General features: G+C 44.2%; 2 protein-coding genes and 3 long non-coding RNA genes across 12 annotated transcripts; 4 read left to right on the plus strand and 1 right to left on the minus strand.

The window, feature by feature from the left end:
• The first annotated feature begins 1747 nt into the window (after positions 1-1747).
• LOC309653436 (glycogenin-2-like) lies at positions 1748-33760 on the plus strand. 5 transcript variants are annotated; one of them, XM_082448113.1, is made up of 11 exons: positions 1748-1755; positions 2275-2400; positions 5992-6133; positions 11340-11514; positions 12978-13140; positions 15194-15320; positions 16892-17114; positions 19193-19387; positions 29196-29300; positions 30463-30570; positions 31955-33760. In XM_082448113.1, exons 2-11 carry the CDS (start codon positions 2394-2396, stop codon positions 32114-32116), a joined length of 1407 nt encoding a protein of 468 aa, XP_082304239.1. In that variant the 5' UTR covers positions 1748-1755; positions 2275-2393; the 3' UTR covers positions 32117-33760. The 5 variants fall into 5 exon arrangements, with proteins under 5 accessions (XP_082304239.1, XP_082304240.1, XP_082304241.1 ...); XM_082448114.1 differs by having other exon boundaries at positions 30466-30570; XM_082448115.1 differs by lacking the exon at positions 29196-29300.
• A 19865-nt stretch (positions 33761-53625) lies between these two features.
• Positions 53626-114716, plus strand: LOC309653451. Of its 4 annotated transcripts, XR_014259167.1 has the most exons (4): positions 53626-54221; positions 54596-55868; positions 56640-57024; positions 57176-59252. It is a non-coding gene; the product is annotated as an uncharacterized lncRNA (long non-coding RNA). The 4 variants fall into 4 exon arrangements; XR_014259168.1 differs by lacking the exon at positions 53626-54221 and having other exon boundaries at positions 54295-55868; XR_014259169.1 differs by lacking the exons at positions 53626-54221; positions 54596-55868 and adding an exon at positions 55875-56131.
• LOC309653449 (arylsulfatase L-like) lies at positions 61357-87752 on the minus strand. The gene is made up of 11 exons (XM_082448174.1): positions 87063-87752; positions 82276-82320; positions 81554-81715; positions 79867-79988; positions 76926-77048; positions 74366-74789; positions 72728-72864; positions 69347-69481; positions 68810-68972; positions 66458-66579; positions 61357-61795 (listed from the first exon to the last, which is right to left on the minus strand). Exons 2-11 carry the CDS (start codon positions 82296-82298, stop codon positions 61440-61442), a joined length of 1767 nt encoding a protein of 588 aa, XP_082304300.1. The 5' UTR covers positions 82299-82320; positions 87063-87752; the 3' UTR covers positions 61357-61439.
• Positions 69489-73316, plus strand: LOC309653459. Its single transcript, XR_014259193.1, has 2 exons — positions 69489-72719; positions 72967-73316. It is a non-coding gene; the product is annotated as an uncharacterized lncRNA (long non-coding RNA).
• A 19085-nt stretch (positions 114717-133801) lies between the features above and the next one.
• On the plus strand, positions 133802-136619 carry LOC309653320. Its single transcript, XR_014259080.1, has 2 exons — positions 133802-135039; positions 136168-136619. It is a non-coding gene; the product is annotated as an uncharacterized lncRNA (long non-coding RNA).
• The last annotated feature ends 7560 nt before the right edge of the window (positions 136620-144179 follow it).

The following is a 144179-nucleotide window of genomic DNA, read 5'->3' on the forward strand; positions in this document are numbered from 1 at the left end:
GATCTGCATTTTGGAGACAGCGTGAGGAGGTGGGGTCCTGCCCTAGCGTTTTCCAGACGGCCTGGCCCAGCTCTGTCACCTGGATGCGATTTCTGAGATAGCGCTGAGCCCATCTGTGACGGGTTGCTGAAAACACCTGCCGTATCTGTCCCTCGAGGCCGATTGCTATCCATCCACGGTGCTGTCTCTGTGGACAGATGCCCTGAGACTCTGGGCTCTTGCCTCATCCGTCTCCCCACTTGTCATGGGGAATCCCCTTCTCGCTCCAAGGCAAGTGAGCCCCGACGGCTTTTAAGCCTGCAAAGCCCCCTGTTCCCCATGGGGCACGAAATCCAGCAAAAAGCCCAGACAGATATCCCAGTCTGCTGGGCGATGGGTGACATCCACGCCTTAGTGCGCTGATCGATAACGAGGTTTAGCATTGGCTATGTCCTCTCTTAAGATTTTTTCTGTCGCTTCTTGAGCTTAAATTGTACCGGTTCCCAAAGTGTGAGGTGTGGAACCCTGAGGGGGCGGCTTCCCCGAGATCAGGACATCCCCGTGGGAAGAACTCCTTGTCTTTGTTAAAACTATGTTGAAGTATGCACAGATGGTGGAGAAGCGACACGGGGCGGGGGGGGGGGGTGAGGCCTGCTGGGGCTGTAGCTGGTGTAGTGGAGAGGTGACCCCCGCTGGGACGCCTCCTGCCCACCCCCCCAGGTGACATTTTCAGAGCAGGAAGCCCCGTTGCTCAGTTCCTGCAGCGCAGGAATGTCCATTCCTTCTGTCGATCCCTGTTCCCTGGACCCTTGGTCCCGCAGGACATGACAACGTGCTGGATGAGCAAGGTCCAGCAGGTGGGAGAATTCCTGAGATAGCGCCTGGCTTCTCGGGTCCCTGGTGCTTACGCGCTCCTACGGCCCCAGCCAGTGGCTGCACCCTCCCTGAGGACAGCATCTGGCCCACTCCTCTCTCCCTCTCTACAGCCCGCCGTGGCTCACAGGGTTCAGATGGCGACTTGTCCACTCATGCGGGCATGCACTCACACGTGCATTAATTCCCTCTTCACCCACCCCTGCGTGCTCTCACATGTGCATTCATTCATTCCATTCATCCACTCCTGCAGGCATTCCCAATTCATTAATTCACTCGCTCATGCACGCATTCATTCATAAATGTCTTCTCTTGTTTATCTAAAGTCATTCATTCACTCATAATTCTCTCACTCCCTGACGCACGTATTCAGCAGCCGAGGTGCCCATCACTCACTTATTTTCGGTTACTCTCTCCTGCGTGCACGCACCGTGCACACTTGCACGCCCCTTTCCTTCGCTCACTGAGCGTTCGTTCAGTAAGATCACGTTTCCAGCGTGGCCTCTGCCCGGGCAGCGCGCCGGCCTTGGGCCCGGCCCGGGAGGCCACTGCAAACGTTTACTTTGGGGCTGGCCGGTTAAAGGTGAGGTGTCCGAGCGGAGACGCCGCAGACTCCTGGATCGGGCGGGGAGGGGTCGGGGGACCGGGGCGGGGCGAGGGTGCCCGGCGGCCGCTGCCCCCTCCCGGCTCTCCTTCCGGGGCGTCAGGGGCACGAGGCGGCGCCGGCCTGGCGCGGGGCTGCGGGGGCCGCGTGGACCGGCGCCCGGGGCGGCAGAGCGGGGGCGGGGCCGGGGTTCCGGAGCGCAGCCCAGCCGGCCGGGCCGAGGCGCTGGGGCGCCGGGGACGCGTGGTGGGCGCAGGGCAGGGGCGCCGGCCCGGGCAGAGGCTGCCGGAGCGCCGCAGGTGCCGGGGCGCAGGGGCCGGGCGGCGCGGAGGCGGCCTGGGCGCGGCGGGGTCTTGGCGCTGAAGCTGCCCGAGCGCGGGGGAGGATCGGGGCGGGGCGCAGGGGTGCGGAAGGCCGGGGGGCGGGGGAGGCCGGGCGGAAGCTTCGGGGGCGCAGAGGAGGTGCTGGGCCTGGGGAGGGGCGCGGAGGCGGCCTGGGCGCTCGGGGGACCTGGGGGCGGAGCGGGGCGCGCGGGCTGCCCGAGCGCTGGGGAAGGGCGCGGTGGGGGGCGCAGTGGTGGTCGCGGGGCGAAGAGTATCCTGCGGGGCGAGGGGCGCCGGGCCAGCCTGGGACACAGGCTGCCCGGGGCGCGGCGAGGCCGCTGGGGACACCCGGGCGGGCAGGGGCCGCCCCGGAGCGCGGAGGGGACGTGGGGAGACGGGGGGAGGGGCTGACCCGGGGGAGGGGCTGTAGGGCGGTGCTGCAGCCCCGGGGCGGGGGGGGGGGGGTCTGTCTGGAATGCCGAGCTGTCTCCGCAGGCCTGGAACTCCGCGCGGGTCGCCTGCAGACGACACCTCCGCCAGGCCCTGCTCGAGGCCGCCCCCGCGCCCAGGCGCACTTGGCCGCCCGGTGCCCACGGCGCGCTGGGCCTCAGACCATGCCGGGTGAGTCGGGAAGACCCCTCGTGCTCAGCCTCCCTGCTCTGCTGGCGCGGCTCAGATTGGCCCGCGCTGGGGGCAACCCCCGCTTTGCGCGCGCAAGGTCGCCCCCAACCCCTCAGCTCCCACGGTGCGCCTCCCCAGTGCCCCCCGGGGCTGGAGAGCTTGGTGTCCCTGGGGCAGGTGGTGATGGGGGTCTCAGCAGCTGGGAGGCGGGCGAGGTTTAGTATGGTCAGGGGGCGCTGAGATTTGGTAATTTTCTTTCTGTAAAAAAGTAGCCCTTGGAGATTAAATGGGCTGGTTTGTTGGCCAGCGTGGAAACGCGTGGGCGTCTCACGGACGCGGAGACCCGTGGGAGTTCATGCCCCTACGGCTCTGGGAAGACAGAGCCTTTGGTTCCCCTCACCCAGCCTCCCCCCCTCGAGGTCAGGTTGGAGGCGTAACTGGTTATTCAGATAAAGATCCAGGCTTAATCCCGCAGCAGGCCGACCGTGGCCAGATGCTGGGACTTCGGCGATCCCTGGCCCTCCAGGGCTGCAGTTCGGTCCTGTCTGCCTTCTCTTGGGTCTGGGGGGGACATCCGATTTGGACAGTAGACCTCCAAAGCTTAGAAACGTGATGATGAAGGAGTTCCCTGGGGATCCAGTGGTTGGGACTCCGTGCTTCCAATGCAGGGGGCACGGGTTCCATACCTGGTGGGAGAACTAAGATCCCACATGTTGCGACATGGCCAAAAAAAAAAAAAAAAGTTCCCAAGAAATGTGATGATGAGAGATAACCTCCACCCATGGGAAAGATGCCCGTCCTGTTCTTATCATGAAGACGTCCCGTGCTTGCACCAGTCCGGGCCTGAACATGCATGAGCGCATTTTTAAGAAGAAAAAAAAAAAATCCTGGTTACTTTTTATTCAGAGGAGCGATTTGGTAATTCAGCGAGCGCTTTCCATGCTTCTGTTCCTCCTCTGTGCCTTAGAGAGGAGAATTGTTGGGGCAGAAAAGGCAGATTTCCTGCCGTGTGCTGCGGTGTGCTGTCAGATTCTCCGCAGAGAAGCAGAAAAGTCGTGTCTGTTCCAGGCGGCGGTTTGGAGCTCTGCAGAGTGAAAAACGCATTTTCTGCCAACCCGCTGGGGTCAATATAATGGTAGCATTCAGGAGGGACGTTCGGACACATCGGCCACGGAATGTGCTAGAAAGAGCCCATCTGGGTATTCAGCACTTTGCAGGGAACAAAAAACACCTTTGAGTAAAAGAGGAGGGGCAGAGGACGAAGCCGGGATGTTATTTCAGGGGAGGGTCCGGGGGTTGGTTGTAAGGTGGGTGGAGTAGAGAAAGAGAAGTAAACATTTCTCCCAGACCCGTTATAAAACCGTCAGCCACCGCCGTCTTCAGGATGAACTCGATTTTGCGACATTTTTTTTTTTTTTTTCCCAACCTGGGGTTGGAGGACAGCCATCTGTTCTATTTCTGTTTTCCCACCCTGCACGCATGCCAAAAGTCCCCTCCCCAGCGCCCTGCCTGGTGGAAACTCAGCCTGTCAATGCAGGAGGCTTGGATAATTGCCGCGTGTTTTTTTGATGCCACGCCCAAACCTGACAGCTAGGAGTTTCTCAAAGGTAAGGTGGTGTTGGAATGTGCAGACTTGTCCATGAAGTTTTCAGCCTTTGTGATATTAACATCCACTGGTCTGCCTTTGCACCTGAGATGGAGATTTTATCCAGGCATGATTTTGCACCATCATGCACCGCGGCCCCTGGGGGCCGGCCTTCGGAGTCATGTGTCTTTGACCTAGAACGTGAGGTTGAGTCTTGGGGTCGCTGGAGAAAGGGGGTCTTCTCTTCGCTGGAGGTGTCTTGTCATCCTGTTAATAAAAGCCATAATCCCTCCCCCTAGCAAAGGGAGAGTCCGGTAGCTCCGTAAAACCCTCTGTGCAGACCCAGCCCTGTCTCTCTCCTCCCCGAGAATTGGAAGCTTTGGACAGTTGCCCGTCGCTGCTGCCTGGTCCCACTGTAGCCCACCTGCCTCATGCCTCAGCCATCTGGGTTCCCAGAGACCTCCCAGATGATGGGGTTCTGTCTATAGATAGATAGAGATAGGTGATAGATATAGATAGGTAATAGATGAATGATAAACAGTTGGATAGACAGATGTTAGAAAATGATAGATGGATAGAAAAATGGGTGCATGGGTGGATAGCTAGACAGATATCTTTTGGGCTGCAGACTTGAGTTCTGAGGTTTGCTGTCTTTTAATACTCAGCTCACAGTGGCAATGCCAGGAATTCTCATTCCCTCTTAATCCAGGAAGAAACCCAACAACGTGTAGACAGGAGCTCGTTGGAACGGGCACACTTGGGTGTTTATCCCAGTGGAATGTCAAGGTTAAGATGCCAGCTCCAGGAAAACCGGCGCCAGAAGCTTGGGTCCTGGTGTTCTGTTTGGCGTGACCGTATCTTTGGGCCGTGCTCTGGGGAGGGCACAGTGTCTGGAGGGGAGGACTGTCTGGTCTTTGAGAACTGAGCTCTGTGTGTTCCAGCCGTGGGCTGCGAATTCTAATTTCTGTCGACAGCAGGGGAGCCGAGGCCTGGATTTCTTGATCCCATTGTTTTTATCCTGGCAACCAGCTCCTGGGGGCCCCAGACTCACATTGTTTCAAAGTCCCCGTAAAAGTCAATGTCACGAGTTAACCCTTAGATTCAAAAGTGCCATAAATCGGATTGGCCGTCCGAGTTTCTTCCTCTGCTGTGGTGGAGACATTAGGAAACTGAGAGCCTTTTGGTTAATGAGACAATATATTTTCCCTTCTCCCATCTCCTCGGCCTCATATATCCTTGAGTTGAAGTCTTTCCAACAAGTGGGTTGTGTGGAATTGAATTAATGGCTTTGGCCGTTCCTTCTGAGAGCGCAGCTCTTTTGAGCTGGGCCGGAGTCCTCATGGTAACTCAGATAATCCAAGCTTTGTTTCCGCCTTTTGCTTTGCGTTTGCCCAAGACCCAAATATTTTGGGTGAGTTTTTGAGACTTGAATGCAGAATCAAATAAGGGGTCTGAGCTATGCCCATTTGCCGTGTTGCAGCACCAGGAAGATTTTTTTAAATTGAAGTATAGACGATTTACAATGTTGTGTTGGTTTCAGGTGTACAGCAGAGTGCTTCAGTTATACGTATATATCTATATTGTTTCGACTCGTTTCCCTTATAGGTTATTACAAGATAATGAATGTGGCTCCCTGTGCAATACAAGTAGGACCTCATGTTTCTTTTATATACAGTAGTTTGTGTCTGTTCATCTGAACCAGGGAATTTTAATCGTGCTCTACTTGGCTTTGTCTCCCTCATGTTTAGGGTTTCGTCTTTTCCTGTGTGTGTGTGTGGGGGGGGTTTTCTTTTCTTTTTCTTTTTTTTGTGTTGAAGAAGAATTTTTTTTGCTTTATTTTGAAGCAAAAGGATGCATGTGAAATGTCCTCGATGCATATTTTAGAACAGCGAACAGTTATTCAGTTAGAGTCGTGAAGCTTGAGAGAGTTGGAGGTGACCGTCAGCCCCGCCGTCCCATGAGACCCGTCGGAAACATGACCCTGTTGTTTTTGTTCACGTCCACAGTGTCTGACCAGGCGTTTGTCACGCTGGCTACCAATGACGTCTACTGCCAGGGGGCCCTGGTGCTGGGGCAATCATTGCGGGACCACAGGGCCACCAGGAGGCTGGTGGTGCTGGTCACCCCTCAGGTGTCCAACCTGCTCAGGTAAGACTCAGACACACACCTGGTCCTTCCTCCTGAAGAAGCAGGTCCTCCGCACTGGAGCAGGTTCTAGCCGTGGTTCATGGGCCCGGGCCACCGGCTGTCCTGGGGGGCCTCAGACACTTGCACAATGCCCTCCAGTTGTCATTAAAGGAGGAGGCTCTGCCAGGGGTGTGGCCAACTTCAGAATCCTTGTAGACAACACTCTGTGTGGGCACCGTTTCCTGTCTCAACTACGGAAATTCAAATGCCAGTTATTTTGGGGGGAGTGGGCAACTTTGAGAAGCAACTGTCCTAAGCTAGGTTAAAGATTCTTTTTTTACGTTTTTATTGAAATATAGTTGAATTACAATGTTGTATTATTTTCAGGTGTACAGGAAAGTGATTCAGTTATATGTACATACATATCTATTCTTTTTCAGATTGTTTTCCCATATAGATTATTACAGGATATTGAGTAGAGTTCCCTGTGCTCTATAGTAGGTCCTTGTTGGTTATCTGTTTTATACATAGTAGTGTGTATCTCTTAATCCCCAATTCCCAATTTATCCCTCCCCCCTTTCTCCTTTGGTAACCATAAGTTTGTTTTCCATGTCTGTGAGTCTGTTCCTGTTTTGTAAATAAGCTCATTTGTATCGTATTTTATATTCCACGTATAAGTGCTATCGTATTATATATGTCTTTCTCTGACGTACTTCACTTAGTATGATCATCTCTAGGTCCATCCATGTTGCTGCAAATGGCATCCTTTCATCCTTTGTTATGGCTGAGTAGTATTCCATTGTATACACGTACCACATCTTCTTTATCCATTCATCTGTCGATGGACATTTAGGTAACTTCCATGTCTTGACTGCTGTGAACCGTGCTGCTGTGAACATTGGGGTGCATGGATCTTTTTGAATTAGAGTTTCTTCCGGATATATGCCCAGGAGTGGGATTGCTGGATCCTAAGGTAGCTCTATTTTTAGTGTTGTAAGAAACCTCCACACTGTTTTCCACAGTGGCTGGATGCAACTTAAATTTAAACTTAAATACTACATAGAACACTTTGCTGATAAAATTGAAAGTAGTAAATACTTGATCCTTCTAGGGAAATTTAGATGATCCACATTGACACCAGAAGAAGCGAAACCCTTCTGTTGACCAGTAACCATGGGAGACATAGAGAATGTTATCAAAGGCTTATCTGGGGGGAAGGACCTGGGCCTGGGCAATTGTAAGGGATGTTCTGTAAAACTGGGCACAATAAATTCATTTCCATGCAAAAAGAACTATCTGAGAGCCTAGGGGGAAAAAATGAAAGTGTTCATTTATTTTAAGACACTGTGCTAATCTTGATATGGAAACTTGATTTACAGCTTTGATTGTGTTTCCATATAGATGAGAAAAGCCCCCCAATACAGATTATCAACAAGGAAGCTCTAGCCCTGGAATAAAGAAATAAATGATGCTGGATAAACAACAGGGTCCTACTGTATAGAACAGGGAACTATATTCAGTACCCTGTGATGAACCATCATGGAAAAGAATATGAAAAAGAATGTATACGTATGTATAACTGTGTCACTGCTATACAGCAGAAACTAACACAACATTGTAAATCGACTGTACTTCAGTAAAATAAAAAAGACAAAGAAAGAAATGATGCTTGCTGTAAGAAAGCAAAGATAGTTCATTGTATAAAAATCTATCATTGTAATTCATCACATCACTGTATCAGAGAAAGGCAATGATGTGATCCTTTTATATAAAAGTTGAACACATACCCACATGATTTCCAGATAGATTTTAAAGATAAAGGTAAAATTTAAAGCATAGGAAAATCTTAGCAGTCGAGACATATAGCTTCTCAATCTTGGCATGACTGACATTTGGGGCTGGGTGACCCTCGGATAAGGGGCGTCCTGTGCCCTGTGGGGTACAGAGCAGCGTCCCTGGTCTCCACCCACCAGATGTCAGTAAGACCCCCCCGCCAACCCTCCTTGCCTTTGTGATAACGAAAAACGTCTCCAGACACTGACATAGATGGTTGCTTCATGTGTCTGCCATTTTTAATTACACAAAACAAAGGGTACCAGGACTGCTGTATGTCAGATGTATTTGTGTAAACGTAAAACGTAAAACAAGCCAATTGGGGAGCCCATTTACAAAATTTATAACGAGGAGGGGGTGTTGTCCATAGAATAATGAAAGAACTCTTCCAAATGATAAGCAGAGATGGGTGGATGGATACAATCAGGGTAGACGGCATGACCAAGTGATATGTACTCTGCCTTCACAGACATTAAAGTCATGTCACATCAAACAGCTCAGTGATATTTATGACCCGTCAGGCTGGCAAATGTCTTTTTAAACGTCGGTGTTTTGGGGGGGGGGGGGCGGGCACAGACCTTAGTCATTGACATTAAGGGATGTCATTAGTCTTTAGCCAAATTGGCTGTCACCCATTCTCCCAAAAGTGTTTCAAATGAATGGATGCTCAAGGTGTATTTCTTCTTGTCTAAGATGATTCCTTCAGGCCCCAAAGAGAAAGAAAAGAGAAGAAAATACATCTGTGTGCAGCGGACGTGTCCCTGTGCCTGGGCCACTGGGTCTTCACAGTCAGACCAAGGGCTGCAGTGGACCCAGCGTTGGGAACGGTGACCCTGGGGGTAGCCATGCATCCTTGGGGGGACCTCTGTGTGGTCCCATCATCGTCTCCTGAATCATGGTGTGCGTGGAACAGTTACATAGAACTGATAAAGCCAAAAAACAGACATGATTCTCTGCTAGATTCCTATCTCCTCAGCTGTCCAAAGCTGTCAGCATTTTTTTTCAGTCTTTTCAGTCTACTCAAAATGAACTTTAAAATATTCAGAGACAGTGTCACAGAAATACTGGGAAAGGTTCACGGATGCAGACCTAGTTGCACTGTTATAGAACCGGTTATGTATTTTGTGGTCATTGGTAGGGTTGAGGAACGGTGCTGTATGATGCAGTCAGGGCAGTAGGACATAAACAGTGACCTGTGACTCCAAATGACCAGGGGGTGGTGTTCAGGAGACTGTCATTCCTCCAGGCTGTGTGGTACATCCGTGGTTGGGGTAGTCTTTCTGCAGGGAAAGGGACCCAGTAGCATATGCTCGTAGGTTCACACAAATTGCATTCTTGAAACTTAATTCTCCCTCCAGGAATTTAAGTTAAGGAAGCAAGCAGAGCTGAACAAAAGCCTATAAGGACATAGGTGCTATTTGTAGTAACGTAGAATGACATTTCTTGGCCCTCTACCTCCCTCTTTATACAATCATGAGGATGCCATAAATTCCATAAATAACTGGGTAAAAAGCAGGAGGAAATTGGTGATGACGTGATATTTTCTTAGAGAGTTACTTTGAATACTGTGCAACGTGAAAGCACAAATGTAGAGTAGAAGTGGAAAAACTACTAAAGAATAGAAAAGATAGACCCAGAAGCTCCAACACCTGTCTAAGACTGGGAGTTTCAGAAAGGCCAGAAGTGGAGAGAATGGATTCAAGGAAATATTTCAGCTCTGAGGAAGGATTTTAGATTGTGGGTGTTCCCTGAGCGTTGAGAAGAATGAATGAAGGAAACGCAAGTGTTGATACAGAAGGTACCATTTCAGAGCACGAAGAATGAAGAAAAAGTACTAAATGCATTTCAGGTCTCAGCCTGGTTGAGACAGCTGATGCCTTAAAGCTCTTAGACTAATTTTGAAATGAAATTTCTGTATTCAGCTAAATGCAATTTGAAAGCAAAATCATGATGTTTCAAATATGCAGAAGCTCAACAGTTTTACCCCTCAAGGACCTTTGAGAAAAAATTACTTGAGGATATACTCAAGCACAATGAAATGTGAATCCAAGAAAGAAGAAATAGAATATAAGAAGCAGTGCAAAACAAATAAATGAGTAATACTGCGAGTTAATTGGGAATGCATTGGTGAATAATTATGAAAATAATCTGGAATTAACATTCCCCATGGGAGGTGGTCGGGGGATAAAAGAGGAGAGAGATAGGTGAACATACACTAATGTTCCTGTCTTGTCTGGGGTGAAGTTATAGATGATAATTATTGTTAAATTTGATAGAAAATAGTAAGGTTAAATAGATGTGTTGAGAGTTTAAGGGTGGCAACCACCAGAGGACTAGGAAGGGTATATACAAAAAACACAAGGGAGAGAAAAAAATCTAAACCAAGCAATGAAAAGTAGGAAAGAATTACAAAGAAGAAAGTACCTTTTTCAGTGCATGGTATTATGGAGTATGTGATATCTTGCTACTGGTGACGTTAACCTTGGTCTCCTTTGGGGTATCTCTACTGTAAAATCATTATTTTTGTCTTTGTAATTGATAAATATCTTGGGAGAGGTACTTTTAGACTATGAAAACATGCTGTTTCTCCTCAAAACCTTTACTCATTGCTTTTAGGGTTCATCAGTGAATTTGTCTGCAACAGTTATCCCTGTGATGTTCATCTAATGGTGATTTTTCTCTTTCCCTCATTCCTTCTACATTTATTACTTGGAATTCTGTGAGGAAGAGCTACCCCTTTTACCCCATTTACTTATGTATTCAGTTGTGATATCAGTATGTATCCGTGAATATTCATTTTATGCTTTAGGTTTGTTTTTGTTTTCTTGCCCAAATTGCGCCAGCTTTGGCTACTGGGAGCTCCTCCTGATTGACTTCCTGTATCCTTTTGACATGCCCCCATCCTTTTTCTAGCACTTTCTTAATTTTCTGTCATCGCGAAGATATTCCAGGCAATGATGAGGTAGAATTTAAGCAAAAAAATTTTTTAATGGAACAGAGGCACATTTCATTTTGATGAAATGTACATTCTTTCAAAATTTGAGTCTCAAACTTGTATGCAACGAGCAATGTAGGTTTTGAATATGTAAAGTAAAAACTGATGGAGTTCTTCTGTTGGTTTCTACCTACTCAGCCTTCCCTTCTCACTGCCCGTGCACTTTGGAAAGAGAAAGTACCTTCCTAAGAGATGACCCGAATCAGTCTATGTTAAGATGGTTTAATATGTCTTGCTTTTCACGTTTGCCTAAGTTTTAAGCATGAATGAAACGTGGGCAAAGCCACGAGACCCACATGGGGAAAATAAAGCCTGATATGAAGACTGCAGCAGCAAGGGACAGCATGTCTCATGTTAGATGGTGGGCTGTTTTCCTAGGATTTGGCATGTCTTTTCCAGGGTGGTCCTCTCGAGGGTGTTTGATGAGGTCATCGAGGTGAACCTGATAGACAGTGTAGACTACATCCACCTGGCCTTTCTGAAGAGACCTGAGCTTGGAGTCACCCTCACCAAGCTTCACTGTTGGACACTCACCCATTATAGCAAGTGCGTCTTCCTGGATGCAGATACCCTGGTGAGTACAAGGGAGGGTAAGGACCAGACCCTCCACTTGTTGAGGAACCCCCGACAAAGACCATGCCCCTCCCTCCTTAAGCAAGCTGCTAGCTCGTGCAGGTGGATTCCCCACCAGGTAACATCCATCACTATTCACCAACATCATTTAGTCGATCAACATCAGATAGAACACACCTACTGCAGTAGACCCTGCTGAGTACACTGGGGTACTTGAAGGCATGTTCCTTCCCTAGGAAGGGTTTGTAATCACATCATTTCATCTACACAAAGTAAAATATTGGAGAAATATTCTTCCTTGATTGTACCGTGAATTATAGAGTCCTGAAGGGACTGGTACACCTGGTGTCTTAAGCTGTGGCATCCCCCGTTGTCATTTGGGGTAGTTACCTTTGGTGTAGGAGCCCAGGATGGGCACTTTCATAAACAGCCACTGGAAAGTTGAAATGTAAAATGAGGCTGGAGTGTCAAGAGATAACATTCGAGGTTGTCTTCGTTGTGCAAAAGCAGCTCTGTAGGAAAACAGGGGTGCAGAGGAAAACAATAAGTGCATAATCAGAGTAGTTTCTTTCCCAAACAGCACAATTCAGAAAGCCAGTAGGTGTTGGAGAGAACTGCTGTTGGTGGTCAAGCTCTCGAAGACAGTGGATTATACGAAAGTGACTTGCCAACTTCTGTGTTTATGGATTTCGAGTCCTGTGGGTCACGTTTGCTAGATGAAAGAGAATATATACAATTGGGAGCATTCCTTGGAGGATCTTAAGAACCTCGAGATGATAATTGCATTTCAGTGACGGTGTTACTTCAAACCCTTGAAATAAACCAGGGAGCAATCTTAACACGCACACCCTTCTCTTTTGAATATGAGTCTAAAAGAAGAGAGTCACTCAAAAAATTGGGTATAAGTTTCCCAGCTCAGAACGTTGTCTGGCCCATTGTGAAGTTCCTGTTGCATTTCTCACTTGTGCCCCAGACGTTAAGAGAAGTGTCGCAGTCACTGAGTCCAAGCTTGACTGCTCACCACACGAGACAGGCCAGTAAATCGAGAGCAAGGAATAATGACTTTATTTGGAAAGCCAGCAGACCGGGAAGAGGGTGGACTCGTGTCCCAAAGACCTATCTTCCCTGAGTTAGAATTCAAGCTTCTTTTATACTAAAAGGGGAGGGGGTAAAGTCCTGCTTCTAGTCAGAATTTCTTCCTTCTTGCAGCCATTCACAGGTGGGCCTGTTTCCTGTGAGCGAAACAGAGGTATTTTAGCTTAACACTCATTGCACCAGAGGCAGGGTTCCCGGAGATGGGCCATTATCTATTGTTGAAGTTTATGGGCAACATTCCTTTGGTGATTAACTTGTAGCAAAAGCAATAGAATGCAAAGGTTAAAGTAAAAGAAACAGGTCCAATACGGAGTCAGATTGGTTCTTCCCTATGAGAGCGTACGGGTCCCCCATGCTCTGTTGTTCCAGGTGCTGTCCAATATCGATGAGCTCTTCAGTAGGACAGAGTTTTCTGCGGCCCCGGATCCTGGATGGCCGGATTGCTTCAATAGCGGGGTATTTGTCTTCCAACCTTCCCTGGAGACGCATGGCCTCTTGCTGCAGCATGCCACCGACCACGGCAGCTTTGACGGTAGGTGAAGGGCAGCTGGACATTTGTGGAAGACAATGGGGCCTGTACCCATCCCTCTGCCCCGCCGGCACCTAGTCCCACCACCCCGTATCTGTGAGCGGCAAGTTAAAGATGGGGATGGAAGAACAAGTCCAGGAAGAGATGAAGATGTAAGTAAGTAAGTACACGGTAGAGAGAACCGTTGAAAATATCTTCGATGGGTAGAAGGAGGAACTCCCCAGTCCTGATCACATAGGATGGGTAGACAGCCTTTCTTTAAAGGGCCCGATAGGGGACTTCCCTGGTGGTCCAGTGGTTAGGACTCCGCACTTCCACTTCAGGGGGCACGGGTCCCATCCCTGGTTGGGGAACTAAGATCCCGCAAACCTCACGGCGCAGCCAAAATAAAATAAAAAAGGACCAGATAATTAATGTTTTCAGCATCGTGGGGCGTACCATCTCTGTGACAGATATTTATCCCTGTAGTTGTAGAGTGAAATCAGCCATTGACAGGACTTACATGAGTGTGGATGTGTTCCAATAAAACTATATTTACAAAAATGGGTGCAAGCCTTCGTTGGCCACCCCTGATATAGAATAAAGGGGAGAATTAACTGAAACCAGACACTTGCCTGAACAGGCATTAGTAGATGGGAAAAATACTAGAATTTTTGTAACATGAAAGAAAATGCTAGACTATTGAAAAATTGGCATCTAGATTGGTGCAGCCACTGTGGAAAACAGGATGGAGCGTCCTCAGAAAACTCAAACTAGAACTGCCATATGATCTAGCAATACCACTTCTGGGCATATATCCAAAAAAAAACCAGAAACGCTAATTTGTAAAGACAACGTGCACCCCAATGTTCATAGCAACACTATTTACAGTAGTCAAGCTATTGAAGCAACATCAGTGTCCAGCAACTTGGATGGACTTGGAGGGCATGATGCTAAATGAAATAAGTCAGACAGAGAAAGACAAATACTGTATGCTGTATGGTATCACTTATATGTGGATCTAAAAAATACAACAAACTAGTGAATATAACAAAAAAGAAGCAGACTCACACATACAGAGAACAAACGAGTGGTTATCAGTGGTGATGGGGGGGCAAAATAGGGATAGGGGATTAAGAGGTACAAACTATTAGGTATCAAATAAGCTACAGGGATATATTGTACAACACTGGGAACAGAGCCAAGATTTTATATTGACTATAAATGGAGTATAATGTCTAAAAAATTGTGAATCACTATATTATACATCTATAACTTACATACTATTGTACAGCAGCTATACCTCAATCAAAACATAATAATAAACATTGATAGGAAAAATAAATAAATTCCTTCTAGGTAAGGACGAGGTAACAAAGTTGGCAAAAATGGTGGTCAAAGCTATTGTCGATACCAGATAGAATTCCCTGAGGAGGAGTGGAGAATTTTGGAGACAGTGTGTGATTTTATTATTTATTGTTTGCACCATCGGTGGAGAATTCTGGAGAGACTACGCACTTTTTATTTCATTTTATTTTCTTTTTTTTGGCTGTTTTGGGTCTTAGTTGTGGCACGCAGGATCTTTGGTTGAGGGGTGGGCTCTTCTTTGTGGCATGCGGGCTTCTCTCTAGTTGTGGCATTTGGGTTTTTTTTCCCTCTCTCTCATTGTGGTGTGCAGGGTCCAGAGCACATGAGCTCTGTAGTTTGCAGCACACGGGCTCTCTCGTTGAGCTCTCTGTGCGAGCTCAGTAGTTGTAGCGCGTGGGCTTAGTTGCCCCATGGCATGTGGGATCTTGGTTCCCAGACAGGGATCAAACCCACGTCCCCTGCATTGGAAGGCGGATTCTTTACAACTGGACCACCCGGGAAGTCCTGAGACTATGCACTTTAAATGAATGGTGTGGGTTATCAGTCACTTTTGAGACAACGACCATGTCGTAGTGGGTTGAGAGAGGAAATGTAATTTGTGTGCTGGGATACCAGTGTTTTTCCATTATGTCTTCAAACATGTCTTGCATTCTCTTGGTGCACTGTACCATTCTTTATTAACTTCTTTGGCTGTTCGTTAACTCTCTAGGGGCAGACCAAGGCTTGTTGAACAGTTTCTTCAGTAGCTGGTCCACAGCAGACATCCAGAAACACTTGCCGTTCATTTATAACTTGAGTAGCAACACGGCGTACACCTACAGCCCTGCTTTCAAACAGTAAGTTTCGTGCCAACCCCAGTTCTTCTATACCTGGTCAACCATTCTCTCTCAGAATCTAATATCACGTTTTGGCATTTTGAAGGAAAAAAAAAACAAACCCAGATCATCCTTCTGCTTGCTTATTTATTGCTTTACATGATAGGTAATCGAGGCAGCTAGGCTTCATGAAAGTGGTTCCCAAAGTGTTGCCCAGGGAACCCCCAGGGGTTCCCCACCCCTCTTTCAAGGGTCTTTGAAATCAAAGTGACTTTAAAAAAATTAATTCTAAGATGTCATTTTCCTCTTTCCACTCTTGTTTTCTCATAATTGGACAGTGGGATTTTACAGAAACGCCATGACATGATGTGATAAAAAGCATTGCACTGAATGCAGGTGCAGATATGAGAAACCAGCTGTCTCCTTGTAAAATAGTCAATGTCACTCTTTTTACAAATTTTTAAAAATATAGCTGTATAGAGAGTTATATTTCATGAAAAGATACGAAAGATGTGACAGTTTACGCATTTTTTAAAAATATATATAGTTATATTTTATGAAGAGATATGAAAGATGTCACTTTTTACTCATTTAAAAAATATATAGTTATAATTATATTTTTATGAAGAGATACAAAAGATGTCACTTTACACATTTAAAAGATATATAGTAATATATAGTTGTAGTTACACTTTATGAAAAAATATAAAAGTTATGTTAACATATAATGGGCCCTTGGTTTTTAAATGAGTTGGTACATGGGTTTATTTCTCAGTTTTAACTTCTGTTGCGGTGAATATGTACAGATGCAATCCACGTGAACAAACATCTTCTCCTCTGTGATTTGTAAGAATGTCAGGAGGTCCTAGAACCAAAACGTGTGAGGTCCACTGCTCTAGGGGACATTGTTATAAGTGAAAATGGAAAATCTGAGAAGATTTTGAGCGTGCTTTTTTAATAGGGGCCGCACGGCCCCCAAGGAGGCAGACATTGGTTTGTGGGGCGTAAAGCCATCATATCCTTTTTAATGTAGAAAGGACAGCTGTACATACAGAACGTAGATATACAGGGCAAATATGATATTAAAGTTTCATAGGAAAGCAATTAAGAAAAAAATGTTTAAAAAGGTTCGAGGTTGGTGGGAGTGGTGATAATGAAAAAAAAAAAGGTCGAGAGGGGAAAATTCACCATCTTGTACAAGAAGCCAGTTTTCTGGTCTGCAGCTTGCATTATCTACTATAAAATCTACTTTTTAAAGTTTTTATCGTTTTCAGGATAAGATGATTTGGGCTACGGTACTGCCCATCTTTCTAAAAAGACTCCTGATTTCTTCTTCCCGTTTTGGGGAACATTCCCAAGTGGGTTATGATTATGTTTCTTGGTCTGTAGAAAATGAAAGGCTGCAAACGTGGATTGATGAAGCAGTTATTTTTACTGCAAGTCAAGGTGGTCGTTAATGACGGGATCGTCCGTAACTCGTCGAGATGCATCTTTACGTCCCGCTGTCTGTGTTGAGTCCTGTGGTTGTCACAGGCTCTCTGTGTGTGGTCACTTCCAAGAGGAAGGCAGGATACTTTATGTTTCCTCCTCAGATTCGGCTCGAGTGCGAAGGTGGTCCACTTTTTGGGGTCCATGAAGCCTTGGAACTACAAGTACAATCCCCAGACGGGCTCTGTTTTGGAGGAAGGCTCTGGGCCTGTCAACCAGCATCAGACGTCCTTCCTTAACCTCTGGTGGGGGATTTACCACCGCAGCATTCTGCCTCTTTATGAAAACATCCGGCACGAGGACGAACAGACAGCTCCAGGACACACAGTAAGCACACAATTCCCTTGACATCCAAGAGTTCAGACAGGGGATAAACTCTCCGTGATCCACACCTGTGGGTTTTCTTCAAATACACGTTCCTCCCTCTTTTTATGGAGTCTCTTCTCATTTTTTTTTATGAGTGGTTTTATTCTCTTTTTAAATTAATTAATTTATTTATTTTTGGCTGCGTTGGGTCTTTGTTGCTGCATGCGGGCTTTCTCTAGTTGCGGCGAGCGGGGGCTACTCTTCACTGTGGTGCATGGGCTTCTCATTGTGGTGGCTTCTCTTGTTGCGGAGCACAGGCTCTAGGCATGTGGGCTTCAGTAGTAGTGGCTCGCGGGCTCAGTAGTTGTGGCTCGCGGGCTTTAGAACGCAGGCTCAGTAGTTGTGGCGCACGGGCTTAGTTGCTCCGCGGCATGTGGGATCTTCCTTGACCAGGGCTCGAACCCGTGTCCCCTGCATTGGCAGGCAGATTCTTAACCACTGCGCCACCAGGGAAGTCCCTCTTCTGATTTTATATGTTTTAGGAAAGACAGATTTAGGATATCTTAGGCGATTATCGTTATATTTTTATTTATTTTTAAAATGTCACTTTTTATTCCAAATTCTTTTTTTTTTTGGCTTACAGGATCTTAGTTCCCTGACCAGGGATTGAACCCACCCCCCCAGCAGTGAAAGTGCAGAGTCCTAACCACTGGACCGCCAGGGAATTCCTAACCAAGTTACATTTTTTAAAAAATCTGTCAAGGCCCACATTAATGAAAGAAAGAAATAAGGTTTTTAAAAAGTTCAACGTTTATAGACACGTTCATTAAAAAAGGACGGAATTAGAAGATATTAAATAATGTTGATACACACCAGGAAGGGGTCAGGCAAGGAAAGATATGTCATTTCATCGCAAGAAAGAAAGACCATAATTGGAAGTTAACGACCAGCCAAACTTTAGGTCTTGTGCTAGTTTTCCTTCTGTATCCACATCCTATATTTCACGCAAGAGGATGCTGAAAGAGGCAGGCAACATTTTTTTATTTTGGTGCAAAACCATGAGTGTTTCATGAGCAGAATTGCTGCTGTGATTTATAGGGCTGATGCATAAATAATTAAATTAGCCGCCTTCATCAGGGAAAGAGCCACTCACAGATTAAGTGGCTGAAGATGATTGATTACAAATGTCATTGGAGGGGGCATTTTCCACTTTCCATCCTCGACTGAAGTAGCAATCGGAGGTGGTTTCTGAAGAGGATTTTTCAAATTGTTGATTGGCACCCATTTGATTTTTTATAACTGTAACCCTACATGCTCTCCATAGTAGAGTTTCTGCAGTGGATTTTTTTTTTTTTTTTTTTTTGGCTGCAGCTGGTCTTAGTTGCGGCCTGTGGCATCTTTAGTTGTGGCACTCGGACTTCTTAGATGTGGCATGCGGACTCTTAGTTGCGGCACGCATGCAGGATCTAGTTCCCCGACCAGGGATCGAACCCGGGCCCCCTTCATTGCGAGCGCGGAATCTTACCCACTGGACCACCAGGGAAGTCCCTCTGCAGTGGACTTAACAGGGAGGCACCTGCCTTGCCAAAGACCTTTTAAAATGAGGTCCCAGGAAATTTTATTTCCTGGTCAGTTTTTGACTAGTGCATGTATTGGTACAATGGAGTCCAGTGTCCGCAGATGCTTGCGTTGGGATCTTGAAACGAATTCATATTTTAGCGTTTTTACTATGGTTTCTGTTTGGTGCAGCTGGGTGCTGCTTTTCAAGAGAACTAAAGCTTTCTCTGACCGTGGGACACGAGTGATTAGGAGTTTATTCAGATTCTTGATAGGAAGTTGCTGTTCTTTTCTGCAAAGCAGTATGCTAGGTCCTGGGTTGGATATGAAGGAAAATAAGCCAAAGTCAGGTGGTTCTAAGGAGTAAAACGTGGAGAGCAGTCTAGGGACCCTGTGCCTTGGGGTCCTTCCCACCTGGAGCAGTAATGTGAATGCGGATGTTGGCACTGGAGACCACTGGCCACACAGGGGAGGGGATGGGCAGCGGGAGATGGGCAAAGATGTCAGGAGGACCTTGCTAAGTGTGAATGCCTTTTCTGCAGGCTCAGCTCGGGGGCGCTGGGGTGCCTTGTTCAAGTTCAGCTCCCACTGCTGAGGGATCGTGTGCGAATGGTGTGCCCCGCTCCGGGGAGCCCTGTACCAGTTGGGCGGAGGGGCCCCGCCAGCCTTGGCCTGAGAGGACTGTGGTGGTGGTGGAGGAGACCCCCACTTCGCCTGACGCATGCCCTGCGGAAGATGTAAGTACGTGCTCTTGGCACCGGTGCGATGGGGACACAGACGCTGGTTCCCCCGCGAGATGAAGCAGAGAGGATGTTCCCGGGGAGGGGCAGGGGGGACGCGAGGAACCTGTCTGCAGTTTGCTCTACGGTATCAGGGCCTCCTGAGTGTCTTTAGAGAAAATGGCAACATTGCACGTCACGGTAAAGCCAATGACAGCCGCGTCCTAATCCCTGGAACCTGGAAATGCTGCCTTATATGGAAACGGGGTCTTTGCAGGCGGGATTGAGTTAAGGACCTTGACGTGGGGACGTGGTTCTGGATTATCCAGGGGGGACACAGTGTCGTCAAGGGTTCTCCTAAGAGGGAGGCGAAAGGAAGCTTGATGAGATGGGATAGAAGCAGACGTGAGACGGGGAGCAATGGGAAGATACTGATCTGCTGGCTTTGAAGATGTACAGGAGCCAAGGGACACAGGTGCCTCTGTGAGCTGGAAATGGGTCATTGGCTAGAACCTCCAGAAGCAACTCAGCCTTGCCGAGGACACCTGCCCGGTGAGACCCAGCGTGGACTTCTGACCTCCAGAACTGTTTACATCATCGGTCTGCATTGGGTTTTTTTGTTTTGGTTTTTACACTTCTTGAAGGTTGATTCTTTGCCAGGTGCAGTCCTAAGCACTGTACAGTATACTGTTCCTACTAAAAAGCACAAGAGCACTATTCTTGTGTCCATTTTTTAAAACTAATTTTTTTTAGAGTATAGTTGGTTTACAGTGTTGTGTGAGTTTCTGCTGTACAGCTAAGTGAATCAACTCTACGTATACATGTATCCCCTCTTTTTTGGATTCCCTTCCCATTTAGGTCACCACAGAGCACTGAGTAGAGTTCCCTGTGCTCTACAGTAGGTTGTCATTAGTTATCTATTTTATATATAGTAGTATATGTATGTCAATCCCAATCTCCCAATTTATCCCACCCCGCCTTCCCTCCCCCCACCCCCGGTAACCATAAGTTTGTTCTCTACATCTGTGTCTCTGTTTCTGCTTTGCACATAAGTTCATCTGTATCATTTTTCTAGATTCCACATAGAAGCGATATTATACGATATTTGATTTTCTTTTTCTGACTTACTTCACTCTGTATGACAGGCTCTAGGTCCATCCATGTCTCTGCAAATGGCACTATTTCGTTCTTTTTTATGGCTGAGTAATATTCCATTGTGTATATGTACCACATCTTCTTTATCCATTCCTCTGTTGATGGACATTTAGGTTGCTTCCATGTCCTGGCTACTGTAAACAGTGCTGCAGTGAACATAGGGGTGCATGCGTCTTTTCTAATTGTGGTCCTCTCCGGGTTTATGCCCAGGAGTGGGCTTGCTGGGTCATACGGTAGCTCTACTGTTAGTTTTTTGAGGAACCTCCCTTCTGTTCTCCACAGTGGCTGTACCAGTTTACATTCCCACCAACAGTGTAGGAGGGCTCCCTTTTCTCCACACCCTCTCCAGCATTTATTGTTTGTACATTTTTTGATGATGGCATTGTTTTAAGCCACCTAGTTTGTGGTCCTCTGTCACGGCAGCCACAGAAAACTAATAACGTGAAGAACAGATGTTCAGTATCCTCCAGATACAAGTGGCGTCCCCAGATTTTCAGGTTCAAAGGGCAGTGCTTTCATCCTCCTCCAGGCCACCTGCCAGCAACGCACCTTTGCGTCCTGAGAGGTTGCAGTTAAACCCCCAGCTTGAAGAGGACTTGGGTAGAGTCATGTGGACCCATTTGGTCATTTCTAGTGAGGCTGGATCCGCAGAAATTCTACCCGCAAAGACAAAAAATAAAAGCGCACTTTGTTTGCAAAACAATAAGGCTAAATCAGGCTGCTGTTTATCCATCCCCGATTTCTGGGAAATAGGTGGGATGAGTGTCTGGCGATTAAAAAGTTCCCCTTTTAAATCCTCACGTTCAAAGCCATTTTAAGTCCCTTGTTGCTCACAATTAACATGAGTTCATTGCTGGGGATGGGTTTGGGGCCTGGATGGAAGGGAAGTTGTCCTTTTATGGGTATTTCGAATAGCTTTGGGAGAGCTGTTTCTTGATGATTATAAACAGTTGATGGATATATTTTAGCAAACGTTTCTGTGGAAGGCACCCTGCACTTTACTATAATGTGGAATCAATTATGTCCAGGCAACTTCCATGCATTAATAATTTTTGAGGGCTTACCTGGTGGCGCAGTAGTTGAGAATCTGCCTGCCAATGCAGGGGACACGGGTTCGAGCCCTGGTCTGGGAAGATCCCACACGCCGCGGAGCAACTGGGCCCGTGAGCCACAACTACTGAGCCTGCGCGTCTGGAGCCTGTGCTCCGCAACAAGAGAGGCCGCGATAGTGGGAGGCCCGCGCACCGCGATGAAGAGTGGCCCCCGCTTGCCACAACTAGAGAAAGCCCTCGCACAGAAACGAAGACCCAACACGGCCAAAATAAATAAATAATTAAAACAACAACAACAACAAAACCCAAAAACAAAAAAATAATAATTTTTGAGTTGCGATTTCATAGCCATCCAAACCAATCGAAAAAGCTCTAGGTTTGGACTGTGGAAGTGGTGGAAAGTGAGCTTTTCCTAGTTTTATTCCTTCTTCTGTACCCCGAGGGCCCCATTGCCTGGCTCTGGCCCCAGGAAGTGCCTTCTGTGAGTTAAATAAAGAGCGTCTGCTGCTTCCAGGAATGTGAACAGTCTTGTCGATCAAGCTCTTACGTTACGTGGAGAGGCGGCTCCCTGTTCTGCCAGCAGGAGCCGTGCCTGTGATGGGACTTTTTAAAATAGAAGTAGAGTTGATTTACAGTATTGTGTTAGTCTCAGGTGTCCGACAGAGTGCGTCAGTTACTTTTTTCAGATTGTATTCCACTATCGGTTATTACAAGATATTGAATCTAATGCCCTGTGCTATACAGTAGGTCCTTTGTGCCGGGATTTTTGAGAAGAGTCCGCATTCCCATTAGACGTTTGACACTTAGACTCTGTGGAGTATCTCTCAGAAAACTCTTTCCAACTGTGATGGTTAATTTTAGGGGTCAGGTTGACCAGAGAAAGGGCTGCCCAGATGGGTGGTGAAACACATTGTTTCAGGGTGTGTTTCTGGAAGAGATTAGCATTTAAGAAAGTCTCTATTGATTGACTATCTTATGTTGAGCATGTGTCTCAAAGTGAGAAGGTCATTGCCCTTCTATAAGGGAGGGGTGCTTTTTTGCAGTGTGTGCGTGTATATTTCACTATTTTACACTCCCAGGCCATCTTCGCAATTAATTATGCAACATTGCTGCCACCTACTGGCCATCCATTGAATGATTCACTCTGGGCTCTTTATTTTGGGGATTTGGAACCAGTCCAAAAAAACCAAAAAGGTTATTTTCATAAATTCCTGTAACTGCAGAAGAGCCGGGTGTCTGGATCTGGGATCCTTATTCCAAGTAGCAGCCTTTGTATGTCTAGTCACGGCAGTGTCGAGGAGTAGGTCTCTGCTTTCAAAAGTTGAGTATCTCATTTATTTCCCATATAAAGGCATGTGTTAGATCAATAGTTTTGCAGCTTGTTATCTTCTCAGCCAAGTGTCCTATCCTACAGCCTCTTGGGCTGGGAAATGCTGTTAGTGGAAAGATTAGGGATGCCTTTCCTTTTTTTTTTGAAGTTATTGGTGGTTTTTGCTATGGTTAATTTCTAAATGGTATCCTTGGATGAAAAGAAGTACCTAGTTTAGACCAATTTGTTAATGTTTCCTGTATGAGTAGTGGATTTTGTTTACCTTTTAGGAAATCTGTCTCTAAATCAGGGTCATAAAGCTAATCACGTCTTATGGATTTTTTATTCTTTTTACTTTTTACATTAAAGTATATAATTGATCTGGAATTGATATTACCTGATGAGTGAGTTTGGGGTCCACATACATCGCTGTTATGTGTGGATCTATAATGAACTCAGCATGGTTTGCAGTCAAAACTATTACATCTCCACTGCTTTGTCATTTCTTCTTGGCCATCAGTCAGATACTCACACATTAGGTGGATCTATTTTTGGAGTCTCTAATCCTTTGGGGTTTTTTTTCCCCCCCTTGGGAAATGGTATATATGTATATTTTTTAAATTGAAGTATAGTTGATTTACAATGTTGTGTTGGTTTCAGGTGTACAACAAAGTGATTCAGTCATATATATATATATATATATATATATATGTATATATATATATACACATATATATATACTTTTTCAGATTCATTTGCATTATAGGTTATTATAAGATAATGAATATAGCTTCCTGTGCTAAACAGTAGGTCCTTGTTTATCTATTTTATATATAGTAATGTGCGTCTGCTAATCCCAAACTCTTAATTTATTCCCACCCCTTCCCGTTTGGTAACCATACGTTTGTTTTCTATGTCTGTGAGTCTGTTTCTGTTTTGTAAGTAAGTTCATTTGTACCGTTTTTTTAGATTCTGCATATAAGTGATGTCATATGGTATTTGTCTTTCTCTGTCTGACTTACTTCACTCAGTATGACAATCTCTAGTTGCATCCATGTTGCTGCAAATGGCGTTATTTCATTCTTTTTTGTGGCTGAGTAATATTCCATTGTATATATATGTACCACGTCTTATGTATGTACACGTCTTCTTTATCCATTCATCTGTCGATGGACAGTAAGGCTGCTTCCATGTCTTGTGAATAGTGCTGCTATGAACATGGGGGTGCATGTGTCTTTTCAAATTAGAGTTTTCATCTTTTCCGGATACGTGCCCAGGAGTGGAATTGCTGGATCATATGGTAACTCTGTTTTTAGTTTTTTAAGGAATCTCCATCCTCTTCTCCGTAGTGGCTGCACCAATTTACATTCCCACCAAGGGTATGGAATTCTTACTTGGCAATTACCTTACAATGACACTCGGAAGACTTTTCAAAATCTTCTGACTTCCATTATTTCTCCAAGAATTCATCTTCCAGTCTTATGTTTATACATTTGAAGGTCATATGTCTTTTTGGTCTGGCTGCTTTTAACATGTTTCTCTTAGGCTCTGGTTTTTATCATAATGACTTATTTATTATCATTTGAATTTACCCTATTTGGGTTTGTAGCACTTCCTGAAACTGTATTCCTCCTGCCCATTCTTTCTCTGTCTCTGTCTCTCTCCTCCTCCCACTTCCCTATCCTTCTGTGATTCCAGTGACATCTACAGTAGGAATTTCATCACATCCCATGTATCTGTGACACACTTCTCCCATCTGTCTTCCCATGCTTCCGTCTACTGGCCTGTTTTCCAGGTAACCAGTCTTCTCTTTGGCTGTGTCTAATCAGCGGTTAAACCCACATCCTGCACACTTTATTTCAATTATCGTGTGTTTAGTCCACATAGACGCCAAATGTTTACGAGGGGGTTTTCAGTACTCCCTTGAAACTCTCCAACTTGTCCCATCATGTAAAGTATTTTCCACATTCCGTTACAGTCTGCGTGCCATCCATCATACATCTGCATTTCACGTGGATCTAATTTTGTGCTTTGATTTTGTTTTCTCTTGATTTTCACTCCTTTGGTCTTGTCTTGCTGCATGCCGGTTAATTTTTGATCGACTGCAAGACATTGTGTATGGAAAAATGTCAGGGATCCTCTGAGGCTCTGAATTATAGTATCATCCAGAGAACATTTCTTATGTGTTGTTTTTCTTTTTTCAGCAGGAAGTTTTCATAGAGATGGTTTGCCCACATGCTATTAGAGGTTGAGTTGGAGTGAAACTGTGTTTTGGTGTTTGTGAGGGTTGGTCTTTTTCTGGATCTCTTTTCAGTGGAGTCCTAAATGAAAGCTTGTGTTTAGAGTGTCCCTCTTGTTGGTCTAGAATTTTAAGCTGCTTTTGGCAGGGGGTTTACTGGGAAACAAGTAACTTCACCCATTGATGAAAGTGGAAAAATCCCTCTTCGGTTCTTGAATAGATTTGTATATTTACATTTTTTAGTTTTCACCCCCTCTTTCAGTCATAACTTTCACAAGATGATAGCCCGTGATGCAAAGGAGTGTGTCTTCGTTATTCGTTCTAAATTTTTCTGCTCGGGTCGTGTATGTGAGCATTCTGTATCTATCTGTTGGCGTTCGATTCCCTGTGCAGTCTGGCTTTACGATGTTCTCTTTCTGCTTTCATCTTTCTGGGCTAAGAGTCATTTGATTCTCAAGCTACTTTCCACCCTTCAGCTGCTCTGTCTTCTTTGACCTAAGAATCCTCTGAATTGTTTCCAGTCTGAGAGTCTCTCTTTTCAAGGTGACCCAAGCTTCCAGCAGCTAGTTGGGGGTATGCATCAGTGAAATACTGATCATCTAAGGAGAACAATAAATGCCATTTGCAAAAGTCACGTTTTACGTAGGTGTGTTCATAAGCCTGCCAACCATTGGCTGAAAGGCTGGCATTGCACCATCATATTATCAAATTCTTGTCTTTGAATTCTCTCCTGGCTTTCTGCACATGTGAAGAAAGACGTCCCTATTTGTGGCTAGGAAGAGTAAGGGGAATATTTATTATTACTGTTTCAGTTTATATTTTAGTTGTTAACGTTCATTGTTTTTTTTTCTCTTTGTTTCATTGAAGTATAGTTGATTTACAATGTTGTGTTAGTTTCAAGTGTACAGCAATTAAACATATATGTACATATATATATTCTTCTTCATATTCTTTTCCATTTTAGCTTATTACAAGATATTGAATATAGTTCCCTGTGCTATACAGTAAATCCTTGTTGTTTGTTTACCTATTTTATATATAGTAGTTTGCATCTATGTCTAGGGGTCTTGTTCAGAAATTTGTATCTATGTCTAGGGGTCTTGTTCAGAAATGTTAGCATGAGTTGACATAACTTCTTTTCCTGCTTAAATTTGTAAGAGTCTAACACATCTGCAGAAGACGAACAGAAAAGTTGTATTATTAGTTCATCCTTTCTTATCAAATAAATAATCCTGAGTTAAATCTCTTCCAAGGAAGGATAAAATTTCATGATGACCCACGTGGAATTTATTTATGTGTTCTTTCTTGCGAGAAATTAAGCTGACAGAATTGACATTTTCCCTAATCCGGTTCAACTAATTTTTCTGAGATTACTCAAATCTTTTGGCACTTAACCGTTTGCCAGGCTAACTGCTTCGTTTGTCCGTTACATCAAATGTCTGTGCTGTGTATGATTAAAGAACTTGAGTTTCAGAGACAGTAAGTAATTTATCCAGTTTTTTTTTTTAATGGGTGTTAGGATTCAAACTAGAAAATTCCACTACCCAACCCTGATTGGATAAGGAAATTATTTATTTTTATGGTATTTATTATTTGTAGATAGTGCAATTATCTCATTCGTCATTTTTTTCTCCCTAAAGGTTGTTATGGTGTTTTGTACACCAGGGAGACTTAGGATGCATTAATGATGTGGATCGAATAGGGCTCGTAGAGGGCTTGGTGGTCAGAGAGGTGTGAATTCAAATCCCCCCTCTCTCACTTGCTACATCTGGCATGTTTAACAAGTACCTCTGTCTGAAAGTTCAACTTTTCCTCAGTAAGAGAAGGGATCAAGCTCTCTACATCATAGGGTTGTTGTGAGATTAAAAGGAATAATGCATAACAAGTTTATGAGTATAATTTAGGAAGCAGTGTTGAACACCTAATAAAAAGGAGCTGTTATTATCCTGGCCTTTCATGTTTTGGATAAAGTTATCATTTTATTTTCTACTGTAACTGTTAGAACTTAATTTTATTTTTGGCTTTCACGTACATAGTCAACATCAGGAAGAATGAGCCCATATTTTTTGCTTTTATTTATTTTTTTAATATTTTATTGAAGCATAGTTGATTTCCAGCGTTGTGTTAATTTCTGCTGTACAGCCAAGTGATTGTTATACATGTATCTATTCTTTTTCATATTCTTTTCCATTATGATTTAATCACAGGATATTGAATATAGTTCCCTGTGCTCTACAGTAGGACCTTGTGATTTATCCATCCTGTATATGATAGTTTGCATCTGCTAATCCCAAACTCCTGATCAATCCCTCCCCCCCAACCTTGGCAACCACCAGTCTGTTCTCTATGTCTGTGAGTCTGTTTCTGTTTTGTAGATAAGTTCATTAGTGTCATATTGTAGATTCCACATGTAAGTGATATCATGTGATATTTGTCTTTCTCTGTCTGACTTACTTCACTTAGTATGATCATCTCTAGGTCCATCCATGTTGCTGCAAATGGCATGATTTTGTTCTTTTTTATGAGCCTGTATTTTAATTTTCACTTTCAAGTTGATGAGATAGAAAAAGCAAAACTAAAAAAGAGCAGCTTTATGAATACACTGTTATCTTCTACATTAAAAAAGTTTTTACTGAATTTCACCAAAAATGTACTTTTGTGCACTTTTTACTGCCAACTTACTTCAGTTTCCTAATGTCCTCCTTTACCTCTGCCTCAGGACATTTGCACGTGTGTGCTGTCCTGCTTTTCTCACCATTGTCTCTTTCTCACCACACCTCCTGCTCATCTTTCAAACTTCGTTCCAGATGTTACTCCTTCAGGAGTCCTTACCCCTCCTGACGAGGTCAGTCTGACCTTGATAAACCTGCCCTTGATCCTCTGTCGTTTTCCTTTGCAGAATTTTACAGGATTGTCATCTTATAGTTGTTATTTGTGGAACGTTCATCTCTCTCCTTAGACAGTAAGCTGCATGAGGGTGGCCCACTCTTTGTTCTTCCTACTTCGCTCTCTGTGAATATCCTTTGGACGCATACGTAGGTGCCTCAGTTAACACAGGGATGACCTGCCCTTTCTCCAAAACGGGAAAGCTGGTACCAGAGATTTGGGAGCCGGGAGTATGAGTTGCCTGCCTTCACGGCAGGTCAACTCACTCAAAATCTCTGGGGCAGTGGCTGGAGAATCTGCCTTCCCGGGATGCAGACTTGTTCAGCTCTGTCTGACCGCCGCAGTCGGGGTCAGCCCAGCCCGCGACACGATTCCTGCCGTGCGTTTGCCGTGAGGCTGGGCAGGTGTGTCCACGTTCTCTTCTCTGTGGCCGACACTCGTTAGTTACATTGCTGGAGCCTTTGGACTTGAATGGGCTCCAGCCTGGGGGCACGGCCTTGGCCCCCGACCCTGAATTCATCAGGGTGGGCTAGCTACTGTAATAAATAGCCCCCCAAATACATACAAGTGTATTTCTGGTGTGTGTCGCGCTCAGCCGAGGTGGTCAGGATGCGCTGTGCTTCGTGCCATCTTCCGGGGATCCAGGGTTCCTCCCCTCGGCCTCCTCCATCCCCATCTAAGGAAGCCCTTGTCCGCGGTGGCTCCGTAAGAAAGGATTAGGCCCCCACGAGGAAGCCATCCGTCGCCCGTAATGCATTAAGTTGTGTCCTGTGCATCTGGGACGATCTTTTGCTACGTACCACCCTTGGGAGAGCCGAGAAAACAGTCGCTCAAATGGTTTTCCGTAGGGTTTCGTTTTCCTGTGGAATTCCGGCTGAAATTGGAAGAGGTTGTCTGCGGAGGGACATTGCTCTTCACCTGACCTGTGGGGACAGAGGGTAGGAAACGTGTCCCCCACCTCAGCACCCAGTCTGGGGGGGACTCGCGTCGCATCTCCTCAACGCCGTGGGTGAGAATTCATCACGTGGTCCTGCTTAGAAATGCGAGGTGCCAAGACGAAGCAGCAGACACAGGCATTGGCGAGCTCCGCTGAGACATATTTGGAGGCAGAAAAGCATCAGCTGGGTGTTGGTAGTTATTTGCACGAAGGGTTGTCCTAACTTGGCGTTTGCTCTTTTTTCGTAGATGATAGGTTGGCCGGAAATGGACACTTCCGCTGGAGTGATGAGTGACCCGTTGTCACCACCCTCCGCCCAATTCGCAGACTTCACAGAGACCCAAACCAGCTCGGTATAACTCACTTCTGTTTCTTTTTTTTCTTTTTTTTTTTTTTCTGTACTGCACAGCATATGGGATCCTACCTAGTTCCCCGACTAGGGATCGAGTCCGCGCCCCCTGCCTTGGAAGTTCAGGGTCTTAACCACTGGACCACCAGGGAATTCCCTACTTCTACTTCTTAAACATGGCCGTGTCTCTGCATGCCTGTCCAACGACCACCAAAGGAGATGCCCCATGGGCTTCTTTGCCATCCCGTGACTTTTCTAAATGGTTTTTCCATTGTGTTGTGATGAGTCTCTTTATTTTCCAGGTGGATAGGAGACCTGGTTGTCTATTCAGATTTTTTTCCCCTCCTCCATAACTGAGTTTTGTGTTGGTCCTTTGGTCATTCTCTTATATCTTGCTTTAGGAAGACTCAGAAAAGAAAAAGATGCAACATCAAAATGGCCTATATGTCTTCCTTAATTTTTGTTAAGTTTTCGGGACAACTTAGCACCCGTGTTTCACGTCACTATTCAAGGATTATGGCTTTACCTTTTTTTTTTTCCCCCCTAAATTTACCCGCATGAATCTGGGCTTTTGTTCCCAAGCACCCTCAGAAGATTAAACCCAGACAGACTCTTAATCTCGCTGACAGACTGTCTTAGTCAAATGCTTCCGTAGACATTTGGTCTAAACTAATTGTATCCCTCTCTGAAAAGTTTTTTTGCTGTTGTTTTAAAACTTTTACTGGAGTAGAGTTGATTTACAATGTTGTGTTAGTTTCAGCTGTACAGCAAAGCGAATCAGTTGTACATATACATAGATCCGCTCTTTTTTAGATTCTTTTCCCATATAGGTCATTACAGAGTATTGAGTAGAGTTCCCTGTGCTCTACGGTAGGTCCTTATTAGTTATCTAGTTTATATATAGCAGTGTGTATGTGTCAATCCCAGTCTCCTAATTTGAAAAGTTAACCTTTACATCGCGTGACAAATGTCAGCACCTCATCTTGTGCAAGAAAAAGCTGGGGAAAAGTTCAGAGTGGCAAAGCACAGTAAATGGCTTATTTATTTAGCACAACCCATTCGTTTGGTCTTATTTTCCCAGGAAAAAGAGTTCTCTGTTATTTTGGTTAAGACTGTGGTCCTGTGAAGCCCCCTGCAGACTAACGATGGAACGGTTATGTTTCTAGCAGCCCGTGGAGAGCGCGGAAGGTGGCCCATCTGAGGAAGCCTTGGAGGCAAGCCGGGAGCCCCCTGTGGATGTCACCAAGGACCCCAGTCTCCAGGATGCTTTGGAGGTGGTGTCCTCATTGTTTGCCTTGTTCAGCTCTTCTGATGGATGCTGGGCGCTAACTCAGGGGCCGGCTGTGTACATGCGCTGGCGTTACCCCCATTTCCAGCCTCGCTTGTGGAGAGAAGAGCCCGCCTGCTTCTCCTGCTGCCTCAGACCCGTTTGTCTTCTCTCTGGCGTTTGCCCGCGGGGGTCGATCCACCGTCTTTCCTGTCCTCTGCTCTGATAATCACGCCCGTTCTCTCTTCAAAAGCTGTTCTGCAAAAGTTAATTGAAGTTATGGGGCTGTGCTGTGTTTTCCTGCAAAGTGAGCTTGGAAGTTCATGCACGTTGTCTAAAAAGACGAACATAAAAGCTGGGAAATTTGGTGGTGGTTGGGGGGGGGGATCCTTTCGATCCAAATCGAGCATGCGTTGATTTCTTCTTGAAGAAGGAAATGAAAGATGCTTTCTTCCTGACTCTTCCTCTTACAGATGTTCTGGTCTTAAACTTCAGGCTCTGCGATGATGCTTTTAATGAAGGCTCATTTCTCTCTAACCATGATCTAATAACACCTTTTGGTCTTTTAGAGCAAATACAGCTCTAGAGCTGAGTATTGGGTGTAGGATGAAAATTCGTATTGATTTTTTGTATTGTGTTTTTGTCTGTTGAGGCTGCCGTAACAAAAACACCATAGTCTGGGTGGCTTATGAATAATAAGAAATGTATTTCTAGCAGTTCTGGAGGCTGGACCTTGGTGTCTGGTGAGAGCCCACTTCCTGGCTCACAGAGGGTGTCTTGTTGCTGGTTCCTCACGTGGAGGAAGGGGTGAGGGAGCTCTCTGGGGTCTCTCTTTTTTTGAATTTATTTTTTAATTGAAGTATAGTTGATTTACAATGTCGTGTTAGTTTCAGGTGTACAGCAAAATGATTATATATATATATTTTTTTCTCTTTTTTTAAGGTTCTTTTCCATTATAGGTTATTATAAGATAGTGAGTAGAGTTCCCTGTGCTCTACAGTAGGTCCTTCTTGGTTATCCATTTTAATGATAGCAGATACAGAACCTTTTTTTGGTGGGTGGAAAGATTAAGATGATCATATAAGTGTGTGTGAAAGGGTTTAGTGGCTAGACATTAAAACAAGTCTTAGGAACAAGTGGACACAAGTACAATGATAAAGTATAAAATTTCAGGAAAGTCAGGCCAACAAAGCATCTTCTTGTAAGAAGGTTATGTTAAATTCAGTGTGTGGTTTGTTCAAAAGCAAAGTGGGAGCTGTCAGCATCTCGCTGAGACGTGGTGAGGTTTGTCTGTGGAACCGATTGCTCCGCCAGGTGGATGCCCGGGCCGGCTTTCACTCTTCTGACAACAGGTTTTCTAACACCATCTCCTGTGGGCTTGTCTTCCCTAGGTGGACCTGGCCATCTCCGTCTCCGAGATTTCCCTCGAAGAAAAGGTCAAGGCACTGAGTCCTGAGGAGGAACGGAGGAAGTGGGAGGAGGGATGCATCGATTACCTGGGGAAGGATGCGTTTGTCCGGATTCAGGAGAAGCTGGACCGCTTCCTGCAGTGACGGTGCCATTGCATTGGGTGGTCCTGTTCCATGAACATCTCGAGTCCTTTCCAAGGGAAAGACTCTTCAATGTGCCTCCCTTTATGGTTGACCAGCTTGAGTGCCTCATGTCAGTCACGTGGTCCATCCAAAACCCAGCTCAAAGGCCTGTGTGACCCCAGCTACCCAGGCCTCCTGGGGGTTCCCCAGGAGGTTGCATCTCCTTTACACCTTGTCAGCCAAAGGGAACAGGAATAACCTTCTGGTCAGCCCTGGGTCTCTGGTCTTGCTTGAAGGAGCTCAGGATTCTGTCCTGGAAAGGTGCTGCCATGTCCATGCTACGTAGGGTTAGATGTCATTGCAGAGCTTCTGGCATTGCAGAGCTCATAACACGAGGAGCGGTATTGAGTGCCCTGGGAACCTTCATTGAGTGCCCTGGGACTTTGCAGAATGAAAAGTCCTTTCCGTGAAGACTAAGCAAAGGTTCGGATGTCTTGAGTGTGACTCCAGTGTGGACGTTTCCGAGCATGGCTGAGAAACACCACAGCTGTGGTTCCTCTTCGGCAAAAATACCCAAGAGGACTTCCAAGTGCGTTGACAGATGCCCCATGGAGACGTGTCAGAGAGATTTGGAAGGAAGATTCCAGCTGGCTTGGGAGAGGTGACCTCTTCCAAACTGGTTGACCTGCTGGTGTAGAAGAACCAAGGGTTTTCACTGAGGGGTGTCTGGGGGCCATGCGTTCACCATAACTGGATCTGGTTGAGGCTGTTTGTTCCGAGGCAAACCCGTGTGCGGTCCAGGACTCCGGGCTGCCCTTCGCTGGGTCACGCTACCTCACTTCACAGTATGGACTTACTGTGCTCTCCAAGCCATGTCAGCTCAGTTCTTTCGGGACAGTTCTCCGTTTGATGACACTAGACACTTTATCCCATGAGAAAGCCTCACCTCCAGAAGCATCTGGAAATGAATGCCGTACGTTGGAGCTTCTCCCAGGGTCATTGTTGGTTGCCACCATAGGATAATTAAAGCTGGATGTCAGTTGCTATACTGAAGAGAAGGAAATGCAGTTTTTAAACGTTTGAATGGTTTATCACACGTGTGCAATTGGAAATCATGAGTTCATTAGACACAGGTTTGGAAGAAGCTTGAGAGGGTTGTGTTCAAATCCATCTGAGATCTGGATGGACTTCGGGGGTTCGTTGTGGCATTCACTTGTGTGAGGTGTGAGCTATGGAGGGGTGGTTTCTTTTTATCTATGGGTGAATGATCGGTAGTCTTGGCTGGTTTCACACATACGATGCTTCAGGGGCTGCTTGGAAATAGCCATAGGGACGTAGTCCTAGGGTGGGTTGGATGGGGTGGTCACCAACCATTAGAGTTATCCCATAACTTCGTGTTGGGGGAAGAACGTCTGTGCTCTGTGCCATAGTGTTGGGCTAGAAGAAACGGAAGCCTGAGTCTGGCATCCGTGAGAGGAGGATTCCAGAAGATGAACATCTGAGTCCGGTCCAGCTTCTCCGGAGAAGAGGATTCTCCAGTGCCTATGGTCGATTGCTCGTTGGCTTAAAGTGTACGCTTAAAATGGACTTCTGTTGTGCATTCTCGGGTCTGTCCTCGCGTTTGGACAAAGGTTAGCACCCTGCAATTAAAATTTTAAGACAGCAGTGGGGTCTCCTCCTGATGTGTGTTGGGGTGTGTTCTGAGCCACTGGAATAACACAGGAATGTGACGCCTTCGTCCTGCCGTAAATTTAAATAACCAGATGGGTTTTTTCAGAATTGACGGTAGCAGTAAAATGACTAGAACTGTTTACTTCTTAGCCTCGGAAATCTCATAAGTTCTCTCTAGGCATGCTGCCCACTTTCCTAGCATTGACTTCTCAGTTTCACCCATCCATCCTTTCACCCATCCATCCATCCACCTATCCATCATCCATCCATCATCTATCCATCCCTTCGTCCATCCATCCATCCTTTCATCCATCCATCCATCCATCATCCATCTATCCGCCCATCACATGGTTTTTTGAGTTCTCTCCAAATGGCAGGCACTCTGACATGTGCTAAATCAATACATGAGAACATACAAGAACCTATAAGAACATTTTAATGACGTCTAAATAATATCCATCCAAGAGGTGTAATACGATGTTATTTCCTGAAGAATGCCAATGCCAGAATCCGTGCTGTGTAATGTCAGGACTGCAGAATTACATAAGTTGAATCCTTGAGAGATGTGATTTGACCTATACTATCACTAATATTTTGGTACATAGGAGTTTTTCAAAAAAAAAATATTTAATTGTTCTAGAAATATTATCCAGTTATTTTGGGGCAGGATGAAATGGCAGGTGAAGAAAAAGCATTTCCAGGTGTATTGACCTGGCCAGCTGGATTAAGGTGTGTAGATTTACAGGAACACAGCAAGTATTTTTGTTATTCAAAGTCATTTGGTCAAATCCTAGTGCTTGAATGCACATGAGTTATCCTAATGCTAATGAGTTTTGGTGTGGAAATGCAAACAACTTGAACTAAAATGGGGTTTCTTTTAGCCACCACACCTGAATTAGGAAAAGTAGACCAATTCTCCTTCCCGATTTCATAGATCTCTGCCCTTCGGAGTACCACACCATTTTTACCTTAGTGCCTTAAGGTAATGTCTTACATACCAACTCTTTCCATCATCCTAAGAAACAAAATTGGAATATTTTTTGTTCGGGTTTTTTTTTCTTTGAAATTTATTTTATACAGCAGGTTCTTATTAGTTATCTGTTTTCTACACATCAGTGTGTACATGTCAATCCCAATCTCCCAGTTCATCACACCACCACCACCCCACCCCGCCACTTTCCCCCCTTGGTGTCCGTACGTTTGTTCTCTTCATCTGTGTCTCTATTTCTGCCCTGCAAACTGGTTCATCTGTACCATTTTTCCAGGTTCCACATATATGCGTTAATATACGATATTTGTTTTTCTCTTTCTGACTTACTTCACTCTGTATGACAGTCTCTAGACAGCACCGATTGTTAACCAAGATAATGAGCAGAGAGAATCAGCAAGTTTAATATTCAAATTGTGTGATTTAAAAAAGGGGAAAAGGGAAGGAAATCGCAAGAAGAGGTGACATACGTATACATATAACTGCTTCACTTTGCTGTACAGCAGAAACTGACACAACATTGTAAATCAACTATATGCCAATTAAATTTTTTTTAAAGTTAAAAACCTAGCACCGGTCTGTCGCCAGAACAAACCGCTAATGGGGGAGAGAAAGATGGGACTTGACGTCACGTAGACACGCAGCTTGGGGACGGGGACAGACACTGAGAATGGAACAGGGTGTGCTAGTGTACAGTGCGGTGATGAAAGCTCACGATACTGTATCACGTACCGGAAAGTCGCTAAGAGAGTAGATCTTAAAAGCTCTCATCACCAAAAAGAAAGGGCAACTATGTGACCTGGTGGAGGTGTTAGCTCATGCTTGGTGGTGACCGTTTGGCAAGATTTATAAACATATAAAATCAGGACTTCCCTGGTGGTCCAGTGGTGAAGACCCCGAGCTTCCAATGCAGGGGGCGCAGGTTGGATCCCTGGTCAGGGAACTAGGATCCCACATGCCATGCAGTGTGGCCTAAAAATAAATAAATGGATCACAGAATTTCAAAAATAAATAAATATATGAAATCATTACGTTGCAACCTTCAACTTACACCATGTTTGCATGTCAGTGATAATAAAGCTGGGGAAGAAAGGAAAAAATCACATGCATTGGTCTCTGGTGGGTCCCCCACCATCTTTGGGCTTGACACCCCCAGTCTGCATGATACATGCACGGATTTCCTGGTGGGGTTAGTTACCTCTGCCAGCTTGTTGCTGCTTGTTACGTGAAATAATTTTTCTGGAAGGCCATTCCTTGGTACCAACAAAAGGCACAAAAATATTTCTCTGGCCAAGTGCTTTGTAGGAAATGTTGAAAGACATGCCCTTTTAGAGCAGTTTCTCAAGGACTTTTTTTTACCCCCTGCCTTTTCCTGTAAGTTCTTGGAATGAGTCCTTTACTAAGTCATCCAAGAACTATTTTTCGATTATTTACTGTTCAAGGAACCAGGAACCTCTACAAGAGATTTGTAAAAATATAACCATGGCAGTTTGGGAAAAGACAGTAGGAAAACAAGTTGGGAAGAAACCCCTGTACTGCCTCCTTTTCAAAGCAATCTGCTCTGATAGGTGTCATTCTAAGAGACAGCAGAGGAGAGACCCAGACACAGAGGAGAAGCCCCGTGAAGACAGAGGCAGAGACGGGAGGGGTGCGGCCACAAGCCCAGGGACGCCTGGAGCCCCCAGAAGCTGGAAGAGGCAGGAAGGACCCTCCCTGGAGCCTCTGGAGGGAGCGCAGCCCTGGGACACCTTGACCTCAGACGTCTGGTCTCCAGGATGGGGGAGGATGGACTTCTAGTGTTTTAAGCCTCTGGTTTGTGGTCATTTATTACAACCACCCCAGGAAACTAATACACACACTCTCTGTCAGCCTGTCTAGATCTTAGCTCTTCATCAAGACTGTGTCCTCCTCCAGAAAAGCTTTTATAGACCTTCCAGGTTTCAGTAGTGGGCCAAGACCAGTATAGAAAGCGCCCAGTATTGGGGACCAGAGGTGTACCAAGCATTTGATGTCCCTGATTATTTAATCTTCCAATACCCTGGGCGTGGGCACCTACTATTTCCCGTAAATGAAGGCAAGGGTTTGACCAAGTGCAAAGGTAATGCCTTAGAGAAAGGATGGTCTCTTCAACAAATGATGCTGAGACCACTGGACATCCACAGGCAAAATGATACAGCTTGATAGAGAACTCTTAGAACGCTTGGGTGGGTCTTCTCGAGCTGCCATAACAAAGCACCCCAGACCAGGTCCCTCAAACAATAGACATTTATTTCCCCCAGTCCTGGAGGCTGGAAGTCCGAGATCCAGGTGTGGGTAGGGTTGGTTCCTCCTGAGGTGTCTCTGTTGGGCGTGTAGATGGCCGTCGTCTCCCTGTGTCCTCACAAGCAAAACAGGAAATCTGAGCAAGACTGATGGATTGCATCCACACCCGTATTCTGGTTCCCTTACTGTATTACTAGAGCTGTATGGTTGAGGGGAAACAGGTAAAGGGCACATAGAAGCTCTGGTGTTATTTCCTACAACTGCAAGGGCACATAGAAGCTCTGGTGTAATTTCCTACAACTGCACGTGAATCTATAATTATCTCAATGTAAGAAAGTTTATAACAAGAAAATTGACAGCTGTATACGTCTCGTGCTATAGTGGCATCAACTGAACTTGAGTTTCAGTGATGAACCCAAAGACATCATGATGAAGAAACAGAACTAGGAATCTGCACCCAAGACTGCTTGCTTCCAAACTCATATTTTTAACCACCCTGGAAAAAAAAAAAAAAAACCCAGTGGATGAGGGTTCTGATTTCTCCATATTCTCACCAATACTTGTCATTTTTTTTTTTTATTCTAACCATCCAAATGGGCACGAAGTGGTATCTCACTGTGTTCTGAATTGTATTTCTCTAATAAGTAATGATGTTGAGCATCTTTTCATGTGCTTGTTGGCCATTCCTGTCATCTTTAGTAAAATATCTGTTGACATCTTTTGCCCGTTTATTAGATCATTTGTCTTATTTAAAAAAAAAATTTTTATTGGAGTATAGTTGATTTACAGTGTTGTGTTAGTTTCAGGTGTACAGCAAAGTGAATCAGTTATACATATACATATATCCACTCTTCTTTTTCCTTTTTTTCATTTGTCTTATTATTGAGTTGTATTCGTTAGCGAATATTTTCTCCCAGTCTGCAGTGTATCTTTTCATTTTCTTAATGAGTGCTTTGAAATTTGATAAACTCTAATTCCCACCCCCACCCCCCCACCCCGCCCCGAACATATCAGGCTTTTGCTATCTTATCTAGAAAATTCCTTCCTAACCTAAGAAGACAAAGATTTTTCTCCTAAGTTTTCTTTGGAAAGTTTTGTCGATTTGTCTCTTCTGTGTGGGTCTCTGGTGGATTTTGAGCTCATTTCTGTGCCCGGTGTGATAAGGAGCTAAAGTTGTCCTTTCACATATTTTGAAAATCCAATCGTGTCAACACCGTCTGCTGAAGCCTCCGCTGCGTGTTTTAATAGGCTGATGTTCGGGACCAGCCAAAGGTTTGTTATCCTGTCTGTGAAATTTCCCTAGTTTGGATATTTGAGTGGGTTCCCTAGACCCCGCAGAGCATACACTCCTGCAAAGCTTTCCTTTAGAGGTATTGATGGGGAAAAAAAGCACAACCTAAAAGGTGAGAATTATGCTTTATTCAGTGGGCTTCGTGAGGGCTGAAGCCCTGGACACAGGCTCTCGGATCGCTCTGAGGGACTGTTCCCAAGAGGTCCGGGAGGAGCCTGGATAGATAGGAGATTAAAAAAAACAAAACCAAAAAATCCCAGGTAGCTGAACATGAAAAGATGACTGCTAATTAAAGAAAACCAGACATCTCAAGCCAGTGAATGTAGCGCTTTTCTGTGTATGGGGAGATGCAAGAGTCTGGGCTCCCTGAAATCATTCCTCTGATGTGCGCCTTAACTCTCTAAGGCCAAGATCCTGTTGTTCTCCATCCTGAATCCCCACCGTCGGGGGCCGCTGCAGAGGCGAGGGCTGCAACATCCTTTGTTTCCGGAGAAGGCAGGTGACATTCTTTGCCCCCAGAGGCGGAGGAGAGGGGGCAGGAAGAGAAACTTGCGAGCAGGCCAGTAACGGGGGGTCAGAAGCAGCCCGTGCAAAGGGCCCCACTGCCCTGCCCGTGGACGGGGCAGCAAGGGCTCTGAAAGCAAGTGAGGTTTCCGAGGGGCTCAGGCCGACCTTGGGGGCGCGGGGACAGGGGGCCGACCGGTCACGCCTCCGCGGTCACCTGTTTACAACGGCCTGCCTAACCGGTTAGGCCAGTTGTAAAGGTGCAAAGTCTAAGTAAAGAAACAGGCCCTGGGGGCGCTCGGGAGACTTGCGAACGTTTAACCAGATCATCATAAATCGCCCTGCTCGTAAAAATCAGGCTCACAGGCACCCTGGAGACAAAGGCCGAGTTTGTTCGATTCGGGGGTCCGTCACCTCGGTCCCGCAAGCCCTGCGCCCCCCCCCCCAGCTTACTACATTCCTGGGGCTCAGCGCTGATTCCTTGCACTTGGGGTCTGCGGTTAGCACCCTTCTCCTGGGGTCTTTCCCCACTTCCCACCTGCTGAGAAAATGCTCGTGTTTTTCTCAGAATCACTTTGGTAACACGTTACCATGGAAACACACAAAGATAGCTGCATAGGGACTTCCCTGGCGGTCCAGTGGTTAAGACTCTGCGCTTCCACTGCAGGGGTCGCGGGTTCGATCCCTGGTCGGGGAACTAAGAGCCCACACGCCTCGGAGCGCCGCCCCCACCCAAAAAAGCTGCATAATGCTGACCGTGTTCCATGAGAGGAAAGAGGTTTGACTCAAAATGGAATATAACTCACAAGGAGCGTATCAGAAAGTTCTAAAGGATGAAAAAAAAATAAAGCCCCAAAGAAGGTTTTCTGCAGACATTTAAAATGTTAAAAAAATACAGTGTTCAACAAAGCCAGCTGGAACCTCTAAATTGGAAGCACACCCGTTTGCATCACTGGTTTTAGAGGTGGGATGAAAGTTTGGGCTTTTTAAACAAGAAAACAGGGAGAAGAAGGGCGTCAAAGTCTATTTATTCTGTACTTTTTTTTTTCTTTCCTACATGTCCTCTGGCTGCGGAATGCGGGGAGTTTTGAAAACAAGGAGAAACGTGTTTCATTCTTGTCCCTAGTTGCTCCCAATCGCCAGGGGAGTGTGATCGCTTTAAAAGGCTATCAAGCAGGTGACTTTCCCCTAACAGAGGTGTGAGGTGCTGGGAGGTCTCAGGTCAGGGCTGAGGAATTCTGGCTGGAGATGAACTTTAACCTCAAGCCTGTCACCCTTCCTACTGTCACCTGATCTGGTGGGTTTCCCTCCGTCCCCAGAAGTGCGGGGAATGAGTCTTTCCCTGGATGGCTGGGAAAGGAGACGGTCTTTGTCCCGTAAAAGTCTAGGAAGAGACGAGAAATGACTAGAGGTCGTACAAAGCTGCCTGTGTTGGGCATCGGAATGCCCCCAGGGTGTGGTCAGCAGGGACCGCCCCATTCAGGCAGGAAGGGTGGGTTCTTCAGGGACCAGGCATCCCTGGGCTCAAGGCTGCAGAGCTACAGGGCAACTGGAGAATATTCATCCCGAGAGCAGGTGCAGAGTCAAGCTGAGCAGGGACATACAAAGTACACTGTCCTAATACCACTCTCCCCGCAGGAGCTGGGCACCCAGGGCAGATGCATTTGGGGCGTGTGCTAGTTTCCTCTTACGGACATAACAAATCACCACGGCTTACTGGCCCTGAAACAGCACAGAATCATTATCTTAACGGTTCCAGATGTCAGACGTCTGACATGGGTGTCACAGGGCTAAAATCAAGGTGTGACCATGCCTCCTTCATTGCCTAGTGAGAGGGACAAGCCAGAGGGGTGGGTGTGAGCACGACATGCACTGGAATTGATTTACAGAAGACGCTGGTCATGTCTTAGGCACTCAAGGAATGTAAGCTGCCCGCCCTGTAAGTGTTGGAAGGCTCCTACGCCTGGCTTTGTGTCCAGGGTTAAAATGTTCTCTCCAGATACGTCTGCTCATTTGATCATTTGTTGCTAAATAAGTCTTTTAATTGGGCCATTAAAAGCCTTCTGGATAATCCCCTTCAGAGACTGACTCATGGGGAGGGACGCCCTTCTGCTCCCATTCCTTTCCTCCTTCCTGCTGCCTGGGATGTCTGTGTACTGCCTGGAGCAGCGGCAGCTGTTTTGAAAACATGAAGCGAAGGATGGTAAAGCAGGGACTTAGAAAGAGGCTGCCAGTCCTGGGTTGCTTCCCTCAGATTAACTGGGAGATAACATTCCTCCCTCTTGTTTGCAACATTCTTATTCCTAGTGTGTGTTACTAGCAGCTCAAAGCAAACTTCACCCAAAGAAATGAGGACACAGGGGCAGTGGTCCTCATGTGTGGGGTTGAAGATTTGAGATCCGCTATTCAACAGCAGACTCAAATCTGTTTTACCTTTCCTCTGTTGCCTGAAAAGAGTAGGCATGAACACTTTTGCCTGCCACTGTGTGGGGTTGTTTGTGGAAGCAATGAGATTTCAATCGATGGGTAAAAAATTGGACATTGGCACTATGGTAACCCCCAAGCTTTAGAAGAGAAACAGGAGGGACATTATTGGGTGTCCACTGGGATCTTCTTGTTTCATAGATGAGAAAACTGAAACCCATTCTCTGACCACGCCTTGTTCCTCAAGAAAGGGAAATTTAAGTGAGGACCAAGGTTATAGATGTTTTTTTTTTCAGTCTGGTCACTGACTCCTGGGTCCTGTCTCATAGTTCTGGCCCTTGAAGGGAGCTGACCTTTTCCCTTTTTAAAGTTTATTTTCCAGGTTTATTGAAGTACAATTGATACATAACATTGTATATATTTAAGGTGTACAATGTGATGATTTGATACACGTATGCATTCTTTGTGTGTGTGTGATGAATCTACTCTTTTAGCAAATTTCAACTAAAAAATACATCATTTTTTTAATCTTTTTTTTTTTTTTTTTGGCCACGCCTTGAAGCACATGGGATCTTAGTTCCCCGACCAGGGATCGAACCCACACCCCCTGCACAGGAAGCGCGGAGTCCTAACCACTGGAATGCCAGGGAGTTCCCACATTATTGTTAATTATAGTCACCATGCTGTACATTCGATGCCCAGAACTTGTCCATCTTATAGCTGGAAGTATGTCCGATGTCTCCCCATTTCGCCCACCCCGCAGTTTGTGGCAGCCAGCAATCTGCTCTCTGTATCTGTAACTTTATTATTTTTTTTAAGATTCCACACATAAGTGAGATCATGCAATATTTCTTTCTTTGGCTGACTTATTTCACTGAGCATAATACCCTCAAGGTCCATCCATGTTGCTGCAAATGGCAAGATTTCCTTCTTTTTTACAGCCGAATAATATTCCATTGTGTGTGTGTTTTACACAGATATATATATATAAATTAATTAATTAATTAATTTATCCACTCATCCATTGATAAGGCACTTAGGTTGTCTCCATATCTGGGCTATTGTGAATAAGGCTGCAGTGGACATGGGGGTGCAGATATGTCTTCACTGTCCTGATTTCATCTCCTTCAGATAAGTACCCAGGAGTGGGATGGCTGGATCCTAGGGGAGTTGCCTTTTTCACGGCCTGAGGACCCTCCATCCTGTTTCCCACAGCGGCTGCACTGGTTTCCATTCCCAATGGTGCACGAGGGTTCCGATTTCTCCGCAACCTCACTCACGCCCGCTGCCCCCTGTCCCGTTGGTGACAGCCGTGCCGACAGGGGCGAGCTCAAGTGTCCCCGAGGTCTCCGTCGCGGCTGCAGGAGCGGAAGGGGAAGGGTCCGCACCACGGCTGCAGCCACGGCTCCCACGGCTCCCACGCGATGTGACTCAGGGAGCGCTGCGAGGGCTCAGGGCTCAGGCTCCGCCTGTGCTCCTGCACCGCTTCATCCGGCCTGGCCACCACCGTGTGATACAGGGGCTCAGCACTGGGGGGCAGGGCCCGGGCCTCGGAAGGGTCCCTGGAGAGGTCGAAGAGCAGAGGGGGGTTGCGGTGCGTCGCGCTGTCCCCAGAGCAGGGGCACACGCGTTGGCCGTAGCAGGCTCCCGCGCCCTCGGGGTGGAAGTGTGGGGTCACGTAAGGGACCTTCCAGAGCCTTCCGCCTGGATGCAAACAGGGAGTCGGTCAGGGCGGGAGGAACCTGCCCACTGGACACCTGGCCAGGTGCCAGCACTGAGGAATCCTCATCGACAGCCCATGTCCAGTAAGAAGAGGAGAGACAGAAATGTATGCTGGATGGTGCAAGTCTTGACGTCACTGTTGTCAAATCAGGGTGTGTGTGTGTGTGTGGGGGTGTGTGTCCTCAGGGGGCTCTGTGTGGGGATTAGAATTACAGATGCCTTTAGAGTCTTCTTACCCTTTCCCCCTATTTTTAATTGTTTGGTGCCCCCGTATTACTTTTAGAAACAGAAGCAAAGAGGATTTATCAATAGCATGACTGGCAAGATCTTGTTATGACCTCAAGGGGTTCACGGGAATACACCTCAGATACTAATGCCAGTCACAGGACGGCACGGATGGGAGCCCACAGATCCCTTCTCCCATCAACGGGGCCAGTGCCGGTCTTCCCCTTTCTTGAGATATCAAGTGAATCTTCTCGTTGTGTCAGAAAGGAATTGGCTCTGGGAGGATGAACTTCAGGTGTCGACATGGACAGGCGAAGGTGTCAGATATGGGGTCAAACGCTAGTCTAGATATCACCTGGAAAGTACTTTTTGAGATGAACATTGGAATCGGGAGACTTGGAGGTAAGCAGATGGCCCGCCATGGTGTGGGTGGGCCTCACCCAATCAGTTGAAGAACTTAAAACAGAAAAAAGACGGACGTTTCCCAAAGTGGAAGGGATTCTGCCTTCAGACCACAGCATAGACATTCTGCCTGCGTCTCCATCCTTTGGAGTCGAAAAGGCAACACCAGCTCCTGCCAGGCTGCCCTGAAGGTTACAGACTTGACACACCCCACAGCTGCGTGAGCCAGTACCTTAAAATCAATCTGTCTGTCACCTACCTATCTGAACATGTTGCTTTTTTCTTTCATCTTCAGTATTAAAATGGCTACACAAAAATTCACCAATTTTGATGTTTCTTTAAAATGCACGCTGATATGACAGCTGTCACAATACAATCTAACAAAATTGTTTCAGATGAAGTTAAAGACAACTGAGCACTGCTAGAGCCATCTTACGGAAAAAAAACGGAACTAACCTTTTGGCCAAACCAATATAAGCGCACAGTGTGGCTACCTGGAGGGCCCCAAATTGGTTGCAACCATAGTTCCAGAGACTGTCACTTCCCCACCAGCAGGTGGGACCCACATCTCCTCCCCGTGACATTCGGCGCGTCTTTGTAGCCGTCTCCATCAGCGGGAGGTGGGAGGTGTGAGTTCAGAGGCAGAGCTGGCTCTGGGATTTCATACAAATGGACGGTGGGCTGCCCTCATCCCCTGCCTTCCTCTTTCTGGATGGATGGATGCGAGTGGGCCCTGGGAACCTCCCTTCTGTCTTGGTTCTTCATCTGACCTCCCACCTGTTTCCTTACAGCCTCTCTTAGCCATTCTTCATTTCTCAGGGACCTCTGCCAACGGGTTGGGACCCAGACTGGCTCTCGGAGAAACACAAGTAATCATCAGGCATAAGGCAACGTGCTCAAACTCCCTAGGAACTCCGGATATGGGGATGAAACGATCATAAATTACAGGGGGGGAATTTTAAACAGGGAGAGACATGCTAAGAAAATCGCTCAAGAAATGCTTTTTCCTGGCGTTAACATTTTAACAGTCTTGCGTTCCTCTTCTAGGGCTGCATAACAAGGTACTACAAACTCAGCAGCTTACAACAATGCCTAGTTATGAAGTGTCAGTTGTGTAGGTGGGACATCTGGCAAGGCTTGGCTGGGTAGTCCCTTGTGGGTCACACAATCTAAAATCAAGGTGTTATTTGTAGACTATAACTTTGTAGGATACAACCACTGGAAACAATGAGATTCAACTATATATGAGCCTCTTACATTTTAGGACTGTGTATGGCGGATGGGAGGAAGGATTCACATCCAAGTTCCTTCAGTTGTTGGAAAAATCCAGTTCATTGTGGTTGTAGGACTGAAGTCCCTGTGACATCTTGGGGATGTATATGGCGGATGGGAGGAAGGATTCATGTCCAAGTTCCTTCAGTTGTTGGAAAAATCCAGTTCATTGTGGTTGTAGGACTGAGGTCCCCGTTTCCTTATTGAGGGGGTCACCCTCAGCATCTCTGGGCTGCCTGCAGTTCTTCTCACACACGCGGCCCCTCCATCTTCAAAGCATCAACAGTTTGTTGAGTTCTTCTCATGTTTCAAATATGTGTGACTTCTCTTCCATCAGCCAGAGAAAGCTCTCTGCTTTTATGGGTTCATGGGATTAGGCCAGGCCCACTCAGACAATCTCCCTACCTACCTAGAGGTCAGCAGTGCTGTGCTACACAATGCAATCACAGCAGTGACATACCATCACAGAGGTCAGGGGTCGGGGGGAGCATTTGGGTGGGGCTGTCTTTCAGAACTGCACATATATATGTATTGGCACATCCCAAGATGTGAGAGGATCATATAGAGTGTTATTCTCATTATTCCCAGCAGTCTGTTATATACAGTGTCATCAGGAACTGAATTAGTGAACACTGAACCATTGCTCTTTAGGGGAAATACAGGGTTAGGATCCTGGGCGCCTCTAGTCACTGTATTTTCATCAGTCCATCAATATGTAACCTTGTTTCAAGACACCTTATTCAGCACCACGCATGGGGGATATTTCAAAATCATCAACAAAAAGCGCACAGATGCAAAAAAGTGGCACTAAATAGAGCAGGAAAGGGACACCAGTTTACAGTCTGAGAGCTGCGACGAGAATTCCGTGTGATCTGTCCAACCTTTGCTGGGAGCACACGGGTCGGAGACTAAATTTTTTTGGCCGCTCTTGGAATGATTGACAAAGTGCCATGAGGATTGATTTGGGGCAGACGATACATTTCAGCAAGTAGAACAATTCCCAAAGATGTGATCCGTGAATAAGGCGATGGACCGTGTCAGACTTGTAAAAAGTACCATTGTAAAGTGATTCTACCCTAAATCTGACACGACACACTGGAATGTAGGGACACAACTGGGGTTATAGTCGGGCTGCTGCCTTTTACTGAGAATATTTATTTTAATTTTATCTTCATTATTTATTAGTACATCTCTCTCTCCTACAGAAACATAAACCTTGTAAGGGAAGGGTTAGGGTTATCTATCTTGGCATCTAGAATGTGATTAATAGTAGGTGCTCAAGAAATCCCCTTTGAATAAGCTACAAGGATATAGCGTACAGCACAGGGAATGTAAACAATATTTTTTTAAAAAAATATAATCTGGGAGGGGCAAGATGGCGGAAGAGTAAGACGCGGAGATCACCTTCCTCCCCACAAATACATCAGAAATACATCTACACGTGGAACAGCTCCTACAGAACACCCACTGAACGCTGGCAGAAGACCTCAGACCTCCCAGAAGGCAAGAAACTCCCCACGTACCTGGGTAGGGCAGAAGAAAAAAGAAAAAACAGAGACAAAAGAATAGGGACGGAACCTGCGCCAGCGGGAGGGAGCCGTGAAGGAGGAAAGGTGTCCACACACTAGGAGCCCCTTCGCGGGCGGAGACTGCAGGTGGCGGAGGGGGGAGCCACGGAGGAGAGCGCAGCCACAGGGGTGCGGAGGGCAAAGCGGAGAGATTCCCGCACAGAGGCTCGGCGCCGAGCAGCGCTCACCAGCCCGAGAGGCTTGTCTGCTCCCCCGCCGGGGCGGGCGGGGCTGGGAGCTGAGGCTCGGGCTGCGGTAGCAGGGAGAGGACTGGGGTTGGCGGCGTGAACACGGCCTGAGGGGTTAGTGCACCACGGCGAGCCGGGAGGGAGTCCGGGAAAAGTCTGCAGCTGCCGAAGAGGCAAGAGACTTTTTCTTACCTCTCTGTTTCCTGGTGCGCGAGGAGAGGGGATTCAGAGCGCCGCCTAAACGAGCTCCAGAGACTGGCGTGAGCCGTGGCTATCAGCGTGGACCCCAGAGACGGGCATGAGACGCTAAGGCTGCTGCTGCCACCACCAAGAAGCCTGTGTGCGAGCCCAGGTCACTCTCCACACCGCCCCTCCCGGGAGCCGGTGCAGCCCGACACCGCCAGGCTCCCATGATCCGGGAAAAACTTCCCCGGGAGAACGCACGGCGCGCCTCACGCTGGTGCAACGTCACGACGCCTCTGACGCTGCGCAGGCTCGCCCCGCCTCCTCCGTACCGCTCCCTCCCCCCGCCTGAGTGAGCCAGAGCCCCCGAAGCAGCTGCGCCTTTAACCCCGTCCTGTGTGAGCGAAGAACAGACGCCCTCAGGAGACCTACACGCAGAGGGGGGCCAAATCCAAAGCTGAACCCCAGGAGCTGTACAAACAAAGAAGAGAAAGGGAAATCTCTCCCAGCAGCCTGAGCAGCAGCGGATTAAAGCTCCACAGTCAACTTGATGTGCCTGCATCTGTGGAATACCTGAACAGACAACAAATCATCCCAAATTCAACAGGTGGACTTTGGGAGCAGGATATATTAATTTTTCCCCTTTTCCTTTTTCTGTGAGTGTATATGTATATGCTTCTGGGTGAGATTTTGTCTCTATAGCTTTGCTTTCACTATTAGTCCTAGGGTTAGGTCCGTCCGTGGTTTTTTTTTTTTTTTTTTTTTTTACTTAAAAATGTTTTTTTTTCCTAATAAATGTTTTCTTAATAATTTTTTCCTTATTTTCTATTTTTAAAAATTAAAAAAATTTAATAAGTTTTTTCATAGTTTTATTTTAAAAAATTAAAAAAAATTTTTTCTTAATAAATTTTTTTCTTAATTTTTTTCTTCTTTTTTACTATAAAAAATTAATAAATTTATTTTTAAAAATTAAAAAAATTTTTTTTTCTGAATACATTTATTCTTAATAATTTTTTTCTTATTTTTTATTATAATAGCTTTATTTTATTTTATTTTATCCTCTTTCTTTTTTTCTTTCTATTTTTTTCTCCCTTTTATTCTGAGCCGTGTGGATGAAAGGCTCTTGGTGCTCCAGCCAGGCATCAGGGCTGTGCCTCTGAGGTGGGAGAGCCAACTTCAGGACACTGGTCCACAAAAGACCTCCCAGCTCCACGTAATACCAAACGGCGAAAATCTCTCAGAGATCTCCATCTCAACATCAAGACCCAGCTTCACTCAACGACCAGCAAGCTACAGTGCTGGACAACCTATGCCAAACAACTAGCAACACAGGAACACAGCCCCATCCATTAGCAGAGAGGCTGCCTAAAATCATAATAAGGCCACAGACACCCCAAAACACACCACCAGACGTGGACGTGCCCACCAGAAAGACAAGATCCAACCTCATCCACCAGAACACAGGCACTAGTCCCCTCCACCAGGAAGCCTACACAACCCACTGAACCAACCTTAGCCACTGGGGACAGATACCAAAAACAACGGGAACTACGAACCTGCAGCCTGTGAAAAGGAGACCCCAAACACAGTAAGATAAGCAAAATGAGAAGACAGAAAACCACACAGCAGGTGAAGGAGCAGGGTCAAAACACACCAGACCTAACAATTGAAGAGGAAATAGGCAGTCTACCTGAAAAAGAATTCAGAATAATGATAGTAAAGATGATCCAAAATCTTGGAAATAGAATAGACAAAATGCAAGAAACATTTAACGAGGATGTAGAAGAACTAAAGAGGAACCAAGCAACGATGAAAAACACAATAAATGAGATTAAAAATACTCTAGACGGGATCAATAGCAGAATAACTGAGGCAGAAGAAAGGATAAGCGACCTGGAAGATAAAATAGTGGAAATAACTACTGCAGAGCAGAATAAAGAAAAAGGAATGAAAAGAACTGAGGACAGTCTCAGAGACCTCTGGGACAACATTAAATGCACCAACATTCGAATTATAGGGGTCCCAGAAGAAGAAGAGAAAAGAAAGGGACTGAGAAAATATTTGAAGAGATTATAGTTGAAAACTTCCCTAATATGGGAAAGGAAATAGTTAATCAAGTCCAGGAAGCACAGAGAGTCCCATACAGGATAAATCCAAGGAGAAACACGCCAAGACACATATTAATCAAACTGTCAAAAATTAAATATAAAGAAAACATATTAAAAGCAGCAAAGGAAAAACAACAAATAACACACAAGGGAACCCCCATAAGGTTAACAGCTGATCTTTCAGCAGAAACTCTGCAAGCCAGAAGGGAGTGGCAGGATATACTTAGAGTGATGAAGGAGAAAAACCTACAACCAAGATTAATCTACCCAGCAAGGATCTCATTCAGATTTGATGGAGAAATTAAAACCTTTACAGACAAGCAAAAGCTGACAGAGTTCAGCACCACCAAACCAGCTTTACAACAAATGCTAAAGGAACTTCTCTAGGCAAGAAACACAAGAGAAGGAAAACACCTACAATAACAAACCCAAAACATTTAAGAAAATGGGAATAGGAACATACATATCGATAATTACCTTAAATGTAAATGGATTAAATGCTCCCACCAAAAGATACAGACTGGCTGAATGGATACAAAAACAAGACCCATATATATGCTGTCTACAAGAGACCCACTTCAGACCTAGAGACACATACAGACTGAAAGTGAGAGGATGGAAAAAGATATTCCATGCAAATGGAAATCAAAAGAAAGCTGGAGTAGCAATTCTCATATCAGACAAAATAGACTTTAAAATAAAGACTATTACAAGAGACAAAGAAGGACACTATATAATGATCAAGGGATCGATCCAAGAGGAAGGTATAACAATTGTAAATATTTATGCACCCAACATAGGAGCACCTCAATACATAAGGCAAATACTAACAGCCATAAAAGGGAAAATCGACAGTAACACAATCATAGTAGGGGACTTTAACACCCCACTTTCACAGATCATCCAAAATGAAAATAAATAAGGAAACACAAGCTTTAAATGATACATTAAACAAGATGGACTTAATTGATATTTATAGGACATTCCACCCAAAAACAACAGAATACACATTTTTCTCAAGTGCTCATGGAACATTCTCCAGGATAGATCATATCTTGGGTCACAAATCAAGCCTTGGTAAATTTAAGAAAATTGAAATCGTATCAAGTATCTTTTCCGACCACAACGCTATGAGACTAGATATCAATTACAGGAAAAGATCTGTAAAAAATACAAACACATGGAGGCTACACAATACACTACTTAATAACGAAATGATCACTGAAGAAATCAAAGGGGAAATCAGAAAATACCTAGAAACAAATGACAATGGAGACACAATGACCCAAAACCTATGGGACGCAGCAAAAGCAGTGCTAAGAGGGAAGTTTATAGCAATACAAGCCTACATCAAGAAACAGGAAACATCTCGAATAAACAACCTAACCTTGCACCTAAAGCAATTAGAGAAAGAAGAGCAAAAAAACCCCAAAGCTAGCAAAAGGAAAGAAATCATAAAGATCAGATCAGAAATAGATGAAAAAGAAATGAAGGAAACAATAGCAAAAATCAATGAAACTAAAAGCTGGTTCTTCGAGAAGATAAACAAAATTGATAAACCATTAGCCAGACTCATCAAGAGAAAAAGAGAGAAGACTCAAATCAATAGAATTAGAAATGAAAAAGGAGAAGTAACCACTGACACTGCAGAAATACAAACGATCATGAGAGATTACTACAAGCAACTCTATGCCAATAAAATGGACAACCTGGAAGAAATGGACAGATTCTTAGAAATGCACAACCTACCGAGACTGAACCAGGAAGAAATAGAAAATATGAACAGACCAATCACAAGCACTGAAATTGAAACTGTGATTAAAAATCTTCCAACAAACAAAAGCCCAGGACCAGATGGCTTCACAGGCGAATTCTATCAAACATTTAGAGAAGAGCTAACACCTATCCTTCTCAAACTCTTCCAAAATATTGCAGAGGGAGGAACACTCCCAAACTCATTCTACGAGGCCACCAACACCCTGATACCAAAACCAGACAAAGATGTCACAAAGAAAGAAAACTACAGGCCAATATCACTGATGAACATAGATGCAAAAATCCTCAACAAAATACTAGCAAACAGAATCCAACAGCACATTAAAAGGATTATACACCATGATCAAGTGGGGTTTATTCCAGGAATGCAAGGATTCTTCAATATACGCAAATCAATCAACGTGATACAACATATTAACAAATTGAAGGAGAAAAACCATATGATCATCTCAATAGATGCAGAGAAAGCTTTTGACAAAATTCAACACCCATTTATGATAAAAGCCCTGCAAAAAGTAGGCATAGAGGGAACTTTCCTCAACATAATAAAGGCCATATATGACAAACCCACAGCCAACATTGTCCTCAATGGTGAAAAACTGAAACCATTTCCACTAAGATCAGGAACAAGACAAGGTTGCCCACTCTCACCACTATTATTCAACATAGTTTTGGAAGTGTCAGCCACAGCAATCAGAGAAGAAAAAGAAATAAAAGGAATCCAAATCGGAAAAGAAGAAGTAAAGTTATCACTGTTTGCAGATGACATGATACTATACATAGAGAATCCTAAAACTGCCACCAGAAAACTACTAGAGCTAATCAATGAATTTGGTAAAGTAGCAGGATACAAAATTAATGCACAGAAATCTCTTGCATTCCTATATACTAATGATGAAAAATCTGAAAGTGAAATTAAGAAAACACTCCCGTTTACCATTGCAACAAAAAGAATAAAATATCTAGGAATAAACCTACCTAAGGAGACAAAAGACCTGTATGCAGAAAATTATAGGACACTGATGAAAGAAATTAAAGATGATACAAATAGATGGAGAGATATACCATGTTCTTGGATTGGAAGAATCAACATTGTGAAAATGACTCTACTACCCAAAGCAATCTACAGATTCAATGCAATCCCTATCAAACTTCCACTGGCATTTTTTACAGAACTAGAACAAAAAATTTCACAATTTGTATGGAGATACAAAAGACACCGAATAGCCAAAGCAATCTTGAGAACGAAAAATGGAGCTGGAGGAATCAGGCTCCCTGACTTCAGACTATATTACAAAGCTACAGTAATCAAGACAGTTTGGTACTGGCACAAAAACAGAAATATAGATCAATGGAACAGGATAGAAAGCCCAGAGATAAACCCACGCACATATGGTCACCTTATCTTTGATAAAGGAGGCAAGCATATACAGTGGAGAAAAGACAGCCTCTTCAATAAGTGGTGCTGGGAAAATTGGACAGGTACATGTAAAAGTATGAAATTAGAACACTCCCTGACACCATACACAAAAATAAACTCAAAATGGATTAAAGACCTAAGTGTAAAGCCAGACACTATCGAACTCTTAGAGGAAAACATAGGCAGAACACTCTATGACATAAATCACAGCAATATCCTTTTTGACCCAACTCCTAGAGAAATGGAAATAAAAACACAAATAAACAAATGGGACCTAATGAAACTTAAAAGCTTGTGCACAGCAAAGGAAACCATAAACAAGACCAAAAGACAACCCTCAGAATGGGAGAAAATATTTGCAAATGAAGCAACTGACAAAGGATTAATCTCCAACATTTACAAGCAGCTCATGCAGCTCAATAACAAAAAAACAAACAACCCAATCCAAAAATGGGCAGAAGACCTAAATAGACATTTCTCCAAAGAAGATATACAGATGGCCAACAGACACATGAAAGAATGCTCAACATCATTAATCATTAGAGAAATGCAAATCAAAACTACAATGCGGTATCATCTCACACCGGTCAGAATGGCCATCACCAAAAAGTCTACAAACAATAAATGCTGGAGAGGGTGTGGAGAAAAGGGAACACTCTTGCACTGTTGGTGGGAATGTAAATTGATACAGCCACTATGGAGAACAGTATGGAGGTTCCTTAAAAAACTGGGAATAGAACTACCATACGATCCAGCAATCCCACTACTGGGCATATACCCTGAGAAAACCGTAATTCAAAAAGAGTCATGTACCAAAATGTTCATTGCAGCTCTATTTACAATAGCCAGGACATGGAAGCAACCTAAGTGTCCATCATCGGATGAATGGATAAAGAAGATGTGGCACATACATACAATGGAATATTACTCAGCCATAAAAAGAAATGAAATGGAGGTATTTGTAATGAGGTGGATGGAGTTAGAGTCTGTCATACAGAGTGAAGTAAGTCAGAAAGAGAAAAACAAATACAGTATGCTAACACATATATATGGAATCTAAGGGAAAAAAAAAAAAGGTCATGAAGAACCTAGTGGCAAGATGGGAATAAAGACACAGATCTACTAAAGAATGGACTTGAGGATATGGGGAGGGGGAGGGGTGAGATGTGACAGGGTGAGAGAGTGTCATGGACATATATACACTACCAAATGTAAAATAGCTAGCTAGTGGGAAGCAGCCGCATAGCACAGGGAGATCAGCTCGGTGCTTTGTGACCACCTAGAGGGGTGGGATGGGGAGTGTGGGAGGGAGGGAGATGCGGGAGGGAGGAGATATGGGAACATGTGTATATGTGTAGCTGATTCACTTTGTTATAAAGCAGAAACTAACACACCATTGTGAAGCAATTATACTTCAATAAAGATGTTTAAAATATATATATAATCTGTTTTTTAAATTATTTATTTGTTTATTTTTGGTTGTGCCGGGCCTTAGTTGTGGCATGTGTGCTCCTTAGTTGTGGCATGTGTGCTCCTTAGTTGTGGCATGCGACCCTGTGAGGACACAGGGAGGAGATGGCCGTCTACACAGCAAGGAGAGAGGCCTCAGGAGGAACCAGCTCTGCCGACACCTGGATCTCACATTCCAGCCTCCAGGACCGGGAGAAATACATGTCTGATGTTTACGTTACCCGGTCGGCGGTATTCTCTTACCCAAGTTGACACAATATTACTCCAAAGTGTGATTATACCAGTTTATTCCTCCACTCCCCTGTGGATGAATGGTTTCTGAATTGGGGTCTCACAAGCAGTGCTGTCATGAACATTCATACGCATGTCGTTTGTAGAACATACGTGTATACATGTTGGGCATACACGTAGGGATTGCTGGGTCAGGGGACATGCACACATTCAGCTGAAGCAGAACCTGAGCAACAAATGTCCACAGTGGTTGTGCCTGTGCATACCTGCAGGCACGGTGCATACCTGCATCCTCTGTGAATACCTGCACCCTCAGTGAACACCTGCACCTGCAGTGTTCAAGGGCTTCCTAACATTCTGCTTCCTTGTCAACACTTGATACTGACCATCTTTTTTAATCCAGCCACTCTGCTGAGTCTGTGTTGGTATAACTCTGTGGTTTTTTGTTTTTTTTTTTAATGAATAGCCCAGTTTAGCTTTTTTTTTTAAAGAAATTCACGTTCTTTTATTTATTTATTTATTTATGTATTTATTTATTTATGGCTGTGTTGGGTCTTCATCTCTGTGCGAGGGCTTTCTCTAGCTGCGGCGAGCGGGGGCCACTCTTCATCGCGGTGCGCGGGCCTCTCACTGTCGCGGCCTCTCTTGTTGCGGAGCACAGGCTCCAGACGCACAGGCTCAGTAATCGTGGCTCACGGGCCCAGTTGCTCTGTGGCATGTGGGATCTTCCCAGACCAGGGCTCGAACCCGTGTCCCCTGCATTGGCAGGCAGACTCTCAACCACCGCGCCACCAGGGAAGCCCAACTCTGCGGGTTTTGATTGTAGTTTCAATGGTTCCTCACTGTTCCCCGTCACTCCCATTGTATGTGCTTTGGACCATGTGGAACATCTCACACCACGAGTTTTGAAGTGGTTCCCTGTACTCATTTTCCGACTGCTGCTGTAACCAGTGATCATAAATGCGGTGCCATAAAACAACAGATTTAGTTTCTCGTACTTCTAAAGATCAGAAGTCCCACATAAAGGTGTCGGCAGGGCTGCATTCCCTTTAGAGGACTCCTGCAGGACTGTATTCCTTTCAGAGGGTTAGAGGTAGGGTGAGGGATATAAATTTGGTGCCATAAAACAATATGGACTTACCTTCAGAAGCCTCACCTCAAGGTGCTGGCAGGGCCGAATTCCCTTTAGAGGACGCCTGCCTTCCTTGGCTTTTCCTTCGTCTTCTAAGTAAACTGCACCCACCTCTTACCTCCTTCTCTGACTCTGACCTTCCTCCTTCCTTCTTACAAGGATCTTTGTGATGACCGTGGGCCCACCTGGATAATCCAGGGTCATCGTCACCCCGTCTCAAGATCCTTGCCTTCATCACATCCTCAAGATCCCCTTTGCCAGATAAAACAACATTCATGGATTCTGGGGCATTAGGACCTTCAGGGGCCACTATTCAGCACCCCCAGTCACCCAGAACCCATCGGAAATCACAACTTCCCATCAAGATTGACTCAAAGGAAGGTTTATACCTTCCTTTATACCTGACTGTATAGGAAGGTTCATAGCAGCATTATTGCTCAGAGTTAAAAAGTGGAAAGAATCCAAATTATCCATCAGCACAGGAATGGATTCCTCAGTGTGTCGTTCCCATAGCAACCAAGATCCCCAATGCCAAGATCGTCTGCCATTGTCAGTAGAATATTCGGTTTAAACGCATTCGCTGCTTTTAATTCTCAAGTCCTCAGAAGCAAACACACAGTGAGTAGAACCGCCAAAGAATCCCTGGACAGAAAAAAACCCAAAAAACAAAAAACGCAGAAATAAACGTCTCTCCCTTGGAATGAAAAGTCGGCCTTTCAAACCAGGTTGCTGGGAAGGTGTGTGTATTTTCCCACTGTATTAGGATTTAACAAAGGACGGCCTCCAGCTTTTGAATCCTTTGGTCCCAAAGACTTGCCTAATCCCGGGCGCCGCAGGAAAGTTGAACGCACTGGCTTTTGGTTTAGAAAGTCGTGGTCGGCCCAGATGCGGCTTCTCTCCCTGAACGCATGCAGGCCTCCACCTTCCCGCCGCTGGGTAAGTAAGTTCTCCTGCAGGGCGGGCGCGCCTCCCCGCGTCTCCGCGGCGCTCCGGGGACGGGGATCTGGACTCGGGTGGGGACGGGTCGCGGCCGGACAGCTGGAGGGGGCAAGGGGAGGCCCAGGGGCGGACGGCGCGTATCCTGGAGGGTTTGGGGAACACGGCCACGCTTCCGGGGGAGGCGGGGGGGGTGTCCCAGTGCAGAACGGGGTGCAACTTCGTTATGGGGTGGAGGGCACACGCCGGCGCTCGGGATGGAGGTACGGGGGGGCGCGTGGCGAGAGAATACAGGAAGGAGGATGTGGTCGCGCTGGGGGGCTGCCTGGAGGAGGGAGCCTAGGGGGTGGCGCCCTAGCGAGTGCGGGAGGGGACGCGGCCGCACCCGGGGGTCGGCGACCTGGGGGTTGGACCGGAAGTGTAAGGAGAGCGGGGGAGGGGAGGGGACCTGGGGTTAGACCGGAAGTGTATGGAGAGCAGGGGAGGGAGGAGGGGAGGAGGGGAGGGGAGGGGAGGGAGGAGGGGAGGGGAGGGAGGAGGGGAGGGGAGGGGGCGGGGACCTGGGGGTTGGACCGGAAGTGTATGGAGAGGGGAGAGGGGGAGGGGGAGGGGGAGTGAGGGGGAGTGGGGGGGACGGGGCGGGGGGACGGGGTGGGGGGCGGGGGAGGGGCTGGGCCGCTCTCTGCCGGGGTGCGGCTCGCCAGGTCCCCTTGCTCTTCGCGACCCTCCCTCTTTTGTTCCTTTCTCTTCCGGTGTCCTCGCCACCCCCAGCCCCCCGTTTCGTGGGGCGAGCACTGCCCGCCCGCCGCCCAGCGCTTCCGTCCCGCGAGTGTCCAGGCCAGAGAGCCGGCCTCCAGCTGCTTTTTGGTGACTCCGAGGCGCGCATGCTCAGCCGGGCCTTCCTGGGCCCCCGCCCCCCACTTCCCGACTCTCTTCTTCCCGGTTCCGTGCCCCCAGCCCCGGGATCGAGTAGGCACCGGGGCGCAGGGACCCGCGCACCTGGCGGCGCCGTGGGTCCCATGGCCGAGCTCGGCCCGGAGCGCAGGACTTGGCCGCGAGCGCTCCGTGTCCCGGGCCCGCCCACGTGATCCGGGGTGTGGCGTCCCCTCCCTCCCTAATCCGCTGAAAGTCCTTGCGCCTCCGGGGAACTGATCTGGTAAACAGGTTTTCCTGGGTGGCTTTCTCGGGGCGGGCACTCCCGGGAGACTGGGGCCAGGAGGGAGCTGATTAATCCTGGCCGGGCCTGGGCACGGTGAGCGCCACCTGTGAACACCCCTCCCCCCTCCCCCCCGCTCTTCCTCCTGCAGGCTGGCCACCAGGATGTGAATCCAGACTCACGAGGGTCCAGGATGCCGGACTTCTACTCTATGGCCAAGGGGAGAGGCGTTTAAATGTGTTGGCCTCGCTGGACCCTCAGCCGACTTTCTGTGTGTGCGTCTGTTTGCGGGCCGGTGAGAGTTTGCCTGGTGGTCAATTCCAGATCCCCCTCCCCATGAGCTGCCCGCCAGTTCTTTTCTTTTTACCTTTTCAACTCATTTCTGCATGTTTACCAGATGGTGATTGGAAATCCGTGTTAACCAAAAGCCTGGGGCGTAACGGGGTGTTGGAATTTCCAGAAATGGGGCTGGAGATTCTGTTTGGAGCAGAGACTTTTGCCTTTTCATGGGTAGATTTAGTTGGCTTGTTTTTGACGGGGTGATGGCTTTAGCTGGATTCATTCTTGGGCGTTGTTTATTGCTTCACTCTTTGTCCTAGGTTATTGATGATTCTACAGGCGCTTTTATCAGTGGAGGACTTCTGGGGAAATACCACACAGATTGAGGCTTGGAGGGAGGGGCAGGAAGCCAGGAGCCCAGGAGTAGCTTTGCATGGAGTTTGGCAAGGGTGGAGACCAGATCTGATCCGTTGAAGAAATTCTACATTGGAGGCAGTCAAGATTCCCCAAAAATGTGCAGAACAGGAGCCCTGGGGACACTTGGGCCAAGTACCCTAACAAAATACAGGCTGTCCTGAGGGTTTTGGAATGGCAAAGAGGGATGGGGGCCAGGGAGCTGCTGCCCCGAGAAGTAGTATTTGGGGGAGGTTGCATAAGCAGGTAAGAAGGAACCAGGCATGGCTTTGTTGACATAAGAGAAGCCATTTTTGGCCTGAGCCATTTTGGGATCTAAGCCTGGCCACCATGCTTGCCCTTGAACAGGTCTTGGTAATGAATGATTTTTTTTTAATTAATTTTTATTGGAGTATAGCTGCTTTACAGTGTTGTGTTAGTTTCTGCTGTACAGCAAAGTGAATCAGTTTTACGTATACATATATCCACTCTTTTCTGGATTTCCTTCCCATTTAGGTCACCAGAGAGCACTGAGTTCCCTGTGCTCTACAGTAGGTTCTCATTAGTTATCTATTTTATACATAGTATCAATAGTGTATATATGTCCATCCCAATCTCCCAATTCATCCCACACCCCCCTTTCCCCCTTGGTATCCATGTTTGTTCTCTACATCTGTGTCTCTCTTTCTGCTTTGTAAATAAGTTCATCTGTATCTTTTTTCTAGATTCCACATTTGTTTTTCTCTTTCCGACTTGCTTCACTTTGTATTACAGTCTCTAGGTCCATCCATGTCTCTGCAAATAGCACAATTTCGTTCTTTTTTATGGCTGAGTAATACTCCATTGTATATATGTACCACGTCTTCTTTGTCCGTTCTTCTGTTGATAGACATTTAGGTTGCTTCCATGTCCTGGCTATTGTAAATGGTGCTGCTATGAACATTGGCGGGGTACATGTCTCATTTTGAATTATGGTTTTCTCTGGCTATATGCCCAGGAGTGGGATTGCTGGATCATATGGTAGCTCTATTTTTAGTTTCTCGAGGAACCTCCATCCTGTTCTCCATAGTAACTGCACCAGCTTAACATTCCCACCAACAGTGTAGGAGGGTTCCCTTTTCTCCACACCTTCTCCAGCATTTATTGTTTGTAGATTTTTTGCTGATGCCCATTCTGACCGTGAGGTTATAACCTCATTGTAGTTTTGATTTGCATTTCTCTAATGGTCATTAATGATCTTAAGGGAACCAAGGAGCAAACTGTTATCAGGCAAGAGAAGGAACAATAGCAAAGATAACAAACCAGTGGTAAAGTCTCCCAGTTCTGTTTCAGTGGTGAAGATTATTCTGAAGCCTCAACCACCAGATCCACTGGGACCTAAAGGAGGAGGATGATATAGACCTTTTCTGACCCTGTGACTTCAATCAAACCCCCTCATGAATATGCATGTACCCTGAGAGTAAAGCTTCCCCAGTTCTGCTGTTCGGGAAACACTGCTTTGGGAAAGGTCCCCTGTGTTCTCCCTACTTGCTGCAAATGATAAATCCTTCTCCTGATTTTGGCTTGGTTATGTCTTTTGGCTGCACAACCACCAAGAGGCGACCCCAGTTTTCGGGTAACAGTCCTGGGGTCTGGCCTTGATCTTATGGGTCTGAATTCACTTTGAGGAATGCAAAGACTGTAGTGGCTTCGAAGTATCAGGGACAAGGGTGTGGACGGGTCCAAGGGTGTGGACGGGTCTGGGAGGGAGGTGACAGAGCACAGCTCCTATTAAGTGGCCCAGAGGTGGCTCAGTGGGCCAGGGATGCAGGCACAGCTGGCCAAAAGCTCTGGCTCAGTGTTGGCTAAACACGCCAAGGAGAGAGGCCTCAGGAGGAACCACTGCCCACACCTGGATCTTGCGCTTCCAGCCTCCGGGATGAGGATAAATGTCTGATGTTTAAGACCCCCGTTTGTGGAACTTCGTTATGGCAGCCCTAGCTGGTACTAGGGGTGTGTGTGTGTGTGTGTGTGTGTGTGTGTGTGTGTGTGTGCACGCATGGACAGAGAGGAGATTGGGTAGGGGGTGCCTGGAATAAAATTCCCCCCTCATTCTCCTCCCTCCTGCTGCTGTCTCGTCCTGGGCTGGTCCAGTGCAAAGCCAGCGGGCAAGGGAGCCCAATCTCATAGTGATCTCTCAAAATAGAGAGGGTAGGACATTGCATACCCAGCACGCCTCCCAAATTCTGGGTTCCCCCGGGTCACTGGGGCATTTGTTCACCAAGGATCATTGCTTGAAAATAGTCCCAGTTTGAAACACGGTACGACCTTGTCAATGTTGAAAATGATACACCTACATTCTGTGCATTGGTCCCAGCCACATCTTAACCAGGGACAGTTATTACCTTTGGTCCCCACCTGACAATTATCTGGAAATCTGTGTTACATAGAAACATCTTCTGTTGGGATCTGAGCTCTTTCTGGGGACAGGGCAGCCTCCCCCAGGTGGCAGGAAGAACTCCACTCTTGACCTGCCTGTAGTGTGGTCTCGGCAGCCCCTAAATGGTGCATTTTACTTCCTGGCGATTCTATGTTACTACTTCTTCCCGTCCCTTTTGTAACCGAGCAGGACCCCATGGGGCCTTTCCAGGACAGACCACTGCCCCTCCCCCCATGGCCTCCACCTTCCTCTTAGCTGGAGAAAAAGTTTAGCCAAAGAAAAAATTTAATCAGGGAAATGAGAAAATACAGAAACAAAGGAAAATAGTTAAACAAGAGAAAATAATAATAGTTGAGCCATTAAACAGAGTCAACGACATTTAGTTCCTCCTCAAGGGCTGTAGATCGTATTCTGAGCCATATCCTTTGAGCTGTTTTGCAGACACTGAAATCCCCACCAGGTGGAAGAAGTTAACTGCATGCTGCCCACAAGCATGTAGACCCCCAAATCGGCTGGAATCAGATGGTTGATGATGTGGGCTCCCGATTACCTCACAAGCAGCCAATCAGAAGAATGCCCACGAGCTGATCATACACCCACAATCCCTCTCCTCAGCACGTAACACTTTTCTTCTTTCCCCTGTATAATCTCCGAGCAAAACTTGGGGGGTTGGGAGTTGGTTCTTTGGGACATGAATCCACCTTCTCCCCAGGATTGATGGCTTCCTCAATAAAGCTATCTTTCTTTTCACCCAACACTTGTCTCTCAGTATTGATTCTTTTTTTAAAATAATTTAATTTTTTAAATTGGAGTATAGTTAATTTACAATGTTGTGTTAGTTTCAGGTGTACAGCAAAGTGAGTCAGTTATACATATACATATATCCACCCTTTTTAAGATTCTTTTCCCATATAGGTTATTACAGAGTATTGAGTAGAGTTCCCTGTGCTCTACAGCAGGTCTTTATTAGTTATCTATTTTATATATAGTGGTGTGTATATGTAGATCCCAATCTCCCAATTTATCCCTCCACCCCCTTTCCCCCCTGGTAACCATAAGATTGTTTTCTGTGTCTGTGACTCTATTTCTGTTTTGTACATAAGTTCATCTATTTCTGTTTTGTACATAAGTTCATTTGTACCAACTTAGTATTGTATTCCTGAGCGGCGAGAAGCTGAACCTGAGTTCGGTAACACTTTCTCCTTAGAGCTGGTGAAACGATTCAGCCCCACACAAGCAGACAGCTTGAAGTCAGGCCATTTTATTTTGACCCCAACGACGATCTCCAGGGAGCAGGGACCTAGTTTTCCTGGGTGGGCGGCTATTATGGGTCAGTTTCCCGATCGCACCAGCAGAGGGGGAACCGACCACAGCAGGGCTGGAGCCACGGCTTCCAGATGTTGTTTGGCATGTCCAGCTGCAGGGGAACCGGGCTGAGCGTCCGGCGATGGTCCTCCACGGCCTTTGTGATCCTCTCCACCACCTGATGGAATGAGGACTCCGTCTCTGGCGTGAGGGCGTGAGCCTCGGAAGGGTCTCTCGAGAGGTCAAACAGCAACGGTGGGTCATGATGGGCTACTTTGTCCCCAGAGCATGGGCAGACCCCTCTCCCGTAGCAGGCACTGGCTCCGTCTGGGTGGAACATCGGGGTCACGTAGTGGACTTTCCACACTGCCCCTCCTGGAGGAAGGACAAGAATTGGGGAGGGTTGGCATGGAGAAACAGGACACATTGCTGGAGAGCTGGGTGATTCACAAGTGCCAGGGGCTGGAAGCAGCCCAAGTGTCCCTCAAGTGATGGATGGACACACAGCATGGGGTCTGTCCACACAGTGGAATATTATGCAGCCATGAAAAGGAGTGAAGCTCTGACACAGGCTACCACGTGGATGGACCTTCAACACACGATGCTCAGTGAGAGAAGCCAGACACAGAAGGACACACAGTGTGTGATTCCGTTTATGGGAAACGTCCAGGACAGGCAAATCCACAGACACAGAAAGTGGGTTCATGGTTACCAGGGGCTAGGGGAGGGGGATGGGGAGTGATTATTTAATGGGTTTGGAGTTTCATTTTGGAGGTGATGAAAATGTTATAGAGCTAGATGACGGTGAGGTCTGCACCCACTGTGAATGTGCTAAATGTCACTCAATTTTTACATTCGAAAAGGGTGAATTTTATGGTTATGTGAATGTGATGGACTGAATGTCTGTGTGTCCTCCCCCCCTTCAACCCCAAATTCATTGTGGAGGCCTTGAGCGCCAACGTGATGGGATTAAGAGATAGAGCCTTGGGAGGTGATTAGGGTTAGACGAGGTTGTGAAGGTGGGGCCCCCAGGATGGGATTCGTGTCCTTATAAGCAGAGGAAGAGGCCAGAGCTCTCTCTCCCCAACATGAGGACACAGGGAGAGGGTGGCCGAATCTGACCCAGAAGAGAGTCCTCCCTAGAACCAGACCGTGCTGGCACCTTGATCTCATACTTCCAGCCTCTAGAACTGTGAGAAATCAGTGTGCGTTATTTTAAGCTCCCTGGTCTGTGGTATTTTGTTCTGGCAGCCCGAGCTAAGATGGTGAATGACAGCGCCACAGAGCTGTTTACGAAAAAGAATGAATTACTTGTCTGGTCAGTGGTTTCCTAAGTGAATTCTCTGAGGTTTAAGAGGGCAGTAGCTGTTCTCAGTGATGTTTTTCCCGAGCTTCTCTCTAGCTGTGAAGGTTCCACCAAGAAAAGGAGGGAAGGAGGGAAGGAAGGAGGGAAGGAAGGAGGGGAGGAAGGAAGGAAGGAGGGGAGGAAGGAAGGAAGGAGGGAAGGAAGGAAAGGAAGGTGGGAAGGAAGGGAAGGAAGGAGGGAAAGAAGGAAAGAAGGAAGAAAAGAAGGGGGGGAGAGAGCAGCACGCATCTGTAACAGACATCCTCCAGCGTCTGAGAAGACTTATTAACTAGAGGTCAGCTGGCACCAGACCTAGCTCAGCCTCAGGAAGCGATTTTGACCAAATGGAAGGAGAGGCTGAGGCTGTCCTCACACCAGCATTGCCCCCCGGCCGCGGGTCAGACCCAGAACCGCACAGCCTGAGCCCTGCGGCTTCCTGCTGCTTGGGGAAGGAGGCCCCCCGCTCTCCCTCTGGCACCCCCGGCATCCTCGCAGGGCAGCAAGTCTGGGGAAGCCACACGTGCAACCAGAGGGCAGTGAGAGGGACTCTGGTGGTCGTGCCTCTTCCAGGACCAGGCGGGAGGGTTCCCTTGGATACTGGAGCAGGACCAGGGACCAGGGAGGGGGGCGGGGCGGTGCTGGGGCTGCTCCTGGGACCTGGGCAGGAGAGGAGGATGAGGCCAGGGATCCCCGTGGAGCCAGCAAGTGTGGGCAACCAAGACCTGTGCTCAGACGGGCATCCCGTTCCCTTCGTCCCAACAGCCACCAGATTTCCCTGCCCGAGCCCTGGTTCCCAGGCTGGCACCACTGTGGGTTGGTGTTTTTATGGGACCACGATTAAAATCTCTGGCTTCTGTTCCCTTCTAAGCATTTATGGTGACCTGTTGTCTTTTTTTTTTTAAATTAATTCATTTATTTATTTGGCTGCGCTGGGTCTTAGCTGTGGCATGTGGGATCTAGTTCCCTGACCAGGGATGGAACTCCGGGCCCCCTGCATTGGGAGCGTGGAGCCTTAACCAGAGGACCCCCAGGGAAGCCCTACGACCTGTTGTCTTAACAAGTGTCAGTTCTGTCACCTGTGAACTGGGGACAGGAATTGTCATCTGCTGGGGTTTTCAGGGTAAAATGAGTTCATTGGCATCGGGCGGACACTCATTCAATGTCCGTGATTGTTTTCATTGTTCAGCAAATGAGTGCAGAGAGAAGACACACAGAGTCCTAGGGAGGGGCTCAGGCCAGAGAGTGGTAAATAAACACCAGAAATGAGAAAACTGCCAAGAGTGCCGAATGCCTGGAAGAAAATACAAGCGGTCCAGGTGATGGAAGCTGGACGCGGAGGTTTGTGTGTGTGCAAGGTGCAGGGTGGGGTAATAGTGGAGGCGGGACGTGAAGGTCAAGAACGGAGGATGGTCAGCCTTCTGAGGATGTTCTCGATGGCAGGGACGGGTCGTGCAAGGGCCCTGAGGCAGTAACTGCAGGTTCTAGAATCACAGGGCATGGTTCTGCTGGAGCTTGGTGACTGGGGGCTCCTAGGGTCAGAGCTCTTGTTCCAGAGAAGGGGAGGGGCTGGCTCACGTCACAGGGAGGAATCGGTATGGTGGGTGGTCCTGGAAAGGTTTTCATGGAGGGCCAAGTGGACAATGGGAGTGGGATGAAGAGTGGACCTGGCGAGGCCGATGAGGGGGCCTTCGAAGAGACATGGCAAGTAGGAACAGGGGGCTTCCCTGGCGGTCCAGTGGTTAGGGCTCCACGCTCCCAATTCAGGGGGCACGGGTTCGATCCCTGGTTGGGGAACTAAGATCCCACATGGCACGTGGCATGGCCGAAAAACAAAAAGTTAAAAAAAAAAAAAGAAAGTAGGAACACATTCTCTATCTACCTTGAAAAAAAATTGAGATATTTGCCCAATAACTGAGAGAAGAGAGGTTCAGTAATGGGGCAGCCACTGGGTAAAGGAAAAGAGGACGGACGTTGATCCCAGGTATCGGTGCCACTCACCGCAGCGCTTGAAGGTTGGGCTGTGGAACTGAAGGAAAGTTTACAAAAACCCTTAAAAAGGGAAATCTATAGTATGCGACTTAAAAAAATCAAAAGCGTAGCAATAGAAATCATCCCTAAGCATAAATGCTGGTAGACTGAACTGTGCAATTGAATGAAAGTTTTTTAAAAAATTGTAAAAGGGGAAATCTATAGTATGTAAGTTTAAAAAAGCAAAAATGTAGCAATAAAAATTATCTGTAAGCATAAATAGTTGTAGATTGTGCTAGGTAATTGAATGAAAGTTTGTGTTTTTTTTTGCCACGCCCCATGGTATGCAGGATCTGAGTTCCCCAATCAGGGATTGAACCCGTCCCCCTCTGCAGTGGAAGCACGGAGTCTTAACCCCTGGACTTCCAGGGAACTCCCTGAATGAAAGTTTTTTAAAAAAATCTTAAAAGAGGAAATCTATGATATGTAATTCTTAAAAACCCAAAAATGTAGCAATAAAAATCATCCCAGATGATGATACTACTGAAAAGGATGGACAGGAAAAGGAGGTAGATTTTTTAAAAATCTATTGGTAACTTCCTCAAATAAGGGAGATTCCAAAAGGTATCCTTTTATTCTTGTTTCAGACAACTGGACATGTCCAGAGAATGGTTTAGAGGCATAAAGAAAAAAGTGTGAGTTGAATTGCAAGAGGTCTATCAGCCTTCCCAAACCCTGGAAGAAAACCAAGTCCTTAAGGCAAATCCACAAAAAAGAGAGAAAATGTCAGGGCAAGGCAGAATAATAGAAAGGGAAACAGAAATGAAGAAAAGAGAAGAAACTCAAAGAGCTGAAAGTCTGTTATCACAGACCAAGGTGGAGGCAGAACTCAAGCAGTTAGAAAATTTAAAAATACAGTTGTTTAGTAAATCCAAGAGCTGGATTTAAAAAAATTCATAGAATCAGATTCATAGAAACAGAAAACCTCAAGCAACTCCAGTCAGACCATGATGGAGAATCTAGCTATAAATATGGAAGCAATTAAAATACAATGAAATGACTTGGTAAGGGAATAAAGTACTTGGTAAAACGAATAGTTGTTAAATAAGAAGTGCAGAGACATAACATGCCTCAGTTTGGGAAAACTTGATATTGTAAAGATACTACTTTCCCCCCAAAATCATTTATACGTTGAAGACAATGGCCACTGATATTCCTGTGGGATTAAAACAAAATACTTGCAAATGATTTTACAATTCTTTTGAAAGGACCGTTGGGCCAAAACAGCCCAGAAAAGTTTGAGATGCAAAAATTATTCACTAAACATGTCACTGCTTGTTTTACAAAGTTATCATTAATATAACAGATATGAGATGGTGTCATGAAGTTAGGACACATGGAAAGCAAATGCACATCAAGAGGACAGACTAGAAAGGTTAGAATCAGGTTGGAACACCTGTGTGTGTACAAGTGTGTGTGTGTGATGATAAAAGTTGCACCTCACCTCATGGGGCTGGGGGACAGGAAAGCCATAGCCATAGGCTAAACCATAGAATTCCCTTCCGATCACCACAGGATGATCGACTGCTAAAGGACGTTGCCGGCGTCAGAAGAAAAATACCGCCAAGAAGGAAATAAAGGAGCTCGTGTGGAAATGCAAGCCATAAAGAAGCAGAAAATGAGAACGGAGGCCAAGACGTGAGTCCTTCATGCAGGCTACTCACCGTCCCGTTGGTGCCACCGGGCTGCGTGCAGGAAGCTCTCGCAGTAGTGCATCAGGAACTCGTGGCCCGAGTGCTGGGCTGTCCCCAGCAGCAAGGGCAGCAGGTCCCGGCCGTCAATCACCCTACAGGCAGGAACACAGGGACTCAGGGCGGGGCTGCTGGAAGGGGGGCGTGAGCCTTAACAAGCCCAGGGCAGCCCTGGGGCAGTCAGCATACCATCCGCCTGCACACAGCGCCTTTGGCTAAAAGATCTTGGAGGGTCCAGCTTGCTCGGCTGAAGTAATGGTCCACCCAGCCTTATTCTGAAGGCACAAATAGGTGAACAAAATGGAAACACCTGCTTGGTTTTATATTGATTTGAGCTTTAAGTCGTTATAGAATATGCGGTATTCTTCAACAAGACCTGGAATCATTTCATAAATATATATAATAAAAGAAATATATATGCATATATAGTGTACATATATACATTATTATATAAAAATATATATACATTATATACACAATATATATCATTATACACAAATATACATATATACAATATATATGCAATATATAATATATACACAATATATGTATTATATATTCAATATATACACTATATATTATATATACTGTATATACAATATATATACATATACACATACCATATACATATACCATAGATATGTGATATATATACCCACCATATATACATAAAATATATGCATACCGCATAGACACACCATATATATAGCACATATATATAGACACTATGTATATACACAATATATATCATTTCCAAACGTGTATTCATATACACATACACACATATGTTTACATATGTGTGTGTATAAATATATATAAATGTATATATAAATAAAACCAAGCAACAATATATAGCTGAATTTTATCTTCTAGCAAAACACATTTGTGATATACATGATGGACAAATTTTTATTTTTAAAACAAATGAGATATTATAAATTAATATTAAAAATCAGCAGCCAATTAGGAGAAAAGAAAATCAACCAGAGACATGATATTCAATGTAAGAAAAGAGAAAACAGGAGAATGTAAACTATAGGTCTGTAATATTCAACATCTCTGCTGATAAAGCAATGGAAATGAAAACACACATATATATGTATATGTGCATACACACATACTGTATGTGTCGTTTATATATATAATAAATAAATTACATGTATAAATTAAATTGATTTTAGTTCTATTATTTTAAAAATAGATACTCTCACATATGGCCAGTAGCAATTCCTAGGGAACAATTTGACAAAATGTATCAAGAGATTTAGTAAATGCCCATACACTTTGACCCAGGAATTCAACTTCCAGGGATTTTTACTAAGAAGATAATTATGACAGGCAGTAAAATGACAAAGCCAGTTTTTTTTCAAAAAAGAACAGGGCTAATGTCCACCTGTAAGAGGTTAGTTGAAAGAATACTGTAAAGCCATTAAAATTTTTGTCCATGCATAAAGTGTCTAAACATATATAGATATGTACATATATATCTATAGATATATACTGACATATTTTATACAAATATATAAAAAATATATATAAAATATATCTAAATATATATAGTATATAGGTATCATATAACTTAATTATGTATTCATCTATACGTTGTCAAGTTTATGAAATAATTTTATTTTCTTTCTATTCCTCCCAAATTTTCTATAATTTTTAAAGGAAGAAAAACTGGAATCGGGCTTCCCTGGTGGTGCAGTGGTTAAGAATCTGCCTGCCAATGCAGGGGACACGGGTTCGAGCCCTGGTCCGGGAAGATCCCACGTGCCGCGGAGCAACTAAGCCCACAAGCCACGACTACTGAGCCCGCGAGCCACAACTGCTGAGCCCGCGTGCCCAGGGCCCATGCTCTGCAACAAGAGAAGCCACCGCAATGAGAAGCCCACGCACCATAAAGGAGAGTAGCCCCCGCTCGCCACAACTAGAGAAAGCCCGCGTGCAGCAACGAAGACCCAACACAGCCAAAAATAAATAAATAAAATAATAAATAAATAAATAAATAAGAAAAACTGGGATCATGAAAAGTTCCTACCACGCTACATCAAAAGGAATCACTTGTGATGAATCGTTAGTAAATTCATTGATGCATTTCAGTGACAAGCATCCTTAAAATCAAATGGCTCCACTTAAGACTGAGGAGAAGAGAAGGACATTTTGTGCATAAAATGAAGCAGACATTGGATCCCAGCAGAGAATGATGAGCGTTTTTCCAGATACTGATCTCACGGATGTTTTATGCCAAACGAAAGTGACAGTGATGTTTGACATACATGTTGGCTCTACACAAAACGCAACTGCCTTCTTTGGGCTGCTCTGTACCTGTCATGGGGCACCTGGCCACCCCCCAGCTGGACCACAGTGGGGAAGACATCCATCAGGCTGGTGGGCTCGTGGATCACGCGGCCAGCGGGCAGCACCCCGGGCCACCGGAGTATCCCCGGGACCCGGATCCCACCTTCCCAGCCGCCCATGCCTTTGCCACCTGTGTTCAAACATGAACAGGAAAGAATGTGATTGAAAATCCAAAGTGGTTGCTTACCCGGGTGGTTTAACCTTTCCATTTGTTTTAAATCTCTCTTTCTCTCCCTCCCTCTTTAATTACATGATGACATTTCATTCCTCCCTGGCAGAGCATAGATTTTGTTTTATTTATTAATCTTGGTGTTGGTTTTCCACCACACGGGGGTCAGGACATGGATATCTTTGGGGACATTATTCTGTTGACCACAACAATCATTTGGGTTCCTTTGGTTTTTGTGACTTTGCTTTGTAAACTCCCATTCCAGAGCAAGGGTTGGGAATTACTGGGAAGAGATAAAGACAGTCCTCATGGATCTGGGAACGTCTCACCCTTACCTTTATATATCCCATTCCAGCCACCATATTGATTGTTTCCAAACTGAGCCTCTAAGGAACCCCCGTGATCCGACGTAAAATAAACGAGGGTACTATTGGTCAAACCTTCCGTGTCCAAAGTATCAAGGATCTGCCCTGCAAAGAATAGATGCGTTTGTGCCAGTCAGAATAGAAGAAACTCTTAAACCAGATTTTGGAACGCTTCATTAAAATGAGTCTTTAGTATTAAAGCATAATGGGAGTAAGCAGTAATATAACTGTGTTATTCTAAGCATCCTTGATCTAAGATTGATAAATGTCTTTGTGCGTGCCCAATCCTGTTTCCAAAAAGTTTCAGGAAAGCTACAAGTGTACATGCTGCATAGGACAACGTCGTGAGCCCTTAAAAGTGAGGCAAAAGAAGATTACAGAGAAAAAAGGATAGGGAGCAGGATAGGCTAGGAAGGCCACTGATAAAGGCATTTGTACATGGATGAAGAAGAGTTTTCAGTGGCAGTTCTAAGTTTCTTAGAGTCACATACAAAATATCTGCACCCCCATGTTCATAGCAGCAGTATTCACAATAGCCAAGACATGGAAGCAACCCAAGTGTCTATCGATGGATGAATGAATAAAGAAAATGTGGTGTAGACATTCAACGGACTATTATCCAGCCTTGAGAAAGAAGGAAATCCTGCCATTTGCAGCAACATGCGTGGACCCTGAGGGCATTGTGCTCAGTGCAATATGTCAGACAGAGAAAGACAAATGCTGTGTGATCTCACTTATATGTGGGATCCAAAAAGCCACACCTACAGAAAGAGAAAACAGATTGGTGGCTACTGCAGGTGAGGGTGAGGGGTGGGAAAAAATGGGTGAAGGTGGTTGGTTAAAAGTTACAGATTTTTTAAAATGAGTGTATTTCTTTGGTGTTTGGGTGTTGCTTTTTTATACAGTCTGACCAGGTCTGCATTTTTTTTTTTTTTTGGCCATGCTGCGGCTTGTGGGATCTTAGTTCCCCGACCAGGGATTGAACCTGGGCCTCCTGAAGTGGAAGCATGGAGTCCTAACCAGGGGACCACCAGGGAAGTCTCTATACGATTAGTTTTAAATCAACCATATTGCTTCTTTTTGTTTGTTTGTGTTTTGCTTTTAATTTTTTTTCTCTTTGTTCCGTCTGTACTTTGACCATTTCTTCCTCTTTAGTTGCTTTCTTTTGGACAAGGATTTTAAAATTTGTATCCCTATTGATTTTCCTCCCCCTTCATTAATAGATTTTGGCTTTTACAACAGTTTTAGGTTTATAGATTAGCTGAACAATGTTATAATTGATAAGTCAATATTGATACACTGTTATTAACTAAAGTCTATAGTTTACATTAGGGTTCACTCTTTGTGTTGTGCATTCTGTGGGTTTTGATAAATGTGCAATGTCTTGTGTCCAGCATTATAGTGTCAGACAGAAGAGTTTCCCTGCCCTAATAATCTGAGCTCCACCAACCTACATTCTAAATGATTTTTGTTAAAAAAAATGTATCATTCAGTTGCTTGACTGAGTTTTAAATTGGGACAGAGAGAAAGGGGAGACACTGAAAAGATTCTTCGTGGACAATAGGCACATGAAAAGATGCTCAACATCGCTAATTACTAGAGAAATGCAAATCAAAACTAAAATGAGTATCATCTCACACCAGTCAGAATGGCCATCATCAAAAAAATCTACAAACAATAAATGCTGGAGAGGGTGTGGAGAAAAGGGAACCCTCCTGCACTGTTGGTGGGAGTGTAAACTGGTTCAGCCACTATGGAGAACAGTATGGAGGTTCCTCAAAAAACTAAAAATAGAGTTACCATATGACCCAGCAATCCCACTCCTGGGCATATACCCAGACGGAACTATAATTCAAAAAAGATACATGCACCCCAATGTTCACAGCAGCACTATTCACAATAGCCAGGACATGGAAGCAACCTAAGTGTCCATCGAGAGAGGAATGGATAAAGAAGATGTGGTACATATATACAATGGAATATTACTCAGCCATAAAAAAGAATGAAATAATGCCATTTGCAGCAACATGGATGGACCTAGAGATTATCATAGTAAGTGAAGTGAGTAAGAAGAAAGACAAATATTATATATGTGGAATCTAAAAAGAAAATGATACAAATGAACCTATTTACAAACCAGAAATAGAGTCACAGATGTAGAAAACAGACTTATGGTTACCAAGGCGGGGGGAGGGAAGGCAGGGGGAGGGATAAACTGGGAGATTGGGATTGACATATACACACTACTATATATAAAATAGATAACTAATAAGGACCTACTGTGTAGCACAGGGAACTCTACTCAATACTCTGTAATGGCCTACATGGGAAAAGAATCTAAAAAAGAGGGGATATATGTAGATGTATAACTGATTCACTGTGCTGTATAGCAGAAGCTAACACAACATTGTGAATCAACTACATTCCAATAAAAATTTTTAAAAAAAGAAAAGATTCTCTAAATGTATCTCGTGAAGAGTTCCTTATCGTGATGAACTTACGGGGTCTTAACCCTGTACTGTAAATTTTCAGTCTTTATCATTCAATACTTATTCGATTACATACATCTGTACATTTATTCGTTTAAAATATTTTTTCCCAAATTGTGGTGTTGGAAATTCCATTTTAAACACTCAATGTTTGACATCACCTAAAACAGCCTATATTTTCCAGTCATTCTTAATCTTTTCTACCCAAAGATGAGTGAATTTGTCTCGAAGGGAATGGGGCCGGGCCCTCCGGGGAAGAGATTTGACATGAGTAATTGCACAACTGTCTTCCAATTTTTCTCATTTTCCCCAACAGTTGACCGAAATCATACTTTTTACTCCAAGATGATGTTGTGAAAAGATTCTTTTTACAGTATGATGAATCATACATCATCCAAGATGATGTTGTGAAAAGATTCTTTAAGGTACATTTTCTCTAAAATCTCTGAGGGTGATTACTCTGCAGCGCATCACCATGGAAACCCAGGGGTACCGAGCCCTTGTCGGAGAATCAGCCAAGTGGCTGCATCCACGCCCACACAGGCATTCAAGCGCTGACTCAGTCAGGAAATGTGCACTTTTTCGCACCTGGCACTGTTCTAAACCCAGGGGATGCAGTGGGAGAAGAAGGCAAGGCAGTCCCAACCCACAGGCGTTGTACATTCTCCTGGGGGGAGAAGAGAAAATCAACCCATCCAAGAAAGAGAAATAAAACACAAGAGTGAGGAGGACCCTCGACGTTCAAAGGATGCCTCTCCTATCGGTAACCGTAAGCAGTCTGGTCTTCTCATGCTTTACATCCTTCCCTCCTGCAGTTTCTGGACGAGGAACCGTCACTTCCTCACCTGGAACAGGTACCTACCCACCATCCAATCCATCTCTTCTATGTTGTCCCCGTACAGCCCATGGGGACTTCTCCCTCGGAAGTTCTCGGTAGTGATAAGGGGGGTGTGCACGTGTAGAAAGGACACGAAGAGGAGGAAAGGTCCTTGCTTGTTTCTGAAAGTACATACAATGTGATGGGAGTTATTTTTCGGTCAACCTGAGATTGAGCTCCTACAGCTGCTAAATACAAATCTCCATTGTCACGTCCTTACTCAGATACGTGACTTTGCTGCTCTACCCACCAGAAGCAAATGCGTAGATCTGTTCCACGGCACCACGTTCCTGTGTCTGAGAATCTTCAGTGTGATGACTTTCTTCCTTCTAAAGTCTATTGAAAAGTCCACACTAATGTTTTATTTTTTGGCCATGCCGCGGCATGTGGGATCTCAGCTTCCCGACCAGGGATCGAACCCGTGCCCCCTGCAGTGGGAGCTCAGAGTCCTAACCACTGGACCCCCAGGGAATTCCCTCCACACCGATTTTATACGTCTTTTTCTTCCTGATTATCGTTTTCCAACTCTATGGACTTCGGATGACTGAAAGTAAAATAGAATACCGGGATGCCATCTGGTCTGACTTTTATTTTATTGTTATTTCAGTATATTTTTCTATTTCAAACTTAGCTGAAAGAATAAGTGATTTGCACATTCAGTTTTCTTTACAACTGCTCTTATGCAATGAAGTTTAGGATGTGGAATAGTCATGAAAAAACACACTTTCAAAATGATGTATATGGGGTTATTAATCTCAAGTTGATTCTCCCCAATCTAGACAATTCCTTATCTTCCCCTGTCTTCACCTGATCTTTATGGTCTAATCTATACCCTTAAAGGACAGAAGCAAAGGTGAAGCTCTTAAACTTAATTAGGACACATCAGGTTAGCTTGTTTTAATTTGAAAGCAAAGTATTCCCTTCAGACCTGACCCATATTTGGCAATTCCATCAAGAACTCTCTAAGAATGTTCCAGAACATGATCACCACCCAAGTAAGCTGGGGTTCCATGGAGTCACCCGCTTTACTGGAACTCCTTTGGGGAGCACGAAGTGGCCTCTGTTTGGTGTAGCTTTTCATTGAGTCCCTCCTGGTCTGGCCTGGTAAGTCTCTTTGTCACTGTCACTCACATTTACATCCAGGCTGAAGTTAGCCACAGGACCACTTGGTCCTGATGACAGAGCTTTAAAAATACTTAGAATTTATTGCAAAACCTACAGATGATTCAGTTTCATATGTTCATTAGATACCACCCCTGTGGTAACCAGGGGTACTCAAAGAATTGGACTGGCTCTTTTTTTTTTTTTTTTTTTAGCCATGCCACGTGGCTTGCGGACCAGGGATTGAACCCGTGCCCCCTGCAGTGGGAGCTCAGAGTCCTAACCACTGGACCCCCAGGGAATTCCCTGGTCTGCCTCTAAAATAAGAGGGAACAGCAACAAATTTCAGCTGACTGGTCAGTTGTTTCAATGGATCCAGTTGAGTTCCAGGGAACATCATTTATGCCCCATTTTACCAAAAAATGTCTTTCTGAGCTGGGACCATTTCACCACGCCAGTACCCATTAGAGAAGAAGCAGATTCCGAATTCATTTTCCTCCTGAAGCCACCTTTGACACTCACCTTTGGACAAAGGATGAGACCTCCTTGAGCATAAGAGCTGTCGTCCTTTGAAGGCACATGGGTTGCTCGGTGATGCAGTGGTTTCGCATCAGAAAGCAGTCCGCGTGAATGATCAGGGCACCCACGAAATAGGAGGTCGTGAAGAACAGGAGGGCCACGATGGCTGAGCAGATGACCAGCGTCCAGGAGCCCGCTACCAGGCGGGTGAGTTTCCCAACGGCGAGCGTAAAGGCGGCCAACGCCATGACATGCGAGCAGACGTTGAGTTTACGCTCCAAGCCTGCGCGCTTTTCAGACATTTCCCAGGGCTCACAGTCTCCCATCATGGAAAACGGCATTCCGTAGAAATGGTCAAAGCCATGGCTGAGCGGGTGGTGGCAGTAATCATCGGAGGATTCACAGTTGAGACCCAGATGCCATTTTCCTGAAAGGCAAGAAGTATGCACACGTGACAACGGTCCGATCATCCCTGGGGGAGTAGGTATGGTGTGCTTGCCAAGTTCTAGGCTCTCTGCTGGGTGGTGGGATGAGGCGGGGATGTAGAGGACGTGGGGGTAGTGTTTGCTGTTGTTTGTACCACAGCCCGGCCAGGTCACTTCAAGGGGATGAGGACCTTGTGGCCGCATCCCTCCCGTCTCTGCCTCAATGGTCTCACTATCTCCTCTTTGTAGTCAGATATGTGTCTGTCTCCCCCTTGAAAGGACCCTTGTCCTTGTATATAAGGAAACCTGGATAATCCAGGATCATCTCCTCATCTCAAGATCCTTCACTTAATCACATCTGCAAAGACCCTTTTTTCCTATGTAAGGTTATATTTGCAGGTTCCAGCATTTAGGACCTGCTATCTTTGGTGACCCTTATTCAGTCGACTCCACCTGACTTTGAGACTGTCTACAGGAGAGCAATAATCAAGGCACACAGTGGTCACACTGCTCTAGAAAACTCCATCTGATGTGACCAGCGTGAGCGAAAGATTTCCTGACTTCAGAATTCTCCGTCCCTTTGCTAATTCGTTATAATCATAGTCGGGGTGGTGGTGGGTGACAGGTTTTGCAGACCCCACCTGTCGTGTTCAATCAGTGGAAGGTGATTAGCTTCCGTGCTGTCACTGCCGCAGTGTTGATACGCTCTGTGTACCTTCTCAGCAGCCCAATGGGGTCCATCACCCAGAAAACCTCATGTGATTTCCCGAGCAATATCCACGAATCTATTGGATTCTATATTCAAAGAGCTAAAGAGTTAGCTTTGCTCTTTCTGATCAACAAAGGAGACTGTTAGCAAAATTTATTACTGTAACACGATAATGATCATGACTCCTTGGGCCCCTTTCAAGTAACTGCCGTCCCTAATTTTAATTCATACTACACATGACGGAAGTGGTTTGTTGATGTATAGAAAGATAAGCCTGCTCCTTATGGAAGCAGAGAGGAAGGTTCTAAGCTGTGTAGTCACATTTCTAGGCAGGAAATGGGGAAAAACAGCATTATGAAAATTTTTGGTAATTTGGTAAAATTAGAAAAAAATGCTAATGTTTTGAAAGATCATTAATGGATTTATTTTTGCTTTTATCATGACTTCGTATGATCAGATACCTCAGGAAAGGATTGCTCATAAAACTCTTCATTGTATTGAGTAAAAAGTCAGAACTGGCATATAGTTGAAATCTTTCTACACCTGATTATCGTTTAAAATATCTGTGAGTTGCCTGATTCTTATTGTTTGTCACCTAGTTTAGAATTCCATGTGGGTTGCAGTGGGGAGCTTGGAACTGGATTTTGCATTCTGTGGAAAACTTGTTACTGTCACACCTGTGATGCCACCAAAGCTGTCTTGTAGATGATTTGCAGTTGTATTTTTATTTTTGTTTTTAATTTTTACTTTATATTGGAGTACAGTGGATTAACTATGTGGTATTAGTTTCAGGTGTACAGCAAAGTGACTCCGTTATACATATACATGTATCTCTTCTTTTTCAAATTCTTCTCCCATTTAGGTTGTTACATAACACTGAGCAGAGTTCCCTGTGCTCTACAGTAGGTCCTTGTTGGTTGTCTATTTTAAATACAGCAGTGTGTATATGTCAATCCCAACCTCCCAATCTATCCCTCCACCCCAAAACTTCTAATTTTTTAAATCATGGTGCCTCAGAAAATTGTATGAAATGCCAAATATGTCATTAAGCTGATATTTCTTGAGCATCTGCTTTGCACGAAGCAATGTGGGTAGTAACATGATTCCAGCATGCGTGGGCTTTCTGTCCAGTGAGAAATCCCACTGTGTCCCAACTATTTCATTTCCAAACTTCTTACTTGACTATAAACTCCCTATAAAAGTAATGTGCTCCAGGGAGATCAGCTCAGTGCTTTGTGACCACCTAGAGGGGTGGGATAGGGAGGGTGAGAGGGAGACACAAGAGGGAGGACATATGGGGATACATGTATATGCATAGCTGATTCACTTTGTTATACAGCAGAAACTAACACACCATTGTAAAGCAATTATACTCTAATAAAGATGTTAAAAAAAAGTAATGTGCTTAATACTTAGAAAATGTCCATACCTATAAGTCCAGTGGCATAGCCTTTATCTTTCAATATTTTTGCAAAAGTTGTTTCATTTGGCGGAAGTCCTCCAGATACGCCCGTCCACTGAAGAACACGATAACCATTACTGGACACCATACCTTTGATCAATCGTTTTTAAAGAAATGTTACAATCAGACATCGATTTGTATCCTCATTATTATCACTTTAACTTAGAACATTTGGTGGAAATCTCCATTATTCAAAATTCAGTTGAAAATTTTCTTCCAACTTGGGTTGGCCTCATGGGTTTTATTTTTGTCAGCAAAGGAAATGATTCATTAATTGAAAATGTTAGTGAGAAGACTTACGGTCCTGCTATGTGAAGGTTATAAACCGAAAGAGAATTAAATGAAAAGGAAAACAGAATTAAAAATGATTTTATGATTTCACTAAACTCTTGATGGAATCCGGTGCTTCTCAAACTGGTCTGCACATTGGAATCATGGGAGGGGTTTCTAAAATATCCTGACACCTGGTTATCATATCACCGCAGAGATTGTGATATTAGTTGGTCTGGGGTGGAATTTGGAATGGTTAAAAGGTCCCCCCACAAATGATTCTAATGTGCTGAAAAGGCAGGGAACCACGGATATAATTCATCCTGACCCTGATAGATTCAGGACCTCTACCCAATCATTTAAAAATGTAGGTTCAATATTTTTATAAAGCTCTGCAGTGTACAGTTGAGAACCAAAGATTCAGAAGATGCTGTTTGCCTCCTAGACCTTTTTGATGACTGCAGCTCAGTCTGATCAGAGAGGATCCACTTGGTTCAAAGAGCGAATGAAGTTCTCAGTGATCATGCTTTGGGAATGTGGAGAATTCTGAGATTTTCCAAAACCTCAAGAATGCGTCGGTTCAATGAAGGCTAGTGAAAACCAAATAGTTCTTGGTCAGGACAAAGAAAGTTGGGGTGTTTCAGCTTATGTTGTCCAGGATTTATTCTTCCCTGAGTAGGTTCCAGAGAACTATATATAGGAGGGTCTCTGTGGGTCACTTTGATGGGTCAACTTGACCAAGGTACGGTCCCCAGTCATGCAAACACTAAGCCATGGGTCTAGGTGTTGCTGTGAAAGTTTTTTGTAGATTTGGTTAACATCTGCAATCAGTCGGCTTCAACTAAAGGAAGTGACCCCCGTGCAGGTGGGTGGCCTCACCCAATCCGTTGGAGGTCTCCAGGACAAAAGCTGAGGTTTCCAGACACAGAAGGGATTCTGCTTCAAGACTGCAATACCAGACGCCACCTGCGTCTCCAGCCTAATGTCCTGCCCTGAGGATTCTGGACTTGCCAACCACACAGTCACACTAGCCAGTTCCTTAAAATAAATCTCTTTACAGAGTAAGAGACAGAGATGGTAGATCCTAAATAAATAGCTGATAGATTGATAGATCAATGATAGATAGATGATAGATGGATAGATAGATAGGTAGATAGATGATAGATAGATGATAGATGGATACATAGATAGACAGATGATAGATGATAGATGGATGGATAGATGATAGATGGATAGATAGATAGATGATAGATAGATGATCGACAGATAGATGATAGATAGATGATAGATAGATACATAGATAGGTAGATAGATAGATAGATAGACAGGTCCTGTTGGTTCTATTTCTCTGGAGAACTCTGACTGATACAGGGTCTGAAGTCTGTCCCTACTCCCAGGAGTCAGCCTCAGGGTCAAAGGGCAGAAGGACATCATACAGACTTTCAAACTTTTAGTCTGCTTTCTACCCAAATCCCCAGGGAGATAGAAGCCTGGGAGAAAAAAACAGAACAAAGCCAAAACAGACAAACAAAAAACCAAAAAAACCCTCAAAACCCCTCTGAAAAACAAATTAAAAAACCCCAAAACCAAAAAACCAAAAAACCCCAAACCCCCCAAAAACAAACAAAAGAAAACAAAAAAGCCAAAAAAACAAAAACAAAGAAACAAAAGAAAACAAACCAAAAACCCCCCAAAAAACAAAACTAAAACCAAAACCCAAACCAAAAACCAACCAACCAAAAACCCCAGAACTTTATAACAAAAGGTCTGCATGACTTTTAATACAAAAGAGGATGATTTTGGAGCCCCTGTGGTGGAATGGGAGAAATATTCTGTCGATGTATTTCCCTCTTTAAAATCATTCCGAGGTCTCAGATCTTTTTCTTGGGGCCACAGAGAGCAAAAGAAATTCCTTTTCCACGGGGCGAGCAGAGATTTGAAAACAATCTTCGAAGACCCCTATCCCTTCTTCTTCAGATTAAACATATTTGGTTACTTAAACTTTTGCACAACCAGAGTCATGATATTGCCTGTTAGGTCCCTTAATACCCCTCGGGGTAGATTATTATGTATGTTATACTAGGGGCTGAAAAGCTATGCCCCCCTGGGGCAAATGCTGCCTACCACCTGTTTGCCTAACCCCTGTAGGTGGAGAATGGTTTTGTACGTTTTATTTAATGGTTGGGGAAAAAATAAGAAGTAGTATGTTTCATAGCATATGAAACTATATGAGATTTAAATTTCAGTGCTCATAAATAAAGTTTTATCAGAACACAGCCATGCTCATTTATGTATGTAAGGTCTGTAGATGCTTTCAAGCTACAACAGTAGAGTTGTGTAGTTGTATCACAGGCTATATGGCCCACAAAGATGAAAGTATTTAATATCTTGCCCTTTAGAGAAAAAGTTCGCCAACATCTGCCTTATACAGTCATCCATATCACAGGAGACAATCAAATGCACCAGGTTCTACCGGTGTCACCTCATTATCTATAGCTCTTACTGACTCCAATCTGATGGTCAAAAATATGGGGGACTTAGAGCACTCTCTTCCCACTGTGCTGGAGAATCCACACATGATTAGTGAAAAAGAACATGTGCCTGTCCACTGTGTGGTTAGACAGGAGGAAGGACAAACCTGATCGGAGAGGGTATCTGCCTGTTAGGAAAGCAGCTCTGCTTGGTGTGCACACGGAAGCAGCAGCAATGTGCTGCGTGAGCATCAAGCCATCCGCGGCAAGGCCGTCAATGTTCGGCGTCCTACAGACGGAAACATTAACTGCTTTATTCCTCAGCAAACAAACACACAGGCTTTCTCCATAAGCATAGTGACATCCTACTTAACAGAAAACCTGCCGGTCACCAATGAACACATGCACGCGTTCTTAGGAATGACCAAAAGACAACGGCTTTGCAGAGCCGTGGATGGACCTAGAGACTGTAATACAGAGTGAAGTAAGTCAGACAGAGAAAAACAAATACCGTATAATATCTTTTCTATGTGTAATCTAGAAAAATGGTACAGATGAACTTCTTTGCAAAGCAGAAATAGAGACACAGATGTTGAGAACGAACGTATGGATACTGGGCGGGGGGAAGGGGGGTGGGATGAATTGGGATAATGGGATGGACATAGACACACTATTATATATAAAATAGGTAACTAATGAGAACTACTGTATCGCACAGGGAACTCTACTCAATGCTCTGTGGTGACCTAAATGGGAAGGAAACCTGAAAAAGAGTGGCTGTAGGTATACCTATAACTGATTCACTTTGTTATACTGCAGAAACTAACACAACATTGTAAAGCAACTATAGTCCAATAACAATTAATAATTTTTAAAAAGGCAGTGGAAAAACTTCAAATGTCTTCTGAAACATCAAAGAAATATCCACTGCATTATTATTTACCAGGTTTCCACAATTATACTACTGGTGCTGAGGCAGATACGATAGAAGATCCAGAATTGAGACTCCAGAGTGACTTCTCACTTAGGACTCACAGTCTTTTTTTTTTTTCACTTTTTATTTTATGTTAGCGTGGAGTGAATGAGCCATGTTGCGTTAGTTTCAGGGCTACAGCACAGTGACTCAGCTATCCACAGACATGCATCTATGCTGTTTCACATTCTTTTCCCATTTACGTCGTTACAGAGTATTGAGCGGAGCCCCCTGTGCTCTACGGTAGGTCCTTGTTGGTTACGCATTTTAAGCACAGCTGTGTGGACACGCTAATCCTAACTGGAAGATTTGACTCCACGACAACACACTGTCGGTGGTACGTGAGGGTGGGATTCAGATGCAGCTTCAGGGTAGGGCCTGTGCTGGTACTCAAGGACAAGGAGAAAGGGACCACGCTGATGGGGTGGGTTTATCTTACGATAGGTGAACTAGCAATGGGAGATGTGCATGTCATATCTCGGGGTGAGGAGGGCAGGGACTTATCTGAAGCAGAGATTTTGATCCGGGAGCATTGAAATCATGTGTGAGTGGGTGGATTTGGTTTGATGGATGGAGGTTGGAGAGTGAGGTAAACCTGATATTGGTCTTTGGCTTACAGGCAAGAGCAAGGATTTAAAAACCATTGTCCACCAGAGGCTGTGCTGATGGAGATCATACTTAACAGTGAAACGATTATTCATACACAGGATGCATTTGAGCTGGGGTTAGTGCAGGTGTGGGAAGAAGGCAGGATCAAGGGCGTTCAAAGAAAGGATGTGTGTACAATTCTGTTATAGTTGGAATTGCACACACCAAGGGTCAGATGCGATATCAGTGGCCTCTGCACCGTGGTGTCAGATGAGCAATTCTCTGGTCCTTGCCTTATGGTGTTGTTGCCATAGCAGCCGACATCTCCGATGCCGAGATCGTCTGCCATCAGAAGAAGGATATTTGGACGGGAACCAGATAGACTGCTGCAAGCTGAGAGCTTCAAATCCAGAAGCACACCGACTGTCAGAGCCAGCCAGCCCCTGAAAAACAAGCTGCCCAACAAGGCTTCCATCTTATTTACACTACTTCTGTAAGTGGGAAGTTGGGGTCGCTATTTTAGGGGACTTTGATATTATCATCCCATTTCAGAAGAGTTTGAATACACCTCTTAGGCATTTGATTTTTTTCTCTTTCTTTTTTTTTTTTAAAGTTAAAAACAACTCATTCTTTGGATGCCACCCTGGGCACGCAGATAAATAGCAGGACAATGGGGTTCCAATCCCCAGCAGCAGCATGAAATAAAGATGGAAATCTGAATCTGGTGGAATTTGTGTCCTGGGCTTCCCGGAAAACCAGACACCTGCCCCATGGCAAGGCTTGATGCACGGCTGGATTGGGAAGAGCGAGATGGAATTCCTTCCGTAGCTGCCGGGGAGTACCTCCCAGGAAAGGGTGCACGGCACATGTATATTAATCGTGAACCCTCAGGAGGGCAGTGATCAATTACTAATCGAGAAAGATCCGTTTGCTATCAATGCATTCTGAGAAAGTGACATGAAGTAACACAGGGGCAGACATAGAAGATGAACGCTTGCCCATAATCCTATCTTACCAAGAGTGTTCCAGGTGTAACATGTCCTCTCTTTCCTTGTATTTCCTGTAAGAAATAAAGAGGTTTATATTAACACAGGCAGCAGAAAATGAACTAATGCAGTAAGTAAAATAGTCTGTAACGAGAAGGGAAACTTTGATTCTCTCTGAGGCTATCAATAACATCTTAACTACTAAAAACTCATAAAGGAATGAATGTTTTTCCCTACTAAAAAAGCTTTACAAATGCTGAACGCTGTCTTTAGAATGTAGAACACGGACTTTGTTAGCTCTAGGTTAGGTCAGAGTGTGATTGGTTTGGAGGCATTCGGTCAGAACAGAAAGGTATCTCCCTGTAGGTGAAAGTTCCCGAGGTGTTCCAGATCCAGGCGTGGCTGCCAGAAACCATGTTTGGTCCAGATGGATCTTGAATCCCATACATGGAGCAAGTAAGCAAAGCCACGTTTCCGCTGAAGGTTCTGGAATTCTGGGGCCTCACCAAGGTCGTGGCTCACGGCTCTTCCTTGCACAAGCTCTGGACAAAGTGGATGGTCTACTCCAGTGGAACGTGTTTCAGCTTGAGGAAGCCATGAACGCCCTCGAGAGAGGCCCTTGGGTGAAATGGAGCCAGTGTGCAAACGACGTATCTGGCAGCAGAATACAGGAGGTAGGCTGTGGGCAGAGCTGGAGTGGCTCTGTCCTGGTTGGAATTCTGCTCCAGCCTGACGAGGAAAAACCAGCTGGTTTGGGGTGTCTGCCTTTGTGTTTGAGTCCTGATGTGACTTTAAAAAAAAAAAAAAAGAAGGTAGGGAATTCCCTGGTGGTCCAGTGGTTTGGACTCCACACTTTCACTGCCGGGGCCGGGGTTCAATCCCTGGTCGGGGAACTAAGATCCTGCAAGCCTCAAGGCGCGGCCAAAAAAAAAAAAGAATGTAGAACATGTGTTTATCAAGAGCTGATGGTAAATATTTTGGGCTTTTCTGCCCAGATGGTCTTGTCGCTACTACTTCACTCTGCCGTCATAGCATGGAAATGGCCACGGACAATACAGATGACTGGCCCTTGTCGTCCTCCAATTAAACTTGATTTCCAAAAACAGGCAGAGTTTGCCAAACAGACCAGAGATTCCTGATGCCTGATATAGGAGGCAGGAGTATAAAGGAAAATGCAAAATTAAGTGATAAAATATTGGTATGAAATGACTTCCAATTCATATTTAAAAATTTTTTTGATTGTGGTAAACACACCTAACAAAATTTCCCATCTTAAGCATTTTTAAGTGTACAGGTCATTGGCATGAAGCACATTCACATCATTATACAGCCATCCCCACCATCTATCTTTAGAACTTGTTCATCTTCCCAAACGGAAACTCTGTCCACATTAAACACTCTCTCCCCATCCCACTCCCCAGCCCCTGGAGACCATCATCCTACTTTCTGTCTCTATGAATCTGATGAATCTAGAGAGCTCATGTAAGTGGAATCACAGAGTATTTGTCCTTTTGTGTCTGGCTTATTTCACTTAGTGAATGTCCTCAAGGATCACCCATGTTGTAGCCGGTGTCAGGATTCCCTGACATGGCTAAATAATATTCCACTGTGTGGATGGACCACATTCTCTGTTTATCCAATATATTTTAAATGAAAAAATTAAAAATGAAAAAGAGTCAAGAGAGAGTGTGTGGTATGCTGCTGTCTGTACAAAACAATAATAGGAAAGGGGAAGAACACGTATATTTGCTTGTCTACAAAGCCATCTGGTGACAACAGCTGCTTTCTGCAGATAACTGGCAATCCTGTCCCTTGATGCATGAGAATCAGACCTTGCGCTAACTTTCTAGCTCTGTTTCCCTGGAAACCCAATAAAGGTAGAATGTCGATGGGTGACTGGGCAACATTATGTGTCGTAAAAATGCTGGTCCCTGGCAGCCTGTTTGTGGCCATGAGGAACCGTGAAGACGTGAGGGAAGCCAGCTTGGGGCTCCTGGGGGTCAGTGGCCCTTGACCTGGCATGGCTTTTGCAGTGACCCAGAAGCTCTGCTCATGAGTTGTTTGAAGAGAAGTTGGCTTGCGTGGTGGGTGAGCTTCCGAGCTGGGGACATCCAGCCTTTCGGAGTTTCACCCTCCCCATCTAAGCTGTCCCCTGGGAAGGTGCAGACTAGCTGCTGGCTGGCTGTGTGTGCAGTGGCGTGGACCACTGCATGGAGGGCCTTCTCCAAGGAGAAATGCCCCAGTGTGCTTCCACCCTTCTCCTTCTGAGCTAGCCTGATGTTTCCCAGTTCTTCATGTTCTCTGGATATTAGTCCTTGCCCACAAGACAGCAGTGGTTCCTTCCAAGCTCCCTTGCAACTCAGGTGCTTTCTCACACCTCCCCAAGCTGCGTCCTCCTCAGCGCAAGGACAGGGCAGTGCACCTGTGGTCAGCCAGATGACCATTGCATGCAACTGGGACAGGGCTTGGGCAGCAAGAAACCCCACAGACAGGTCTCTTTGGATGGCTCTCTGTGGTCACTGCCTCTGTAGCGGGGAAGTTTTCAGTTGGGATAAAGCCTGAGGGTTCCCATCACGCCTGGTGAGACCTACCATGGCTGTGCAAGGTCTAGAACCAAGGCACAGGCTGTTTATTTGCCTTATACATTTCGAGGAAGGATTTTAGTGAGGTGTGAGCTACCTGACACGGTGCCTCTTTTTTGCTTCTGGTAGCTGGTGTACAGGTGGGTGACCTGTTGCACGGTGATTGTGTCTGTTTGCTTTCTGTATCATCCAAAGCCCAGAGTTAGCTTTAGGGTTCGTTCTTGGTGTTGTACATCCCATGCGTGGACAAGGTACAATGCCATGTACCCCCCACCCCCCGCCCATTAGAGTATCATATAGAGTAGTTTCACTGCCCTAAAAGTCTTCTGTGCTTTGCCTATTCACCCCTCTTCCCATCTGAACCCCTGGCAACCACTGATCCTTTTACCGCCTCCATAATTTTACCTTTTCCAGAACGTCATGGAGTTGGACTCATCCAATATGTATGTCGTGGATGAAACTACTCCACTCTCTGATGGAAGGAGAGAGCACTGGGGACTTTGCCTACTAGACCTCTTTTAACACGTGGACACTTCGGATGGCATATCTCAAGTTGAGCAGAGGAGGAAACCTGGAAATGCTTTCTTTTCATACCATCGGCATTCGCCCTACCCTTTCGTTCGTTCCATTTTGCAATTTTTGGCTACAAATCTTTACCTCTCAGGAGGTCTAGATGAACATTTTTATTTATATGTATCTATATATGAAATAATATACATTTATGTATATGTATGTATAGATACATGTATACATAAAATATATAATACACAATAATCATATATAAAAATATGAAAATATATAATATAGTATAAAGTAGATATGATTGTTTTCTTTACATCTATTTTAATCTTTTTTTTTTCCCCCAGAGAAAACGTATTATTGGCTTCTTCTGACTTTTTCTGGAGAATGTGACTGGTTATATTTGTTCTACTGGTGGGTTAGAGTTGAGCGTATATACGCCGCTTGAGCATGGTGGAAATGTCATACGAGGTTTACTTTTATCAAACCTTTGGTTTACCTCTTAAGTGATAGGCTTTCTATATTTAGCTACACAGAAGGAACACAGTCTACTGTTCCAATGAACACAGCATCTTATCCCTTAGAACACTGCAAGCTTTTCTTCATGTTGGCTCCTTGCTACCAGAGAAAACTTTCCATAAGAAAGAGACAAAGAAAGAGCAGAGGGTAGGGTGGTGGTCCGCAGGGGGTGGGAGGGTGGGAGAAATGGGAGGATGTTTAAGGATGGAAACTTGCAACATGTAGGTGAATACATTCTGGAGAGCTAACCCGCCCCACAGCGATTACACTCAACACTGCTGTAATGTTAAGAGTCAAAGTTGCTAAGAGACTAGATCTCAATTGTTCTCAACACAAAAAAGCAATGGCAACTATGGGAGGTGATAGCAGTGTTAGCTAACGCTATTGTCGCAATCATATTGCAACATAGAAATGTATCAAACTGACCCTTTGTACGCCGCAAACTCTCACAATGTTATCTGCTAATTATATCTCAGTAAGCACAAGGAGATCAACTGCATGCTTTGTGACGACCTAGAGGGGTGGGGTAGGGAAGGTGGGAGGGAGATGCAAGAGGGAGGAGATATGGGGATATATGCATACGTATAGCTGATTCACTTTGTATTATTGGCTTCTTCTGCAACTAACACAACAATGTAAAGCAATTATACTCCGATAAAGATTTGAAAAAAAAAAAAAAGAATACTTACCAAAAAAAAAAAGTCAAACACTTTGACCATTTTAAAAAAAATGATACAGAAAAAGAGAAAGAAAGCCCTTCAGTGAAGTATTACGCATACTGTAGCCTTTGATGCTCTTCCAGGGGAGAAAGAATTACGACCCCTGGTTCCCCGCTGTCCTCCAGACCCCAGGCAGCATGTCTCATTTCTCCACTACACTTGGGCCCTGTTCCCAAACCCGGCTCAGTTTTTAACCTTAGCGTCGCTTCAACGTCCAGTACACACGCTCCAGAATCTCCTAGCATCTCGTGTAGTTACATGCACTCTCTTTCTGAACTTAATTCTGCATTCCTTGTAGAGATCACCCAAGGCAAAAATCTGACATGGATATCTTTGCTTTCCATTTTTAAGAAAGTTGCTTCTAAAATACGGCCAGATGCTGCAGTGTGCCCTGCAGCCGCGTGTGCTTAGGGGGCTGCCAAGGGTCGCTGGCCGGGCTGGAGCGGCCGCGCTGGCATCTCAAGAAAAGCCGGTTACCTGAAGGGCTGTCTCTGGGCCAGGCCAGCTGCAGGTCAGCGAACGGCGGCTTCTCCGGGGGACCAGTCTTCTGGGTCCTCTTGCCAGGAGACACGATCTCAGCTCTGAGTCAAGGACTTCTCTCCGGTCCACGCATGTGCCGGCTGATTCACTCTTCAAAGCAACAAGGATCGTACCGAAACCAAGTTAGGTTGTCCAGAAAAGGGGCCAGGAAGTCCCTGGCATCTGCTGTCCGTGCCTTTCGGGTTTCTACAGAAGACCTTCTGTTCTCATTTACAAACTGTAACGCTTGCAGAGGGATCTCTGACAACTCTTGCTGGAAACAGGGAGTCTTTCATTCACAAGTAGGTTGAAACCTGCCTGCTCAGACGGGGCATTTGCTGGCTGTGTCTCAAAGCAGGAAAGCAGTTGCCTTGAAAATCCCTCTGGAACAGTCCTGAAATGTCGTGCTTCTGCCCCCTCTGGCATCCGCCTCCAAAATAAAAAGAAGACAGAAAATAGCTCTGACTAAGCTGTAACTACCTCTAGATGCAAATGATGTGTAATTACCTGATAACATGACTCTGTGTGTAAACTCCTTTTTGGCTGCATGCCAATCTTTTTTCTTTTCTAGTCGCTAATGTAAACATTTTTCTATATGTTCTCAGAAGATATGTTTCAGTCGACATCTTATGTAAGAATGATTCTTCTCAAAGACTTTTTCAAATAAGAGGAACTTTCTGCCCACTTCTAGGTGCTGAATTGTGTAAAGACACCCATCCGTAAAGCCATTTTGCATTTCCACTCTCTGTGGCCTGAACTTTGACGCATTTTGATGTGAGATTCATGCTTGCCAAGTATCTGTCTTGGAGCTACACAGCTGCAAAACTTCTTTATGAATTTATCAGATCAAAAGAATAGAGCGTACTTGCCTTTTACTTAGGAATACCTACCGCTCTGGGTCAGGTCTGCTCAGGAACATTTTGTCAAAATGTTTGCAGTTATTTTTGTGCATCTTCAACCAAAAGGAGACACATTTCTGGGATCCAAGTCAAAACTCCCAGGTCGCCTGAAATTCAACCCACTCTTCTCTGCTCAGTGATGAGATGGAATTCTCTAGGACAGCCCTACCGATGTTTGGGGCCAGGTAATTCTTCACTGTGTATAGAGGGGGTGTCCTGTGCACTGTGAGGGGTTGAGTAGCATTCCTAGTCTCCACCCACCAGATATTACTGGTAGGACTCACCCAATCCCACACTGTGACAACCATAGGCATTGCTGAATGTTGCCTGGGGGCATAGTACTCCCTGGAGAAATACATCTGGCAAAGGGCAGAGCCAGAAGGACGAGCTGGACCAGGCAATAGAACTTTGGGATCGGCGGGAAGACTGATTTTGAGTCAAGGTTGAACTCTGTCCTGGCAGTCGGTTCCCTGCCCAGTGCTATAACTGGGGACCACTGCCCAGAAGTCAAAACAAACCACACATGGTCTTCACAGAGCTCTACGAGGCCTTGTAACTCGGCCGCCGTGGCTTTGGTGTCCCTCCATCAGACTTCGACTGTGAACGAGAGCTTGGTGTGCACCCGACCGTGCCCTGGTCCTGCTCAGCTCTACATCACACGGCGGGTGACAGAGGGAGAAGCGGTGGAGGTGCCGGTACGAGAGGATGGAGCAGCTGATCTCCTGCATCCTGATTCTGCTGCGGAGGCTGCCGTGGTACCCAGTGGATGCTTGCAGGGTGTGCAAAAGCATCGCCTGGATAAAAGGGCTTTTGGTCCCCGGGGCTGCTGTAGCTAAGTGCCACAAGACGGGGGCTTAAAACAAGAGAAGGCATCCTCTCGCTGTTCTGGAGGTAGATATCGCAAATCAAGGTTTCAGCAGAGCTGCTTCCTTCTAAAGGCTCTGAGGAGCAATCTACTCCATGCATCTCCCCCAGCCTCGGGGGGCTGCTGGTAATCCTAGGTGTTCCTCGGCGTGAAGACACATCAGACCCATCCCTGCCTTCATCTTCACATGGTGCTCTTCCTGTGTGCGTGCATCTGTTTCCAAATTTCCCCTTTTCATGAGGACCCCCATTATGTTGGATTAGGGTCCATTCTAATGACCTCATCTTAACTTGATCGTCTGCAAAGACCCTATTTGCAAATAAAGTCACATTCACAGGTACTGGGGATTAGGACTTCAAAGTCTTTTTTTTTTTTTTTTTTTAATCTTTCAAGATAATTTCATTGAAATAAAAGCAAAACATGAAACTACATATTGAAAAGAAACACCATGTACCTGGGAAAATCCACACAAAGTGACTAACTGGAAGATATATTCTTGTAGATCTACTGGACTTTAAAGAAAAAATGGAAAGAAAATCCTTTGGGTACTTGGGCAGTCATGAAGGAAAGAAAGTCAAAATTGTTTCAGATTTTCCTAAAGTAAAACTTTGTTAGAAGACCATGGAGGGTCATTTTCAAGATTCTCAAAGACAGGATATTTGGGCCATAGATTTTTAAAAAAAATTTCTTGGCTATTTATTTATTTTTATTAATTTTTATTGGAGTATAGTTGCTTTACAATGTTGTGTTAGTTAGGACTTCAGCGTCTTTTGGAAGAGGACACAATTCAAGCCATAACTGTACCATTTTGGTCAAACAAAGACATTCATTTATGAGCTAGTGTGTTGGTTTCCTAGAGCTGCTGTAAGAAAATACCACAAAGTCGGTGACCAAAAACAGCAACAACAAAATTATTGTCTTTCGATTCTGGAGGCCAGACGTCTGAAATCAAGGGGTCAGTGGGGTTGGAATCTTCTGGAGGCTCAGAGGAGAATCCTTCCTTGCATATTCCAGCTTCTGGTGGCTCCTGGCAATTCTTGCCTTTTTTTGGCTTGTAGATGCATGACCCCCATTTTGCTTCCACCTTCAGATAAATGTCTTCCCTTGTGTGTGGTCTGTGTCTCGTCTTCTTGTAAGGACACCAGTTGTGGGATTTAGGGCCCACCCTATTCCAGGATCTCAAGATCCCATAAGGTTGAAATAAGGTCGCATTCACCGGTGCTGGAGGGGAGGACTTCTACATGCCTTTTGGCGGGACACAGTTCAATCCAGAGCACGTGGAGAACAAGAGACGTCATGTGGTCACCTCCACCACTCATGGCATCCCTGTCATAAGAGGTGGGTCCCTACAAAGACAGCAATGCCCCGATCGAATGGCAGATGTAGGCGTGGTGGTCACAGAGAAACCCGGCAGACGAAGGGGTCTTGTGGTTCTTTTTTTTAAAAAAATTTTGTTGAAGTAGAGTTGCTTTACAAGTTTGTGTTAGTTTCCTGCTGTACAGCAAAGTGAATCAGCTCTACGTATCCATCTATCCCCTCTTTTTTGGATTTCCTTCCCATTTAGGTCACCCCAGAGCACTGAGTAGACTTCCTGTGCTATACAGTAGGTTCTCATTAGTTATCTATTTTATACATAGTAGTGTATATATGTCAATCCCAATCTCCGAGTCCATCCCACCTCCTCTTCCCCCCTTGGTAGCCATAAGTTTGTTCTGTACATCTGTGTTTCTATTCTGCTTTGCAAATAAGTTCATCTGTATCATTTTCCTAGATTCCACATATATGTGTTAATATACAATATTTGTTTCTCTCTTTCTGACTTCTTTCACTCTGTATGACAGTCTCTAGGTCCATCCACGTCTCTGCAAATGGCACAGTTTTGTTCCTTTTTATGGCTGAGTAATGTTCCATTTATAGATGTACCCGATGTATCTGCAAGCAAATCAGTTACCCCCCAAAAGACCCCTCCAGGGAATAAGGGGATATTTGGGGGCAGGAGAAGACCTGATTCTAGCTCGCCTTGTCAATGTGACCATATCGCACCCCAAAGCTGGTGAAAACTGGGAAGAACAGGGATTGATATTACTTATACCTGGTTGGTTGACTTTGGATGCAGCTTTCTGGGACAAAAAAAGACAACTTGGAAAAACTGCAATCATGATAACAGTGAACATACTGTGAGTCACTCATGCACACCCAATGCTAGGTCACCAGCACTTTCCTGATCTTTCCAGAAGGTGCGGGCAGAAAGTTTCTGCATAAGTAGGTTATGACTGCCACCTGGCTGCACGGTAAAATGCATCTCGAATTCAGAAATACTATCATGAGGGTGTCGTCAATAAAATCTCCTATGTTGTGGGTTGTCTTTTCACTCTCTTGGCCGTGTGCTTTGACGCACACCAGTTTTTAATTCTGATGCAGTAAAATTTATCTATTTTTCCTTTCTTTGATTGCTTGTACTTTTGGTGTCATAGCTAAGAAATCATTGCCAAATGCGAAGTCGTGAAGGTTTAACCCTATATTTTCTTGTAAGAGCTTTGTATTTTTAAGCCCCTTTTTTTTAGATCTTTGATCCATTTGGAGTTAATTTAGGGGTCTATCCACACAGTAGAATATTACAGTCATCAAAAGGAGTGAAGCACTGACACAGGCTTCAAGGTGGATGAACCTCAAAAACATGCTCAGTGAAAGAAGCCAGACACAGAAGGACACATAGTGTATGATTTCATTTTATATAAATTGTCCAGAATCGGTAAATCCATAGAGATTTGGGGCTGGGCAAGTTGAGTGGTCACCAGGGAGTGGAGAGGGGGAGGGGGAGGAGGGACTCTTACTGGGTAAGGGGTCTCCTTTTGGGATGATAAAAATGCTTTGGAACTGGATAGAGGTGGTGCTTATACAACATTGTGAGTGTGCTAAACCCTCTGAATGGTAGAGTTCACAATGGTTACAATGGTAAGTTTTGTGTTATGTGCATTTTAGTACAATAAAAGAAATGAAAAAAGAACCTGGGGATAAAAATGTCTGTTGTAGAACAGATAAAAATAGAGTTTGTAAGTTGCCCCAAATTCCATTTCTAGTAAGTTGTTTGATCCACGGCAGTGGCTGACCTGAACTTGTCCACTGAACTATCCTGCCACTTCCCCTGAGAGAAAAGATGTTGAATTTGACCCCTTCCTTTAATAAACATGTCAGGGTATCTTTCCTATGAAAGTGAGACGCGCTGGGTCCTGGGACCCTTTGCTGCAGTGTTGCAGGGCTTGCCCCTGGACAGACCTCTCCTTGAGCAACGAAATACAAAGAAACTCTACGGGACTAAAAATAACTGCGTGCATGCGCAGTTGGGGCAAATTCTGGACAAAAGATACAAAGAGACCAAAAACCCAACTGTGATCTCTGAAGAGCCCCGAGCAAAAGCAGGGCACTGCGCATGCCCCCTGCACACACCACCACCTAAGGGGTGGGCAGCCCACCTAAGCCGCCTCCCCTCCAGCCCGACCCCTGGACACACCTCTACCCTCACCCCATAGAAGGAACCAGCTTCCCCCTCCTCGGGGAGCGGGGCCAGGGCACCTGTTACTTATTCTCGCTCCCGCCCGCTGCAGCAGGGGCCCCAGTAAAGCTTTGCCTGAATTTCTTGTCTGGCCTCTGATCAATTTCTATTGCTTAAGGAGGCCAAGAACCTTGGTCGGTAACAAAAGGACTCAGAATGCCATGGGTCCAATCTTCCCAACTGGACACCATCTTTTCTCCCCAGCAGTTGAACTAGGGACATCAATACTGAAATAAAAGCAAGTTTTTCCTAACAATCAAAAATACAAAAGACTGAAGGAAGAGACCCTGTATGAAAAACTGGGTGATTCTGCTCATCGAGACTGTACCAGGGGCAGAAATGGAAAGCCCTCTCCAGGTGACCAGGGATGGTAGAGAACAACATTAGATTTACAAAAATGTTGTAAACAAGTTCTTGCCAAACCAATCCCTTCCTTTTGACGATGCCACAAGGTCACTGCTTATGAGGGAGCAAACTTCTTGGCTTGTGCTGGAACCCTTTTCTCAAATTCCACTGTTTTCGCTGAAGAGGTCAAAAGAGACATGTTAGACAGCTGTCCATCTGGACACACGCTACACGTTGGCCATCAGAGTTTTGTTCGGGTGCAGGGTGAGAATCCCAGAAAAAGATAAAAACGCCTGGATCTTTCCATATCACTCATGCGTTTTGAATCTGTGAATTATGGCCTCAGGGCAACAGGATCATTGCTGGAATGTTCCTGGTGATATCGTTCTTTGTCTCACTCCTGCAAGCAGGGGAGACCTGGATCACACAGGCTGTGTGGCGGGGTGATCACAGCAGAACTGGGAACGGGTGCCAGGCAAAGGCACTTTCCAGCTGTGTGACTTTAAGGAGGTTGCTCAACCTCTCTGTTCCCTGGATTTCTCATTGGTGGGATGGTGCGTGTATGCCCACTGGGGGGTCATGAGGGGATTACACATAAAGTGCTTAGAACAGGGTGGGGTTGACACACACGGGAACACCCAAGGGCTGGTGGTTACTCTTTGCAGCTGAGAAATCACGGGAACAAACTTCTCTCTGTCTTTCAAGGTATATGCTCTGGATTTAGCGCCTCCCAAGAGATGTATTTTTCTTTTGCACCGAAAACAGATCGTTGTGTGTTTTGGTTTTGAGTCATTTGGGGGTTCTAAGATGACGAGTAGGTGTGTGTCTCCATCACTTGCATAAATTTTTTTTGTCCAGGAGAAGCACTGATTTGAACTCTGTTTGTCTACCCAACCCGCCCCCCGGCTTCCACAGCATTTGCTTTTGTACGTCACGGTGGCGTGAAGTTGGATTTTACAACTTTCAACGACAGCACAGGCATCGCACGAAGACAGCAGCATTGCTTCAAGAGCAAAACGTGCTCCCCAGGTGCAAAAGTCTGTCTGCTGGGGATGCACTTCAGGGAAAGGGCTTGGTGCATCCGAGGGTTGGGACACCCTTGCACTACGACCTTCTTTCATGAAGTCACCTTCCTTGGATCTCCAGAAATCACAGAGTTTTGGGCTTACGTTGTCTATTTGCTGGTTGATTGCCTGGCTATCTTTTTCTCAACCATTCTCATTACGAGCATCTCTTCTTTCCGTAACCCCCTGGTTATCACACACATGCTAAGTCTTTAAGAAAGGCTGGAATTCCCTGAGGACAAGTGCGGGGATAGAAGTGTTTTAAGAGGAATGCATGACTGCGTCTTGCAGGAAGGATGTCTGGATACCATGAAACCTCCACCTATAAATGCAGCCCATGGCACTCACCCTCCGCAGAGCCTTACAGGGATGTGTTTATGTCCATAAGACGCGTGCCCACCGGAAGATGCTGAAATTCACCTTGTTATACATCTGTCCTCTCTTCCCTCCTTTGGACTTCTGGCTGAAGTCCTTTCTTAGGTTTTTAAAAAATTATCTTGGCAGAAAACAAATTCCATGTCCTGAAATCCCCTTTGTGTATGTTTAGTACCACTTGAAAGTCTATGATGCTTGATTCCTTCCCTCAGTAGCTATGTTAACAGTGGTCACATTAGGTTATATTTAAATATAAAAATAATTGGCAGATTTGAGCAGTGCCCAGCCTGGGTACCTAATACGTGTTTAATTACAATAATGGGTACAGGAACTCGGGGCCACGGCAGGAATTTAGACTTGCAGGATCAGTACTCAGAAACGTAGGAGCTTGGGAAACAACTTATGTCAAGTGAGTAAAATAGGTTAATTTACTAAAATCCCAGTTGGGTACGCTTATATTTTTAAATGGTCAAGGGGTTGGAGAGAACTGAGTATTAGTTTTATCAAATTCTCTCTCTCTCTCTCTCTTTTCTTCTCTCTCCTTTACATTTTCTGGAATTTTATATATATACAGAACATGAAATATATTCTCTTTTCTCTGGCATCTTTTGCTCAGCGTTATTTAGTTTTCAGTCCATGAATATGGTTGCCTTTATCAATGGTTTGCTCCTTTTTTGTTTTTATCTCTGAGTAGTACGGTCTTCTAAGGAACTCTGGCTGCCTCAGAGTTGATTTATCCATTCACCTGTGGGTGGGCTCTTGGGGTGTCAAATCCTATTTTCTGTAGTGGATTTTATGTGTTTAAGAGTATACACAGGACAAGCAAGTAGGTAAATTCAAGATTATGGATGTGGGTGACATTTGCTTGGTAGTAAAATGAGGGCCTTTGTACAAGTACATTTGTGAACTTCAAAATTGGTCTTTTATTATTTTTTTTGAGAGGGTATCTATTGTAATTCTTGAAGGGAGATATGCAGCTCATATCATTGCAATGAATAAATGAACTCTAAATATTAAAAATCTTTGGTTGACATAGAACCTAACAATTTGCCAGAGACAAGAATTTTCTTAGCTTACATTTACCTCATAATGGCTCTAATTTAATTTTTTATTAGTAGAATTTTTCTTAGTGAAGAACAAATATAGAGGGATGGGGTCTATCTCAGCCGATGCAAAAACTGGATTTACCTTAATTGTTAGGGGAAAAAAGAATGTTTTTAGTAACAGATGTATTTAAAATTTTCCATTTTGTTGAGTATCCTCTTTAATACTTTATAATAATAATGATTCAAGGGTCATCAAATATCAGGCAGTTTGGAGGACCTTTGGAATTTACGTGAATCTCTTTAGAAATCTCTTGTATAATTGGGGAACCGTATGATAAAGTCATCATCCAATTTGTTAAATTCCTTCCGATGGGGAATTAGTAAAAAAAGCAACAAGGAAACTGCCCCCTCACTTTTCATTATTAATGTATTTAAATTAGAAAAAAAGAATAGAATCACAGAGCTTCTATTCTGAGTCAATAACCCTTTGAATGAGAAAGTCAGAATCTTGCATCCTTCATATTACCCAGGAAGATACTAGTAAATGGGGACATTTATGGCTGTCACCATTGGGGGTGGAAGGGGGCTGCTGGCATGTGGTGGGTGGAGACCAGCGAAGCTGCCCCACAGGCCACAGTGCCCAGCACGCCCCACATCAGAGGGTCCTCCAGGCCCACATGTCAGTCGTGCTGGGGACGCCCCACATCCCAGAGTCCTCCGGGCCCAGATGTCAGTAGTGCTGAGGCTGAGAAACCCTGACCTAGCATGGAGACCCCGTCTGTCTATATGTCTTTCTATCTATGTATCAATCATCTATTTATTATCTATCAACCATCTAATATCTATTTTTATTTTATTTCTTTTTTTCTTCTTTCCTTCCTTCCTCCCTTCCTCACTTTCTTTCTATTATCTATCATCTACTGAGTATGTATCTATAATCTATAATCTATAATCATCTATTTATTTATCAGCTATTACCTATCTATCAACTATCTATCCATCCATCCATCACCTCTATCTCTCTGTCTCTCTATCTATCCATCCATCCCCTCTATCTAGTCATCTATCTATCCATCCATCCCCTCTATCTAGTCATGTATCTATCTATCTATCTATCCATCCATCCCCTCTATCTAGTCATGTATCTATCTATCTATCTATCCATCCATCCCCTCTATCTAGTCATGTATCTATCTATCTATCTATCCATCCATCCCCTCTATCTAGTCATGTATCTATCTATCTATCTATCCATCCATCCCCTCTATCTAGTCATGTATCTATCTATCTATCTATCTATCCATCCATCCCCTCTATCTAGTCATGTATCTATCTATCTATCTATCTATCCATCCATCCCCTCTATCTAGTCATCTATCTATCTATCTATCTATCTATCATCTAACTATTTATGTCTCTCTATCTATGGCAGTGACTTGCAACCAGAGACAATTCTACTTCCCTAGAGACACTTGGCGATGCCTAGGGACATTTTTAGTGTCACAATGTTGGAGCTGCGCCTGGCACCTGGCGGGTGGAGACCAGGGAAGCTGCTCCACACCCCGCAGGGCACAGGACGCCCCGCATCCGAGAGTCCTCCAGCCCCACATGTCAGTAGTGCTGAGACAGAGAAACAATGGTCTAGGGCATTACCTGCCTCTCCAGGTGTGCCTCTTCCCTTCGTGTCACATCCACACGTGAACTCTTAGTTCTTTATGCATCACCGGGGAGTTTGCTTTATCCGAATTGACTCTCCCCGACCTCCAAGCTTTGGTTCTGAGCACACAGCAGAAAAAGAAGATGGGGAGGCCAAAACGGAGAGTAGGGTCAATTGTTCTTCTCCGCTTCGGTAGAAACTGCCGAGTTTGGCTGAATCGTGCCCGTAATCATGTAATTCTGTCTTAGCCTCACCAGCTGTTCCCATCAGGATACCGTGGGGATCCCAGGCATCAAGCCATTTTTAGGGGTCCACTTTGCAAGTCGACTGTGGGTCTGGTAGATAATTACACATTTTCCAGCTGTGTTAGGGAAGGAGGGAAGGTGCTTCTCTTTCATTGGAAGAATACAGGCACTTCCGAGATGGGTGTCAGCTGGAATATTTTACTTCGTGAGTATTAATAGAGGGAGTTTTTAAAAATTAAAGTATATTTGATTTACAATATCGTGTTAGTTTCAGGTGTACAGCACAGCGATTCAGATATATACATATTCTTTATATATCTATTCTTTTCCAGATTCTTTTCCTTTATAGGTTATTACAAATTATTGAGTAGAGTTCCCTGTGCTATACAGTAGGACCTTGTTGGTTATCTATTTGATACATAGTAATGTGTATATGTTAATCCCAAACTCCTAATTTAGGGATAAATTAGGAGGCAACATTTTAATTCGTGGAGGGGCTGTGTTTAAATTTATTAGTTTGACCCTGAGTCGCACCCTGCTCCTGTGGCCCATTTCATCAGTGGAAAATGGGACCAAGGATGTGATTACTGTCCCGCCTCATGGAGAAGTGGAAGAGCTTAGGGAGAGACCATGCCGGTGGCATTGCTATATCCTTGGATGAAACGTCCTGTAAAAGTAATTACTCTTTTGAATTCAGCTGCGGTTGGGAAATGCTTGTAGAATTACACAGCTTTACCATCAAAGAGACCCAGGAGATCAGGAGTACACCCTTCTTGTTTTGAAGGAAATTACTTGGAATTCTCTAAGAATGAATACATTCCAATTTATGTAGCCATTCGTCTTAAGAATGCACATTTCAGGTGGTTTCAGTTTGACTCGATACAAAAATAGTGTTGCAATTAACATCCTTATTCCTGCCTTTTTACTGTTTCTCCAAGGTGAAAGGTACAAATGCTCAGTTTCAGCTCACGATCATTAAAAAAAATTTTTAAAGTATTTAGTGGCAACTTACACTCATAAAAACTTTCATCAGCGCCAGGGGGTGGGGGGGGGAAGGTAACGTTCTTTGAATCCTTGTGAAAACCACATACTTATCAAACTTGAAAAACTATTGGTGATTTGATAGGCATACTACCTTATGATTCTTAAAATTGACTTGTTTTCTCGTTGCTGAGGAAGCTAAGCATATATTTATGTGCTTATTGATCTCTTGTGTGTCTTCTACGAATTGCCTGTTGACAACCTATGTCTTACTTTTCTGTTGTACTTTGTTCCTTTTCTAATTTTTTAATAGAAATTATTGTAGATATTGTCTCCTTCTTTGAACATGCCATTTTTGCTTTGCTGATGGTTATCTCTTGTCACATAGACTTTTTTCTTAATTACATATATTTGTTTCCTGGGGCAGCTGTAACAAATAACCCCAAACTTAGGGGCTGGCAACAATAGGAATCCATCCTCCCCCATCCTGGAGACCAGACGTCTGAGGTCAAGGTGTCCCAGGGCCGTGATCCCTCCAAAGGTTCCAGGGGAGGGTCCTTCCTGCCTCTTCCAGCTTCTGGGGGCTCCAGGCGTCCCTGGGTTTGTGGCCGCCTCCATCCCGTCTCTGCCTTCATCTTCACGTGGTTTCTCCTCTGTGTCTGGGTCTCTCCTCTTCTGTGGCTTAGAAGGACCCTGCCATTGGATTTAGGGCCACCCTCATCCTGGAGGACCTCATCTCACATCCATCACTTCATCGCATCTGCAGAGACCCTATTTCCAAATAAGGTCCCATTCAAAGGAACCGCCATATAAGTACCCAAGAGTCTCTACCTCACTGAGATATCCATGACTGATACATTTTGCAATTTCTGAGTCATTGGGAGTTAACCACTAAAGACGAAAACATTAAAATCTGGAATATTTTAAAAACGTTTTTTTCCAGCTTCATTGAGACGGAATGGACATATAACATTGTATAAGTTGAAGCTGTACAGGGTGATAACTTGCTCTCTGTAACCATGGCAACGTGATGACCATATCAAGGTTTGTTAACTCATCTACCACCTCCCATAGTTACAATCTCTTTCCCATTGTTTGGAAGGTCCACTCCACCATCCAAAATACTGGGTTCTTTTTGACTCTCACTCTCTCTCTGATGGAATATAGGACAAGCACATTTGCACAAGTATTTTGTACACCAGCATTTCACCCATCTGAGGATGTAACTCTTGTGTTGGCTAATGTGTTTCCTCATCTTTCTTAGATGCAAACCATTAATAACACGGTCTTATCTAATAGTTTTTTGAGGGGTGCTTTTAATGAAGTAGGTGACTTTGGCTGCCTCTTTAAAGATAGCTAAAAAATAACGCTAGTTTGTAAAATCGTATTTGTGTATGATGTGTCAGCCTCATACATTTATAGATCTGAAGTCCAAGTGTGCCTTGCCCACTTACCTATCTTTAATAAAATTCTATGTTAAAATTTGAAGAAAAAATAGGAGGCTACGGGGGATGGGGTGGGAGTACAGGCAGAGGTGAAGCAGCTTCTTGGTAGAAAGGGTCTTCTTGATATTTCTTAAAATCTGGAATTGTTAAGTACAAAATTTTGATGCAATGGGAGCTCCCTTATATCATGAAGATAACTTTTATTTCTTTCTATTTAACAAATAACTTTTATTCCTTGCCAGTTAGAAAGAACTTTCCACTGGCGGCTAAGACCACCAGTTGCAACTCTTACCCATATGGACTGCAGAGGCACTTATGAAATTTGGGTGGAAACAGCAATGATTGGTGAATTTTAAAAAAGCGGTTCTTGCCTCCCTCACCGAGCTCTTGGGAAACTCTTGATTCCTTGGGTGTGCATTTACTGAAATGCCATGTAATATATTAAGCGGTGGGGTTGGGAAGATGAAAAAGTCTGGCTTTTCAATTTGCAGCAACATGGATGGACCTAGAGATGATCATACTAAGCGAAGTAAGTCAGACAGAGAAAGACAAATACCATATGATATCACTTATATATCGAATCTAAAATATGACACAAATAAACTTATCTACAAAACAGAAACGGACTCACAGACATAGAGAACAGACTGGTGGTTGCCTAGGGGGAGGAGGGGGGGGTAGCGAAGGATTGGGAGTTTGGGGTTAGCAGATGCAAACTAGTATATATAGAATGGGGACCAAATCTAAAGCAGAAATCTTGACTGGGGGTCGTGGGGCAGAGAGAATGGACCACCGGTCAAAGGCTGGGATGTGGGCTTCACCAATCACTCCCGGGCTGTCAGCCTCTAGAGATGTTACATTGGAGTGCCTCACTGGAGGTCAAAGACTAGAAGGTGGGCATTACACACACACACAAACACACACACACACACGATTGAGTCAGAGACCTCAGACGGCATCCCTGATCTTCAATTTACCAGCCTTGTGAAAGTCTTTTAAACTGTGTGATCCCCAAGTCCCTCTCCCGTAAAACAGGACCACTATCCTTAACCCTCGGAGGCAAGCCAGGTAAAGTATTTTGAGGACCCACTGGGATCCTGTGCTGTAGAAATGCCTTGGGGATGAGAAAGCCCTGTGAACCGTTTGTTTGGGAGGCTTCACGGAATGTTCATGATGAGGAACTCCAGACTCAACATTGTCCTCTTGATGGCGGACGACCTCTGGGTGGGAGACTTATGCTGCTACAGTAATAACTCAGGGATGTAAAGAAACCCTTTACATAAAGGGTTTGAGCAGAGCTCCCTGTGCTCTACAGTAGGTCCCTGTTGTTTATCTATTTTATATATAGTAGTGTGTATCTGCTAATCCCAAACTCCTAATTTATCCCTCCCCCACCGGTTTCCCCTTTGGTAACCATAAATTTGTTTTCTATGTCTGTGAGTCTGTTTCTATTTTGTAAATAAGTTCATTTGTACTATTTTTTAGATTCCACATATATGCGATATCATATGATATTTGTCTTTCTCTGTCAGATTTACTTCACTTAGTATGATCATCTCTAGGTCCATCCATGTTGCTGCAAATGGCATTATTTCATTCTTTTTTATGACTGAGTAATATTCCATTGTATATTTGTACCACATCTTCTTTATCCATTCATCTGTCGATGGACACAGGTTGCGTCCATGTCTTGGCTACTGTGAATAGTCAGGCAGGGCTTCTTCTAAATGCAGTACAACTACGTGTGTCCAGACACTGGAGGATCCTAAAATCCACTCCAGCCACGACAGTCTCTCAAAGGGGCTGCCTTTCATGTGCGTCCGCTCTCACAGGGCATGGAGAGGTAAGAAGGGAACTGTGGGTTCTTTGCCCAAGAACAATGTTGCTCAGTTTCTGAGGTATTGAAAACTCAAACGCGATGTGGTTGACGTCTTCTCAGGCACCGTGAAGGACCTTTCCTCCTCTTCTTGTCCATTCTTCATGTTCACACCCCTCTCCCCACATAGGACGAGTTCATCGGCATCAGCAAGCACGGCTTGTACGGAGATACCGTGCAGGAGATGGACGCCATGCTGGGTAAGTGTCAGGACCAAAGTCGGTGAAACCTTTGATAGTTCAGGTCACCCACAGCCTGTGAAGGAGACGTTTTGGGTGATCGTCTGAAGAGTGAGAAGAATCATTTCTACTAGGGAGGGTTGGTCTTAGACCAAATGATGTAATAATATCTAAAAGTACTGGACAAAGAAGACACAAAAATCTCATTGATTTCTTATCCATTCTTTTCACCTACCTGTTTCCCAACTGGGATCTTTGTCTACATTCTTGTGTCTCCCATGGAGCCCTGACCTCAACTCAGATGTCAATACCCTTTGGTTAAACAGCAAACCTTGACTTCAGGTCGGCAGGGTACCAAGATCTGAGTGTGGGGTTGGTGTCCAGCTGTGAGCCAGGATCCTAAACCCTGATAAACTGATATATGTGTAATATACAACATAGGTATAATATAAATTTAATATTTATATATTTAATATATATAAATTTACACATATCTTTATTTCACTTGATTCTAGAAATATATATATATATTTGTAATACAAATTTAATGTCTGTAGATACTAAGAATAGAAATATCTCAAAGTAACTTGATATCTGTAAAAAATATAGTTGTCTATGTTGAAAACTCTAGAGTCTAATAAAATAAGTATTAGTATGTATATTACACATAATATTATAATATAATTATAATTATGTTGTGTCATGTATAATATATATTATATTATAATATTAGTATATAAGATTAATTTATCATGAGTATATAATGATTAGCATATTTTAATATATTATTTTATATAATTATAGATTTTATACAATATTATATTCTGCAAATTTTATATATACATTCTATGCATACATAATAATAGTTTCTTTTAGATTTTCTAGGGTCTCAACGTAGACAATTATGTCCATTCTAGCTAATGTCAAGTTTGTCTCTTATTCTGAGTACACATGTATTTAAGTTTTATGTTAATTGCATTAGTCAGGTGATCCAGAAAAAATAGGTTATGATAATAATAATGATAGAAAAAGTCTTATTTTATAGTCGATGTTAATGAAATAGTTTCAATATTTTACCTTTAAGCATGATGACAGCCAATGCTTTGAACTGATTCTGTTCTTAATGTTTGAAGCATTAAAAAAAATTATTAAAAAAAAAAAAAAAATTATTGATTAGATAGTAAACATGAAAATGCTTACATGGTTTCTAGCACCATCAACCTAAACATATACACATATATTTGCTATGAAATACATCATGTTATGTAATGTAACATATACATATATTATTAGTAAAAAAGAAAAAAGAAAAGAAAATGGTACGTCTTAGATGAGATTTTTGCAATGAGTCCCAACTGGGACTCATTAATGCCCAAGTCTCATAATGTCCTTAGTTTTATGTGTCCCCTTTTTTATAATTTCAGGCAAGATTCTTGATGCCATTGATGATTTGGGTCTGAGTACATACCTGTGAACGCACCTGACTACACACCAGCCCCTTCACCTCCTTATTTATACTTTATTTTTTCCGTGAAATGAACAGAGGGCTAAATATTCTAGCAACGTTCTCAGGCAGTCCTTGGGAGTCTTTTTTGTTTTTATTTTTTGACTTGACTTTTCGGTTGCAGATGTTGAAATGCATAATGGCTAATATGACAGATTGTCATGAGTGATTTCACTTCCTCTTGCTTTCCCTACTCTCACTATATAATCTTGCCTTGTTATTTTTAAAAAATCTGAGAACCAAAGTATGTTAGCTGCCCAGCAGTTTTTTGTTTTTTGTTTTTTTAAGTTGGAATTGCTCTTTCTAAAAGAATCTAAATGAATTTCATAGTTGGACAGAATATTCTGGAAGGAAATTCTAGTTTTATTCTTTAATAGATGAAATCATACAACAAAAGAAACACAAGCCTTCTAGAGATGAGGAAACTTTCTCTTTTCTGCATAGTGGTATCTATAGAGATGGGAAAAAAAAAAGGTCTAAAACATTTGACAGGCTGGATTCAATAGCAGCTGTGCTTCTTGTCAGCCAAGTGACTTGGGGCAAATTTCTGCTTCAATTGCATTCGTAAAATGCCAGTAAAAACAGTGCCCACATCATGGGATTGTTGGGAAGATTCACAGAGATGACTCCTAGAAAAGACTTAGCACTACAGAGCACTAGATAAATAGCTGCTTTGAAGATACTTTAAAACAGAAATAGACTCACAGATGTAGAAAGCAAACTTATGGTTACCAAGGGGGAAAGGGCGGGGAGGGATAAATTGGGAGATTGGGATTGACATATACACCGTACTGCATATAAAATAAATAACTAATAAGGACCTACCATATAGCACAGGGAACTCTACTCAATACTCTGTAATGACCTCTATGGGAAAAGAATCTAAAAAAAGAGTGGATATATGTATATGTATAACTGTACTTTTCTGTACACCTGAAACTAACACAACATTGTAAATCAACTATACTCCAATAAAAATTTTTAAAAATTTAAATGGAAGGTATATCACATATCAAAATGATACAAACCTTTGCCGTTTGTCAAAACACTCTAAACTGGATCACTAATTAACCATTGTCCCAAAATGAAGGTATAAATTATAAAATTCTAGCTGCAAATATAGTTCCTTTAAAATTTTTTCTGTATCTTCCTCCTTGTTTTCTGTATCTTCCTCTCAATATTGCTGTGAGCCTAAAACTTCTCTTGAAAAAGTATTTATATACATATAAAAAAATTATTTTCTCCCATCCCCAATAGCCAATAATCAAAGACTTACTGGGCAATAGGTGTTTTTAATCATTAGCTTATTTAACCACTAGGGGGCACACTCATATAGCTGCGAACTTGCCTGACTCAAAATCCTGAAACAACTTTTTAAATGTATACATTTCTTTCACTTCTATAAAGGTAGCATAAGTTTTTTTTTTCTTTTTATGGATCTTGACATGGATTCTGGGACTACCAGGGGCTTGCTGGGGTCACACAGCTGACCATGAACAAGTCAGTTTAAACTTCATTCCTAAAAAAGGAATTTGCAAGGGACAGACACACTTTTCAACTTTTCACCTTCAATTGGATCAAGAAGTTCACCCCCACTTGCCTTGTGCATCTTAAAGAATATAATTTATAGACGCCCCTCAAACCGGTAATAACTTTGGTGGGATAGGATGTATGATGAAAATGTTCTGATAAGAATAGCAGAAAGCAAAAGTTATAGAAAAACAGAGAGGGAATAATCGAAGTGCATGATTTAATATCTGGATTTTTCTGAGTAATAATATATTGATTACAATGTATTTTACTCATTCATCCCGTCGCTGGAGAGCGTTAATTGAGCACTTAGATGAATCCGGGCACTGAGCTAGGTGTAGAACAAAGATGCATCCTTTCTTCTGTCTTGAGACCCTCTTGTTCCGGGAATGAAAAAAACAAAAAACAAGAATTGGAGTTGAGATTTGCACACAAGTAATTCCAATATGCTTTGCTGCCATAAGTACCCCTTCTTCTGATCTTGGATACAAATTATCTAAGAAACAGTGCCTCTCCCTGGAATGGCATTTGAAAATCCAAATTTTTTTTTTTTTTTTATGAAACTTGACTTTTTAAAATGTAAATCCGTATTTACTTCTAAGTGAAAAGACCATGTTCCAATAGTTATGGCATAGCATGATGACCATTACACAGTTTTTGTAAAATTATATATAAGCAGAGAAAGAAAAATCTCAATGTTAGATGAAGTCATTCTAACATTTGAAACCTGAAGAAAAAACTTTCTCTCCCATCCCATGTCCAGTGGGAAGTCCAGTATCTCCCCCAATATTTCTGTGAGTTCCTGACAATTTACGTTCCCATGCTCATTTCTGATTCTGAGTTCTTGCTTCTTTTTAACTCTTGTGCTTTGCCTTCCCTGGTCCAAACTTGGTCCTTATTCCTTATTCTCCCGAACCATTTCTTTATCCATTCAAACTGTCACAGACACAGTATTTGTGTCTATTGTGGTTAAGGAGGTCTCTACACGAGTGGAGCTTACGTTCTCACTCAAGGCATTTGTAGGTGTGTTACTGATGTGAATGCAACCATTAGACCCCCTTGATGAAACGTGACTTTGGATGCTTCTGGGTTTCAGGAGAAAATTCTAACTCCAGGATGGACTTCCAGACGGTAAAGACTCCCAGGGCTGGGATTATGTGATCCCTGTTAACTCGGAGCAAATGGCTTTGGAAAGTCCAGCCTCTGGCCAGGAGGAGCTTCCTTAACACTGTTCCAGAAAACAGGGGGAGATACAGAAGAGCCCGCATCTCCGAAAAATACAGTCTGCGTGGGTTGCCTGGAATCCTTGAGGTGAAGGTTCTTGGCTGAGGGGCGGTAGTCCAGCCATCTCTGGATGGAACAATGGACATTTTCCAGCCGCATTTTCCAGGATGGCCAGCAGGTTGTGGCAGAATGGAAGATACAGATTTCGGATTCAGAAGGCTTCTTGCTGCTGCCCCAAAAATGTCCTACTCAATTTTCCATTGCCTTTAGACAACAGGCAAGCAAACTTCCACTCAGAAAATGCAAAACACCCCCCTGCCCCTACATCTCCGTCGCCTGTATCCTTTCTTTAAACTGCAAAGAAATCCCTGCTTTTTGGCAGAATTTTAATCAGTGATTCAAACTTCCTAACTTTCACCCGGAGAGCAAAATTTAGGTCCCTGTTGAAGGAATGTTCCAAAAATCTAGACACAAGCAACACACACATTTGAGGGCATTGTTTCATATCTTTAAACCCACGCTGGTTCTCAGTCTGAATGATTATGCCCCAGACAAGTTCAATCCTTGTGTGCCCTGATTTGTGGTTAGGACTGGCTGTATAATTTTCAGGGTCCGGTGTAGAATGGAAACGCCAGGCTCCTTCTTTAAAAAGGCTTAATAATTTTGAGATGGTGATAGCAGAGTATTAAGCCAACTGCAAGGAGGCCCTTCTAAGAGGGGAACGTGTAGGACATTTTACGGCACACACCACAAAGCCTGCCCTGCTGGTGGGTGTCAGCCCTCTGAATCTCACCTAGAATCTGAAGTGGCCTTCTTGGACAAGCTTCGGTTCTTATTAAAAGCATCTCTGAAATTTTAGGTGGGGCTGGACAAGCACAGACATGTTCCTAGACTTTTCATGTTTAAGGTAAGAGCTTTATTTTGGCTGAGCACTGAAAGACGGGACAGAGCCAGCCTTGCAAAGAGCCGGATGGGGAGGAAAAGACGTGGAACTAGGGTTTATGGCCAAAGCGGTGTGGCTTCCAGGAACTCTGTGCTGGTCTTTGTAAAATGGGAGAATGATGGTTGAGGTCCCGAAGATTATGATGAGCAGCTTATAGGATATTCTAAATGGGAAGGGAAGGGCTTTCCCGGTGGCACAGTGGTTGAGAATCCGCCTCCCAATGCAGGGGACACGGGTTCGATCCCTGGTCCGGGAAGATCCCACATGCCGCGGAGCAACTAAGCTCATGTGCCGCAACTACTGAGCCTGTGCTCTAGAGCCCGTGAGCCACAACTACTGAAGCCCTCGCGCCTAGAGCCCATGCTCCACAATGAGAGAAGCCACTGCAATGAGAAGCCCGTGCACCGCAACGAAGAGTAGCCCCCGCTCGCCGCAACTAGAGAAAGCCCGCGGGCAGCAACAAAGACCCAACACAGCCAAAAATAAATAAATAAATAAAATAAATTTTTTAAAAAAAGAAAAAAAATAATAATGGCTCTTCCTAAAAAAAAAAATGGGAAGGGAAGACCTTGGTGGGTTATAAGGAAAGCATGGCTTTCCTGACACTCACTCTAGCTGCCATGTGGGGAGATGCAGAGAATGGGTGGTGGGAAGTAATACCCAGTAAATCGGGGACTGTAGGGGACATGCTGGCAGCAGTAGGCTAGGTGGGCGAGGATGGTAGACCTGCCCGGAGTAACAGCACTAGAAATGGCAAAGAACGCCATGACCAAGGAAACCAGCTGGTGTGGGTGGGCCAGTCTCTCATATATTTGAGACCCATATTGGCAATAGGAGTAACCAGACTTGCTGGTCATGGACTGTGGGCTGGGGTGCAGAAGAATGGACAGGATACTTAATCACTGATGACTTCTTGTTTTCTTGTTTGAGCCACTGGAGGTAGGCTGGTGCCATTTGCAAAGATGGTGCTCAAGGGAAAAACCTACACACGGCAAGCTCTGAGTTCGAGATTCTATCACCGAGAGACCCAAGTGGAAATACCAAGGGAAGGCTGGATGTGAGGACCCCATTGGTCTGGAGATGACGAAGAAGCAGTTGGGGAGACTGGTTCCAGCCGCACCTGTTGGTGTCCTTGATCATGTCCTGTGCTAGTTCAAATTGGCTCTTGCCTTCTGAGGACATGAATTCAACAAGTTCACTATTTCTCCTCTGAGGCTCCAAGAATGCCAACCGATGCTCCTTTTAAGAACAGAGTAAGTTCAACATCATTTGCCGTCTGTGCCGATAAAGTTATTACCTACAAGGGAATGATGCGTGACCAGGTAAAATCGGGAACTGACCATCTCTCTTTTTTCCCCCCAGAAAATCATTGCCAATTTAATTAAGAATATTTAATATTTGGGGTAAACAAATATAGTCATGGTACCCAAATATGTTGTCCAAAGGACTCCTTCCTTAGTGTTACTGCGCTATGGACAAAATCTCATAAAAGTGTTTCTGTAGAGCAATTTTTGTTACATTAGCAGAGCTGTCTGTAGCTAGATCATGAAATGGCATTGTGACATGGAACTGAGCTTTATGGTGATCTTAGATAAAATAGTTTTCTAGGAGGGTAGTAAAGTGGTGGATCCTGGTGGCATTTTAGGAGAAAAAATCAGAAGCTCTTCTACATTTCAACTCTTAGAATATGACCACACCTCTTTTTTTTTTTCCGATTGGCAATATGACATTTTTTTTCTTGTTTTCTTTTTCAGGTACTTCAAAGAACTCTCCATGATATTCATGATAAAGAGGTCCTGTTGGTGCTACCAGAAAAAAACCCTCGTGAAAGAGGCAAGTAAATACAATTCAAAACAGACAACAACCTCCAAACCCAACTTCATTGCATGGAATTGAGATTCCAGAGAAGTAGAAAGTAACCAGATGCAGAGAACCATTTCTTATGCGTGATTCCAGCGCTCAAGATGATGAAAGAATTCTTATTTACACGACTTATGACCACATCTGTTTTGATGTCATTATTTTAGCTCATGAATTCAAGGCAGCTTTGAAGCCGATTTTTCACCTGTTTTATATATTCATTCAACAAACACTTAGGAGAGTGTGCTAAGGACTTGAACAGTTCCTACCTAATGAATGCTGGGAGAAGTGAGTTTCCATAGGATGCAAGATGGACAGATATATAGTTACACCCTGCTGGCTGTCAAGTGGGTTTTGGACTAAACAAGAGTGGCTCTTGAGGAGATGTCAATGAGAAAGGCATTGCAATCAGGAAAGTAAGAGATGATAAAACCTTCAATCTGGCCCCTGGCATCAGAGCTGGAAGGGTTTAGGCTGGTCTGGGGAGATATTTAGGTTAAAGCAACAAGACAGAAAGAGTAGATTAGAACCACACCCTCGGATGAATCTACCTCAATATTTTCCTTTCTTCCTTGTTCTGCACCATCTTTGAGAAAGAAGCTGTACTCTCATGAAGGGTCTTCTTTGAGCTTTTGGTCCATTAATAAAGGGCCATAATGGAACCACATCAAGCCTGAGTAAGGAGCTAATCCCCACCTCGGAATCTGGGGGAATTTTATGGGGCTGCTGCAGGGAAGTTGTCTGATCAGATGAAGCCTGTGGTGACCCACCAAATTGCAGAGAAATAACTTCCAGATCTGGGGGTTGTCCTTTCACAGGGCATTTCCTTAGGGTGATATGGACAAAATTTCTGGCTTGGACAGGTAGTAAGTATAATCCGGACCATATTTCTTTTCCAAAAATTAAGTCAAGAAGTGTCATGGTTTCCTGTAATGCATGGCTCACTGGACTCTGGGGGATTGTGAACTCCACTCCTGGCTCTGTCTCTCACTGATTTTATGGCTTGAGGCAAGTTCATGAAAGTGGTCGGTGGGAACATTTCTACAGATCTCACTGCTTATCGCTTTCTTTTTTTCCTTCCAGCTCTATTGAGATATAATTGATATACAGCACTGTATACGTTTAGTGTAATGATTTACCTACGTTATGAAATGATTATCACAATACGTTTAGTGAACATCAGACATCTCATAGATATAAAATTAAGTGGAAAAAATAGATATTTTCCTTGTGGTGGGAACTCTTAGAATTTACTGTCTTAACAAACGTTCATATATAACACACAGCAGTGTTCATTATATTTATCATGTTGTACCTTAAATCCATTTGTCTGCTTTGTACGTGAGCCCAGGAGACACCACTTGGGGGCCCTTCTCAAAGCTGAAGAAGAATTTGCAGAATGCTTGTGTTATCCCACAAGAGCCAGGGGACACAAGAATAGAAGAGGGAGTGCCAGTGTTTTTTCAGATATACACCCAGGAGTGGAATTGCTGGGTCATATGGTAGCTCTATTTTTAGTTTTTTAAGGAACCTCTATACTGTTCTCCATAGTGGCTGCACCAGTCTACATTCCCACCAACAGTGCAAGAGGGTTGCCTTTTCTCCACACCCTCTCCAGCATTTGTTATTTGTGTTCTTTTTGATGACGGCCATTCTGACAGGGGTGAGATGATACCTGATTGTGGTTTTCACTTGCATTTTCCTGATGATTAGCATTGTTGCACATCTTTTCGTGTGCCTGTTGGCCATCTGCATGCCCTCTTTGAAAGAATGTCTATTCAGTTCTTTTGCCCATTTTTCAATCAGGTTGTTTGTCTTTTTGATGTTGCATTGTATGAACTGTTTATATATGTTGGATGTTAAATCCTTATTGGTCACCTCATTTGCAAATATTTTCTCCCATTCCGTAGGCTGTCTTTTCATTTTGTCCATGGTTTCCTTTGCTGTGCAAAAGCTTTTACATTTGATTAGGTCCCATTTGTTTTCTTTTGCTTTTATTTCCTTTACTTTAGGAGATGGATCCAAAAAATATTGAGAGCGCCAGTGTCACTGCAATGATTTCAAAATCAGACTTTTGCTCCTGGATCGAAGGCACACCTTCTCATTATTAGGATGACAGCGCTTTGGATCTATAAGTTTCCAAAAACCACAATCCGTTGGGAAAAACTCATACACGAAACACATCATACTTATTCATTCTAAACATGATGTGTTTTCCCATGCGCATCTGCTTTTCCTACTTTCTGTTAAAGGGAATGCATTCTACCCTGTCTGGTTAATTTCCTACAGGAAGCATCTCTGACTATTGGAAGTTGGTAGACAGATGTATTGTCTCCATTCTTTTCTGTGTGCAATTCTATGAGTGGTAGATGTAGCAGAGAGGAGAGCATAGGGAGGACAATTTTTATTACGTCAGGAAAGCCAGACTCAGCTGGCAGTCCCCACACACCTTCTTTGGGAGGCAGTAGTGTCTGAAAGTGCCGAGAAAGCCCAGACATACACAGTATCACTTCAAAACAGCCACACAGCCTTCCTCTTTTCCAGGAGAGGTTTCTGCACCAAGGGACCAAGGAGACGGGTGTAGCTAAAAACTTAAAAGGCAGGAGTTCCAAGACAGTGTTTGTATGAGTTTCCTGCGGTGGCTGTAACAAAAGTGACCACAAACTGGGGGCTTAAAACCACAGGCATCCATCCTCCCCAGTCCTGGGGACCAGACGTCTGAGGTCAAGGTGTTCTAGGCCCGCGCTCCCTCTGGAGGCTCCAGGGGAGGGTCCTTCCTGCCTCTTCCAGCTTCTGGGGGCTCCAGGCGTCCCTGGGCTTGTGGCCGCATCCCTCCCGTCTCTGCCTCTGTCTTCACAGGGCTTCTCCTCTGTGTCTGTGTCTCTCCTCTTCTGTCTCTTAGAAGGACCCTGTCATTGGATGTAGGGCCTCCCTCATCCAGATGACCTCATTTCAAAATCCTTCACTTTATTCCATCTGCAAAAATCTTTTTTCCAAATAAAGTCACTTTCAAAAGTTCTGGGCTTAGAACCTGGGCATATTTTTTTAGGAGTCACCATTCAAACCACTACAGTTTCCATATTAGGTATTTGCCTGGCAGCCAGTGTATTAAGGTGGGTTTCTGTGTGTTTTTAAAGGTTGAAAAGGCAGCAATAATAATAATGTTATTCCTGACATACCGCTTGGTATTTTAGCAAAATAAAATTTCCCTAGATTTGCTTATGAATCTTTACAATAAACAGCAAAGAATAGACTGTTCCACGTTTGATTTGAGTCTTGGATGCAGTAAAGGGAAATCTTAAAAGTCATTAAAAATCTCACTACCTCCTGATGGCTCACCAGACACCTTTCATGCTTCAGAAACAGCAAAAGAAATATAATTTCCAAGAGGAAGAGTGAGCAGAATTCCACGTAGACATCTACGTCAATGGAAAACGTAGCTGGGTAGACACGGCTAGGAAAACGAACAGAGAGTAATTTTCAAGATTTCCTTTCAGTAAAAACAAAGCTTGCTGGTTCAGAGATAAAGGAAAGTAAAGTGCATTTTTTTTTTTTTTTTTTTGGTAAAGGAAAGAATTCTAAGGTTTGGAGTAAACTGCTTGATATTGGCAGGAAAAGTGTGGCTGGAAATATAAAAGTGCCATTTTAGTTCAAGGTGACTCTGCAATGGTTCTGTGAAACTCCTCTTATATCCTATGCTAATCTGATTGATGTATGCAATATCAGAGCACAGGAAACCCATAGAGACCCATGCTTTACACATCCATGTGGGATTCTGTGTATAAAGAAATGTGTCTATCAATACAGGTTATTGGTAAAATTAAATAAACATTCTTGGTCTTCATGTCTTTCTGGGTTTGCCAATGCTTGGTATACACCCAACTCCAATTCTAGAGGATGTATATTATCTCTCACATCATGGATCAGAGCAGATTTTCAAAAACCAAGCGGAAATTCCACTCCCATGAAAAAAAATTCTTCCATTTCAAATAGAATAAGCCCAACTGGTGCTTTTGAAACAGCGGGATCAACTCAGAGTCTAAACTCTTTAGTTCTCTAATCATCAGCTGTAGAGTTGAAATATTAACGGAAATTGCTAAAATGTTGGAAAAACTCTGAACAGATGGATATACCATAAACCATAAGACGTCCATGACCTTTACCAAAAGCAGGTGAGAGTCACTTTAAAATTTGATGATGAAACTACACCTAGATTTTTTTAAAAGATCTATGGCAAATTTTATTTATATCAGACAAATGTTAAGTTAATCATTGCCCCTAGTTAATGCATATCCCAGAACTTGTGACGTTGTACATGAAATCTAGACTCACTTGCTGTTTTTGCAGAGTTACATGGAATTGTTTATGGAGTCCAAATGGAATTACAGCTTAGCTGGCTTCCGTGCTGAAGGGCTCTGATCACTTCCTGAAGGGAAAAGAATGTGAACTCTTTGCAAAAGCATCCTACACAGCACATTCTCTTGGAAATGCAGTGGCTATTCGATTTTTCATGTTTGTGTCCATGTGGTCACTTGGAAATGTGATGAATTTCTACAGATAAATAGTTAGATGAGCGATAGATAGAGGGCTATAGAGAGAGAGATAGTTAGAGATAGGGATAGACATAGATAGATAGAGATAGATGATAGATAGATAGACAGACAGATAGACAGGATAGATAAATGGCTGGACAAGTGGGATGGAAGAATGGATGGTTGAATAGATAAATAGATGGGAGATAGAGAGATGACAGATAGGTAGATAGACAGATGGGAGATAGAGAGATGACAGATAGGTAGATAGATAGATGGGAGATAGAGAGATGACAGGTAGATAGATAGATGGGAGATAGAGAGATGACAGATAGGTAGATAGATAGATGGGAGATAGAGAGATGACAGATAGGTAGATAGATAGATGGATGATAGGTAGCTAGAAGACGGATAATAGGTAGATGACAAATGACAAATAACTTAATGATATTAGATGATGGATAGATAGATAGATATAAATAGATAACACAAAACATCTGGCCAACAAGATAAAGGACAGAATAAGTATACTGAACCTAAACTTTCCACATACCTATGCATCTGCTGGCCTTCCTCTTTCTCAGGTGCAAGGGGTAGTCTCAGACTTTTCACACCCAGAGCCCTCTCACCTGGCCGTTCTCTGCAGTGAGGTGCATATTTACACCAGGAATACCAGCAGTTACGATGGGACCATAAAAGTAAATGCAGAAGCTGCCTTACGGCGGACGGAGGGCAATGGGATTGGGTTTCAGCTACCGTAGCAACTGTCCTGGCTGCGTCTCTGCCCTGCGTGACCTCAGCCCTCGGCCAGGCAGGCCCCCTGACTCAGCTCTACATGGGCCCCTGTTCTTTATGCCTCACAGGGACCCACAGGGAAATTCAGAGAATATCCCATAAGTAACCGACATGGTATTCAGTAACATCATTCATTCACAAGTCAGTCAGATTGAAGTGAACACATTTGAATATACTAAGCCTGTCGAACACAGAAATCCCTTCTGGTGAAGCAGAATTGCGTCATCGAACCAGTTACGGTGAGGGGAAAAAAAAGAGTCATACAGTCAAAAAGTTAAGCCGTTTTAAAAAATATATGTGATTTTATTTAGAGTTTGTTTTACACATAGATGTAGGAAAACATGGAGGACTTCCTTTTTCTTAACTTTTTATTTTATATTGGAGTAGAGTTGATTTACAAAGCTGTGTTAGTTTCAGGGGTACAGCAAAGTGATTCAGTTATACATATACATGCATCTATGCTGTTTCAAATTCCTTTCCCATTTAGGTTGTTACATAGCACTGAGCAGAGTTCCCTGTGTTATAGGGTAGGTCCTTAGGGCTTTCTGTCTTGTATGCCTTGCATGCAGAGTTCGTATCCCATAATAAGCACCTTGGTCGAGTTCGTCAAATGAATCAACAAATATGCAAAATGTCTGGTCCCGGATCTTGGTTGGCATCGGGTACAACACAACGTTTTCCAATATACGTCAAAGTTTCCACAGATAATAAGCTGTATTACTATTATTGTTAGTAGACTTTACTTTTTCGAGCAGTTTTAAGTTCACAGAAAAATTGAGCAGAAAAGGGACTTCCCTGGCAGTCCAGTGGTTAAGACTCCGCCTTCCAATGCAGGGGTGGTGCAGGTTCGAGCCCTGGTCGGGGAGCTAGGATCCCACATGCCACGTGCAGCGTGACCAAAAATTTTTTAAAAATTGAGCAGAAGATACAGAGATTTTCCCTACATCCCTTACACCCCAGCACGCATGCACAATCTCCCCCACTATCAACATCCCCACCAGATGGTACATTCTTTATGAGTGATGAACCTACACGGATATGTCATGATCACCCAGAGGCCATAGTTTACCTTAAGGTTCACTCTTGGTGTTGTACATTCTATGGGTTTGGACAGACGTGTAATGACATTACAGTATCAGAGTATTTTCACTGCCCTAAAATTCCCCTGTGGTCCACCTATTCATCCGTCTTCACTTCTTAACCCCTGGCAACCACTGATAATTTTACTGTCTCCATAGTTTTGCCTTTCGCAGAATGTCATAGAGTTGGAATCCTACAGTACATGGCTGATAATCAATTTTTGAAGTAATATACCGAATTCTTTTCTTGGAAAGGAAACGTTTCTTTCTTTGATCAAAGCAATGCTTGAACCGCTGCCATGTGTCCGACGTTTTATTGACATTACCTCATTTAATTATTCCAACATCCTCGTGAATTAGGTCTTAACATCAGCGTAGCTCAGAGATTCCAAGTTCAGGCAGGATATGAGGGAAGGAGAGTCCTGAATTGCAACCCCTTTGTCATTCACTCCATCGTTGCTCAAGGAGACCCCAGAGTCTGCTGTTGACTTTTAGGGTCAGTGACCTTACACTCACTCTATCCCTAGCCAATCATGTGTTCTGAGATACATTAAAATCTCCTCGGAGCTGAGATTTCAGAGAAGTTAAATGTCCTAAGGTGAGTGGTCTTATTTAGGAAATAAGAACAAGGCTACTTGAGTATACAATTCACGTTTTATTATCTCTGCTCTTCTGCTTGATTGCATTTCCTGCATACAAGTGGGGAAGACCAAAAGAATTTTGGACAAATGCCTAGTGCAGACAGAGCTATTAGAAAAATCAAAGGAGGCAGGGCCTAATTTAATAAGCAAAATGTTCCGCCTGGTTCTATGCACACACTGGAGAAGTCTTGAATTTTCATTTGGTAGCATAATTGGAAAGAATTCTTTCCTCTCTCTTGGACATTGTATGTGGATTTTACCCTACCTTACAGTTTTGGGCAATCAAATAAAACACAAAAAGGTTATGAGTCTTGTCATATCCTGCCTAAATTAAACAGGAGAGCGATTCAGAAATTTCTGAGGGGCTCTGGGGGACTCATTGGGTCTGTCCTGAGTGTGTGAATTTGTATGGGAATCCCAGAGCTTCCTCTTTCTTCAGATGCCCTTTCCCTTCAGTTCTCTGGGGCCCCTTCTCATAATTAGTAGCTTGCAAGTCCCTTCCTGCCCTCAACTGAAGTCCCTATAACCTCATTGCATGCAAATAAAGAAGGAAATGAAATGTCTACCTATAATAAAGGAGAATTAAAGGTGAATGAGCTCTGTTGTCATTTGTATGTCCGTGTAAGTGCTTGGGCGTGTGATTTCACCAAGCTTATGTTAAAGTAACCACGCGCTTGGGTTAGCTCCTACTGAATATATCTGAGTTTAAGAGACATAGGAAGGGAAAAAGCCATTTATATAAGATGGTGCACACATGAAACAAACAGCTGGAGGGATGGACACACGAATATAATCAAGGGGTAGGAGAAATAAATACAGATGACAAATATTTGTGTAGGATAGTCAAAAGAAACATCAGATGGAAATAGCCATAGGCGGCCAAGAAAAAGCACAGATGGTGAAGAGATGTAAAATAAAGCAGAGACTGTTTTCACCCTGGAAGTGGTCATGGTTCTACGTGTAGAATCCAGGTAGGTTCCCGTGTCTTGATCGTGGAAGCAGGGATGCCAAGATCAGCAGGAACCAACCGCCTCCCCTGCCTTGCAGTCCCACACTCTTGGGCTCAGGTGTTTGCGGGAAATAAAGGTGTCAACGTGCATCTGTGATGTCCGCCCTGTTTTTTCCAGCGCTCAGATTCCATCACTGGCGCACTGCCAAAAGCTGAGTGATACAAACAAGGCAGCTCCTCTCCAACAAGGGGAAAGAAGTCTCAGCTTGTCTCAGAACCTTTCTGATTAGATTGATTCGATTTGTGCTTTGGCTTCAAAGTTATTTTTAAAGCTCATCCTAAAGTAAATACAGCTAATGTTCTGTATTCACTGCAAATGGATTCATTACCCAGTACGGTGGTAGGATCTAATTGATCTTTGAAACCAATCAACGTGATGTTGTTAAATCATCCATAAAGATTGACATCCAAAATGTTTTTAAACATCCAAAAGAGAGAAATTTACTTCTGTCAGGTTTTTTCTTTTTTTCTTTTTTGAGCCTATCTGCATCTAACTCTTGTAAAGACAGAAGTAACCAGCAAGGTTATTTATACATAATGTAAGTGTGACGATAAATCCTATGATAATCCCCTTAACTTTAACAAAAGTGATTTCTTGGCTTCACAGCTTAGGAAGGATCTCATTGGACATTGTAGATAGATAGATAGATAGATAGATAGATAGATAGATAGATAGATAGATAGATGATAGATAGAAAATAAATAGATGATTGATGCATAGATAGATAAATAGATATATAGATGATAGATAAACAGATGCTAGACAGTTAGATGCATACGAAGTTACTTTATTTCTTAATAATTCAATTTTACTATTTAATTGAATCAAGATTTATACAAACATGCCAAATAGTGAACAAAATGTCTGAAAACTATTTCAATTAGAGAGCTGTCTTGTTCCGTGGTGTATGAGAATCTCTCCTTCATCAGAACTCTCTTAACTTCATCACTAACTGTGACAAGAACACTCTTTGATTTGTAGTCTTTTCCTAAGATTTCTTGGCCATCATGTCCCATCCATTTGAGTCAGGCCATCGGTTGCTCACATGCCCAGCAGAACTTTTTGAAAGCTGGCTGACGGTCCATCTGTTTCTCGGATGATTACGTGGGGGAAAAATATTTTATTGCCTTTAAGTAACTTCAAGAGTTTTAAATATTGGCAACCCTTTGTCTCTCTTGTCAACAATTTTTAATGTGACCTTTCCTCTTTGACTCTTTTATTACTCATGAACCTCACATATGTTCTCAGTAAATCCTCCTCTATTTGTACGAGAATTTGCTTCACGTGTAAAACCCGAGCGGGGTCCTAGCCTCCGATCATTCTGAAAGGTTTTTCTACACAAGCATCTGATGCGCCACCTAGCCGTCGTGCGGTAAGCGGTGAGAGATTCCTCAGCATGTGATTAGCCCTCTGTACCTCGTCTAAAGGACACTCCCCACAGATGACAGTCAGGTGCTAAGTCATTCTGAGAACAGCAAGAGGCCCCGCCCCAGATTTCCAGATCATCCTCAGGGGGACCTCATGCCACCCCTCTTGAGAACCAGCGCTCTGAAGACTGTTGAGGAGAGGGAAGAGGGTGGAAGGCATTCAGAAAGGACTCCTTGTAGACTCAGAATGTGTACAAGTATCAAAATTAAAATAAAAGAGTGTATGGAATGTAAATTTCCGCAGCCACTGTGGAAAACAGTATAGAGCTTTCTCCAAAAACTAAAAATAGAGCTACCATATGATCCAGCAATCCTGCTCGTGGGCATATATCTGGAAAAGACAAAAAGTCTAATTCGAAAAAATACATGCACCCCACTGTTCATAGCAGCACTATTTACAATAACCAAGACATGGAAGCAACCTAAGTGTCCATCGACAGATGAATGGATAAAGAAGGTGTGGTACATGTATACAGTGGAATATTACTCAGCCATAAAAAAGATGATGGACCTAGAGATGATCATACTAAGTGAAGTAAGTCAGACAGAGAAAGATAAATATCATATGATTTCACTAATATGTGGAACCTAAACAAATGATACAAATGAACTTATTTACAAAACAGAAGCAGACTCCCAGACATGAGAACAAACTTATGGTTACCAAAGGGAAAAGAAGGTGGGAGGGATAAATTTGGGAGTCTGGGATTAGCAGATACACATTACTATAAATAAAATAGATAAACATATATATTCTTCTTCAGATTCTTTTCCATTATAAAATACTGAGTAGAGTTCCCTGTGCTATACCTACTGTATATACAGCACAGGGAAGTCTACTTAGTATTTTATGATAACCTACAAGGGAAAAGAATTTGAAACAGAATATGTATATACGTATACATATAACTGAATCATTTTGCTGTACACCTGAAAGTAACACAACATTGTAAATCAACTGTACTTCCCATTTGGGGCCGTGCACATGGTGGAGCTGAGCCAAATCTCCCTCCACCCCATGGAAGCCCAGTGGAAGGTGTGGATGCATTTATACAAGGAGCCCAGGGTTTCCCAAGAGCGATGGCATCCAGGAGTTCAAGGCCTCCCAAGCACCTCTGTTAGACCGAGGCCAGCTGTCAGGGATGGAAGACAAAGGCCCCTGACCCAAACCCCAAGTGTCATGCGCAACCCCTGGGGGAAAGACCACTGCAGTGATCCCGGAGAGGCAGCAGGGAGCGGTGGCGAGAAGCGAGATCTTAAGTCCCTGCCCCGGAGTTGAACCCGGGGAGCCTGGATGAAAACCAGGAATCCCAGCCACCACACCCCCTGGCTCTTGCCCCCAGTGAGAAATGCATTTCTCATGGAGACAAAACTGTAAAAACAGGCGGAAAATTTATGACTAGAGACATAGCACAGCAACAAGTGGGAGAGCACACAGAGAAACGGTTTGTTTAGTTAAGACAGAAGCAAGGCAGAGATGCCCACCCGGAGAGCAAGGGTGTGGGCGTCCCCCCTAACGAGGAGAAGCCCAGGAAAGAGGCGGTTAGTTCATTCATATAGGGCAGTTCTTCCCGGTCTTTGCTTACCTTTGGCCAATTACCTGGTTTCTTTTTCCACACGTGCCCTGCCTAGGACCCTCCTCAACACGCGTGTGCAACTATTTTCTAAGATGGATTTCAGCCCAGAGGCCTATGGGACGGCCTTAGCATCACCTGTTATGGGGTGGTGCCCCCTCCTTTTTGACCCCCAAGGAGCCTTTCTGCACATGTGCAATGTCTCCCTTGCCCCCAGGATGGGAAATGTATGACCTCTTGATCTTTTAACAGGGTTTAGTCCCACTCTGTCCTTGCCATAAAAATGTCCGATGTCCGGTTATTTACCTTATTTCTGTTGCTGGTTTTTATATCGAGGTGCAGATCTCGAAATATAGACAGGAGTCCGGTCATAAATATGTAGTCCTGGGGCCCGTTTGTCTCTTGCTTCAGGAAATGTAAACAGGAGGCTGGTAATGAATGTCCGGCCTGGAGCCCATCTTCTTCTCACCCCGGGAAGTGTGAACAGGAGGCCAGTTGTAAATGTCTCGCCTGGAGCCCATCTATCTCCTGCCTCAAGAGGAAGAAGGGGGCTGAAATGCTGATTTCTTGTCTTCACAGCCTAGGAAGGATCTCATTGGACATTGTAGATAGATAGATAGATTGATAGATAGATAGATGATAGATAGATAGAAAATAAATAGGGAAAGATGTAAAGATGGGGAACAGGGCCCAGCAGGAAGCAAATACTGCCCATGTCCCTCTGCCCTCTGTATACAGTGCCTCATGCCTCCTTTCCTTGTACAGGAAAACAACAGAGGGGACCCTGGTCCCCAGGGATGGGGGTGCCCAGACTTCTAGGAGCGTGTCACCAGGCTCAGAGGGGGCGTCCTCTTTCCTCTTCCCAAAGAAATGACCATAGGTCCCTTTCTCACAATTGTGGTCTTGTCCTCAGGGTCACTGGATGCCTTCTTGTGCAAGCGGGGCAAGTCGGCATCTTCGGACACACATGGTAGCTGTGGCAGCTGTGTGAGCGCTCCTGGGATTTTCCGAGGATAGAGAATTTATTGATCTAAGGATTTTAGTTTTGTTGAGAATCAGCCTCTTGAAGCTGGAGGGGGACTTCTCTTTCACCCCGTGATGTTTGGAATGGTTGTTTCCTTTCGGAAGGGTGGTGCTCCCAAGTTGTAGAAGCTTCTAGGACACGAGATCAAGGCGTATCACAAGTCTTTATAGTTACCGGGGGTTATGTGAGTAGTTTTATGGGGATTAGGGACCCTTGTCTTTTCCATCCCTTCCTGCCCCGTCTGGCCATTCACTCTTCCCTGAGGGTTCACCCCTGTAATTCATTGCTTCTGACCTCTGGGGAGGCTTTGCAACACCAGAGTGTGATGCAATATTCCTGTCATTATGGTAAAAATAACAGACGAGTCTGTTTGCAGAGATGCTTGGGCGCTTAGTCTTCTCAATCCAAGTTCTGAGGCCGTTGTCATACAGAGAAGGGTGCGGGGAGAGATTCTGTTCACACCTCCCACCAGGGCCAAGCGGCTGGAGACCCTGGTGAAAACACGCACAGACACAGACACACTCTCACGCACACACACACACAGACACACCACACACACAGACATTCAATATTTATTCTGGAAGAGACTTTTTTTCTCCTTTTCCCCCTCTTTGTTTCACTTGCATCTTCCCAGTAGCAACAGTGGCCTCAAAGCTATAAAGTAGAGGCTGTTTCTCTAAAAACCAGAGGGCGTGGTGCAGATTTCTGATTTATTTTCCTTAAATCTTCCAAAGGGGCTGGAGAAGGACATAAGACAGAACTTGAAGAACATTGAGTCTTAGTCCGACCCTGTGATTTTTGGGTGTAGCTTTTTATTTTATTTCTTTTTTTTTTTTTTCTGTGCAAGGTTAAACAGAATGGGTGTTTTTTAGGGGGGAGGGTCGACATTTCTTTGAGTGTTTTGCAAGTGTAGAGATCTGAGACATAAGGAAGGGACTTGATGTTGGCTGTGATCAGCCTGTGTGATTCAACTGAACCAGTTTTCAAGCCTCCTTGAAACCACTGGGCGTGAAAACGCTTGGGTTGTGTTAGTGCCGCTGGAAAACAAATAAAGGGAATGTATACAATAGAAAACACGGAACAGGCCAGGTGAGAACATGCAAACAGGGTCATTGGTGGCATCAGGTGGCTTCCACCTTGATTTGAGTTTTTTTAAATTTAACATTTCTCCCAGTGCCGTCCTGCTGAGAACAGTCTAAACCTTGCAGAGGAAGAAAAATAATTTTCAGCAATGTTTTCAAGTTCAGTGGGTATGACTAAGAGAATTAAACGTAAAACAGATAATCACCGACAATTTGGAACAAGAGGAGGATGAAGGGGGAGAATAATGTGAAGTCAGTTCTTCTTCCTATTTCGGACCAGGGGAATCCAACGGTCCTCCTGAAAGCTGATTAGGAAACAGAAGTGCGCACATGTTACCAAACTCAGGTTCGGCTGGTCGCTGCTCAAAAGGCAATAATCAGCGGGTGGAGGGCGGCAAGCATTGGTAGAAAGGAAAGTTGCTTTATTTAGAAAAGCCAGCAGTCTGTGGAGAAGCTGGACTCATGTCCCAAGACCAACTCTGAAGCTTCTGCTCAGCCAGGATCGTTTTTAAAGGGAAAAAAGGGGGAAGAATCTCAGCGAATCATCAAGACAAGAGGTTGGGTTCTGTATCATATCCTCCATTGCGTGCAGACTGGCTGACTTTTCCTTCAGACATCCTCCTGCCCACGTGATCTGCCTGCAGGATTGCTAAGGGTCTCTTGGGGGTTGAGAGCTAGTCGTGTTTATAAATTGCTTCATTCTTCATTCTTACTTCTCTTTATCTAGGAAAAGAATCAACGGGTTAGGCAAGGCATGGTGTGCCTTCAGGAGAGCACAAGTCAGGACTCAGCTTCAATTGCTTAGTGATCTCATTCCTATAATTAGGTTCTTTTAGGGTGAGAGGGGGATAGAAATGGGAGGAGAAGGAAGAGGAAAGGGGCAAAAGAGCTGCTTTCACACGTCTTGTGGAGAGTTTCAGAAAAAATCATCCAGAACCAAAAATGTGATGTCCAATATCTTACATTTGTCCTGTGGAGGACGTGCTTTTCACGTGCCTTTGACTTTGTGAATGCCGGTGCTTTTTATTGCTTTTTATTGCTGTATTTCATGCGTCCACCACCCTTGAAACTGTAAACCAACCCGTATATAAAATTCTGATTCTACTGTTTACTGGCTTATTTTAATTTGTTCCATATTAGTAGAGATACTATTCTCACTTTTTCTCTCGGGGCAGGGTGGGGGGAAAGGGCAAGAAAATTTGTTTTGTTTTGTTGTTTCTAGGTAAAGCCAGACCTCTGCCCATCACACTGCTTATGGGGAGACCACAGTGGGAATAACCCCGGGTTGGCATGTGTATGAGTTTCTTGGGGCGGCCGTAACAGATGACCGCAAGCTTGGGGTGGGGCTTAAGCGAACAGAAATTGATTCCTTCACAGTTTTGGAGGCAGAGTTCTGAAATCAAGGTGTGGGCAGGGGTGGTTCATTCTGGACGCTCTGAGGTAGTGTAAGTTCCATGCTTCTGACAATCTTTGGTTTTCCCCAGGAAGGGGACCAGAGCCTGCCAGCCTAAAATATACCTTTTTTGGGGTATATGGATTATTTTGAACTAACGGTGATTGAGAACCTGCAGATGTAGGAAAAGCGCTTTACCTCCCCCTCACTGCCTAAAAGTGGAGTACAAATTTCCCCTCTTGTAAAGGAATTTGACATTTATAAAGATAATTTCCATTTGTAAAAATGTCTTTGTACCGGAAAGAGAGCTACTCCCAGACACAATTCTTATCATCTGAGAGATTCTCTCATCTGTAGAACAACCATTATTTACCATACATTTCCTCCCCTCCCTTCCCACAACTGGCCTCCCACACACAGAAGCCCAAACCCCTTTTCCTTGTTTTAGTCTAAGATGCTATATAAACCCTAATTATCGGGTCACCTCCTTGACCCATATTTTTCTTTGTGAACTCCTGTGCATATGTGAGTACATGATTAAAGCTAGCTATTCGCACATTAACGTTTCTGAGTTTAATTTGCAGGCCCCTGGTATAGAACCGAAGAGACTAGAGGAAAGAGATTTTTTTTTTTCCCTTCCCTGTACTTGGCTTGTAGAAGCATCACTCCAATCTCTGCCTCTGTCTTTGTATGGCCTTCTCCTCTACTTCCCTCTGTGTCCTCTCCTCTTTTGATAAAGACACCAGCCCACGTTAGGTGGGTCTAGGGCCCACCTAACATCAGTATGACCTCATCTTAACTTGCAATGGAGGACGGAGCCCTAATAAAGATGGCCCCATGTGGGTGAATTTTTCAAATATGGATGTATTTTTCTCTCTTCTCTCAGGAGATGATTTGCGTTTCCCTGATGATGAGTGACGTTGAGCATCTTTTCAGGTACCTGTTGGCCGTCTGTATGTCTTCTTTTCATCCGCGGAGGTCTTATCAAGGAGGGAGGCTGAGAAAACTCAACCAGCTGCTGCCTCCAGGGTGAATCAGAGATAGTTCCCTTTTAAAATTTTCTAATTTTCCCTTTTCTAATTTTCTAATTTTCTGGACCTTGTTTTACATCTTAGCATTGAACGCCGGTTAGCTGTGTGGGAAAACTTGAGAAAGCTCTCAGTTTACACGGTTTATAGGAACTGCCCACTGTGTGACTTGCTATTCTAGCCACCCAGAAGGCGGAGCTCACTACGGGTGAGACATTTGGAAAAATAAGCTTCTCGCTCAGAATATTCAAGCATATGTTTTGTCTGTATAATAATTGTGTTTTACTTAGGATTTTTAAAAATATGATTTTACCTAAGGATCCATTTGTAGAGTGTTAGACATCATTATTCAACAGTCTCTCCCAAATCAACTGTTTTGGCCCTCATATGGGCAATTAAGAGGAGACCAGAAATCAGTGGAAGGCCATCAATGTGCATCTCCTGTGGAAATGCACAGTCACAGCCAACGATCTTTTCTTTTTCATGTTTAAGGAAGTAACTGATACCTGCTCATAAAATACTGGATTTCTGGTTCCTAGAAGAGATTTTTACAGCTTTGAGAGAACTTCAAGGGCAACCTTGAGTTACCAAGCTCCACATCAAACCCAAAGTCCTAGGAAGGTCAACCTTTGATGTGACTCAAAGACTCCAGGTTGTAAAATGTATGGTTCATTTAATTTGTAGAGGTTTATCCGTATGTTTACAACACACTTGGGGAAACTGGAAAAGCAGAGTTTCACAGCAACTTTACTGACTTATACAAGGCTGAGAACCACCTCTTCCGAGAATTCTGCAGATCTTCTTCTCATCCTTGTTTTACCCATGCCCATGAAAAATAAGGCCGTTTCAGGCTCTCACCGTGGTATAAATTGGTATCACCTGGTAGACAAAGTAAAAGCAACTTCCTGAATTGTACAGACTCTTGGACAAAGCAAATCACACTCTAGGAATGCAATCTAAGGAGATATTTTAAATTGTAGGTGCAATCGTGTTTACTGTGATGTTGTGTATAGCACTGTAATAAAGGGAAGCAATGTAAATATTTATCAGTGGGAGATGTGACAAATCAATGACAATAAATATATTCAATAGAATATTATATAGCCAGTGAAAAGGATTGGGCATGTATTTATATGATAAATTGAAAAGACTATGAAAAGCAAGTTACAAAGAGTACCTGTCATGGAATGCACTTTATGCTAAAAAAAGATTTTAATAAATTTATTAAATCCTTACAAGTGTAAAATTATATGTTAAATGATAACTGAGGTTATAGGGATGGGAAAGAGGAGAGGAGGTCTTCCCTTGTTTTTAATCTTTCTACATACATGTGTATTTAACTATTTTTTGCTCTTTGCCATAAGCATTTTTAACCTGTTTATCTAAAATGGAGGGAGAAGAGAGAAAATGGAGATGTAATATTTGGGAAAAGCCTCTCTCTCTTCTGTGCTGTGTGTTGCTATTTTATGAATGCCCTAAGAGCACATTGGTGTTCGAATAATTCTCGCAAAAACAGACAGGAATCTATTGTGAGACCTTTCTAAAAATGACGAAATGATTGGGTGTGCTTTTGTATGTTTGATACATCAGCTTGCAACTGCCAGGGAGGAAGAAACTTTCCTGTACCCTTCCAGGCTCTTCTGGCTGGTTTAAATTAAATTAACATGAGACAGATGAACAGGAGATCACACAACGTTTAATGACACGTACACATGGGAGAGGCCGGGGAAAACTGAGTCACTCACCAAAATGACTGAACCCCTCCCCTTAAATACCATCCTGAGCTAAAGACAAAAGAGCCTGTTGGGGTAGTGATTTGGGACCTCAAAGGGGAGAAAGGCAGTTCCCGTGGAGAAGGAGAAGCAAGTGTTTGTAAACAAGTGTTTGCTGGGCCTGCAGAGACAGGGGGACACAGAGAGGACTGACCTCTGGGCCCTGCTGAGTTTCCATCCCTCTACATGCCTGGTCCGTATTCTTTGCAGACACGTCTGGTGATGCTCTGTTCTGGAAACAGACGTTTATCTAAATTTTCTAGGGAGTTAAGTTGGGGGGTGGAGGTAAAAGAAAGACTTCGTGAGTCTTCTGCTTCTAAAGAGTCGTTGACCACCATTCATCCTCATTACCAAGCCAAAGAGATGCGTTTTGGGGCCGCAAATCTTACTCCCCTACATGGTATACAGCTATTAAATTCCTCTTTTGGATGAAAGAAAACAAATCCTCTCCAGGGAAACAAATCACTCGGCTCCACTCCCAGCTAAGTGAACATGCTGTTCTGACTTAGAGGCACATGGGCGAGCTGACCCCCATCCTCCCATCCCATACATCAGGCTGCGAGCTTTTCAGCGGGGAAACAAGGTTCAACTCTCACCTGCACAGCACCCCTCTTTACCTGGCCAGGTGAACAGAAGGGCTGTGGAGAAGAAGTAGCTTCTCCAAGTTTGTGCAGACTCCAAGGTGGACAGATTCATGGCATCACGATCATTTGGGTGGGCGGAGAGGAGACTTCAGGATGGGCACCTTAATTAATCAACAAACACTTTTTTGGGTGGCCGAGATACACCAGATGGTGTGCTTGGTACAAAGGGGACCAGGATGGATTCCTTCCTGGGCTTCTTTCTGGGAGGGGCCGGCAGACATATGCACAGGGATGAGGGCAGCTGGTACAGATTACCTTAGCACAGGTGACCCGGACACGGGCCAGGTGTAGGAATGCAGAGATCAGAGCGGGCTTCCTGATGCCTCAGCACCTGGGGGGATCCCTGGGGATGAGGGGTACCTGGAGGGTAGAAGGGGTGAGTGTCAGGTGCCACGGCTCAGAGCCAGGAGAGAACGGACATCGTGGGGAGATAAAAGTAGGGCTCAGAGGGCAGGTAATGAGGGACGTAGAGATGATGGTGATGGAAGAAATGAAGACCCCCCCACATGAGAGCAAGCAACATTTGTTTACTGAGAGTTTGCTGTAGCAAGGGAGCTGGCCACCATCACCTGCGTTCAGCAGAGACTCAAAGGCAGGCAGAGGAGAGAGAAAGGTTAGTGGGTGAAGAATCAGGTGTGCCCTGATGGGGGGTGGAACTGTTGGCAAGCAGCCTACTAGAAGTGGGGCCTCGTCCTATGTGACTGGCAAGGGGTGTGCATATGTGCTTGCTTGGGTTGGTCCTAAGCTGGCAATCAGGGCAAAAATTAGGGGCAGTGGCGGTTACTGACCAAGCCCCGGCCCTTTGGGGCTGATTGCTACGCAGGTTGCTGGGTTTTCTGGGCAGGTGTCTGCTGGTTGGGCGTCAGAGCTCTGTTTCTATAGATGGTCTGGCCCTGGTCCATTTGTCTATTCAGTGCCTCAGTGCTAACGATCTGGGAATCATTTGTTGCGAATGACGGGCACCCAAGTGTCTGAGCTTAGGGGATTTTGAGGAAAAGCCTCCTGTTATGTGTTGACTCGTTGTCTGACATCCCTTCCATCTTCTGTGATAGAGAAAAATCAGCTGGGACCGTGATGATTGTCCTGGCTCCGTCTTCAAGTTCACTAGCGAGCGGGCCCCTGGGGAGTTGTCCGAGTCTCTCTGGAGGACGGTGGTTGTCTCTTGGGGACCTGCAGACATGTTGTCACTGAGATGTGGGAGAGAAAAAAAAGGATCCTGGTGCCTTGCTGTGTGGAGTTACTCTTCACTCATGCCCGAAGATTGCACTGTCATTTTGGGGAACCTCCCCAAAGACTGGAATTTTCTTAGCAAGTATCAATTTTAATGCAAACCATCTGTTCAACTAGAAAAGAAAACAGACAAAAAGAAAGCATGACCTCAGTTTGCTTCAAAATAGATGATTCTTTGGTTTTTCACCAAGAGGCAGTGCACTAATTAATTTTTTAAATGCTGACCTCGTTTGAATCATTTCAGTGCTTTTAATGAAAACCGTGTGTCAGGATGGTGCGTGTGTTTATTCTTCTATAGGCTCCGGACGATGGGTGTTTTTGTGAACAGCAGTGTCAGGTTACTCTCAGAACAAAGACCTGCAGTGTGAACTTGGGAGAGGCTGGGGTGGATTTTAAGGAATACAGTGAGGAGAAAGGGCAGCAGAGGTGGGAGAATTAAAGAGAAATGCACCCAATTTGTAAATGTGTTTACAGCTGGCCAACCTATGCAAATTATACGGCCGATTCAGCCGGAGATCGGACCCAGAAAATGGGGGAAAAGAAAACGTGAATAAGCCCATGGGAGAATAAAATGAAAAACTGACAGTGATGAATTAGGGGCTGCAGTGGAATTTAGCAGGGGTGTGTGTGTGTGTGTGTGTGTGTGTGTGTGTGTGTGTGTAATTGATGATCAAAACTTTACTGGTCATTAAAAAGAATGTCAGTTCAAAATACAATTAGGTTTGAATAAAGAGATTTACAACTTACTGACTTATCGTTAGGCTTGTCAGTCAAATGCTTTTCTGAGACCGAAAAATAGTAGAGATATTTTAGAAAAAGGAGGAAGAATAAAAATAGAGCCCCAGGGGTGGGCCATGCCCTCCGGGGATCCTGAGTGTCAATCACGTTTCCCTAGTAACTATACCTTCCTCATAAGGAATTAAATGAGAAGAAAGCCATGGACTACTGTACCTATACAAGTCATTTTAAATATTTTAATATTTTCTTTCTGCACCTTTGGCAGATTTTCTTAACACCATATATAGGATTTGTGAGCAAGAAACATCAAGGCCCTTGAAAAGGAATAAGTAGGGAGAAGTGGTCTTGATTAGATGGCATAAATTATGATTTCATGTTTTCTGTACCATAATGAAGGCTTAAGGGCTGCAACTAATGTAATCAGTTCTGATTAATTTGAAATCCATCTACTTTTTGTCAGCACCCGATAAAGCCCAGACATCGTGAGGCCAGGCAAACCGTGACTATTCAACATTTTTGAATAAGGAACTCCAACACATAATGATGTAATGTTTGGTTTTCTCAGAAGTGTGTTTTGGATAAATGGGGAAAAATATGGACAAAGGAATTTATTAAAGACACTTCAGTGCCAACTTCAAAGTTGAAAACACTTGGCGCTCTAAACATTTACTTATGTTGTATCGTGGTAGGTGGGGAGGGAAACACTCGTTCTTCAAATATGAATTAAGAAGATAAATGACTTAAGAAAATACAATTAAGATTTGGGGAAAATGTCATATTCAACAAAGATTGCAAAATGTTCTTATTCTATTAGAAAGAAATGCTCTCATAATTTGACTGTTAAAAATCTCAAGGGGGTGCTTCCCTGGTGGCGCAGTGGTTGAGAGTCTGCCTGCCAATGCAGGGGACACGGGTTCGAGCCCTGGTCTGGGAAGATCCCACGTGCCGCGGAGCAACTGGGCCCGTGAGCCACAACTACTGAGCCTGCGCATCTGGAGCCTGTGCTCCGCAACAAGAGAGGCCGCGACAGTGAGAGGCCCGCGCACCGCGATGAAGAGTGGCCCCCGCTTGCCGCAACTAGAGAAAGCCCTCGCACAGAAGCGAAGACCCAACACAGCCAAAAAAAAAAAAGACCAGGTAGAAAGCAAGTGGCCTAGCCAGAATTAGATCTCTGCTAAAAAAAAAAAAAAAATCTCAAGGGTGATATCAAATACAGAAACAGTAAGAAGGAACACTCCGTGGGCTGAATCTTCACTTTGGTGATGTTAACCCATCAACCTGACTAGATAATTACCAAAGGCCACCTTATTTTGCATGTAGAGATGAAGACTATGCCCCTTTTAATAAGATTGCTGAAACATAGAGAAAACAATGAAGGGATATACAATTATGTATACGGTAGACTCCATGTCACTTGGAGGACAGGAGCTGGGCATATACTATTATGTATACGGTAGAGTTCACTCCACCTGGAGGACAGGATCTCGGGCATATACTATTATATATATGGTAGACTCCTGTTCACCTGGAGGACAAGAGCCAGGGCATATACTATCACATATATGGTAGATTCTACCCCACCTGGAGGACAGGAGTTGGGCATATACTATTGTATATACGGTAGACTCCACTTCACCTGGAGGGCAGGAGTCTGGGCACATACTATCATATATACGGTAGACTCCGCTTCACCTGGAAGACCGGACCCTGAACATAACCTACCATATATATCGTAGTAGTAGAGCCCGGACCATAATGACACCATTAAAGTCATCCAAGGACCTTTCCATTCCAGATATGGGTGCATGTGGATTTGGTCAACAAAATCCCTACACAGCCCCCCAATCCAGCAGACGCAGTCACAGGCTCAACCCCACTTACCTGGTGCGACACTGTCAAATAGTGAAAAAAACTCGTAGGAAACTGCCAGCACCCAGTTTGGGATTCCGAGTTATGATGTGGACTCTTTTTCGGGCACGTCCTTGGAAGTCACCTTGAGTTGCTTTTCTGCAGAGCGGACGTCTTCCTTGGAGGGAACACATGCTCTGGTGGTGGAGTGATGGCTGGGTTTCTTCTGTGTACCTTTGCGCTCACCAGGGCTCTCCACAGAAACAGAACCAACAGATACACCTGCACACGCAGATGTGTTTTAAGGGATTGGCTCATGCGGTGATGTGAAATCTGTAGGACAGGCCAGCAGGCTGGAGACCCAGGTACACGTTGAGGTTGCAGCCTTGAGTCAGAATTCTGCAGGGCAGCAAGCTGGAAACTCAGGTAGAAATCGCCTTTTCAGGACTTCCCTGGTGGCACAGTGGTTAAGAATCCGCCTGCCAATGCAGGGGATGCTGGTTCAAGCCCTGGTCCGGGAAGATCCCACATGCTGCAGAGCAGCTAAGCCCGTGAGCCACAACTACTGAGTCTATGTGCCGCAACTACTGAAGCTTAGAGCCTGTGCTCTGCAACAAAGAGAAGCCACTGCAATGAGAAGCCCGCGCACCACAACCAAGAGTAGCCCATGCTCTCCACAACTAGAGAAAACCCGCACGCAGCAACGAAGACCCAACACAGCCAAAAATAAATAAATAAATTTATTTAAAAAATAGTCTTTTCTTTGGGAAAGACCAGTAGTTGAAGGTCTTCACCTGATTAGACGAGGCTCACCCACATTACCCAGAATCATCCGCTTCATTAAAAGTCTACTGGTTGTAGATGTTAGTCCCACTGACTAGATACTTTCACCTGGTATTTGGTGTTTACCAAACACCTGGACTAGGTATTGACTGGACAACTGGGCATTATACTCTGGCCATGTTGTCAGATAAAATTAACCAGCACAGCCTGCATTGAGACTGTAGACCGGAGGAGAAGAGGACATGGAAGGTCGGTCATGGCACGCAATTACCACTTGGCTAACAAGAGTGCATCGAGGGCGTACGATGGTTTTCTTGTACGTGTGACCATGGTAGGGCCACCAGGTGTCCGGAGGTCTGGTCAGTATTATTCTGGGTGTGCCTCTGATGGGGTTTCAGGATGAGATTAGCATTTGGATTGGTAGATTGAGTTAAGCACGAGGCCATCCCCAGGGTGGGTGGGCCTCGTCTAATCAGTTGAAGGTCCGAATTGAACAAAGAGCTGCCTCTCCCCCAAGTAAGAGAGAATTCCTCCTGCCTGACTGCCTTTGAATGGGGACATCAGCTTTGTCTTGCCTTTGGGGTCAGCTGAAATATCAGCTCTTCCTGGGTCTCCAGCTTGACAACTCACCCTTCCTGCACATCTGGGGACCTGTCAGGCTCCATAATTGTGTGGCCTGATTCCTTGTAATAAATCAATCTCCCTCTCTCTCTCTCTCTCTCTCTCTCTCTCTATATATATATATATACACACTCACGTATATATGACCAGTAGAATGTGTGTATGTATATATATATATATGAACTATAGAATGTGTATATATATAGGTATAAATGTATAATCAATAGGATGTGATATATAAATAAAACCAAGATATATATATAAAACCAATAGGAGGGTGTATCCATCTATCTATAGAAATAGATATCAATATCGATATAGATATATAGAACCAGTAGGAAGATTTGAATCTATCTATCTATCTACCCAAAACCAATAGGATGCATATATATTTATAAATACCTACTCAATAGGATGGGTGACATATGTATCATATATATGAGATGTATATATATATATTCAATAGGAGGAGGTATATATTTGTGTGTGTGTGTGTATATATATATATATAAAACCAATAGAAGGATGTGCATCTCTCTCTCTCTATATATATAATATATAACCAATAGGGTGCATATATATGTATAACTATATAACCAATATAATATACGATAACTTACTATATATATTTGTGCGTGTATATATATATCCCAAAGGATTATATATATATATATATATCCAATAGGAGGGGGTATGTATACATATAACCAATGGGAAGATGTGTATATATTTATATATATAACGAATAGGACGTGTGTGTGTGTGTGTGTGTGTATATATATGTACATACACATATATATAAAACATGTAACTCCATGGATGACCTCGTACAGCAGCTGTCCTCTCTTGCAGCCCCAGGAAGAGGCGCTGTGTAGGGGCAAACAGGGCTGCGGTACCCTTGCATGTCAGGCCTCCTGATGGGGGAAAGTTGGGTGATGGATGCGTACAGGTGCAGTGAAAGCTCGCCCGAACAGAAACAGAAAGTAAAATGATGGTTGTCAGGGAATAGGGGAGGGGGAAATGGGAAGTTATTATTTAATGGGTGCAGAATTTTTGTTTGGGATGGTGAAAAAGTTCTGGAAATGAATAGTGGTGTTGGTTTTACATGTGAATGCTTTTAATGTAAATGAGTTATGCACTTAAAATGTTTTTAAAATAGTAAGTTTTATGTTATGTATATTTTACCATAATTTGAAAAATATATACATATATAAGCATGAAAAAAAAAAGCTGCACATCTTTTTGACGAAATAATGAATGCCTCGTAATATCGAGAGGTTACGGTGTGTCAATCATCGTGCTAATCCCTCTACAAGGAATCCTGTTAACATCAGCCCACCTAGTTAAGTCCCTAAGGCATGCTGGGTGCGGAGCCTCCTAAAACCCTGTTAAGTTTCAGCTCACGTGGGCCACCCAGCACCGGGAGGGTGTCATTATTATGAATCCCATTTTGCAAATGAAAAGACTGAGGTTTTGTAGAGGGGACAGCCAGCTGGAGCCTGCCCCCACGCTGGGAATCAATCAGACTCTCGGGTTACTGTCTGTTGTTTGAACCCCTCTGTTCCTCTTTTCAAGGAACAGTTCCCTTTTTGTTATGCATATGAAGAAAGAAAGATGCCTGGACCTGCCTTGAAAATTCGCAGTGCGTTTGCTTTTATGAGTAGAGAACAAGAAACCAAGTCAGGGGCACCTGACTTGCTTCTTAGAGAGTAAAAACTTGTTTGGGAGGATTTCTTTACATAAAAAAACTTCAGTCAACTGGCCCTAAAGCAATACTCCTAACTGTGGCAGCTTAGTGCCAAATGGTCCAAATGAAGCTGTAGGAAAGCGTTCAGCCCTCGGGCGGACTGTCCTTCTTCCTGCAGCCTGACCCCCCAGGGACTTCACTGGCAGCCCCCGTGGTGAGTGGGAAGGGAAACAGGGGGCTTAATCCCCCCGTGAAACCCTCCAGCCTGCAGGCCCGGGAAGGAGACCTGTTACTTGCTGTTACGTGGGGAGAAATGAGATGCGTGAACCTGTTTCTTAGCAGAGATATGCTTTTACTAGAGATGGGGAATGAAAGAAAGTCGGCAATAACACACACGCACACACACACATACGCACACATTTTATATATATACACACACACACATATACATACATACACTATGTATATACACACGTTGTATATGTAAACACACATATATAGACACACATATACAAACATGCATTATATATACATACATGCACATATATAAACACAGTATACACACACACTCATAAATATACACACCCACTGTATATACACACACATAAATATATACACATACACTATATATATTTACTTATATATAAACACACACATACTATATATATACACACAGTATATATACACTTAGGTATAAACACACAGACACACTATATATGAACACACATATATACACACGCACATATATACACACATTATATATTACACATGTATAAATATATACACACTACACACACACGTAAACACACAAACTATACAGATACTTACACACATATTTACACACATATATACACTCATATATGCACACATATAGTGTGTGTATACACATGTATATATGTATATGCAAATATATAAATACATACAAGTATACCTACAAGAAATGAGTAAATATCTTCACCAAAGAGCCCGAAGTAGACCATCCAAAGCAGCACCGTTTACAACTTCCCTGACATGGCAGGAACCCAATAGTCCAACAACCATCTAACAAACAAAGAAACCACCACGTGGCCATGCATATTCTACAGTGATGAGAAAGAACAAAGGAGGTCTCCATGCAACGGCACACACGGCTTTTCCAGTGTAATGCTGAGTGAGAGAAGCCAGACACAGGAGCACGTACCTCACGGCCCCGTGGAGGGAGGACCTTTGCATGGAGGCCCCGTTACCAGGCCAAGCCCTCTTGCCCTCGGCACTGCGAACGCGGTTTCCTTGGTGAGGGCTGCTGGTATCCGGGCCGATATGTGTTTCCCTTTCTGGGTGCAGGTAATATTTAAATTTGCTCACATCATGGAGGAAAGACTTTCCCCCGGCCCTCCTAGGTCTGATAGCCGGGTCTCTGAAATAAACTGACAAGAAGCAGCTTAATAGGAGAAAAGGTATACCCATGTATTAATTTTTAATAGGAATTTATTAATGTTTAATAAAAATAATTAAAAAAAATTTTTTCCCTGAGATGCATGGGGGCATCTCCAAAAGAAAAAATAAAGAATACCAGAAAATGTAAACTGTAGTGAGATTTGAGAGGTTATATACTGTCTTTATAGGGGGAGTGGAGGGGGTATGGGCCTCTCAGGGGACAGTAGATGGTTTTTAGGAAAGATGCTGGGTCCTTAGGAAACACGTGGCAGGTGTGACCATTTGTGACAGTGTCTGGGTGTGGGGCTGCTGTTGAGACGAGAGTCCATCTTCCTGGTTGATGGAACCCCTACCTCCCCCCATCCTGGGAGGACTGATGACAGCTGAGTTCCTTCTGGGGAAAGAATAGGCACGTACATTCCAAAAAAGCATCTTTCTGCATACGCTGATTTTTCTAGTGTCTCCTGCTCAAAATAATCAATATACCAAAGCGACACATATTGGGGTGGCCTGTCCCAAAGTCCTTCATTTACTTTTCCCCATGTGAGCTTTGTTGCTATGCAGTGTTTTTACCTGAAAAGAGCACGTGCAAACGTATTTCTTGTGTCACGTGTGTTGACCCAGTGTCCCTGTGTGTTCGAACGTGGAGAGTATTTGCGTGTTTGTTTGGGTGTTACTTTTAAATTTGATTTTATTTTCGTGGTCCTGTTTGCCTTCTATATAACAGTGTGTGTGTGTGTGTGTGTGTGTGTGTGTGTGTGTGTGTGGTATTGCTGGGCCATGTGGAATGCATAATTCAGAAAAACTGTATTCTTTTCTTATGCTAATTTAAATGGATTATACTGTAGAGCTAATAATGTCTTTTATTAAAATGATTGACATGTGAGTTACTGAATCCAGGGGCTGTGAGTTTCACTTTTCCTTTGGACAACTATGAATATTTATTTTATTATGCTTGAAGTTTTACTCACTGGATGAGTTTCTTTCCTTCCTTCCTTGCCCCGTCCTTCCTCCCCCCGCCTGCCTTCCTTCCTTCCTTTTCCCTGAAGAGCTTCACTGTTGCATGATTACTTTTTAGTCCTTTACAACTTTCTTTTGGACGAGGAGTCAAACACACTTCTAACTTCAGCCTGTGATTTCTTTTCCAGACATTTAACCAGCTACCCCGCACTGTTATTCAACACTGCTTGCCCCCTCCCTCTGTTTGAGAAAAGCTCTGTTTCATACATTAATTGAGAATAAACTCAGACGTGCTGGGAGAGGGCTGAAGTTCTCTGTGGTCCTGCAGCTCCTGTCTTCATCCTTCGGAATGTCTCACGCCCCAGAAGGCAGATGCCTGCGGATGCATGGAGAGAATTCAGGTTCATGCCTCCAGAGGGAAGCAAGGGGAGAAAATGCGTGAACGCAAATGAGGCAGAAGTCAGGGGGTCCGATTCCCTCACTTGCCTCCCTGCTCGTGAATGCCTTATTCTTCTCCAAGGAAATCGGAGAAGGAAGATGGGGACGGAGGGATAAATAAAACCAATAAATTCACATGGGGGGGGGGGGACTTTGAAAGTTATCCATGAAGGAATTAAAGAATAAGGATGTAACTGATTAATCTCTATGCAGTCTCTGTCTTCTTATGGATTGATGGTGTCAGACTTGAGCTACAGAGAAATAGGATGGAGGGTAGACTGAGCTTTAACATAATGATCTACATTCTGGTGTACATCCTTTGTTGTGTGATGCTGGATGGGTCACTTGATTCTTTGGAGTTCAGCTTCCTTAGCTCCGTACCAAGAAGGTGGACCTGTGTCATCTTGACTGTTCCTTATGAAATTCTCTGAGTCCTACAAGACAAAGAGCAAGATAATTTCCCCAAATCACTCTTTTTTTTTTTTGTAATGTAGAATGAGTTCCCTCCTTTCTATGCTTTGTTTCCAATAAAATTTGGGGAATGAGATATTGGACTTTTGTGGGTTATTCAAGGTGACTTCCCCCTCAAAGATCAGAAAGGCTGATTCACTGCAGAGAAATGTTGAATGACTCATTTGCCACCAGGTTTTAGGACGGAGGAAGAAGTATAGTGTGTCTTCTCCCAGCTTTTGATTATCTACTACATACAACCCTTTAGTAAGAAAGGACAGAGCATGTTAAAAAATGGAAACATCATGTAATAAGAATATCCAGGTAGATAAATGTACAGCGACAGATGAATGGATAAAGAAGATGTGGTACATATATGCAATGGAATATTTCTCAGCCATAAAAGAGAATGAAATAATGCCATTTGCAGCAACATGGGTGGAACTAGAGATTGTCATACTGAGTGAAGTAAGTCAGACGGAGAAAAACAAATACCATATGATGTCACTTATCTGTGGAATCTAAAATGTGACACAAATGAACTTACAAAACAGAAACAGACTCACAGACATAGAGAACAAACTTGTGGTTGCCAAGGGGTGGGGCAGGGCAGGAATGGATGGGGAGATTGGGATTAGCAGATATACACCACTATATATAAAATGGATAAAAAATAAGGTCCTACTGTAGAGCGCAGGGAACTATATTCAGTATCTGTAATAAACCAGAATGGAAAAGAATATGAAAAAGAACGCATATATATGTATAACTGAATCACCTTGTTGTACAGCAGAATTTAACACAACGTAGTAAATTAACTGTACTTCAATAAAATACATTTTAAAAAAAGAACATCCAGGTATTGATAGAAACAGGCTTAAATTTAAAACGAGAGGAAAAAGAAGCGACCCTGAGTGCTAATTGTGTATCCAACAAAGCAGACCTCACTAAGAGAAGGATGAAATCCAGTTTGGGAAGTCAAGGGACTCTTCTCGAACCACAGACAGAAGGGTAAAATACTACATTGTAAATGATCAGTAATGATTGATGTGTTAAGTGCTAGGAATTTTAAACGTTTTTTGCTTACGAGTTCTCAGCCCCAGAATCGAGCCTTCTGGCAAGAAATAAATAAATAAGGCAGAATTACGGCTCGGTCGCGGGTTTGACCTGTGTGTGTACTGATCTCTATGACTAAAGAATAAAAGGAATGAGAAACATGGTAATACGTTCCGTATTTTAGGAATTGGTTCTTTTTTGTTTTTTGTTTTTTTTGCTCTTCTGACTTTATCTTGGCCTCAGTTACCCTGTAGCCTGACTTATTGATTTCCTTGAAATGTGACAGCATGCATCGCTCCATTCCAAAGTAATTACGGAGAGAAGATACGAAACTATCAATATGATTATTTCCTATGCCTGCCAAGGATTCTGTTATTGTTCTGATTTTCCTTTCTTTTTTAATCTCTCTATCCTCATCTTAGGGAATACATTTTCATGGAGTTAAAATTGGGATCTGTTCCTAACCACGGTGCATTTTATACAGAAGGTTGATCAAAGGGGACTTCCCTGGTGGTCCTGTGGGTAAGACTCCGTGCTTCCAATGCAGAGGGCCTGGGTCGCACCCCTGGTCGGGGAACTAGATCCCACATGCTGCAACTAAGACCCGGCACACAGCCAAAACTACTAAAGAAAAAAGTCAACCAACGGATTATCACAAGACTCTTGGAGCAGGTATACTTTTAAGTGGTCCATGCCTTCTCAATGGCTTGAGCTGAGTTGCACCACAAGCAAATGCTGCTGAACTGGGCAGGCTCTACTAGGTCACCAGTCCTCACTGGCTTCTTCTGTGGATGCAGGAGTTTGAGACAAGGCTTCTGGCCAGTGCTGAACAGACACGTGGAGCGGTGGCGTGATGGGTTAGTTATGGGTGCGTAAGCCTCGTCCAGAAACGTCATGTGGTTAGAGCGTGTGCTGGAGTGCATCCCACTGTCTCCTGCTGAACCCATTCGCTTGCAGGCAAAACACAGAATGCCAACCAGAGGGCGACTGTTTACATGTATTACAATTAATTTGTAAAATCAATTCAGTACACGTGTTCACGGTCGCTGTCAGGTTTCAGCCTGATCTGCCCATTTTCTCCAACTGGGAGATGGACGTGGGAAGCTGAAGGATATTCAGACAGATCGTTTTGTGTTCACAAAGGCACATGATGGAAGTGACGTGAATGCTTTCCGACTTGAGATGCAAGAGGATTAGAGAGTTCATCTCTATTTTTATAAATTATCATTATTTATTTATTTTTGGCTGCATTGGTTCTTCGTTGCTGTGCGTGGGCTTTCTCTAGTTGTGGCGAGCGGGGGCTACTCTTCGTTGCGGTGCGCGGGCTTCTCATTGCGGTGGCTTCTCTTGTTGCGGAGCACGGGCTCTAGGCGCGCGGGCTTCAGTAGTTGTGGCACGTAGGCTCAGTAGTTGTGGCGCACGGGCTTAGTTGCTCCGCGGCATGTGGGTTCCTCCCGGACCAGGGCTTGAACCCGTGTCCCCTGCATTGGCAGGTGGATTCCCAACCACTGCGCCACCAGGGAAGCCCCATCTCTATTTTTAAAAGGGGTGCACCTCCTTGGAAGTGTGGACTTGACCTCATATGGGCAGTGTTCTCTCCTGCAGGCAGCATAACGCGTGATCTATCAACCTGGTCTCTACGGATTTATTTTTCCTTTGTTTTATTTCACCACACTCGTCGGATGACACGCTGTCTCTTTCTGGATATGTTAATACCTACATTCAAGTTTGGTTCTGTTCTATGAGTCACTCTGTCTCCTTAAGGCGAAGATCTCTCTCTCTTTCTGTTCTGATATTTTCCTTCTTGCAATTCTTTATTTCCAAGTATACATGTATCCTGCCCACAGAGCCATCTTCAAAAAAACTCATGAATGCTCAGTCTGATTCTAAATGATGACAACCACATATCTGAAGATTTGTGGAAGACTTTCCTACACAAAAATGATGTTGTGTACTTACTGGGTCATTTTCCTACAACTGTACCTCTAAAATCAGGGATGATCTTAACATTAATAATTGGGAGGAAAGCTGTGACCTAGATATTGAGGGACAATCGTATGATTGCAGGGAAAATAATCTATCACAGAGATAATTGGTGATGATCATCTCTGTCCAGGAAAAGCAGTCTATGACCAAGATGATGAGCCCCGATCACTGCGGTCACCTCAGTCCAGGAGAAATAGTCCATGACTGAGATGGTGGGAGGCGATAGTCTTATTCCAAGTTTTATTACAACAGGGGCTTGAAATGTGGGACTTTCCATTTCACCCTCTCATCCCAGAATGCTTTCCTGGCTAACAGGCTCAAGATTTCCTGGCAAGTGCACTCTTGGCAAAACTGCTGAGCAGAGAGCAGATTGAGCTTATCTGGGGGACTCCTGCAGTTCCTTCCCCTGCAGTCATTCTGCCCTCCCCCAAAAGAGAAGCTTCTGGCATCCCCCTGCCCACCTGAGACGCTCAGTCTGCCTGGGCTGCCTACACAGCCTTGCATGTTCTAGAAATGTTTCCCTTTCTTCCTCAGGTCAATCTGTACATGTCCCATTGATCTGTTTCTTCAGGTGCCCGATCAAGGATCAAACCAGTGCTGCAAACACATTCTCACTAATAACCCCGGGGGCTCCCGAATCAATGTCTCGTGCTTACAGCTGTGCTTGCCTCTAATCTCGGAAATTTGATTGCCTTGGATGGTTGTGAAGGTGGAACGGCCAAGGGCCAGGGGCCCGTCTGAACCTCTCCTGACAGCCCTGCACGCAGATGCTTCTCACCCTTCTGACAATCCCATCCCCGCTGCTTGCGGTTCCGTCTCATTAGCCAGATTGAGGTGGGACGTTCTCCTCTAAATCGCTGAGTAGGACTGAACTTGGTTGAACACCTTAGATTCATTTTCTTTCTCTCTTTGAATAGAATGTTTTCTTTAAACAAAGAGCCGTGTCTATAGAAAGTTTAGCTTAGAATTATCATTTTGTTTGAAATTATTATTTCTTTCAAAAAAAAATCAGTTTCTAGAAAGTCCCAATCTTTGCTTCTGAATGAGGCGTCCTGTCATTCTGCCCTCTGTCTCTGATCTTTTTTTTCACGAGTGCCCTTTGCACGAAAAGGATGGAGTATGCAAAGTCTTATGGCTGCCCCAAGAGAAACGTTGCCCGAACTGCCAGCTCTGATATGTTCATACGTATTGAAAACTGTCCTGTGAAATCACAAAGCTGGCCTGGAGTTCCTTTCCCCAGCCAGAGATGGAAATACCAGATTTTTCATGTTCACTGGAGTGTAACTGACACAGAAAGAAATCGCTGCCCAGCTAGAAATGGAATATCGTGAGACATATATATATATATATATAAATAATTCCATCATTTGGCATAATTCCCAATATGCTTTAAGGATAACCCCTTTTTATGGGTTGAATTCTGTCTCCCCAAAATTCATTCGTTGAAGTCTTAAGGACCGGTACCTCAGAATAGGACTGCATTTGGAAGTATGGTCTTTGCAGACTTAATCAGGGTAAAATGAGGTTATTACGGTGGACGCTAATCCAATACGACTCGTGTCCTTATATAAAGGAGACATTTGGCCACAGAGACACGTGCACAGGAGACAGCCACAAGAGGACGGAGGTAGAGATTGGGGTGACGCGTCTACAAGCCGAGGATCGTCAGAGATCACCAGGAAGCCACCAGAAGCTGGGAGAGAGGCATGGAACAGATCCTGCCTCAGGGCCTCCAGAAAGAACCAACCCTGCAGATGCCTTGATTTAGGACTTCTGGACTCCAGACCTTCGAGAGAATACATTTCTGTGTTGAAGTCACCCAATTTATAGCACTTTGCTATAGCAGCCCTGGAAAACTAACACACACATCATCTTGCCCAAGGTTTGAATTTTTAATATTTCTTGAATTTCAGTTAACATGTGAGAAATTGAAGAAATGTCCTTGGTCTTCTTGTGTTTCACCCCATTCCTGTGTTCCATCTTCTCCGGAGCAGGCGTCCTCAACTGGGGGAGAGAAACTGGGAAGTTTCCCCCTCTCCCCATTTTGAGGTCTTGTGGTTGGACTAAGAATAAAATTGACACAAGACAGATGAACAGGAGAAAAAGAAACGCATTTCAATTCGTGTTCTTGGAGCGCTCATAGAAATGAGACTTAAGAAGTGGCCAAAGCACGCAGCTTTTACAGTATTTAGACAAAGAAACAAGAAACTGGTGAGGAATTGCCACGACAAACTTAGATTGGATGCCTCATTAAGGAAGAATCTAAGCAGAGTTCGGGCTTGGCATGTTCAATGAATAAAGTCACAAGGTTTGTTGATACAGGCTTCTCAGCCCCAATTCCCTACCTCTGGGGATAAGGATGTCCTTCTATCTGCAGATGGAAGGTGGTCACCTTTCACAGGGGAGATGTATTTCCTGCTTCATAGAGACGAAGAGGAAGTTCAGGGTGTCCCTCTTACATTGGCCATTTCTTAAGCAACTTTCATTCAAAATAATCAATATGCCATTGAGTCATATTTTGGGGGTGGCCTGACCTGATCCCCAACAGTACCCACCTCAGGGGACACTGGGCAGTGCCTGGGAACATCTTTGGTTTCACAGCTAGGAGGGGAGGGGGTACTCCTGGCATCTGGTGGGTGGAGGTCAGGCATGCTACATTGGGTTCAACATCCTGGGACCTCATGCCCCACGCTTCTGCCATATCCCACGCTTCTGCCATATCCCACGCTTCTGCCATATCCCACGCTTCTGCCATATCCCACGCTTCTGCCATATCCCACGCTTCTGCCATATCCCACAATGTGAGAGAATCTTATACGACAAAAAGCACACCGTATGCAGTAAGTAACTTTCCTTTAAAGCTGTGATTTTGCTGTCTTTTTGATATCTTCAGGCCATTGAAGATATACTTATTATCTGTTGTTTAAAATGTTTCCATTAAAAGGCAAATATCATATGATATCGCTTATATGTGGAATCTAAAAAAAAAAAAGGGTATAAATGAACTTATTTACAAAACAGAAGTAGAGTCACAGATGTAGAAAACAAACTTATGGCTACCAGGGGATGGTGGGGGGAGGGATAAATTGGGAGATTAGGATTGACATATACACACTACTATATATAAAATAGATAGCTAATAAGGACCTACTGTATAGCACAGGGAACTCTACTCAATACTCTGTAATGACCTATGTGGAAAAGAATCTAAAAAACAGTGGATATATGTATAACCGATTCACTTTGCTGTACAACGGAAACTAACACAACATTGTAAATCAGCTCTACTCCAATCAAAATTTTTTTAGAAGTTTCCATTAAAACTTGGACAAAACAACCATGCTTGTTTCCTCGTATTGCTGTAAAAAATGATCACCAACTGAGTGGCTTAAAGCAAGAGAAATTTGTTCTCTCATAGATCAGAAGGCCGAAATCAAGGTACTTCAGGGCCATGCTCTCTCCGGAGGCCGTAGGGGAGAACCTTGTCTTGCTTCTTCCAGGTTCTTTTGGCTCCTTGCAATCTTTGGAGCACCTTGCTTTGGAGATGCATCACCCTAATCTCTGCCTCGACTGTCACATGTCAGCTCCCTGTCTCGTCTCTTCTTAGAAGGACACTGGTCACGTGGATTAAGGGGCCATCCTACTCCAGGATGACCTCATTTTAACTCATTACACGTGTACGTTCCAAATCAGATCACATTTAGAGGTTGGGCAGATGTGAATTTGGGGGGAACACTGTTAAACCTAGGGTAACCATCTTTTGGGGGAATACCGTTCAACCTAGTAGAACCACCAAGCAGGAACAGCAGATATTATTAAAACCAGATGGCAAATATCTAAAAGTATCCGCTGAACTTGACAATGTCCAAGTACAATGCCCATCGGTTGTAACTACGAGTGGATGACCTGCATCTATCTGTTTGACTTCCACTTGGCTGTTTTAGTGAGACCGTGTTCGATTTTGTTCAGACCATTTGTTACCGAGACCAAGCCCATACCGTCGCCGCACAACAGACCAATAAATTGAGAGGAGAGCTGTTAGGGCAAGGAATAGTGAGTTTATTTATTTATTTGTTCATTTTGGCCACGCCGCACGGCGTGTGGGATCCTAGTTCCCCAACCAGGGATCGAACCCGGGCCCCCCAGCAGCGGAAGTGTGGAGTCCTAACCACTGGACTGCCAGGGAAGTCCCAGCAGACCTAGGAGATGGTGGCTAGTGTCCCAAAGAACCATCTTGCCCTGGTTTGCATGCTGGTTTCTTTTTATAGAA

The sequence above is a fragment of the Balaenoptera physalus genome (genome assembly GCF_965194825.1).
Source record: "Balaenoptera physalus genome assembly, chromosome: Y".
NCBI classification, from domain to species: domain Eukaryota; kingdom Metazoa; phylum Chordata; class Mammalia; order Artiodactyla; family Balaenopteridae; genus Balaenoptera; species Balaenoptera physalus.

Coding starts and splice junctions, on each gene's coding strand:
- LOC309653449 (XM_082448174.1), bottom strand. CDS start 82,298: ATGTTACACCTGGAACACTCTTG. Junction 79,989..81,553: donor TATGGCAACAACACCATAAG/GCAAGGACCAGA, acceptor TTCCGTCTGTAG/GACGCCGAACATTGACGGCC. Junction 68,973..69,346: donor CTGGAATGGGATATATAAAG/GTAAGGGTGAGA, acceptor GTTTGAACACAG/GTGGCAAAGGCATGGGCGGC.
- LOC309653436 (XM_082448113.1), top strand. Junction 17,115..19,192: donor AGACAGCTCCAGGACACACA/GTAAGCACACAA, acceptor CCTTTTCTGCAG/GCTCAGCTCGGGGGCGCTGG. Junction 30,571..31,954: donor GTCTCCAGGATGCTTTGGAG/GTGGTGTCCTCA, acceptor TGTCTTCCCTAG/GTGGACCTGGCCATCTCCGT.